Below are 128,935 nucleotides of genomic sequence, written 5' to 3'. Positions count from 1 at the left end.
ATGTTACAGTTGAGACTTCTAATATTAATATTAGCCAATACCTTTGTAAACAGACCAGGAAGCTTCAACCTTCATTCCAAAGTATTTTCAAGGAATCTAAAAGCCACCTTTGCAGCTGCCTTGTGAGAAGGAAGTATTGTCTGTTATTGCCTTTCATAACTTGCATCCTTTTGTATCACTGACAAAAGAATTATTTCTTTTGCCCCCAAAGTCAGAAGCAAGAGTGATAACTGTTCTTGCTGACCAGGAGCAACAGGGCCTGGCTTCCTTCCAAACAGCCAGTACACACTCTGTATAAATTAAAAGGTAAAGGTAAAGAACCCCTGACGGTTAAGTCCAGTCGCAGAAAACTCTGGGGTTGCAGCGCTCATCTCACTTTACAGGTCGAGGGAGACGGCGTTTGTCCACAGACAGTTTTTCCGGGTCATGTGACCAGCATGACTAAGCTGCTTCTGGCGCAATGAAACACCAAAACCAGAGCAGCGCACGGAAACGCTGTTTACCTTCCCACCAGAGTGGTACCTATTTCTCTACTTACACTTTTTGTGTGTGTGCTTTCGAACTGCTAGGTTGGCAGGAGCTGGGACAGAGCAACGGGAGTTCAGCCCGTCGTGGGGATTTGAACCGCCGACCTTCTGGTCAGCAAGCCCAAGAGGCTCAGTGGTTTAGACCACAGCATCACCCGCATCCCTGTATAAATTAGGTCATTTTAAATATATTATGTTTGCAAACTGAAGTCAAAACTCTCTTGGACAAAACCAAAGTGGGAGCACAAATAACTTTTTAATAAGTTCCCATAGATTGGGCGGGGTGCTGGAGCATAGGAATGGCATCACCGAGTGCTCTGCCCTTTTCATTCACCGTGATTCATTCACACCTGTATCCTGCATCTTTCAGGAAACCGAGAAAGTACATTAAGCAACCATTTAATGAGTATGACACCCAGGATAAGTTATGAGAATCATAAATTGGATCCTGAACCTCCTGGTACTCAGCATATTTTGGCTCCCAAATGCCGCAAACCTGGAAGTGAGTGTTCCAGTCTGCGAAAAAATTTTGGAACCTGAACGTACGACAGTGCTTCCATCGCTTCTGATTGGCTGCAGAAGCCGAGCTTTGATTTGCGAAAATTTTGGAAGTCAAACAGACTTCCGGAACAGATTCTGTTCCAACTTCCAAGGTACACCTGTATTATTTATTGCACTCATTAAGTGCTTTTCTTTACAAAACGTAACCCAAAGCCACTTGCAAAATTGAATCCATGTCTTTTTATCTTAGCATTTAGTGGATATAACGTAATTTATGAAACTTCTGGAGGTAAAAGATATGGATGAATCCCAACTGAAGAACTGTAGCAGGGCAGCTTCAGACAGATTCAGGGCTCTTCTCATCTAAATCAGGATCTCTCCAAAGTGCCTGAGCCGAAGATGCCTAAAACCATTCAGAGATTTGTATGTTTCAAAACAACATTGCAGTGTACCCTTGAAACGTTTCCCCTGACTGCTGAACATGCAGCTCCCACTATCCAAATGCTTGTTGTATGAAAATTCACTTAGCCAAACATGAGGAATTCGTACCCAACCTCACTATGCACACAGCAGATTCAAATATTCAAACAGCCGGACCTGTGTGTAGTACTGTGAACAAATCAGTAGTCTTAAACAAGCCTTAGTTTTTCTATTTTGCTGGTCTGTGGCAGCCGTTTCACCAGAAACCAGCAAGCGAGATCAGACAAATAAGAGCATGTTTTCCTTCCTTGTATTCCTTTTGCAATGTTTTGGAGATTTTTCCAGGGTTTTCCCATCATTTTGGTGTCAAAATTCCATGGTCGGGAACGCATTATAAATTTTCCCATAGGCATCAAGGGAAATCATTAACTCACTGTGTGAACACTTGTCTGAGAATGCATTGCATTAGGATAGTGAGACCTGCATGTATACTAAAATGCAGGGTGGGAAAGGAGAAGCTGTTTTGTGACAGCAGGTCTAGCTTTCAGCCAGAGATTATTTTAACAGGGCTCTCCAAAAACAGTGCTTTAGGGGAATGATGTCGATGTAACTTACTGTCTTGTTCTTGTCTGTTCTGAGTTCTTTGCTAGTTCTACTCATGGTGCTTGCTCAGAAAATGCCAGACATTCGTATCCCTCTGCCTCTGTGCTATTTGCCCATTCATCCACTCCTGTTCAAACAACTACTTATCATCTCTGTGATCTTTGGTGCCAATTGTGGAGAACACATGCCTGTAATTGTCTCCCTACCCACCTTACTCCCTAGAACCTGCCCCCATCCCTCTGGAACATTGTAGTCTACTTTCGCAAGGGCACCAGTACAACTTATCCCATCTTCATCATAAAATTGTTACCCACAAAAACCACAAGAGAAACAAATCCCCTTTAGTTCTCTCACCAGCACCCAAATAAACTCCACAGGTACTAGCACAAAAAAACCCCTAGACCTATCTGAAGGATTGTTTTAAAATCACATTACAGTTTGAAAATATATCTGATGGTTTTGAATATTATAATACATTGAATTATGTCTTACTCCTTGTCGGACAGAAGTAGGTCTCCAAATCTTTTTCTACAATAGACAAGTGATACTTGACAAACGCTGGATTTTTTTAAGCCCTAGGAGATAACACAGCAGAGAGAGCATGATACTGCAGGAATGTGAGGGCCAGGGTTAAGCCTACCCCTGAGGAATTAAGTAATAACCTTGGGAGATTCTAAGCTAGCTAATGTGTTTTTAAATAAGCAGTGCATTGAGGGTATCTCAAAATGGTTGTGATCCATCCAGTATTTGGCACTTTCAAGTCCTTTCGTTTTTATTTCAGTGAAGACTGCTCAATTTTGACTGCATCAGGCCTACGGTACCAAAGCCACGAAACACTTAATTACAATAAAGAACTAATGAAAAGAAATAAAAAATAAAGATGAATGATGGGACATTGTAGAAACTTGGGGTATAGAAGAATATAGGAAAATTCAATCAGATTCAGGGTGAGTTCCAACATAGCATTAAGTGGTGTCTACTAGCATAACAGGGCTTCTCCTTCACATTCCTCCCATAAACTTCTGTACTTGCCAGAATATGAGCTGGAAGGTGGGAGGAACCCTCCATAGCAGCTTCTGGGGGGCTGAAGTAGGGAAAACAGCAAATAGATTTCTCCTTGTAAAAGTGGGCAGGCGGCACAGGATGTCCCCTTCAGCTTGTTCTATCAATACAACACTAGGATGACAAAAGTCACAGCTGCTGAGGTTCTTCTATACAACCACTAAAGGCAGGGCGGTGAACCTTTTTCAGCCATTTGCCAGATATGGGCAGAGCCAGAGGCAAAACTAGGTGGAACAGTTAATGTAAATGTAAATGGTATCTTTGTACAAAAGGCTAGTTTTCACACACGCAGGCACACCCCCCTCTCTATCTCCCCATCCAGGCAAGCTACAGACATTATCACAATTTAAGGACACATTCCAGCCAGTCAAAAACACTAAGAAAATATCCAAAACAACATCAGTAGGGGGCATGGCTGAGGAGGACCCCAAGGCCTAGGCAGATAGCCTTGGAGGGCAAGACTTGGTCCCTGAGCCTAAGGCTCCTCAGCCCTGACTTAAGTGTATGAAGTCCTCTCAGGGCATGGACCTCACAACTGTACCTTATAATTTATGAAATCAGGAATTGGGTATTTGGGTTCTTTACTTCCCAAAAGTGCATGCAGAATTCTGTACTGCTAACTCTAACTCATGTTAAGTACCCATGATGGAAACATGTAGAAAATAAGTCCACTTTTTCCTCATCAGATACTGAAGTAACATCATTCATAGTGCTTTTGTTCCCTCCTCTTACAGACAAATCAAATACTTAATGTAAGACAATGGAAAGGGATTGCATGTGTTTCATTCTTCTGTTCAGCAGATCAATGTTTCCCAATCTGTGGGTCACAAAGTCTGTACAACGGGGTCATGGGTTTTATAGGTAAAACATATAGATATAGATATAGATATAGATATAGATATAGATATAGATATAGATATAGATATAGATATAGATATAGATATGCTTGTAAACCTTAACTCATATGATAAATACCTCTTACAACTTTTTGGTTTGTTGGTGTATTATAATGCTGTGGTGACACTTGTAACCAAATGCCAAAAAGGCTTGACTCTTACATGTTTGCAGGCAGGAGATCCACAACAATTTGCCACAAGGTGATTGTGCAGGATTTTTGAATGCCTAATGCAGCTCGCCTCTGACATGCAGGTGCCCAAATGGTGAGCTGTAACAGTCATTCAAAAACAGTGCAGGATACAAGCACCTTGTGAAGGACTGACACCTGAACTGCTGCCAAGGTTCATTAATAGTTAAGCCAAGGTTGATTTTACATTTGCTTACTCACAATTTGTAAGCTACATTTCTGCTGAAGAAACAGAGACACGAGAGTAGGCATGAAACCCATTTACAATTTACAAAGTTGTCTTGTGCAAAAAGAACAACTCACTGGACTGCCGTGTGATAAAACCATCCAAGATACATTTTTTGGAAGTGGGATTTCCCCAAAATTACTCAGTTACTGAGTATCCTGAACTTGCCTATAAAGGAATATCTGTGCTGCTCCCGTTTGGTAGTGTGTATCGTTTCAAGACAGTTTTTTCAGCAATGACTGCCATTTAGACAAAATATAGTAGGCTATGTATCAATAATGATCTGGGACCATCAAACCATCTGATCTGAGACCATCAAACCCCAACTCACTGGCAAAATGCAAGCCCAGCCACCTCACCAATACTTGTCAAAATAGACATAGTTCTATTTTGGTGTACGGAAAACAGAAAGTAGATTTCTCCTTGTGAAAGTGGGAGGGAACATAAGACGAAAAACAGTCTTGAGTCAAGCGGTTCTGTTTTCTTTCAACTCACTTAGCCCCTAGACTGTATCAGTGTTTTAATCTAGGTTTATTATACCTCATAAAATGTGCGCAAACCAAGCCTTGAATACAGAAGCCCATGGGTTCCACCATTTCTGAAGCCTTGGGAGTCTCCTCCTCAATATGTCTTCAAAGCATAACCATATCAGCTTTAAAAACCTGTACCCACCTCCTAAAAATCCACTTGTCAGTAATCTACTTACCATACAGAAACACCATGTATCATGTGAAAACTGAGGACAAGTTGTCTTGTTATATAATCCTTCCAGTGCTAAAAGTTGTTTACCTTGAAATGCAAAAAAAAAAAAAAAAAGGCCCTTCAAAGTGTATCAATACAATGGCATCACTATGCCAATATATCCAAGTACTGGAGCTCCATTCAGCTATTTTAAATGCACACATTGGCAGATCAAGCTACTGGAACATATCACTGGAAGTTGCATGTATTTTATTTTTGAATAAATGGACCAACTCCCCTCTTCACACCCTGTGGGGACCAAAAATTTACATACACACATTCTGTGCATTTTCTGTTTTAAAAAATGAGGTGCTGATACTTGCATTTTCATATAAGCGCCACAAGCAAACCCCCCCCCAAGTGATGGAACTCTGTACCAGTGAGTAGCATTACCAAAAAGTACTAATGTGCATGTGCAAATGTATAAATACACTCCCCGCCCACACACTATACTACCAATTGACATTCATATAAAGTTTAGCCTTTTGTCATGAAGTTGACCAAAAAAATCTATTCTTCAGGGTGGGGATAGAAAGATCCGTCTATTTTTGCTTTGTTTTGCTTTCACAGGCCTCAGAATTCTGTTTCATCCCATTCCTACATTAATCTGACTTTTAAAACAAGGCATGATAATTCACATTAAGTACATAATTAATCACTTGCTTTGAACACATTCCTTCATTCTCAGAACACGCGGTTCTAAATGAACTTTAACTTGAAAGACACAATTTGATACATTTGAGCTAAACAGCAATGTCAATGTGGAATTGTGTGTTTTAAACTATTTGTTTGTTTGTGCGTGTTTTAAAATGTTGTGTGTTCTTCTGGAGCCAATACAAAAGCAGCTTAGTTAAATGCGTGTCATAATTTCTGTTTATTCAGTTATTTTAAGCACCTCTCCGTGTTACTCAGGTAACAGGGTTTTAATTCACTGAATAGCAGAAAAATTAACTCCATCTTCACTATTCAAACTGAGCAACGCTAATTTTACACTATCACCCAACAATGCTGACAAGATGCAATCTTGATTTATAAAAATCATATGAAAGACAATGGCTCAAATGAATTTGCTGTTGCTGAACTGCTCCCATTGAGGTTTCTGAAGGATCATCTTTCCCTGAAGGGAAATGAGGAGAAAAAGAAACAGCTTTCTTTGTTTTATTCCCTTTGTAAACCACTCTGAGGTTTTTAACAATCAAGTGGTGTATAATTTTTATGAAATAAAATAACAGATAATAAACAAACTCAGGAAAATTACATGGCATGTTAACTTCCCTAACTATACATTGGTACCTCTGGTTACAGACGCTTCAGGTTACAGACTCCGCTAACCCAGAAACAGTACCTCGGGTTAAGAACTTTGCTTCAGGATGAGAACAGAAATTGCGTGGCAGCGGCAGGAGGCCCCATTAGCTAAAGTGGTACCTCAGGTTAAGAACAGTTTCAGATTATGAACGGACCTCCAGAACGAATTAAGTTCTTAACCCGAGGGACCACTGTACTAAGAAATTAATCATTTGGGAACAGCAGTCTCATGAGAGTCTCTCCCAACCAATTTATTGTGAAGGTATAATACTAAGGACTACAAGATCATCAAAACTTTGGGGGCAAACAGGATTCAATAGCAACCACTTTGAGGTTATGTGAAAATATTTGTTGCAAATCAGTTGTGACAACTGGTTGCCAAAAGCACAAGTTGCTGCTGTGCACGTGACAAGCTGGGTGAATTTTCTCACACAGATCATGATGTGCCTTTTGGGGATATTCACGGTAGCCAATTCACATGAACAGTGTTCCTCACAGACACATCTAATAAACACAAGGAAGTTTTTGTCGAATTAGCTCTTCCTAAATAGTTACACTAATCAACCCTAGCTTCCATTACTCCCAGTAGGGAGTAGGGATTTACTTCTACAAACATATCTCGAATGGTCTGGTCTACAAACATATCTAGAATAAAAAGTGTCAGGTATGTTAGGGAGCATACAAACTAGGTACAAGATAGAGATACCTGGAAGATTTTGTGGAAATTAGCTATTCATCAATCTAAATAACTGCAATATTGGTAACATGCTGATTCTTTTCTTGCTTTATTTTTCACACAGTGAGCAACGTCCAAGAATTTCCGTATGATGAAAAACTGCACTGTACTAGGTAATTTAGAACGCGATGTTGCAGACTTAAGTGAGCCCGTTTTATTAAACTGACAGTGGACCAAAGGCATGAGGAAATTAGAGTATTTGTTCTTTTCAATTGTGTTATGTAACATGTGACTGAGTGTATATACAGAACATACGCACGCAAGAATACAAAACCTAACAGATATTAGCCATGCACACAAAGGGTATAGCTGTTAGGTATACACATAAACAGACAAGTGTGTTTGAATAAAGATGTGCTTCCAACCATTTGTTTCTATATTAAATCCATGTTTATTGCTTAAGTTGTATCACAGTGGAGATTAAATTATTCTTAATCATCCGGTCAGTGCTTGTGTACCATCAATAAGAAAAACATTAAAACCAACTCATTCATACACTCTAGGTCCTGTCACTTTCCCAACACTCATTGCCTCTTTGTGTTCCTTTAAGTTGCCACATATTGATAGGATTGTAAAAAGATAAAGCTAACAGACTTATTGATAATATCATTTTTTCTTCAAGTATTTGGAAAGGCAGTACAACCGTCCTGTACTGAATATTAGAAGCACATTTGCAATGCTACTTTATTGCTACAAGATAGAGGCTCCTGATGGGATGATAATGGAATGCCATGTCACTGTGTATGAAGATGATATTTAGCATTCTGTTTTGTTCAGAACTCTTCCCATGTTAGTGAACAACACTCAGTAGAGACTTCCCGCCCCCCGCTGTTAAGACATGGGATTTCAAACTGCAAATAAATACAGCGGACACTCACAACATGTGCAGTGCAAATTCCAAGTAAACAGAATGACATGGAAGTTAATAAACTCATAGTTGCCAACACTGGTTCAATAGGACCGTCCTGATATTTGCTCAACGCCCTATGTTCCCATTCTCTGTTTAAAGCCAGAAAAGTCTGGTATCGGCTACAGTGATTGAAAGTGTTGTGCAGAAGGGCAGCTATGGGCGTGGGCAGAGACAAACATTCCAACTAGGTTTCCTAGGTTCAATGTCATGCATGATATCAAACCTCTACAAAGACAGCAGTAACTGACAAAAAGGATAGCCTCCAATTTATTCAGAGAATTGATGTTGGCAACTATGTAACATGGATTGTGTGGCCCAGACCAGCAGAAGGAACACAGACAGAACTATTGACAGTGAACCTCAGAACCGCCGTGGCTCTGGGGTGCGAGTGGGGAACTTAATTGCAATAATATAAAAGCAAAGACATTCAACTTTGTAACAAATCCCAATGGTGGTTTGATTCTGCATTGCTCAAGGGACATGGCAAGACCTTTTCCAAAGAGCCTGGGGCAGATTTTCTTTCCCCTCTGCTTCATTTGTTTTTCTAAATCTATCTAATCTATCCACACAGCCCTTGTAATTATCAAAATAAAAAACAACACCCTTACAATGGCATAAATTAATGGATAAGTGGAAAGTGAAGAAGGAAGATAAAATATACATAAATATAAAATTACAGCTTACGGTACTCTTGTGCAATTTCCTTTTCTCTAAAGAAATGGAAGAGAAAGGAAGAGTTAAGAAGTATATCAAAATTAGTGTTTTGTTATCATATTCTTCAGCGCCGTTTAAGAATATGATTTATATGGCTGCATTATGATTCTGCAGTTTGTTCACTGCTATATACCAAACACCAGGAAAGATGACTTTAACATCATTGCCAGATAACATAGTGAAACTTCAAGGAATCAAAACCAAGTTCTCTCTGGAAAAATGTAAATGAATATATGAAAAAAAGGAAGAATAGTTGCCAAGTAAGAGTGAACCTTTCCTTATCTGGGACGCACACATGTAGATTCACAAATGGAGAAGTCATAAATATACTTATTGAATTACTTCAGAGAATTAAGGCTTCTAAAAAAACTTCAGTGCCAGAATAACCTTTTTGCATCAGTATTAAGAATAAAATACATTTTGCATTTTAGGTTGTGCTTCATTTTTCTTAAGATTTTCCTTAGTTCTGCAGAATTTAATCGCATAAGATTACATACTGTAGGGGAGCGTTAGAACTGTTTATTGTTTTGCTTTAAGTAGGTGTTAGACTAAGTTACAGCTATAAAATTCAATTATAGAACTGATTCGCTGCTAATGTACATTGGGTAGTTGGCTCATTTCACCTTTTTTTCATGTTTAATGTGGCCATTTCTTCTATACTTGCCATTTGGTATCCCATTTTGGTAATGTCCATTAATGGTAGTATGTTCATCAGTGGACCAAAGATGTTTGCTTTGCTTGCGGATAAATTTTGCTATCCTGACCAAAACGTAGCAGAGTAAGGCAGTACCAAGCAGTACAATAAAGGCAATATCCAATAAGAAATACTGATATAAAGAGACTGTGAAGACAGCAGCACGTAGATGCTGTGCTCCATTATGACGAAGGATGTAATTAATCCAGTAGACTGTTCGATCAACAGGATGACCTGGTTGGTCTTTATGAATTTCAGACAGCTTCTGGGCCCTTTGTCTGTAGCTGTGGAGTGGAAAAACAGAACTAATTCAGCATACTGCATTTATGCAATTCCAGAAATTAATTGCTTCATCACCTTTGAATGTAATTTTCTGGAGGTGAATCTATGAAATCTATTTATTATATTGTTACATTTCTGTTTTGCCCTTCCTTCAAAGGAGCCCAGGGAACTATATAATATACAACAAAATACATCTGATATTATACAACACAATCATAAATATCTATAAAATATCAACCATTAAAACTCAGTGGGCAGTTGCATATGGCTACTATAACTACTTTATAGACTTGTTTTTCCACGTTAGTGGAAGCTTAGCAAAGGAATCTTACCTGGGATCATTAATAACTTTCACTAGTGCTTTATATAATTCATCCTCAGTAATAGTCTTCCAGTTTAGTAATATTCCCATGCCTTTGGCCTGCACTCGGGTCATAGTGTCATAATGATCTCCGAAAAGAGGAATTCCCACCACAGGTACACCGTGGTACATGGTTTCAAAAATGCTGTTCAGACCACCATGACTCAGGAAGGCCTTAATCTTAGAGTGACCTAAAGCGGCAAGAGGCAAGGTGTAGGGAAGAAAACGTTTCATGTTAGCTTTAACTTATCATAAAATACCGTATCTATGTATTTAATAAATAGGCATTTGCATAAACTTAGAATGGGAATAAGAGGACTTCCTATCTCCCTTGGAAAAGTGCATTTTCATTGCAGGTGACATGTGCATGTGGAAGTGTTGTTGCCATGGCTGCAGAACACAGAAACAAGCTATTGCTTGCCAAGCCACTTTTCGAACTACACATGAGATCCAAATTCTGCCTTCATGCTTCAAAGTGTGGGCAATAAAAACATCAACGGCTTCACTTTTCAAACATATATACTGCCAAGAGAAGCAATCTCCCTTAAATGCTACATTATTAGTGATAATATAGCTGATGTACCACTAAGCACAGAAGTATAACTTTAGTAGTGCAAAGAAAAGAGCCAGTGTGGTGTAGTGGTTAGTGTGTTGGACTAAGACCTGGGGGACCAGGGTTCAAATCCCCACTCAAGTCATGAAACCCACTGGGCGACCCTGGGGCAGTCACTACCTCACAAGGCTGTTATTGCTAGGATAAACTGGGGAGGCGGAGAAGCACATATACCACCTTGATCTCCCTGGAGGAAAAGGTGGTATACTGACATAATAAATAATAAACAACTAAAACCATATTCACAACCAAAAGTGAATACAGAAAGTGGACATATTTTTCCGAAACACTATTTGAGTTATCAGAACCCTGGTTTTTAATAATAAATACCAAATCTAGAAATCCAATGTATTATACAAATAAGATACAATGGGATTTTAGTGTTTAAGAGCAGAGAGAACCAAACATCACTTCCAATTCTACTTACCCAGTAAGTCATTCTGTGGTAACCATTCTATGAGTTTTGTATTGTTACCCAAGTTCCTAGGTTTCTTCCCCGAATACCTAACACAGAGAGAAGAAACCAGTTTCAAAATGCATTCTAAGGAAGATCTATAGAACAATTTGCTAGTTCCTTTTCTACTGAGCAAATGTCTTGCAAATCAAAGGATTTAAAATCCAGTATGCAATTCATTAAAAATAGAAACACGTAGCTTATGTGTTAGGACAAGGGTAGGCAATTTCTAGACCTCAGGCCAAAATAAACCTGCCAGGGCTACCCAAGAGACTGTTTTGGCCAAGTGAAACACACCTGTCCTATACCTGGCATCATATATGTTGCAGCCTTCTCAGCATGTAAACACCTGTGTTCAGAGGTCTGGACTGCTTGCCGATGTACTCCAAGGGCTGAGTTCAAGGTGTTACCATTAGTATACAATGCCCTTAACAACTTGACACCAGTTTACCCATGAGATCCCCTTTCCCCATATGTACCCAATCAGCTGCTTCAGTTGGAGGAACAGGCTTTTTATAGTTGCCACATAATACCTGCACCGCATGTGTAAGAAGTCAATCATTTATTGTGGAAGCACCAAAACTTTGGAACTTCCTGCCTACTGGTATTAGGCAGGTGCCTTCACTGTATTCTTTTTGGTGCCTGAAGATATTCTTATTTAGACAAACCTACACAGATGCTTAGAAAGTTTGTATGAGTTTTAATTTGTTTTACTCTCTTCCATTGTGGTTTTTAACTTTCTGTAATTTTGTAAATTTTCTAGTGATAATTTTACTGTTTTATCTTTTTTGTAAACCGCTTTGAGTGGTACATAAATCTTAGGAAATAAATACATATTATGAAGTGTAGGGTGGCTAAAGTTGTGGCTGGACCAAAAGCTGGGAGTTGCAGGCACTGACAATCAGCTGGTTGATGGTGCCCACAAAGACCTTCTGGCTCTTTGGAAGCCCTGAAGATCCACTGACTGGTGGTTTGCAGATAGCTGTGCATGGCGCTTTGAAGCATCAGCTCATTGTCAGGGTTTCAAAGTGGCTCACTGCAAGCACCACAAACATCTGATTGGCAGGACTGGGGCAGGCCACTTGTTTAACATGGCCCATGGGAGGGTGGAGTTCTCTGCCCCTGGGTTAGGACAAGGGCAAAAAATCAGGTGCACGAAATGAGGGACACTGGTGATGGATTTTAAAAGTTTCACAAATAGGCTAAAAGCCAAATACATCAGATCAGTTTTCAGTTCAAGAAAGGTCATGCAATGTAACTTACTGATGATAAATAAGACTGTTAAAATTCAAATTAAACAACTATGTAATATTTGCAATACATTTTTAGACACCCCCCCCCCTTGATTTGGACCTTAAGAGTTATTTTCTTAGCCTACACTTCTTTCCCACCTGTTGTGAACTGCAACTTAAAAGTTCTGTGGGCAGGTAGTACAGGAAGGTGGGTGAATGCACCTGGAATAGATAGTGCCACTCCTTTGTATTTTTTGCTGCCTGTATTGCACTCTCCTAGACAAGACTTGGGCTGCATAAACACCATCCATTCAAAGCACATCCCCACCCCACAAAAAAAAGCAGGGAGGTGCAATTTACCCTTCACAGAACCACAAATTCTATAACCATAAACAAACTACAATTCCCAGAATTCTTTGAATGAGAAATGCGCTTTCAATATGCTTTAAATGCATGGTGTTTATGTAGCCTGGATTGGTCCTGGATATCCATAAATGTTTTAAACCTATTGACAAAGCTATTGTGCTATGATACATACCTCCAAATAACTCGTTGAGGAAGTCTTGCCAGAGCATGGGCCAATTTATGTGCTATATCTTCTGACAAGTATTTGACTCCTGCTCCAAATGAAACAAGGACAAAGCCTTTTTCATTAGCACCATCCACCCATGTTTGGAGATCCTGAGAAAATAAAAAGCTTGCTGTCATGGCTAGCAAACACCATGCCACAAAGGGAAATGCTCCCTTATCATCAAACAGTGTCAAAACAAATCCATACGATAAATGCAGTTTTGCTGAAGATTCATTATTTCATTAATTAAAAACAACAACTGTGAGTACAATCCAGAAAGCACAAATGCAACAAGTGCAGAATTGAAACCCAGCCCATGGAATTACTAGATACTCAAAGGGAAAGAGACTTCCATCACCCCCCCTACAGGGCACCCCATATTTAGGGAGTCAAGGATGGGATAAAAGGAGGAAGTAATCAAGTAGCCTGAGCATGTCACTAGTTAAGTCCTTCCTCCTCATCCCATAAGTCAGGAGGATCCTGCACAATCAAAACCATGAGCAAACTAGACTTTTTTGAGGCTCTCCTATTGCTGCCCATGACTAAGGTGGAAATGGAACCACAAACTGGCATACACACCGGACACCTGAGCATCTTCCTGGGGCTGATCAGTTGCACCAAGGATTCATACACTATCTTGGTATGCAGGGTAATGTATAGATTGTGCCTAAAGAACTTAATTCAAAAGCCATATGTCTTAATCTATCTTTTAATAATCAAATGAGTCTTGCAGTTCCAAAAGTCATTTCTAACATGCAAATACCACTATGACTTTCAGGAATGGATTCAACTGCTGAATCACAGTTTATTGTCTGTAACTGTAAAAAAAAGTTTTTTAAAAAATGACCTGTTTCATAAGGAGAGTGTAAATTGAGCTAAGAATGTCTCAGCTGTGGTCAAATGATGACTCAATCGCCAAGCAATTCAGGATCAATCACTTTTCCTCTCCACCTTTTCCCCAGCTGAAAGAGGAAGCAGCACTTTTTTACAGGGAAAGCAAGCAGGTTGGCAGTTTGCAAAGATGGGGGCCAAGAGACACATGCTTGGCCATAGGAGCCAACTCCTATGGGAGGGCTCTTCAGCCCTCCCCCATAAAATATTTGAGGGAGAAGCCCCACCCACCCAAGTTTAGGGGCATTGCCATTCAAATGGTGTGCGTGCACTACACCATGGCGATTGGCACCCCTGGTGCCTGGCTGAAGAAGTCTTGAGGGAGATGCAGTCATAGCAGGGACTGCTACTCTTGGCCATATGTATGATTGCAACCTCTAAGTCTTGCAGTGTTGGCCATCTTGTGGATTGATGTGGCAGGACAGTGAAATACATGAGCTATGACCCAGAAGGCCTTAGCCGTTGTTAATTGGAAGCACTAGGCAAGCAACTCTCTCTTAGCTTTTCATCTACAGCCTGAACTTGGCAGGTAATACAAATTTACATAGATTGTTCCTGAAGACTTTCAAATTCCCAGCACTCTGAGCAGAAAGTTTTTTAAAATAGTACAAATATAATCCAGAATATTACAATCACTAGAATAATACAAGGCCCACACATTTTTACATGTAATTGGAAAACCTCAAGAACTTTGCCTCTCATATTCCAGCACAAAGTCAGCCAAATCACTCATGGGAGATCCGATGCAACAATACTGTACATTCTTGAAACTGCCTTTGGGGTAATTCCAGTAGAGGAGGTGATTGATTATATGCTTGCAGAATGTAAACTTTATTTACTTTATTCAGTAGCAAAGATTAGCGCATCACACAAGGAAAGACCTTTTGAGGTAAATCAGTAACCAAGAATAAAAGAATGCTAAAAGAACCCAAACATCTGAAAGTTACAGAATGTTTTTCACTTACTGACTGACACTTCATCTGAGACAGATTGGGGGTTTTTTGGTCCTAGAATTTTCACAAGCCCTTGGTGAAGTCAACATATTTTCTAATTTAAGGATAGGAATCTTTGAGGTTTCCATATTCCTACACCTCCTGCAACATCCCCATCTCCTTTGAATTGACTAGTGTCCTCATCTAACCCTTCCATATGCACCTTTTATTCTTTTCCTACCAACTCCAAATTGTATACACCCCACCCCGCCCCCGCACTGCTATTCTTCCTCTTTGTCATATTATCAACCCCTTCTTGCTTGTTTCCTGCAGTATTCAAAAACAGTCCCCACCCCCTTTCCTCAAGAAACTGTTGTTTGGCCTAGCATGTCTTCTTCAATCTACTGGATCTGGACTATCTCCAGTCTGGCTTCCACCCTCTGCAGGTCACTGAAATCACCCTCATTAAAATCACTTACACATCAGAATGCCTCTGTCTCATCCATCTTCAATTCACTGCTGCCTTCCATACACTTGATTTCCTCAGCCATGACTTTATCCTAAGCTGATTCCACTCCAACCTTATTCCTTCAGTATTTCCACAGAGGAAGTGCTTCTTCTCTCCACTGGAGAGCCATATGTTCTTGGCCATTCTCTCTTCACACACTGTCTCTGTGACAATATCCAGTTTCACATCTCTCTACCTGATACTTTTACCCCTTCATTCACTTCTGTATCCCCACCTGATATTTCTCCTCGGATGCTTCAATGTCTTAGCATAGCCAACTCTGAATTTCTGGTTTTTCCACCCAAGCCCTTCTCTCATTGTACTTTCTACTTATTAGTCGACAATGTCTCCTGTCACCCTGCGGTATAGGCACAAACCCTTTATCTGTCTCCTTTCTCCCCTATATTTTGCTGTGAAGTCACAATGCTTCTGTGTTTACAGCATGGCAAAAATTTGGCCCTTCCTCTCTATTCCCTTGGTGAAAACTCCAGTTGATATTACAGTCAGCTCTTGAACTAAATTCTACAATATTTGCTTTTATGATCTTTCGTTGGAGGCTTCTCAGTTCTCCCCAGCACTTTACAGACAAAACCATTCACCTCTTTCATGGATACTAGCCATGATGCCTGTTCTGCCCCTTTTCAAATCTCTATACTGGCTTCCTGCCCACTCCTGAATCCAGCACAAATTTCTTGTTCTTATGCTGAAAGTCCTCCACAGCCTTACATCCTCCTCTCCTCATTCTGATTTCCCTGTACATGCCTTCAAATGACATTTGCTTCTCCTGTTCCACCAACTTGCCATTCCTTAGCACTCCCCCCTGTGTCAAATTACAGGGCAGGAACTGCCCTCCTGCACTCTGCAAAGCACCTTACACAGCCGAAGCACTATATAAAAAACTCCAATTGTAAAATCACAGGTGAGGGCCATCTAAAATGTATTGGACTTATGTGAGTGAAGCGTTGTAACCAACAGGACATGTATGACAACAGCTAGAAGGCAGAACTGACTGGCACATGCTCATCTTTCTCTAACAGTACTACAAGGCTAGGTATTCTGAATGCCTATAGCATGTGCTCATGATTCAGGGCAGCACTGTGGAAAGCTTCAAGTGGGCAACTTGCTCCTGTGAAGACTGGAGGTGAACTGTGGCCTTACAAGTTCCTCCACCCAATCAACCCATCCCAAACCCCACCTCCCTGCAAGGGAAATTTTGTAGGCTGGTGGCTGGGCCCAGGGAAACCTAAGAAGTGACTGTTCCTAATGGGGACTCAATTTCATATACTGATAGAACTTCTCAGTCAAATCTTTGGCTGCAGGCCTTTGATCTTTATTTTAGTCTTCACTTCAGAATGCCCAGGGCAGTATGAAGGCAACTCTTATATTCCTTTTCATGCCTTATTATTATTAATATTGATTTATTGAGTTTATATAACACCCTATACCCCGAGGTCTCAGGGTGGTTCACAGAAAAGATCACAACATATATAATCAGAATAAAAACAACAACCCAATAACACACACACCGAAAAGAGCCACATTTTGAAAGGCTATAGGATGTCAAACAGATCAACCAAAGGCCTAGTTATTGGCATTTTTACATCTCTATTACCTACCTGACATTTTTGTTTCAACCATGCCCATCAGAACTGGTCTCATAAATCTGAACTGGATTTGAAAAGGTACCACAAAGAAGGAAAAGAAGGGAAATGTGGATGTTGCCCTGGTCAAAAGTTCCATCAAAGTCATTTGAATTAAAATCCAGAATATTGTTCTAAGGTAAGAATCATATCAAACTATATGTTATCCCTATCAGCAATGGAACTGAGTTAAGTTGATTAGCGGACATGCCTCCTAACACTGATAACATTTCACTAACAAAACAGAAACATGTACCACTCTGCATACAGAGATCTTTCTTTAGAGCAGGTTCTAATCTGGAAATGAGTATTAGCTATATTTTAAACCTAAACTTCAGCTATATTTCCAAAAAATCAGGTTCCATTTAGGGAACTGTTGTAAGGACAAAACATTATGTCAAATCACATGAATTCATATTCTTATGGAAGGTCATACACTTTAGGAGAGGGTTTCAAGCGTGTGAATTAGCACTACTAAAGTGCTCCCTGCAGTTTTGCTTTAACCATTTTAGTATTTATATAAAAAATACAAGATATCAGACAGATATGGTATTGTATTTACAGTACTGTGTGATCTTTGTTCTCTTTGGTTTTTCTAGCTAGCTATTCTGCACAGCTGTGCCTATAAGTGTGAGGTCCCAGCTGGCAGTAACCAGTGGTGCCTAATACTGAGCTTTGTTTCAGATAAACAAAGCACATAAATACAAACATAACTTGGTTTCAGTGTCTGCAGCTCTCTCCCTGTTCAGCTGTTGGAATCAAATATGCAGAAGCATCAGTGCCTATTTGCCCAAGACTTTTGTGAGCAATCATCAATTCACAAAAATATATCTTGATGTTACTGTACAAGCCATGAATACATAGTTTATAAAATAATTATTTAGAAAAAACCTGAAAGTTGAGCTACCTTATTAGTAGGTAAAATTAAGTTTATTGAAGTTTTGTTACAAATACTATATAAAAGGCTACATTTAAAAAGCTTTTACCCCATCATAAATGCTTTCTGGAAAATCAGTGGAGGATATTCTAAGAGAATGCATTTGCTTAAAAATAATAATTTTTAGATGCAACGTTTCACATAAATCTATAAAAATAATTCTTAAATCGGTCTGAGAATATATACTAAGTCTATCCAATGTCTGCAACATTTGTATGAGCAATGGAGTTTCAAAGCTTTTTCAAATGATGGTACATGTTGCTGCTACAACTTTTATCTTAGAAGAATGTGCTCTCAAAATTAGGGTCTAACAAATAGTCTACTTCTTCTTATATTACAAATCTTAGAAACATGTGCGCGTCCATTTCCAAATAGAAAACCCATGATCAGGAAAGCATATAAGAAACAGAAAATATAAAAATAATAATCCTGGCACTGTCTGAAGTAACAACCTCACAGTTCTTAATACTGCACCAATAAGAAGCTAATTTTTCAAAGCAATCTAACTTTGGAAATCATTCAACTATTCTGCATTTTATTGTTTTGTCTTTTTGAAAACCGCTTTGAGGTGTTTTTTTTACAATAAATTAATAAATCACCAGCCCCGCAACCCTTTCCATTTATAGTCACTCTTGTCAGGAAGCAATGTCAGAGATAAACTAAAGGTAAAAAGGGGAATCAGATCACTTCTTCCATTCCCTCTGGCAAACTGCTCAAGTGATAGGATGGAAGGGCACAGTGGCTTCAACCGCATGCTAGCAGTACACCAGAAAAAATGGGGGGGGGGTCCTTACCTCTCTCCTTAATACAACATATCATTCATTACGTTCCGGCTAATCATCACTAGTGCTCCTGTCTAGGCACCGCGTTAAATGTAATTTAAATAGAAGGATGGGAATGGGTTTGGGAAATCACTGGGTGAATAAACTAGGAATCTCTTAATCTGATAGAAAATAATTTTGCAGTTCATAAAGCTCACCTCCCTTTTAAGATGAGCCTCAGAGAGCTCGTAAAATCCTGTGTTAGGCGCCCATGCCTGGAGAACTTTATCAGCACCTCTATGAAAAGTTTCCCCACATTTTGCTTTAATCCAAATATCTAGCCTCCTTCAGCCATAGTCCTAGCATCAATATGGAGTATAACCAATTTTAAGAAACACCTCCTTGAACTAGGTCTGACACTGTCAAAAATGCAATCTAGACTTACCTCTTTGGGGGGCGGGGAGGAGAAAGTACTTCTTTTTAAAAAGTGTTTATGAGTGACTTTCCACATTGCTAGTTATAGTTGACAGTGGAAGCAATGCACGAAAACACAACTCTGAGCTGAGATACAGAATTTATCTGAAAATGGCTGTTTCAATGTCTTCCAACTACTGATGTCCTCTATTCATATTTAGAGCTCTCATGCACATACTGTACCTGCCAGAAGCAACAGCAAGTGCCACTCCAATTCACAGTGCTCTCAAAGGAGAAGTGAGCTAACCCCCTCCTTCCTTGCTCCCTTCACTTCACATTTCTGGGTCAGCCTCTAACTGTAAGGCCACCATTGCTGGAGAAAGCAAGGAGAGAGGTGTAGGACAGCGCAGCCTCCTCCCTGCTAACCTCTGCACAGTGTGTCCCAAATCTACTACAGTGATACCTCGGGTTACAGACACTTCAGGTTACCCAGAAATATTACCTCGGGTTAAGAACTTTGCTTCAGGATGAGAACAGAAATTGTACTTCAGGTTAAGAACAGTTTCAGGTTAAGAATGGACCTCCAGAACAAATTAAGTTCTTAACCCGAGGGACCACTGTATAGCTGTTAGAAGTACAAACTATCAGCGGAAAAAGAAACCTGACTGCCTAAATTCTAAACACCAGCAGCTAGTGAAATTAGATCAAGGATTAATTCACAAACACCTGAAAACCAATTCACAATAGTTTGGGCAATATTTCCAAATTTCATATCATTGCTTTAAATTTGCATGAATTGAGCCAAATACAGATCAGTGGCTCTTCATGCGGTAAAACTAATTCCAAAACTACTCAGAATTGTATTGTTCACTGGTAATAGAAATCCCTACTTGAATCCCCAACATTCATTTTTCTACATGCAAATAGCTTCTTATTTGGGGGAGCATTCTGTCGCATTCTCTACCTAAAACTGGCAGTTCTTAGCTCAAAAGAAGCATCACTACCAATATGAAATATGCATTTCATTCAAAGCAGTGATACAATAGTAAGAGCTCCTCCCCTTAGAAATGTAGGAGATTAGTTTAAAGTCAGGGAGGAATGAACTACAGGTTCTTAAATTATTGTTCACGATACAACAATAAAAATTAAAATTACATTTTAATTGTAATTAAACATTACAACTTATTCTCCCTGAGCTGCAATGGGGTGGGCAGAATGGCTGTAGATCAGTGGCAGAGCACACATGCTTTCCTTGCAAAAGATCTCAGGTTCAATCCACAGCATCTCCAAGTAGGAAAGGCCCCATTTGGAAAAGCCATTTCCAATCAGGGTACACAATACTGACTAAGAGAAAACGGAGCCTGGCTCAGTAAAAGACAGTTCTCATTATCCCTATAAACGCTTTCCATCTATGAACTTCCATCTATGAAATTCTACCAGATAACCTAATCACCAGGACTTTTGAGAAAAAGAAAAACTGACTATCCAACAAGAAACATTTCACATTTCTTAAGGACAGAGAAAGAAGGAATAAAGGAAATTATGACCGGTGTTTGCAAATGGGAAAAGTCAAAAGCCTAATATATACTGCATTTTTTTTTAGGTTATGAAGAGCTGCTTCCTGCACCCTCACTATGTTATTTAATAATAATTAAAAATCCTTCCAGTAGCACCTTAGAGACCAACTAAGTTTGTTATTGATAACAATAACAAACTTAGTTGGTCTCTAAGGTGCTGCTGGAAGGATTTTGTTTGTTTGTTTCGACTACGGCAGACCAACATGGCTACCTACCTGTAACTATGTTATTTAAGTATAATTCTGTAGAAGAAACTCAGAACAGGCATCTTCCAAACATTTTTACAAGTTTAATTGCAGTGATAAACAACATAAATAGGCATCTGAATAGATTTATTTGCATAAAACTCACACCTTTATTTATGCAAAAATGTTTGGCAAGGCAGTTTTTACCAAGCTGAAAGCATTATGAAAGGTTGCAAAATAATCTAATCTTCTTTGCAAAGTGATAGTGCTCATTTAATCCACAGAACACCGCAAATTTTCACTTTGCTTCCTATCAAAACTCATTATTTGTGGTCACTACTGACACCTTCTCTAAAGTCCAAGCCCTTTGCATTTGCAGAGGTCTCAGGGAATGGAGAGATATTTGCCATTTTGCAGAACATACAAGTAGCTTGTCACTACTGCAACGTCCTATAAATGCATAAACAGGGGGAGAGAGGAAGCACTTTCTCCTTTCTTACCACGTTTTCTTGAGAGGAAAGAAGTGGTACTTTCTGTTCCTTCCTGAAAACTTTTTCTGGGAGACAGCTGCTATCTTAAAATTACTCTTCTTTCATACAAGGAGAATGAAGAAGGAAACAAGAGAGAGTCTCTCACGCCTAAGCTGGACTTCGTCCGCAGGTGCATACATACTCATATGCACTACTGGCAAGTAATGCTTCAATCCTCAGTTCATGACTTCCAGACTTTGAGAAAGCGCGGAGATTTGTCAGTTTTCAGTTTACACCACTTTCCCTCTTACAGGTCACCAATTCACATGAGTGCAAATGCACATAAAGTTACAGCACAAATGTATGTGTGTGTGATTTCATTAGGCTTGCATTCATAACATGCAATTTTTAAAGGAAAAACCCCCACTGAAAATTGACTACTGTACTTAATTCAGAAGGCAAGACGAACAGAACAACCATCACGTACAGAACAAATTTGAGCAATTCTACATATTACATAAACTGAACAAAAATAGCATTTTATGCATATGCAGAAAGATTATTCAACTAAAATGTTTCATATCAAAATATCCTATTAAAAAATGAGTGAGTTGATACTGAGAGTAATGCTGAACACACTGATACTCTTTCTATGACTAAGTTCAATGAGGCTTACTCCCATGTACGTAGAGATAGGATTATAGTCTTTTAGATTTGGGTGGCTGCATTTTCCTTCATTCTTTATGCCTCTTTTCTACTTTTCCTAATCATAATTTTAACTTTCTATTTTGGTGCCTGCTGGAAACACTCTTATTTAGACAAGCCTACCCAGATGCTTAGAAAGTTAGTATGAATTTGTTAGTAACAAATTTGTTAATTTGTTTTAGTCTAATCTGCTGTGGTTTTAACTTTCCACATGTTTCAAATTATGGGTGTAATTTTTTTGGTGATAATTTTATTCTTTTATCTTTTTCATAACCTGCTTTGAGTTTTTTTCTACAATTAAGGAGGGTATAAACTTTATGAAATAAAAGATAAATAAATAATGAGAATTGTGAGAATTATCTACAAGAGTATTCCTATTTACTCTGGGTTCCACAGATTATACTAGCACTAAATGTTTAAATCAGGATTCTCAAGAGATAAAGGGTGCAATGCATTACATAGTCACAAAACCCAAAACTCTCCCTAAAGAGCAGTATTACCAAAGAACAAAACTTCCCCAAGATAAAATTGGAACAAAATACGCAGTGGGAAACCATCACTAATACCTGAAGAATCAGAGGGCAGAAGACCAGCAGCTGCCATTCAGATGGGATGGAGAAAGGAATAAAGTACACATGAGAAAGAGGAAAGGCATATTGGCGGGTGGGGTGGGGGGCACAATGAAGAATCATTCAGAGTGGGGAGAGAAGAGGAGTGTGTACAATGAACAGAACAGGACAGGATAGCCCCTTGAAAATGTTTTTGCAAGCCTAAACCAACTCGAATTAGTTCTCAAACCCTTTTGGGAATTTAAGATGTTGAATTCTTTAGTTCAAAAACCTCAAGACCATTTGGGAGCATGCAAACCCTTGTGTACAGCTAAAGTAACTGTGGACTGTGACATCAGGGACGCGGACTTATAAAAAATATTGGGGGGGCCCGGGAAAGCTCATGAATAATAAATAAGCTCATGAATATGCAAATAAAGTGGTGCCGCCTCCTCGTGAGCGAATAGGGGAGAGCGTGCTGCGCCTATTAATCAGCTCCGGAGCGGAAATTGGGTGGAGCTTTTGCTCGGGAGGGAGGGCAGGAGGCATGCAGCCCGACCCTGTGCATTTTGGGCTGGGGGAGGGGCGGCGATGGCGCTCTGCTGGAGGGGCGCCGGAGATTATTGGGGGGGCAGAGCCCCCCCAAACAAATTTTTGAGGGGGCTCCGGCCCCCTCAAGCCCCATGGAGTCGGCGCCTATGTAGTGACATTCAAATCACTACTCTGTCATAGACTCACTGTCTACCATATGTAGGCTATCGAAACCCTGCTGCTGCTGCTGCTGCATGCTCTACAAAGCCTTGGGAAGCCATGCCCACCTTTCCCCACTACCCAGCCAGTGAGCCATCAGCTGGGTAGCGGAGAAAATATCCCTGTTCCTTTGCTGCTAATCAGAACGGAAATAGGCATTTTGTGCACTCTGTCTGCCTGTGTGCATGCATTTCTATCTATGCAGTCCCCAATCCACCAGGCTCTGCCATCTGCAGCCTCAGAGACAAGATTGCACATTTCTGCTGTATACCTTGATGTTGGCTGGTTTCTCACTTAGGAGATTAAGAACCGTCACAAGTATGTTATCTGATACAACTACAGATAGATAAATTTGTTCCAAATTTCTTGCCTAATAACCTGCAGACTAAAATTCATTATGACTAAATAATTTAGGTGTTATCTGCCCTTGTTTATTGACATAATGCCTTACCACTTTCATAATTCCTTAATTAAAAATAAGTACCAAAAAGAATTAGCAACTTTGTAGAGTCAGAAGTATTCCATCTACATCAGAAGTAGGCATCTGTATAATAATAATAATAATTAGTACCCCACCCATCCGACTGGGCGGCTTCCTACAAGGATTAAAAATACATTAAAATGTCACACATTTAAAACTTCCCTGAACAGGGCTGCCTTCAGATGTCTTCTAAAAGTCAGATAGTTGTTTATCTCTTTGAGGGTCGGAGGGTGTTCCACAGGGTGGGCACCACTACTGAAAAGGTCCTCTGCAATATTAACTTAAGCAACTACAACTTGCCTCTTCCAGATAATTAAAATAGTTGCTTAGCTTTTTCTTAACTTAAAGCTGTTGGCTTTCATCTAGAACTGGTTTCACAGACCTGATTCTAGAAAAGCAATGCAATTACTTCCAAGTCAGTGAATTTAAATCATGCTCAGAATGTAAAAATGGAACACTGTGTACCAGTAAATTTGTGTGTGTGCATGTGCTGTATGTGTGCTATTTGTATGTGCCGCCTATGCAATTCTTAAAAGGGTTGGCTAACCTTGAATGCAGCCCTCAGGCTGAAAAAGTCTAGCAATCTGTGCACTAGTCCTAGAAATAAGTGAGCATATGAAACCTTATTATAAAATACACCCGTCCTGTGATCTTGAGAAGCCACAGAAAAATAGTTTAAAAACAGAGTATGAAACAGTAGTTGTACAAAATCATCATACATAAAGGTAAAAAACAAAAACAAAAAAACTCTGCAAACCTTACTTCTGGTAGAGGATTGGCTGGTCTGGTAAGGATTCCTCCCACATACACAACATTTGGAAGGGTGGGTCTTGGAAACTCTAGTGCTACATCAGTACACAGCATCCACAGGCTAGAATCATGAACCAAGTCATACATGGACCTTGCTGGCTGTACATTGTACTTCTGCATTATCCTTTCGTATTTTGGCAGAACCAAAAAGTTGACTCCAAATCTTGAAACCAGGTATACAACAGTGTTCTTAAGCCTCTCTAGCAAGTTCATATGATCTGTGAGAAGTGAATTAAATTCTGGAACATACGCTAAAGGTGATGGAGCACCTACTTCTGCTGGATACCAGAGTCCAGTGGAAAAAACCGCGTATTTAATCCCTAAAAGATGAGCAATAACAAATCCACACATTTCATTAGGATCCACTAGCAGCAGGTCAAATTTTTCCTGTTTCAGGGCATGCAGGAGCTTCTTGTTGCCTACAATCATGTCACAATTCTTGGAATAGTGTTCCAGAATGTCAAACAGTTCCAGGGCTGTTAGTCTCCCAGAAAAGATACTCCTCATTTTGGATTGAAGAAACTCATCTGAGGTGCTGGTATTAAAGATTCCTGGGTAACGCTGCAGTCTATAGTGATTAGATGGAGGGATGTCTCTGCCCTCAGACAGAAGGAAAACTGTTTGGTGGCCTTGCTCGTGCAAGGCTGAGGCCAGGGTCTTGAAAATATACAGATGGCTTTCAAACATAATTGGCGGCACAATAACAATTTTGGCAGCCCTTGAGATTCCGACAGCACTCCAAAGAAGAATGAAAAATGGAATGTAAGACTTCATAGCTGAAATGACAAACAAAAAGAATTACTTCAACATATGTTATTCAGAACATAAAAAATAAACACTGCCCAGTAACAATGTGAAGTATCTGATATTTTAAACGCCAACATCACATTGTTCATTATTATATCATGTAAACAATGTAGCCTGGACAAGAGATGGGGCAAAGTTCTGGCTACCCAATTGGGTTAGATGCATTTCCAGAGAGGACCCAAGACTTGATGCTTTTTGGTCCATTCTAGTATTACATCTCCCCACTATGCCTGGAGCCCTTCAGACCACTAAAGGGCCAGTGCTCAATGTAGCTGCTTGCTTGACATGAAATAAACCTCAACAGATGAAGTGAGCCCAAGTGCTGCCTAGGAGACATTCCAGGACTCCTCTTGTCTTTTCCAAGGCTCCCTGCATGCCGGGTGCAGTCACTGAAGAACTTCTGATGCACTAGGCCTCCCATTGACTTCTCCACAGCCAAGAATTAGGAGATGGCCAATTTCACTGTCCTCTGAGCACACTGAAAAACTACCTGCTGTGCTAGGCTCCTTTCATACAGCAAGAGTAAATTGTAGAATCCCTTCTGGATGCTTCCCTGTCCTCTGGAATTTTGGTGGAGCATTTGTTTCACTCTCCATCAGAACTTTTCTGGACTCTGCACCACAAAGTCACAAGATTTCACAAGTCATTTTATGGGGCACAAGTCACTCCAACATCAGTCACGTATGATTTCACAGGGCCTGCTCCATCTTATTTAACACTAAGTGCAACTTTCAAGAGATAAATAGATGGGAGAATCACAGAAAGTATTAATAGTTAATGTCAGTCAATGCAATCAGCTTAAATACAACACATAAGTATCAAGTCTGAAAACTGCCCAGAACCATGAGTTTGCAGTCACCTGTATGGTACCAAAATACTACCCACCGCTGCTGCAGTTAAGAACCATGTGAACTCATAGCACAACACAATAGAGGCTATTTCAACAGACCACAAGATAAACTCATCTCTGAATAGGCAAATTGTAGAAAAATATTAAAATGAAAATTCAGTGCATTAATAAAATTATATGCATAATATAGCACATTCTATTAACACATAATTAATATGATCCTCAGTTAATAAAAACTGTATTAGCAACTACTGCCTCTATAAATAACATAATTTGCTTCAAGTAGTGTCATAATTTTGTCTTTTAACCTAATTCAAATTATATGAAAAATAGTATAGTATTACAAACAAACCAGAATATGTATATTTTCTAGTTACAACTGCCCCTGTGATCAATTAATCATACATTTCATTATTTAAAACACAAATTAAACTTTTCAACCCTCATTTTTTATTCCTAAAATTAACATAAGCACAAATCTATAGAAAGCCCAGGTAAGAAGAAGAAGAAGAAGAAGAAGAAGAAGAAGAAGAAGAAGAATTTACATGCCTCCCATATGACTGGGTTGCCCCAACCACTCTGGGCCGGCTTCCAATAATTAGAAACATTAGTCAATAATGTTCCAATAATTAAAAATTCCAGTAATTAAAAACATAGTTATTTCCTTTACATCTGACGGGAAGGCGTTCCACAGGGAGGGCGCAACTTCCAAGAAAGCCCTCAATAGTAACAAAGCCAACATTTTATGCAAGCACCCAATTGTTACATATTTCCCAGAAAGCCTCTATCATTTTAATTGGCCATAACGCCTTCTGTAATAGTGCTTCCTCTCATTCAGAAGAACTCCACTGGGTAGAAGATATTATGTGTGATTACAGTGTAAGTAAGCAGCCACTCCCTTATTATCACATCAATTAAAATCAATAGGAAGAGTCATGCACTTCCCTTGAAACATATTTTTTTTAATAATTTTTATTAGAGTTTCCATAATTTTTATAACAACAAAAACAAAACAAGACAATACAGTAAACACAACAAACAAACAACAGGTACAATTTCAAAATCTTATTTTCTTGTAATTTACTTCCCCGACTTCCTCATACTTCCCCTTTCTGTATTCCAATTTCTAATCAATTATTCAGCAAATCCTTCCCTTATTTTAACTTGGATTTAATCTTACTTATTCTCCTTAGCTTATCCATTACCGCTAGTAACTGCTTATTTTCTAATCCAACATCATTTTAACACTCATTAATTTTGCAATACTTCTTTAAGTAGTCCTTAATTTTTTTTCCAATCTTCTTCCGCTGTTTCCCTTGAAACATATTAATTCATTAAATTTAGTGTAATGTACGTCACAGATCTCACACCATGGTCTGCAGACAGTGCTGGAACTAAAAGATGGGCAACCCTTTCAAGATTACCTATGTGTCCCTTCTGAACTGAAACATTCTCAAAGGAGCTATAGGAGCTACTGGCAGGTGCAAAGGTACCCACAGGCACCACACTGCCTATTCCTTTGCCGAGAGCGTGCTTGAAACTTACTTCCTTGCATGTTTATACTTATTATACAAATTCTGGGAGATTTTTTTTGAAGTGTTAAAGCAGAACAAGCAACATTCTGAGTTTCTGGATGAGGTAGTGTGAATTTGCAGTTAAAGTAGAACTTGTAGTTTGACATGTGATAAAAGCAGAAGGGTAAGCGAGCAAGTGATATGGACAAACACCATAATGGTCAAGGAAATTTTTATCTCAGGGACAGTGGGAGAGAGTGCTGCTTGAAGAATGTACAGAAGCAAAATGTATATGAGATCAAATGCTTACTTCACAACACAACATCAGAAAAAAAATCTTTGTCAAGTGTTGCATCCGAAAATATATATATAAATGCTTTGGAAAAGTATGAACTACTACTGCTTATCTTATTACATTAAAAAAAAACAACCAACTGCACAACTTTCAGTGAAGTATACGCTGCACTTCCAGGGTGCCAGAAAAGTTAAGCCACCTGGAGAAAATGACTTTGGGGAAATAATTCATGATTTTTTAATGATGAAGACTAAAAAAATTAGGCTTAAGACAGAACTGATCTATTTATGAAATGCTTCCAGCTGTGCTCATCCACTAGAATAATAATTTTTTTAAAAAAAAACAGCAACAGGATAACACCTTTTTTTTTACCAAAAGGTTATAAAATAGCTTTGAAGGACTCTTTCTCAGGCTGGCTTTTATGTTAAACAAAAACTGCAAAAACAGTGTATGTTTAGGGTACAGCAAAAAAGACCCAGTGGAGCCATACTGTAATGTTATTTCAAAAATGCAGAAAATGTACTCTCAGAATGAAAACAGAAGCTTTTCTTTCATGATTTGCATGGGATGAAGGAGATGTATTTCATGACTGCTATGCATTGGGATTGTGGTATGCATGTGGGAGGAGACCCATAGGCCAGGCTTGGTCCATAACCACTTATATTAGACAAAACACACCTAGAGTAAAACTTAGCTATTTATAGATACAAGCTCATACTAGTACAAGATAGAATGCATAATGGCTGTGGAAACAAAAACAAAACTGTGTAAACACCATATAGTTAAACTTTAACCATTCTAACAACCTATCAAATAAACTAAGCTTCTGCTTTAGCTCTGCAGGGAAGGGCTCAACAAACAGTTAAGAAGCCAAATAAAAGAATAACAGAGATTTAGTTTAGCACATTGCTTTGGCTGAGACCTTGCAGAGTTATAGAAACTGTCCCTACACTACAAAAAAATCTAGAAATCTCAGTCTCGCTTTCCCACCAAGCAGGATTGCCGGGGGGGGCAGAAGAAGCTCTCAGTGGTGCCAATGTGACCTTTTACCCCCCACCCCCACTATGCATGCTATCCAGCAGGAAATTTTGGGGGGAGTTGCAGCAAGTGGGAAGGGTTTTCTAAGCCTACATGCTGTGCAGGAACATAATTTATGTTGGGAAGGGAAGGATCGAGAGAAATAAAAATATGAGGTGGCCCTATCTGCCACTGTCTTTGGAATGTGATTTATTCCACTTATGATAATCATGATTTCATAGAAACAGCACAAAACTATTACAGTGGAGACAGGGCCAGCAGTCAAACCCCAGAAAAACATTATTTACCTTCCAGCTTGTCCCTGGCCATCTATGGCCCCACTAACAGATTATTGGTTGGGGCCATAGATTATGGCCAAGAATGCAGCTCTCAAGAAAAAGTGACCCACCTGTTTTTAACTGTTGGTTTTTACATTGTAAGACACCCTGGAAACCATTTTAGGCTTAAGGGGTGTGGTATAAATACTTGTAATTCACCTTTTTTTTAAGCATTCAGAATTAAATCTATTTTTTAAAAAACAGAAATGGAAAATGAACTTGCCTGGTACTGGCAATCCTCTTCCCTGCTCCAAAAGAAAAAAATAGCAGGGGAAGGAAAAGGCAGACCAGTTGGGTCAACATGTAACCTTCCACAATGGCTGTCCTATGGGCTAATCCACGCTTGCACAAGTTTCTCCTTTAAGTCTTACCATGAACTGTAAGACTTAAGAAAAGAGTTGGAAAAGATTCAGTAAAGGGCAACCAAAATGATCAAAGGGATGAAACAACTCTACCATGAGGAAAGATTGCAGCATTGGGGTCTTTTTCGTTTAAAGCAGAAGTGAGTGAGAGGAAACATGATAAAGGTTTATAAAATTGTGCATGGAATGGATAGAGTCATAGCAAGGCTATGATGGCTACTAGCCATGATGGCCATGTACTACTTCCAATGTCAGAGGCAGTATGCCCCTAAATACCAGTTTCTTGGAACTGCAGGCACACAGAATGCTTTTCACTCATGTCCCACTTGGGGGCTTCCCACAGGCATCTGGTCAACCAAGATGTTGGGCTAGATAGGCCATTGGCCTAATCAAGCAGGTTTGTCTTACATTTTCAGCTATGACCTCGTTCAAACAGATGCAACAAGATTCATGCAAGCACAATGTCCAAGGACACCCACTTTACATATATTTTCAGTATAAACACTGCTTATGCTCTTAAACCTGTACATTCAAGCTGTACATTCAAACATAGTTAACTAATATAGGCAAGCTCTGTATACAAGCCAAAGATTTTATGGTATTGATGAAGTAGAGCTTAAAGCCTATAATGTAAGAGAAGAAAAGGTACACTTTTTGGAGCGTGTTTTACAATTGCACCGCACTACAGGTATACACTTTGACCAAACTGCGGGAGGCAGTGGAAGACAGAAGTGCCTGGCGTGCTCTGGTCCATGGGGTCACAAAGAGTCGGACACAACTAAACGACTAAACAACAACAGGTATACACACATTTCCAAAACACTCAAGCAACCTACCCCTTGCAATCACAGGCACAACTATGAGCCAAACTACTGCATGGCCTAAACACTGTGCAAAATCTACCTATTCCCTTCCTGCGGATAGAAAAGGGTTGGCCCTGAGCTGTGCTCAGTTTTGAGTGGAATGTGGGTATTACACGATTGCAGCTCATGGCAGACGCTCTGTGACTGGTCTGTGGTTTATCCAGGCCACGGCTTCTAGGATTGCTTAGAATTTGCGAGAGCTGACTAGCAGTTTGTTTGTGCTGATACTGGACACGGAATTATGTCAGCACAACACATAGGGTTTGTAGATTATGACCCACATAATTCTAAAGCAGGCCAGCTTTCCAATGAGTACATCCTTAACAATACCATCTATAGGTCTTATTGATCCACCAGATAGTCATTACGGTCAGTAGTCCCAGAACTATGAAACTACTTTAAAAGCAAGCAGGGCAGACAGAACCAAGCCTACAACTAATGTGCCCATTGCCTCTTTTCACCGAGATAACAATTCCAGAATGGGATTTCAGCTGTCTGCAGGGAGAAGGTTCTACCCTCCTTGCCCATACACCCTTTTTGATTTTAAAATTCAACTCTTCTGTGGATGAGGAAAGTTCCACATGCTTATAAAAATGAAACAGTGGCTCTTGCATCTAATTCGCACCCCCCCCCCCCGCTTCCCTAAATGAGAGGTTAAAACAAATCAGCACTGGAAAGCAAAATGGATAAACACAGCTTTACAACCCATTATTTCAAACATGCTAAAGCTCAATTCTCATACCGATCAGAAGCTGGTCATTTAAACATACTGCATTTTTTACTACCTCTCTCTATGGGGTACCTTTTACCTACAGTACCTTTAATAAGGTGAAGTGTTTGAAAACTCCTTTCTGAAACCAGAAAATACTAGAAACATCAAAAATAAACAGCAGTCCTTTACACACTTCTCTCTATATAAGCCCCACTGAAACCAGTGGGACTTACTTCCAAGTAAACTCAGATAGGTATGACCTGCATTTCTGCCAATCATTAAATATCTCTATTCTCAATAGAAGAATTGACCAAATTACAATATATAAGGACATTAATCTCTCTGATATTTCAGGCACAGGTGAAAAAGTCTGGGGAAATAGGGAAAACACAGCTAAACACGTTACCTCATATCTTTCTTCGTTCAGTTCACTTCGCTCCTTCCTGAGCAGTTTAAGTCTCTTCAGCAAGAAGAAAAAGTCATGGCTAAAGAGAGGCTCTTCAAACCAATTAGCAGCACTTTAGTGCTAGCAGCTCAGCAATCTTTACAGCCTCAGTCTCACTCATCATGTTACCAGGAGGTTTTAAATTACTTGTTACATCATAAGAGATAGCAAAGCAGGGCAGGACTCTTAGCACATTATCAGTTTAATTAATATGTCTTTAACCTCTTGAAATCGCCATTCTAATCCAAATTAGCAGCTAATTAGTAATAATAGTTTAGCGACTCTACTTCATTGTCAGACACTGACGACTGTGCTATGGAAACATCCCTGAAGCTGAGACAGCAAGGCATACAAAGTTATAGCTACCACCACCTCAGAGACAGTGCCACACACACCAGCAACTGTTTACTTTCTATCCTACTCTTTTTACTTTACTTTCTTTGCCTGCGAAGTAAAGATCTTGATAGTTCTCCAGAAAGACCCCTGTCTGGCCCAACAGCCAGCTAAATTATCAAGTTCCCTCAATCAAGAGACCATCCCCTGTTTGTGATGGAATTTCAGTTAGAATGTGGTGGTTTGAAATCAAGAAAGCCATTTCTGAACAGTTCCAGCCAATAGGCTTCAGTTATGCAATTAGGTCAGAGAAAGAGGAAGGTGATTAGCCAAATGTGCCTTTTATGATGCTCCAAGGCCTTTATGAACTCAGGCAGCGATTTCAAATTGTTCTGAAGGGAACATCCTGATCATGTTTTGCCTACAAGGTACCGTATTTTTCACCCCATAGGACGCACCGGCCCATAGGACGCATCAAGTTTTTTTGGGGGGGGGAATAAAGGGGGGGAATTATTTCCCCCCCGGGCGCTTGCGGGGCAGGCAGCGGGGAGAAGCGCTCTTCTCCCTGCCGCCCGCCCTCAGATCAGGTTGGGGACAGTGGAAAGACGTGCTGCGCCTCCCAGCTGTCCCCGGAGCTTGCGAGGCCGGCAGCGGGGAGAAGCGCTCTTCTCCCCGCCGCCCGCCTTCAGATCAGGTCCGGGGAGAGCGGGAAGACGTGCTGCGCCTCCCCACTGTCGCCGGAGCTTGCGGGGCTGGCGGCGTCCCCCTCCTTCTGTCCCCCGACTTTGTGAGGCTGGCGCTGGGGCTCTCCTGAAGCCTGGAGAGCGAGAGGGGTCGGTGCGCACCGACCCCTCTCGCTCTCCAGGCTTCAGCGAAAGCCTGCATTCGCCCCATAGGACGCACACACATTTCCCCTTCATTTTTGGAGGGGGAAAAGTGCGTCCTATAGGGCGAAAAATACGGTATATAAAATAGGCACAACAGTAAGTTTTGGAAGAACAGCTTCAGTTGGTATAATTGTTTTGAATTACACAGAGCTTTCCATAAGGAAGAGTTTAAGAGTCCTTTATTCCTGGCTACATAGAAAGCAATCTAGGCTACTAATATAGTGTATGATAAGCAGAAGGCCGAATTACGAAAGGTATTTGACATACTTAACTGATCTAACTGGTTTGTTTGTTTTGCCAAAGTTGTTGTATGACTTGAACAGCACAGAGACACTCTATAAAGAACATTAGAAGAGGTCACAGTGACCCCACAGACATTGATGCTGATTCCACCCCCTTCTGTTTATTCAGTGGTCATTTGAATAGGGTTTTTGAGAGAAGAGCAAAAATATTTGCATTTGTAGACTACTCTGTTCCATACATAATTGTAAACATGTCTTCTGCTGTGTGACTGATTAAGAATTCTATGCAGTTTAGTTAAAGCAGTGAACTTGCAGAACACAACTTTGTGGGTGGAAACACTTAGGGTTTTACATACTGTTCCTGGCCACATAAAAATATATACTACTTGTACTCTTACTTGTACTTGTACCCTATGGGGAGAGTAGATGGGCAGACTAGAACTGAAGTTAATAAATATATTGCAGAATCACTCATTTTTACAAATGGTATGCCTAATATTATAAAACAGCCTTACTGTGCTACTGTTAGGAATTCAACTGATTTCAAAATATTTTTTTCATGAAATAAAAATATGAATATTTGCAACACCAGGGGTCTATATTGCAAGTTGCAGTTTCTTCTGTAGGAATGTTTTTACACTGCTTGCTCTGTGCATTCCCTCTCACTTTTATGAGTGATAACTCAGTAGTAGAGAATATGCTATGCACACGAAAGATCCCGTATTTATGCTCCCCCCCCAACCCTGGGGGACACGGGTGGCGCTGTGGGTTAAACCACAGAGCCTAGGACTTGCTGATCAGAAGGTCGGCGGTTCGAATCCCCGCGATGGGGTGAACTCTCATTGCTTGGTCCCTGCTCCTGCCAACCTAGCAGTTCAAAAGCACATCAAAGTGCAAGTAGATAAAGGTACCGCTCTGTCGGGAAGGTAAACGGCATTTCCGTGCGCTGCTCTGGTTTGCCAGAAGCAGATTAGTCATGCTGGCCACATGACCCGGAAGCTGTACGCCAGCTCCTTCGGCCAATAAAGCGAGATGAGCACTGCAACCCCAGAGTCGGCCACAACTAGACCTGATGGTCAGGGGTACCATTACCTTTTACCAAAACCCTGGGGAGCAATTGCTACTCAGTGTACACAGTAGCTAGCTGGATGGGTCAATGGTCTGATCTGGTATAAGGCAGTTTCTGATTTTCCTGCTTCATCATAATCCACAATGTAAAAATCAAAGTTGATCTAAGTTTCAAAGTGAATAATAAATTTCACTGATTTGATAACAATAAACTTACTGTGGAAAACATTTGGGGGATATCAGAGATATCTTGCTAAATGATTCTCCCAGTAGCCTATACACTTATGTAACACAACTTTTATCAGTTTTGCCACTTAAACATATGGCATATATCTGTACTGCAAAAATAACCTTACTATACATTTGTGTAAAGAAGCCCAGGACTGCAGCAAGAAGTTTTGCCAGGCATTCTGTTTTATCCAAGTGCAGTCAAGAGTCCACAATAAATTAGCATATGAATCTGCACTAGTGCTGACACTGAAGGTCACTTTTTAGGATGAGAAAAAACAACAACATAAGCCATGCGGTATTTTAAACATTAGTAATCCTGCTCTAAATTATAGAGCAATATACCTCTTTGAACACAAGTCAGGAGTAATATATATTTTTTTCATTGCTGAATGTCTAAAAACCCGATTTCCTTCGTTTTCCAAAAGACAGTTAATCATACAATAAAATTATATATTCCTCCCTATCACCCTTCATACATACATCTGACAAAGCTTATGTCACCATAAACCCTATAGCTAATAACATTTACTTATTCCTAAATTTCCACAGCAGTGTCTTTTTGAATATCTGAACTTTTGAAATGTCTCCATAAATAGGTTTTTCTACAGAAATCAAAGAACTTAACCTTGAATACAGTTTCTTATAGATGAGTTTTGAAAGATCACAAGAAATACAAAGGAACAGGAATACCCTCCCCCCTTTTATCTAACTTGAGAGCTTACTTGAGTTTACTATTATTTTCCACTAACATCAATTTTGCCCAATATGTGGTTATATAAAATTTATCTTCTATCGCTACCATCAAAGCATTTCAGCTATCTTTCTCAAATAAACTGGCCACAGACTTCAATTCACCGTTTCCTAAAGAGTAGAACAAGCATAATCTGAAAGGTGAATGGCAAATGTATGAGCATAATCACCATCTTTTTACCTGCTGAGGCCTGCAGTGTGTTACAAAGCAGCATTGCCGGAGGAACAGATCCCTAATAGAAAATCCCTCTGAGAGAATATCCGGTACAGGAGAAGGAGACAAAGGAACCATCTAACGTGCAGTCTGTGAGCAAATATACAACCAGAAATAGTGAAGAAATGGAAAGCAATCAGCTTGCGCTGAAGGTTCCAGAGGAGAAGAAACATACATAAATGAACAGCACACTGCAGGGCTTCCGAAAGATGAAGGCCTACCTAAGGCCTTTACAGATTTCCATCTAGGGCAGGCTGACAAATTGCCATGTTAAAATGAGGAAAAACTGCAGATAAAGGCATGCATGCTTCATCTCCCTCTAGAGGGCCGGAGGACTTGAATCACAGATTGCTTGAGAAGATAACATATTTTAAGAGTTAATCTTGCCGGCTTCATCTTTTTACTGCTAATTTATACTGTCTCTTATAACGCAGAGTTCCAAGGCAATAATTCTCACGAAACATTGACAGGTGGAAGCACGACAGGCTTGTGGTTAAAAGTCTTTCCAACCTTATAAAAGGAAGCGTCAAGCTCTTCAGTATGATTCCATGTGATACAAACCAGTGGACAGTATGAATTAAATTTCCTAATTTTAAACCAGGCCGGGCTTCCTCAAATTCGGCCCTCCAGATGTTTTGAGACTACAATTCCCATCATCCCTGACCACTGGTCCTGCTAGCTAGGGCTCATGGGAGTTGTAGGCCAAAAACATATGGAGGGCCGAGGTTGAGGAAGCCTGTTTTAAACCGTAGCATCTGTGGGTGGGGGCATCTACTGAAGGATAACCACAAACAATTCTATGCAAAAAGATAGAATAATAATAATAATAATTTATTATTTGTACCCCGCCCATCTGGCTGGGCTTCCCCAGCCACTCTGGGCGGCTTCCAAAAAAATAAATTAAAATACTCTAATACATCAAACATTAAAAGCTTCCCTAAGCAGGGCTGCCTTCAGATGGCTTCTAAAAGTCTGGTAGTTGTTGTTCTCTTTGACATCTGGTGGGAGGGTATTCCACAGGGAGGGCGCCACTACTGAGAAGGCCCTCTGCCTGGTTCCCTGTAACTTGGAAATATTTGGATTTCTGTCTTATTACGTTTGGCTTGGTACAAGGTAGCTATCCTGATGTCACACCAGTAGGCTACCCTTTACTCATTAATATTATGAATCGCACTGTGCAATTATCAGGAGGAACGCCATGCTGCTAGATAATTTCAGGCATCAAACACACTGCCAGACAACCTGCATATGAATAGCTCTATTCATGGATGGAAGCAGACCCTCCAAGTGTCCCTTATTTTCCACGAACAGTCCCAGATTTACAGAAGCTGTCCTAGTTTCTGATTTGATGCCAGAATGTCCCACTTTTCCTTAGGATGTCCCTATTTTCATCAGAGAAATGTTGGAAGGTATGGAGTTATGCAACCCCCAAGCCAAGGAGATAAGTAACTATACAACATTTAGAAGACCTCTATTATTCAGGACTGCCTTCAGAGAAGTTTTTAAATGTTTAATGTTTTATTATGCTTTTGTTGGAAGCCACCCAGGGTGACTGGAGCAACCCAGTCAGATGGGCACGGTATTGTTATTATTATATAGAACGTCCCTATTTTCATTGGAGAAATGTTGGAAGGTATGTGGAAGCTGATGAACGAGAAGCTGCTCACATGTACGTTTTCTTGATGTACAGTCAACAACAACATGCAGAGGCCAACTTGAAGTATATCCAATACCAGAGGTGTAGCCCTGCTCCCGGTAGTTGTGTGGAGGCAGCTTAGAAAGCCAATTATCTGGATTCTGCAAACTCTACAGCAGAAATAATGTATTTGCTCTGTTTCTGACCTCATCACATTTCTATGACTTGCAGTGTAATTCTACACATGTCAACTCACAGGCAAGTCTCACCAAGCTCAGTGAGATTTACTAACAGACTTAGTTGCACTTACTGGACAATGCTGTGCATGCTTACTCTGAAATAAGTTCCTATCAGCTTCATGCCTAGTAATTGTTTAGAGCTGTAGTCTAACTCACAGAATGAATCTCAATGTAAAATGCATTAAAAGTCTGATAGTGCATGCCTTTCTGTTTCTGTTGCAAATCAACACTCAGTAAAACAAAATGGCATTTTACATTCCAAATGGCAATTCCGTGTTTAGAAATTGCTTAAGACAGGGTTACAAGGTGTGAAGACACACGTCTTCATTTGGAATATGAAGAAAAAGGAATGCATAGCTGTCAAGTGTCCCTTATTTGAAGGGACAGACCCTTATTCCAACACCATGCCGGCCAGGGAGGAGGGAGGCTTCAACTGTGTTGCTAGGCTGTGTTGCTCACCCAATAAGAAGTCTAAGAACGACTGGGGGGTGGAGCTTGCATGCCTTGTGTGTGGCTAGTTAATGAAAGCTGAGGGGTTTTTTGAATGCTGGACGCCATTTTGTTGCACGTGCTGCTGCAAACTTTGCAGTGCAAAGCCAGGCCGGGGAGCCATCTTAAGTTGAGGCTGCATAGGCCTCGTGGTGCATGTGATTCAGATTCTATTCAGTTGAACCTCTGGTTACAAAGTTGGTTGGACAGTGTTCTCAAAGCTACCAGCATGTTTGACCAGACTGCAGGAGGACAGGAAGACTGGAGTGCCTGGAACAGGTGAGGCTGCAGGTCCCTTATTTTGGCTGCTGGTCCCTTATTTTCAAGGCTGCTGGTCCCTTATTTTCAAATCTGTAAGTTGACAGCTATGGGAATGTCTTTGTGATGCAGGAGTTGGGAGGGAAGCAATTTTCTGATGCAGTACAGTGGTACCTTGGGTTAAGTACTTAATTCATTCCGGAGGTCCGTTCTTAACCTGAAACTGTTCTTAACCTGAAGCACCACTTTAGCTAATGGGGCCTCCTGCTGCTGCCGCGCTGCCGGAGCACGATTCCTGTTCTCATCCTGAAGCAAAGTTCTTAACCCAAGGTACTATTTCTGGGTTAGCGGAGTCTGTAACCTGAAGTGTATGTAACCCGAGCTGTACTCTTAAAGGAACAGGAACCCTACCCTCCATTGCAAATGGCACTTGGGCCATACTGCTAATTATCAACATGTAAAATAAAGACAGAGGGTTGTATTCAACTTTTGTATTCAATCCATTAATCAACCAAAATTATCATGGACATTAATTTCAATCCAGAGTGTATCATTAGAATGAGGGTTTGAAAGGATGAACCATAGTTCAATTCTCTACTACAGGCTTCCTCAACCTCAGCCCTCCAGATGTTTTTGGCCTACAACTTCCATGATCCCTAGCTAGCAGGACCAGTGGTCAGGGATGATAGGAAGTGTAGTCTCAAAACATCTGGAGGGCTGAGGTTGAGGAAGCCTGCTCTACTATCTCAGCTTGCAGAAAGATAATACATGTAGGTGATAATGGGGGTTTCTGAAAACTTTGCATGGATGTGTAAATGCAGGCATCCCCAAACTCGGCCCTCCAGATGTTTTGGGACTACAATTCCCAACATCCCTGACCACTGGTCTTGTTACCTAGGGATGATGGGAGTTGTAGTCCCTAAACACCTGGAGGGCCGAGTTTGGGGATGCCTGTGTAAACGTATTAGAAGGAATCATTTAGATTTGTCCAATAATAAGAAATGCATTATATTTATTTTACTTCATAAAATTTATATAATGCTTGATTGTAAAAATAAACAAACCTGAAAGTAATTTATGAAGCAAAGAAGGCTCCACCTGAACTATATTGACACAGACTGAGAGCACTTGATGTCAAAAAAAGTATAGAGAAGCTTTTAAAGTTTAAACAGACAGGTGCTGACCAATGTCTGGATCAGGATGTATTAGAAATACATATACTAAACCTCCCATGTACTCAATGTGGGGGACAAGATAAAAAATGGTTAAGGAGAGTTAATACATAAATCGACCAGGTTTTTTTTAGGTGCATTGATACTTTACTCCAGTTCAGTGGGAACGTCTTTGCGAATTTGCCCCAAAACGGAATGGGACATTTGTGTGATAAAGAACACCAGATGCACAGGGTTCTGTCTAACATTGTGGGGGCCTGGCACGCACATGGCTTCGCACTGTGGAAAGAGGCCTGACGGGCCCTTCCTGCGGCTGTGACAGGCTCCGCTGCAACCAGAAGGGCCGACAGAGCCCATCACAGCCACAGCAGGCCATTTGGAGGGCATGACATGCCCCATCAGGCCTCCTTTCATGGTGTGGGCTATTGAATACTGAGGCGGGGCAACCCCCTCATTTAGAATTGAGGGGCTCAGCCCCCACAGCCCCGCATGGATGACGCCCTTAAAGAACAGCATTTCCCCCCCCTGTGGTTCCTTCATCTAGACGAGTGGTTCCTAAACTCCCCCCCCCCTCCCTCCACCAGACTACTTGAAAAATGTCTAGGATTTTGGCAGAACACTTAATTATTGTTATTCCCTGTTACAACAATTGTAACATGCTGCGTTAAATTCTGTATGATTTTTAATTGTATTTCCACAGACATGCCGCAGACCACCTGAATGATGCTCACAAACTCTGATCTAGATTTTACCAGAGCTGCAAGGGAAAAAAAGACAAGAGGAAGCGGCTCTCTTGACACTAACTCTACAGGAATATACAAATGAACATCAGCTTGTTGCAAGACTGAAAAAAAGAAACTCTAGGTCAGAAATTATTAGAAAGAATACCGGAAAAAGTATCATGCTGCAGCTAAATAAATTTATTGTGCAGACATATTTAAAGTATTGTTTGCAGTTCTGCTTACACAGTCATACTTATTAAGTTATCTGATCGTAAAATTTCATATCCTTTAAAAGCAAGTTAAACAGCTTATACAATTGTAAAGCAAAACGAGACAAAAGCAGCTCTGTATAGATTAAACAAAACAGAAGAGGTGGTCTCACAAAGATTCCTCAATTGCCAAAGGCCAAGGTAAAGACACATGACCCCAGCATACAATGGAAGCTGTATAATGAAACTGCTAGGCACACGTCTGTGGCGAAAGGAGTTCCACAATTTAGGAGTTACCACAAAGAAAGCCTTCTCCTGCTTTGCCATTCACCACACTTCAGAGGGTGGTGGAACCTATCAAGAGAGCTTCTTTCCTGTTTTTAACACCTGATGGGGTCTGTTGGAATAGATGGTGCATTTCAGACATTTGAGGCCTAAGTTGTTTATAGCTTTAAACATCAATATGAACATCTTGAATTAGGCCTGGAAACAAACTGGCAACCAGAGCAGCTGTTTTAAAACCCAATTATATGTGCTCCAAACAGTCTACCTGATCAGTGACACAGTCACTGCATTTTGGGCCAGATTTCCCAATCATCAAGGGCAGCCACACATAGAGTGCCTTGCAGCAGTCCAGCCTGGAAGTTAAAAGAGTATGGAGTATGCATCTAAAATTCCAAAGAGACTGGAGTAAATTTATTGACTATATAAATAATAACTGTAGAAGTTTGAAGACACTAGCAGGATTGAAATAAATCCTACGATGTAGACTTTATAATATAAGACTAAACTGTGAGATATAGATTTGAAAAGGGAAAGCTTGTTGGCGGGATGGAGGGAAGTCATAAACTTGGCAGAGCAGTAGGGAATGAGATTGGTAGGCGCATATTGGAAATAATTGTTTATTGTTTAAAGTGAAAGTTCAATAAAAATTATATTTTAAAAAAAGAGAGCATAGGAGTATTGTAGCCAAGTAATCGCTGCCCAGCACTGCCTGTAGCTCACAAACCAGCACCATAGCCAGAAAGAGGCACTGGAATATAGCTGAAAATTGGTACCAAATGGACAATTTAAATGGTCAAGGGTTTGGAGAAACTTTCTCATAAGAAAAAGAGTGACTAATGGGGCTATGTTAGATAGATCCATAAACAATGTGGAAAGAATAAAAACAGTCCAAATTTTAGTACACTAAGGCTACAACTTAAGTGGGGGTTATGCTCCAGGGATACCACCTAAAGCCAAAATTGTGTATAGCCAAAACACATTGGGTTTAATGACAGGTGGGATTACCAAAGTAATTTTTCCTGGAACCCTGTCCCATTTCCATACCCTTGTTATTTTTATTTTTTTCAAATATTTGCCACACGTGTAAAGCTAAATACATACAAATTACCATAAATGCACACAAGTCAAGGTTTTGCTGTATATGAGAATTTGTTAACACAAATTAAATAAGGAGAGCCCTCCCAGCAGATCAAAAACCTGCTTAATCCAGCATGTTGTTTCCAACCGTGGCCCCTATGAGAAGCCCAACATCAGGATATTAATGCAATAGCAACTGGTATACAGCAACATGCCGCCTCTGCAGACAGTTGCATAGCCATTATGACTGACAGCCTTATGCTGGGCATGTCCAAAGTCCATTTTGGGGGGCCTAATCCGGCCCACCAGTCAATTTAATCCAGGCCCCATGGCTGTATATGTCCTGAGGTAAAATCCTTAAAAAAGCTCAGCAACTTCGGTCGACCCCCACGCATGTTCACTTCATCAAATCTGACCCTCTCTGCTAAACTGGTGACCATTGAAAGTAGCTTCAGACCATATAAAGTTGGTATATGACTTGTCAATAAGTATGCAAAATTTACTAGTCTGTGGAAAAAAATTACTAGGCTATTGCTTATATATCTAATAATAATTTCTGGCTCCAAATTAGGCAGATTTAACTTTTGTAAAGCTTTGTCCTGTCTAGTCTGGCCCAGCCGAAGACATGATGATGTCTGAGGCAAAACAGCAAATGCTGATCCCACCACTCAAGTCAAGGTACATGGTAAGGTAAAGGTCCAGTCGTGGCCGACTCTGGGGTTGCGGCGCTCATTTCGCTTTACTGGCCGAGGGAGCCGGCATACAGCTTCCGGGTCATGTGGCCAGCATGACTAAGCTGCTTCTGGCGAACCAGAGCAGCGCACGGAAACGCCGTTTACCTTCCCGCCGGAGCGGTACCTATTTATCTACTTGCACTTTGACATGCTTTCGAACTGCTAGGTTGGCAGGAGCAGGGACCGAGCAACGGGAGCTCACCCCGTCGAGGGGATTCAAACCGTTGACCTTCTGATCAGCAAGTCCTAGGCTCTGTGGTTTAACCCACAGTGCCACCCGGGTCCCAGGTACATGGTACCCGCCCCCCAAATCCCACAAGTACTTGCCCCAGGTAGTAATATTACAATAATACTAACTTACCTAACAACTTGCTGCATTTCATAACCCCAAAAATCAGCCACCACCTCATTTTGTGTTTGGAGATGCTCATTATCACAATTAGATGGGAGGCTGTTTAGAAGTGTACAGACATTTGTTTACACCACGCATAGTTAAGCAATAAGAAATTATTGGCTCTTTCCAAATCCCCTGGCTTCTTCCCACTTACATTTTGCATGAAGATGATGGGCACTCCTCAAGAAGCCTGATAAATTTGTAATCCTATTTCTACACCTTTCTTTCCATGCCTCTTTCCCAATTTTTATTATATAACTCAGCCCCTTCATTTTTCCTCACTTCAGGCACCCACCCAATCACTGTTTCTCACTTTATCAGCAGTGTCATTTCACATTTTAGAGTTGGGGGTATCATCAGTGAGTATGAAGGATTGTGTGCAAGAATAAAGAAATTGCTTCACCTCTTCAGATTTCAATACAGTGGTACCTTGGGATGCGAACGGAATCCGTTCCAGAGCCCCGTTCGCATCCCGAATGGAACGCAAGACGCGATGATGCGTCTGCGCATGCTGCGTTTCACCACTTCCGCGCACGCGCGTGACATGATTTTGAGCATCTGCGCAAGCAGCGAAACCCGGAAGTAACGCGCAACTCGAACACACTCAACCCGAAGCACATTCAACTCGAGGTATGACTGTAAATTGTGGCTAGAACATTTGTTGTGACTAGTATAGCTGGTTTTTTAAAAAAATCTCGTAACAACTATTGAACCTTCATGACTTCTGGCCTACTTACACAGACCCATTTAAAATGTATATATAGCTGAAACTCTGAGCTCCTGAGGAGCAGCCACATGTGAGCTAAAGGCAAAAGGTAGGACCAATAACCTTTTCCTTTTATGGCACCCCAGTATTTCCAATAGCATGGCCTCCTCCCCTTCACTCCCCCCCCCATTCTCACTTAGCCCAAACCTCATTCGCCTCCCCAAACGTCATTCACCCCCAGCATTTCTTCCATTTTAACCAAGCCCCATTACCGCTCCTTGACTTCCACCAGACTTGTCCCGAAACAAATTCTCCCAATTCAATGTCACCTTATTTTGCTAATTTATGCCAACGTCCTTTGTCAAGCCATGCTATGGCTTACTCCTATTTCTCTGGATTGCATAGCTTGAGTAAAACATTAACCTTCATCAAGGTTTGGAAGAGGGAGCTCCATTAGTGTACAAAAATGCATAACCTCTACCCAAAGTGTTGGTGTAGGGCAGTGGTGCCTTCAGGGCAGGACTTTGGGCAGAAGTTCCTAGTCCTATCCAGCAAAACGTGCATGCCCTCCCCCATGCAGCATGACTGCTTCACCACATTATCAAGTATAGGAATAAATACACATTATTATCTCAAGCTTAGTTTCATTTTTCCTGGCTGCACCACTAAAACAAGGTAACTGGCAAATCTGTCGCGTTCTGTGCCTATTTATCTGCTCAAACATCAGGATGAGTCAAGAAGAATGTGTACTTTTCCTTGAAGTAATATCTACCTCCCCTTTATATGTGGTTGATCATATATAAAAATATTCTCTACTGTACCAGCCTGAAACTGGTACAGCAAAATCTCAAGAGAACAGCCTGTCCCACAGTCTACCTTGAACAGCAGAAGCCAGAAGGGATTCAGGTGTGGCAGTGGATCTGCAACTCTCATCATCCCTCAGGGCATGGTTAGCATTGTTCTGTAGGACTGGAGAGATGTAATTTCAGATAGCCACAAATTGACCTTGTGCCAGTCACTATTTCTCAGGCTATGCAACTGCACAGGGTGCTTGTCAAGATAGCATTTGGCAGTATCTTTGGAGGAAAGATAGAGGATACGAATGTGGTACATTAAAAATAAATGATTATGTTATGCCACTATTTCTATTTTGACTAATATAAATTCCAATTTTTTAAACAAATCATAATCCAGTAATGTCTAGCAACCATCACTGGAGGGGTCTATCAAGAAATCTGCAATCCTTTTTTATTTGTGAGATAGTTTTGGTTGAACTTAATTGCATACTGTATGGAAGGACAAGTTAGGAGCCAAAATATTTTAATCAGAAAAAAAAGATTGCTTAAGCAAATTGAAGAGCTATATGTTCCTACTGTATTTAATTATTTCTTTGGCTATTTACTGTATTCATTTTTATGCCAGTGCCTAAATATATTCAAACAAAATTGAATACTTCACTTTCAATGTCACAACAAAAATGAATCTGTATCTACCAATATCTACACAAAATTAGTTTTTTAAAAGTGATAAAAGTACAAGTAGGCATATTGTATTAAAAGGCATTTTGTCATTTAAATACTTCAATTTCACAGCTCCTATACAAAAATAATGAACGCTTTGCATGGCTGGCAAGGATTGTGGCATTATGGTTCTAAGAAGGACAAAGAATGTGAAGAAACGGTAGCATTGGAACAGATGGAGAGGAGGTGCTTACTGCAGTGGTGCAGCAGAAGCAAATGAGCAAAGTCAAGCTGTACCTGGGATTTTAGTTCTCCTAAAGCCTTTGCAACACACTATTCTTCATTCTTTAGAGTAGACTGTATCTAGATGGTACCTGCCCTGTATTATTATTATTCCACACAGTCTGTTCCTTTTCCAAATACCGTATATAGCTGAGACTCCACTAGCATTTTGTCAAGGACCCATCATCGGTTCCCACATGAAGCATCATCTCTCTCTCTACAAGCCAGGTGTGTTCAGCCTAACAATACACATTTGAGTTTGTGCCATTCAGATTTTTTCAGATACACCTTCCATTCTACCCTTCTTAATCAGATCAGGGGAGCAGTGCAACTCAGCACTAGTTAATTCCCTATATTCCAATGCCCAGGGCTTTTTTCAGCCAGAACTCACCAGATCTCAGTTCTGGCACCTCTCAGGTGGGAGCCATTACCATTGTAAGACAACAAGGGAGGCATTCATAGTGAGTTCCGGCACTTCTTTTTCTAGAAAAATAGCACTGCCTATGCCCTTTCTGTATGCATATCCCCTCCAATGACAACTGTCTATAATCCCCCCAGAACACTTTCAACTCCTGCCTGCAATACTGGACCTGCTCCTAGCAAGTTCAAATAAGCCCTCTAGTTCACCCCACCATGCTTCTGAGCTACTGATCTCACTTCCATACAAGCCTGCTTGGCCTGCTGCCCAAGAGAGGCTCCCCACACCCTCTTTCTTTCTTCTTCTACTGGCATTACATATCCCAAACACAACGTATAGAGGCCCTAGAAATAAGCTCTACTTCCAGGTCTAGGAGCTCCACCCCATCTGTTCATGGCAATGGCACTAAGTTTTGTTGTTGTTCCTGGGAGACCAGCATCTTTCCCTCCCCAAAGATACTCTCCCTTTTCTGAAGCACTTTTAAAAACAAAGCCCCTCATCCCCCCCCCCCCCTCCAGCGGGCTGTTGGATGCACAACCAGGGGCATAACCAAAGGGGGCGGGGAGGGCAGCTGCTCCCCCCATCAAACAAACGAACAAATAAATAAATAATACTTAACTAGCCAATCACATGGCAGATAGCTCAATTCTGCCCCCCCAAACCACATAAAGCCTGTCCTCCTGCAGCCATGTGCACAGCCTGCCTCTACTTCCCTTAATGTACTCTTTCGTCCAAATCCTCACCCGTTCTTTTCTTCCTCCTCCAGAAACTTCCAACTTACTTCCCCAGACACAAAACCCCCTTTTTTCTGGAAGCAACCCCTTCCCCCCTCCCTACCCCCACGACCCCCTACCCTTGATGCCTCCTTCCCACGGGGCCCCGGACTTAACCCCTCTCGCTGCGCCTCAGGCTCCTCCCTCAGGCACAGTCCCGCCAGCCAAGGGCAGCCGGGAGTTCAGTTGCGTGGGGAGAAGGAGTCTACGGCTGGGGAAAGGAGTTGAAAGTTTCTGCAGGAGGAAGAAAAGAACGGGCGAGGATTTGGACGAGGCTCCTCTCCTAGTCCTCCTCGGCGCCCTCCGGCCAACTTCCTCGCCCGAGACACGCGCGCGCATATATATATACATACTGTACATATATACTGTATACACAAACTCCCGAAGTGGAAAGAGAAAGACGCGCGCGGGGACACATAATAGATACAAACTCTTGCCTCTCTCTACACACACACATAGGGAGAGAGAGCAAAACACACACATACACACACCCCGGACTGGGATACTAAGCTGTGTGTCCACAACTCCCACCCACGCCTTCTCCCTCCACAGCACACACGTGATGCTCTGTCTCCACCTGCGGTTCCTAAGCTACCCGCGCCCTTCAATTTCCCAGCGCGGCGTCGACTCCACCCATGCCCCCGGCTTCCGTCTCCCCTCGGCGACCCTCCCCAGCCCTCGTGGCCAAGTGCGGGCTCGCAGGCAGGCGCGCGCGCACAACCCGCTCCCCGGGCGTGCGCCTGCCCCGCCAGCCAACTTTCCCACCTGCCCAACCCCTCTTCTCCAGCAGCGACGCCTGTGTTTCACCTTCAGCATCCCCTTCTCGCAGCCTCCCTTTCTCTTGCCAGCGCCAAGAGGCAGTAGCAGCCGCCGCGGTTTCCTGCAAAGCTCCTCCGCTTCCTTACCTCACTGCAGGACCTGATCCCCTGCCTTTGCCTCGGAAATGGGGGCGAAGAGAGCGTCAGAGAGGATTAGGGAGCGTCTAGCCCGCGGCGATGTCCCGCCCGTCCTCTTTAAACACAATGGGCGTTTGCTGCTCTTTTCCAAATCCGCTACGGAGGCGTCGGCCGGTCCGGGAGAAGCAGCAGATTCCCTTCGCTCCCCTTGGTGTCTCTTCCGCTATCAGCCGCTGTACCTGATGCGAAGCTCGGCTGCTGCCTCCGGGCTGGAGGAGGAAGCAAGCAAGGGGGTGCAACTTCAGGGTTCCCTCAACTTCTCATCACTTGGGCGTCCCCTAGATCTCCCTCCTCCTCCTCCTCCTGCTGCTGATCGCCCCCGGGCTTCAGAGCTGGGCCCTCAGTATCAGCTGCGCACATGGACCGCTCGTGACATTGAGAGCGCACCTCCCAAGCACAGCCGCGCGCTGCACCAGCGAAAGGTCCCTTGAGAGAGACGGGAAGGTCAGGCAGCTACTGCTACTGCCGTCGCCGCCGCCGGGTCCAGGTCTCTCCAGGAAGGAGGAGATCCGTTTCCCCTCCCCCTGCTCCCACGCCGACAGCCGCTCTCAGTGGCCCCCCGGGCACCTTCCGATGGCATGCACTGACCCTGGCTCCCAGTGCAGCAGCAGCAGCAGGGACCGCTCCATGGGGCAGCCCCTATTCCCACCTCCCAGCGGGCGGGACCGAGCCTCCCTCCCGCTCCTAGGCGCCTGGCCACTTACAGAGGGGCGCTCTCGGGCAGGAGGAGGTGTCAGCGGAGCGAGGGATCGGGACTCGGGCGAAAAAGGACAGCACCACGCAGCTGCTTCCAGACGCTGCACGGGGCTGGCGTCCTGGTGGGGTGGGCTGTCCCATCGCTGCAGCACCGAAAAGGTGATCGATCAAAGCGGGGTGCAAATAAATGGGAGGGGCGGGTTCGCCTGATTCATTGGTCCCAAAGTATTAGCGAAAGTGTCGATTGCATCTCGCCGAGCAGCCCAGCATCTTGGTGCAGCAGCAGCAGCACCACAAGCAAAAGGATGCAGCGTGGTCCTGCATCCTTCTAGCTCCAGCGAGGCTCAAAGTGAGAGGAGAAGGCGCTAGGTCCGCTTCCGAGTAAACGCAGGGTGGTTCGGTCTACAACACCCCAATGCTGCTCGCGTTTGATCCCTTTGCAACGTGAAATTGAAGTTGGCTGGAATGCAAGTTTGAATTTTAAAATGGTTTTCTGTCCACAGGTTAGCACCATCAGTGTATAAGACTCCAAATTTTTTACATTTTTTTTAAAAGTAAAAAAATCTTACACACTGAAAAATATGGTACATCATTCCAGTAAATCCAAACCCTAGAACTTGCATCACATCACTCAAGATGCAAAATCAGCATCCTTTGCGTGCAAAAAGTCCCACTTTCCCTAGCATCTCCAGGTAGCGCTGGGAAAGAGTCTGAAATGCTGGAGAGCTGCTGCCAGTCAGTGCTGACAATATTGAACTAGATGGATCAATGTTCTGAACTGCTATGAAGCAATTTCTTTTTTTGTTTGTTTTTAAAATAAGTAACCAGGCCCTTCTAATATGCTTCAAAGGTGGATTCTTGTCATGGACTGGCTGCGGGGGGGGGGCACCAGTTGGGGAACCCCCAGGGGACGAAGGCTCAGAGGCAGAAGATTGGTGGTGGGATGACAAATGTGTGGTCAGAAAAGGAGAAGGGAGCAGACTGGGAGGATGAGGTACTGGAAGCTGAAGAGGCAAGAAGGGTTAGTGAGCTGGAAGAGGCTGTGACAGGAGAGGAGCCGGACTAGGAGACACAGATGAGGCAGGCTGCTGAAGAACCCAGGGAGTCTCCCCCTCCTGCTGCAACCCGTCCTCCCCCCACCCTCCCAGAACATGCAGAGAAAAAAAGAGGGAAGAGGAATGAGAACAAGAGATGAAGCTTTTGGCTGCTGGGGAAGGAACTGGGGGATGAGCCTTAGAGAGCGGTGGGAAGGCGGAGACCTTCAGTCCTTGCAATAACTTCATTGGGGCAAAACCTACTGGGAAGGATTGTAGGTAGCTTGAATGTGCTGGTCCGGGGGGCGGGAGGTTACCGCGTGGCGTCATCCGTGTCCGGTCTGAGACTGAAGCGGGGTTCAGGGCAGGGAGTCGGGCGTGGTCAGGAACTCTGGCAGAAAGCAGGACAGGGTGTCGGCAGGAACAGGTAACCGCAACCTGGGACTGGGCTGGCTGGCCTTTATTTCCTCTGAGGCATAGGGCGGCCTACAGGTGATCTATGGGCGGCCCATAGGGCGGTCCACAGGTGACTCGCCTCTCCTGGCCTGGAGGCGAGCACTCCTCCTGTGAGAACGTAGTTACCGCCACCTCTCTGCCATGAGCCTCTGCAGCTCAGGAGAGGCTGGAAGGTTACTGGACTCAGAGGCAACCTCACCTTCCCCTGACAGTGCTGGGAGAGGAGCACCTGCAGGCAATGGGTCCTCGATCACCTCCGGAGCCAGAGCGGATTCAGCTGGTGTCTGCTCCTGAGGATCCGGCACAGGTGAGGGCCCTTCAGGTTCAAGCCCCTGCCCCAGCTCAGCCGGCCCTGGAGGCGGGGACTCCTGTGCAGGCTGGGATTCCTCAGCTTCAGCCTCTGAATCAGATTCCCAGGCCATCACATCGAGAGGCGTAGCAAGCCCAAGTGGTACCCGGTGCGGAATTTTTTTTGTCACTCCCCCCCCCCGCCCACATTGACAGCTTGGGGTAGGCTTGGGAGTCGCCCCCCTTCCTATACCTCTGTGCCTGACCCCTGCGACTCCCAAGTACCCTGAGCTCCTGCTGGCAGCGGGGGGCGGGAGGGGTGTCCCACCGCCATCTGTATGGCGGTCCAGCGGCGCCAGTGGCAAACCACTATGTACACCACATGTGCAGTGTCGCTATGCACCACGCATGCATGTGACACCGCCTATGTGTTGTACATAGTGGTTAGCTGTTGGCGCTGCCCAAGAGCTGTACGGATGGTGGTGGGGTCCTCTGCTCATGGCTGCACTGGCGGCCGTGGGATCCTCTGCGTGTGGCTGTAGTGGCAACGGCGGCATCCCACTGCTGTCTGTATGGCGCTTGGGTGACGCTGGTGGTAAACCGCCATGTACAGCACATGTGCGGCGTTGCTGCATACAGCACATGCGTTTGACACCGCACATTTGTACGTAACAGTTTGCTGCCGGCGCCACTCGAACGCCGTACGTACGGTGGGATCTTCTCGCTGCTGCAGCCGCGAACAGAGGATCTTCCACATGCGGCCGCGGAGGTGCAATGGCTGCTCACGCCACTGCACTCAGGCTGGGGCGGCAGGGCAAGCACCCCGTGGGGTACCTTCTTGTCACCCTCCCAAACACAGAACCCGGGGTGCACCGCGCCCCCCCCTGCAACGCCACTGGTTAGCTTTACAGGATGCCAGAACTCAGCCCAGGAGAGCAACCATTTTGAGCAGCACTAATTCAGTTGCATTACTGACTTGCAAAATGGCAGGGGAAGCCAAGGAGGAGGCAAGCGGCAGAATCCCTCCTCCTAAAACCTTCAGAGGACAGTTATCATAGCCTCTTCCGCTTCACCAATGTAAGTTGTCACAAAAGAGAATTTTCTTCACAGCACCCACCTGAGCACTGGCTGCTTAGCAATAACAAGCCTTTGGCTTTACTCATTTCTGAGCTGTTGCAATGTTGTTTAAAATTTTATTTATTTATTTATTCATTTAATTACTTACAGCATTAGCATCTATTTCTTCAGCCAAAACGAATTCCAGAGCAGCTTAAATATGATCAAACAAACAAGACAGGTCCTACCTGGAGTATTACTGTTAGGTTGTGGGCGAACATATCAGACAACACAGCGATTCTTCAAACAGCTCTTCTTTATTCTGAGGCCAGAACTGAACTGAGCTGAAGGGCTCAGTCAGCCTGCTTATATAGAGCTCCAGTACCTTGTTACTGTAACAACTTTCTAAAACTATCCAATCACTGAACGTCAATTTCGATCCTTCATTTGCATAACTATCTACAGTATCCCCCTGCTGGCCCAGGGGAGAACTCCAGTACATAACATTTACCATCTTAATCCCACAACACAAAAGGGAAAAGGGACATGGAGGAAAGAGGAAAATCAAAATTATTCACAATTACCTTCTGCCCCACTCTTTCCAGGCACAGGTGCATGCTTAAAAGCTCTGTGTCTGAGCATGGTCTTTTGTGTGTGAGGATGTTCCCCCAGAGCTTTCCCCGCAAAAATAACAAAGAGGATAATGGAGTCAGCCCACACTTTTAGTTTAAAAAAATTAAAACTATCCTAAATTACATGAAGCAGAAATTCTAAGAACGTAAACCAAGTTTTGTTTTGTTTTTTAAAAAAGCAAAGTACAATAAAATATATGGTAATGGTGATTCTTCAGTTTAATATATTAATCTTAATATATGGTCTTTAACATTAAGTCAGTACAAATGTCAATTGAGATCTTAAGCGCATCGCTGTTTGCTCCAATTGAGCTTTAAAGAGCAAGTTATCATGAGAAAAGGTCCAGAGGAAAAAAGAAAAAGGGTGCTCAGACACAGAGCACAGATCAATCATACCTGGAAAGGGCGGAAGAAAGGTAATTGTGCCTCACCTACAATTAACCAATTATCATATTCAGGGGTAGGAGGTTCCTGGTGGAGCCAGGCCTCCAGTAAAGCTGATGAAATGAGCTCTGTATTGAGGCAGTCTGATGCAATGGCTGCCCTGAGGTGACCCCTGATGGGAAATGAGGCCTGACAGAGCTGGCCTGTCATAGCAGAGTCAATGGAGGGATCTTCTTTTCAGCACCCCCACAATTTCAGATAGGTTGCAGCTATGAGTTTTGACTACACTGACCCCAAAGTCGGAAGAGCTCCTGAACAGAGATGACATTCGACTCCTTACATAGTTTTCCTGGGTTTATATCCTATGTCTCACCCCCACTTTCAGACCCTCAGAGCCGGAAAGCAACTGACATTGAAGCAGATGAGGGCCACTGTTCAGCAGCACCTCTTCCTTCCATGAATTCAGGCCTAGACGTGTGGCAAAGGGGCTACTCAGCCACTATGGCTTGACCTTTGCACTGACTGGTAGCGCCTTCTCTCTGACCTTTGGACGCCATCATTCAAATCCAGCAACATCTGGAGGGCACCATGTTGACTGCCCTTGCCCCATGGCATTCCGCACTATTTTGAAAGAGCCATTAAGTGGCTGCCTGGCAGTCATTGTAGCTCACGGATGCCAAGCAAGCTATGGAGAAGCTATGAAGGTATGAACCAAAAGGGTTGCCTGGGTCCTCTCCTCCTGGCATTTTATTATGTGGACTGCCTTTTCTGTTCAATGTCTCTGAGGCAGAAGAAGCATGTGTTTGCTCTCTTTTCTTGAAGCAATTAGTCTCCTTCCCCACGGAAACGGCCTAATCGATGTACTGAGGCCTAGCATGTTTTGTTAAGAACCTGCAAACTGCCCATTTGAGTGGAAGGTTAATATTTGAGGGAGGCCCTTCTGCCTCCTAGTAGCGTGTGGACTGATTGGCTGCCCTGAGGTGACAGCACTCATTGTGGCCGGTTGGAATGAAGGGCTGTAGGCCTAAATAGCTTTGCATGTGGAATAAATAACTGGTCCTCCTTAAGAAGCTATTGTCTCTTTGTTGGTGAAAGCTGGAAGTGCACTTCAGTACTGATTGGAGAGCAAGTCCAGCCACACCTCCCTGTTCTGAGAAGGCAGAGCTACCTTTACCCCCTTCCTATCACAAGGTTCAGAGTTGGAGTGTGACAAAAGATTAATGGCTGCACTGAGGCTCAACTTTTCAAGTACAGTGGTGCCCCGCAAGACGAATGCCTCGCAAGATGGAAAACTCGCTAGACAAAAGAGTTTTCCGTTGTTTTTTTATATAAAATTTTTTATTGGTTTTTCAACATTTATATAAACACAAACAAAACACAATACAAACAAACAAACACATAAACAAACATGTATACTTTCAAATCCTTTTTTCTTAAACCCTACTTCACCGACTTCCCCATACCTCCCCTTTCTGCATCCCTATTTCCAAATTTGTTTCAGCAAATCTTCCCCCTTAAATTCATCTAATTTTCCCTTGTTCTTCTCTTTTACTTGATCTTTTGCAGCTGTAATCCCCTTTTTTCTATAATCTCGGCATTTTAGCACTCATTAATTTTACAATATTTTTTAAGATAAATTTTGAATTTCTTCCAATCTTCTTCCGCCGTCTCTTTCCCTTGGTCTCGGAGTCTGCCAGTCAATTCAGCCAGTCCCATATAGTCTATCACCTTCATCTGCCATTCTTCCAGAGTAGGTAGATCCTGTGTCTTCCAATACTTTGCGATGAGAATTCTTGCTGCTGTAGTAGCATACATAAAAAAAGTCCTGTCTTTCTTTGACACCAATTGGCCGACAATGCCCAAGAGAAAGGCTTCTGGTTTCTTAGGAAAAGTACATTTAAGTACCTTTTTCATTTCATTATATATCATTTCCCAGAAAGCCTTAATCTTAGGGCACGTCCACCAAAGGTGAAAAAAGTACCTTCAGTTTCTTTACATTTCCAACACTTATTGTCAGGCAAATGGTAGATTTTTGCTAGCTTGACTGGGGTCATGTACCACCTGTAAATCATTTTCATAATATTCTCTCTTAAGGCATTGCATGCCGTAAATTTTATACCGGTGTTCCACAACTGTTCCCAGTCAGCAAACATAATATTATGACCAATGTCTTGTGCCCATTTAATCATGGCTGATTTAACTGTTTCATCTTGTGTATTCCATTTCAGCAACAAGTTGTACATTCTTGACAAATTCATAGTATTGGGTTCTAACAGTTCTGTTTCTAATTTTGATTTCTCCACCTGGAAGCCAATTTTCCTGTCCTGTTTATAAACCTCCATTATTTGGTAATAATGGAGCCAATCTCGTACTTTAAGCTTCAGTTTCTCATAACTCTGTAATTTCAGTTTATCTCCCTCTTGTTCCAAAATTTCCCAATATTTTGGCCGTTTGGCCTCCATATTGAGCTTTTTCACGGCTTTTGCCTCCATTGGCGACAACCACCTTGGGGTTTTATTTTCCAACAAATCATTATATCTAATCCAAACATTATACAATGCTTTCCTGACAATATGATTTTTAAAAGCTTTATGAGCTTTAACCTTGTCGTACCATATATATGCATGCCATCCGAATACATTATTAAAACCTTCCAAGTCCAAGATATCTGTATTCTCAAGAAGTAGCCAGTCTTTCATCCAGCAGAAAGCTGCTGATTCATAGTACAGTTTTAAGTCCGGCAGGGCAAATCCCCCTCTTTCCTTTGCATCCGTTAAAATTTTAAATTTTATTCTGGGTTTTTTGCCCTGCCAGACAAACTTCGAAATATCTTTCTGCCACTTCTTGAAACAGTCCATCTTGCCCACAATTTGCAGTGTTTGAAATAAAAACAACATTCTGGGCAAAACATTCATCTTAATAACAGCAATTCGGCCTAACAAGGAAAGCTTCAAATTTGACCATATTTCTAAATCTTTTTTTACTTCTGTCCAGCATTTCTCATAGTTGTCTTTAAATAAATTCACATTCTTAGATGTCATATTAATCCCCAAGTATTTCACCTTCTTTGCTGCAATTAATCCTGTTTCATTCTGAAACCGCTCCCTTTCAGTAGCTGTTAAATTTTTCTCCAATACTTTAGTTTTTTGTTTGTTCAACTTAAATCCTGCAACTTGACCAAATACTTGAATTAAATCTAAAACCCTTTTCGTACTAGTGTCTGGCTCTTGTAAAGTAAGTACCAAATCATCTGCAAAAGAGTTTTCCGTTTTCGAGGTGCTTCGCAAAACGAATCTCCTATGGGCTTGCTTCGCAAGATGAAAATGTCTTGCAAGTTCCTGCGGGTTTTTTTCCCTCCCCCCCCTTTTTCTAAGCCGCTAAGCCGCTTATCAGCTGATCCGATAAGCTCATAAGCTGCTAAAAGCCGCTAATAGCGCTAATAGCGCTAATCCGCTAATCCGTCAATGGGCTTGCTTCGCAAGACGAAAAAACTGCTAGACGAAGAGAATCACAGAACGGATTCTTTTCGTCTTGCGAGGCACCACTGTAACAACAAAATGGAGAAGAAGAGTGGTGGTGTGTTTTTCCTTCTGAGCAAACACCTTCCTCCCCGCCCTGCCCCACTCCCAGATAAGGTGCAGGGCTGGAGTGTGGCAGGAGCCGAATGGCATCACAAAGGCCTAGTTTTCAGGTAAGAACAAAATGGAGGGGAGCGACTACTTCCAGGTATCGTTGTCTCCTAAGCAGCTGACTATCATTCCCTTCAGCATGCCAGCACTACCACTACTGCCCTATAAGGGCTTCTCTACAAGTGCAAGGATTTATATCTGGTGTAAGGATTGCTGTTCCTTACTAAGGTTTTGAAAGGGTTCTTTATAGGGGATATTGTTTTGTGTGCAACTGCTTTCCAACGTGGTTGGGTTAATGCCCTTCTTTCCTTGAGACCAGCTCTCTCTAGAATAATAATAATTATAATAATTTTTATTATTTATACCCAGCCCATCTGGCTGGGTTTCCTCAGCCACTCTGGGCAGCTTCCAGGACATATAAAAACATAATAAAATGTCAGACATTAAAAACTACCCAATAAAGGGCTGCCTTCAGATGTCTTCTAAAAGTTGTATGTATCTGCTCCACATGCCACATTTAATGTTGCATGACATCAGGTGTGGGGCAGGCGGGTTGGATGTGAGGAAACTGGCCTTGTGGGCCAAACTGGGACCCCCGGCAACCCTAAGTAGGGCCGTGGGCTGGAGGTTACCCACCCTTGCTGTAGGGAATGGGCCTGGCACTAGTTTAAAAAGTTGTGATTACTACTAAAAAGATGGCCTAGTCAAGCTGAGGCCTCAGGTATTAAGGTGGCACTATCTCCCAGGTTTATAAGTCTTGGCCAAAGGAAGCTGTGGAAATGTTTTTCTGGTCATCAGGTAATAGAACATACAGGTCCATCCACACTATATCCGAGCACCCAAATTCTAGAGGGTAGTTTGTGCATCTCTTCTTCACATGTCTCTTTTGACAGGACACCACAGGGCTCATATATCTTGTCCCAATGTATTTATCTGTAATTGATAAATGTTAATCTGCTAATGGTATTTTGTTTGTAAGTTATTTCTGTAATGAAGTCAAATTCTGTAACTTCATGTTTCTTTCTCTCTAGGAATGGCAAAAATGTATTTTCTTGTTGGTCCTGCCTTCTACCTGGTGGAGTTAACTTTTTTCTGTTTGCTGCATTCTCTACTGATCAGAAGAACACTTCACAGTGAGTCCAACTTTCCATTCTTACTCTGTTTTGTGCCTAAGTGCAAAAGTTATAAACATGCCCCACCAAGTGTGAAGAATGTGCGTGTGTTGAATTAGTTGTCTGTCTCTCTTTAAAAATTGGACGTAGAAACCTGATCTGTTCATGGCTGCTGTGTCCTTCACACTTGATGGGTTGTGCATGAGTATTTTGTACTTGAGTAAAAGAGGTAAAGTGAAAATCCACACTTAGACTTCTAGCTGTATGGTGATGTTCATGATCCGAAACGATAAAGCAACAGAAGTGATGACAAAGGTTTTTTTAAATAAATAAATAAATCCATAATTTGTCAAAAGAACATCTGTTGCATATCTATGATGAGCCACTCAATCAGCAAACACAGAGAAATATATTCTGTGATAACTAATAGTTCTGCATTTCCCAAAAATATTAATAATCAAGATGTAAATGATGCTTATTTCAGTCCTAACAAAAATCAAACTTCTTTAAAAACATCCTAATTTTGAAAACTCAAATATCTGATCCTCCACTATTTTGTATGAAAATCTACCCTGTTGGTGACAATCACATAATGATGTATGTGGAGAAGATTATTTATTAAATAATAATTTCTATTAGAGCTTTATTTGTGTATCAAAGTATGCATCATTTTCAGGGAATGTCAATCCAATCCAATCTAATTTCACGGAGATTCTGTTTAGCATGGAGATTCTTGGACATCAATTTATATTTTTAGACAGTGAGCATCGCAAGTGAATTGTGCATTTTGTAAGGTTCCCCAGCTTGTGCCAATAAGAAGACGGTTACAAGCTTATTCTCTGATATTATTCTCAACAAAATAAGCAGCACTCATTTACTGTTGCTACTGTTTTTTCCTGATTTCCTTGTTTTAAAAAATGATTACCGTATTTTTCGCTCTATAACACGCACCCGACCATAACACGCACATAGTTTTTAGAGGAGGAAAATCCGTAGGCATGCCACCCGTAGGCATTCCCTCCATAACACACACAGACATTTCCCCTTACTTTCTAGGAGGAAAAAAAGTGAGTGTTATGGTGCAAAAAATACGGTATATCATTCAGAATGATTATATATTTGCTGAGAATAGAGAACTCTTAATTATCTGAGCCTTAAGGCTTGTTTCACGTGTGCAATTAGTACCTATGTAATAATTACCACAACAAGGAAATGCTTGGGTGAAAAGCAAAGCTAAGTAACAATTACATTTTTAATGGCTTATTCATATTATATACAACTTTCTGGTGTGACTGGTAAATATTGTGTGGTTTAGGAAACCAGAATTTCAAGATCTGCTTTTCCTTACATGAACCTGAAGTTCATCAGAAGCCTATCTCCATATGCCTCATCCAAGGGATAAGCAGAGCAGAGCAACACAAGAACAGGCTTTTTCAGTGGTGTCTTTCTGCCTCCACATTTGACAAATGCTCTCTATGAGGAAACATGCCTGGCATACCACGGTCAGTTTTTAAGCACCAGGCTGAGCAGGGCTGGCAGATTGAAGAAGTCACATCAGGTGGCAGAATCCTTTGGAGCAATGCCCCTGCGAGTGCCTTGCCTGCTACTGCCAGGGTTGCACAATGGTGGCTTGCAGTAAGATCTCGCTGGAAGCAGCTATGTGACCCAAGCAAGTGCAGCTGCAGCAGGGAAGAGCATCTTCCCATTTTACCTCAGATGGGGAATAGGACTGGTCGCCCCTGAGGTTGAAACATTTTGTTTACCCAGATTTTTGGTGGTTATGTTTTTGAGATCATACTTGTTGTTGTTGTTTAATTAAATTTGTATTGTGCTCTTCATCTGAAGATCACAGGGTGGTTCACAACATAAAAATACAAAATGACAACACAAAACGCGTAATTTAAAAACCCACCATTGTTACTTTGCTGGATCTCATGATTGGTTTTTTTAAAAGACTTCTTGGCTTTTATCTAGTTCAGTGTGCTTTTTCCTTTAGTGGCCAACCAGATGCTTATTTGAAGTGCAAAAGCTGAAACACGAGGACAGTCTACCTTTAGAGCCATCTTAATTTGATGTCCAACACCATGTTTTGCACTAGCAAACATTGTATTTTAACTATGGATCTGGTATTTAAAATCTGGTGTTACATGGAGTGCTTTCCAGTCCTCTGGTAAGGAGGCCACATACCCACACCCATGAGGGACAAGTTACCATAAGAATACATTATTATTTAGACAAGCCTACCCAGATGCTTGGAAGTTTGGGAGAGTTTTATTTATTTATTTAGATTTTTTTAAAAAAATTATAACAATTAATGATACAAATCTCATTCATCAAGTTATTTACAATTATTCTCCCTCCCCTCTTCTGGACCTACCTCAACTCCCCCTGTGCTGAGTTATTTGGTTTTATTTATCGTATCCTGCTTTTCCTACACAAAAATAAAATCCCTTATCATTTCTCTGAAATATCTGTTACTCAAGTGAAATTGTGAAGTTTATTCAAATCCTGCCAGTGGTGCAGAGTGCCTTCTATCAGCTTCGGCTGGTGCCCAGCTGCACCACTGTGTTGCAGTTGTGCTGCATGCACTCCCCCCCCCCTCCTTATTCCTTGCTTACATAAAAACACTGTGTAATCTGGAATGGCTACCATGTCACAGTGGATTTCCAGTGCTATATGAATCAGACAAGGAGTAGCCAGTGTGGTACCCTCCAGATGTTGTTGAACAAAAACTCCAATCAAACCTGACCATGTGTTGTGTTAGCTGGGGTTGATGGGTGTTGTAGTCTGGATGGCACCACATTTGCGTGGCGAGTTCCCGCCCCCAACCAAGATAAATAAACACACGAGACACCATAATTAAGGTTAATTGGGCGAATTAGGCCACAACTTTATTGAATTCAGGAATGAGAGGCATTGGCTTAGGCATTGGTCCTATCGACTATCCGGCTCCAGCCCATTTGCTGGAGACACGGGGAAGGGTTAACACTAATCGGGGGAGTCTCCCGCCGAGGCACGTCGACTAGGAGCTCCCCCGGGTCACCGCTCTGGGGCGTGCCTTTGGCCCACACCTCCATAGGCTTCGGACAGGGCCACACCCCCCGGAGTCCTTTAATGGACCACCCTTCGTTCACTGGGGGGAGGTGATGGCATTCCTCCCCCCCCCATCCTCTTAACCCCTTCTTACCAATGCCTACCGCCAATGCCGAAGAGTTGTGACGAGTTGCTACGAGGTAGGCGAAAAACCAAAAGGCTGTAAATTGCCAATTGGGAAAAATTCCTACCATGCCCCTTGCGGCGACAGACCGAAGTCCATAGCAAAGTCAGACCTACCTAAAGCCCAACTAAAGGGAGGGAGGGTGGGGAAACGTGGGGCTAGCTGGAGAAGAGAGGGCGAGCCCCTTCCGCTCCGGCCCTAAATAGGGCAAGCCACGCCCCCTCCAGCCAGCCGATTGGCTGGCCAGGAGGCATGGCCAGACAGGATTCCCCTGTTCTCGCGGGGGCTGAGACCAGCCCCCCGCTCACGTGGGAAGGGCGTGATGCCAGCAACCCCACCTCCTGGGGCAGGCCCGGAAGTGGCTTTGCTACCCCTGAATTAGACATAGGCCCTGCTCTGGTGCATATTGGGAAATCAATACAGAGCCATCAAGCTCCTAGTTTTCAAGGACTGTGTGCCTGCTTCACTGAACTATGTCTTTCTGAGGAACTTATTGCAAGCGGCTGAAAGAAATGGAATTTCCCCCCAAGTTGAGACCGAAGAATTCCCTTGAAAGTTTCCCTTCAACTATAATAGGGCCTTGGAATGACTCCTTCATCAGGACAACATAGTGTCCTGAAAAACACTTAGCTGGAATACTTAACCTTCCACATCTACTAGATAAAATATGTTTACAAAGTCACACCCTAGAATGGTCTGGATTCTATGCTTTGCCTAGGTCAGGCATGACCAAACTTGGCCCTCCAGCTGTTTTGGGACTACAGTTCCCATCATCCCTGACCACTGGTCCTATTAGCTAGGGATGATGGGAGTTGTAGCCCCAAAACAGCTGGAGGGCCAAGTTTGGCCATTGCTGGCCTAGGTGGTGGATGTTATAAAACTTCCTACCCACATTAAGTGTTTAGTTTCAGCTACTGTCATGCTTAATGAATTGTCGTCAAGATGTCTGGGCTGCAGTATCTGAATATTTATCTTCCTAATAATAACTGACCGTATGTGTTTCTTAGGATAAACACATTTGCAGAAGATTATGAGATCTATATTTAGGATTAACACATTTACAGAAGATTATACAATTAAGATTAAGATTATATAACTGTTGCCACATCTTTGTATTGTGTAAAAGAGATCTTCACCTGCAACAGGATGTCTACTGCTAGTATTCAAGTGATTAAACAGGAGCATAGGCAGCTGCCTTTATTGAGTCAGAGCATTAGTCCATTTAGCTCAATGTCTCCACCAGGTATGGGGAACCTTTGACCCTCTGGATGTTACTGAACTACAGTTCCCATCAACCCTAGCAAGCATGACTAATGGTCAAGGATGATGGGAGTTGTAGTTCAGCAACATCTGAAAGGACAAATACTCTAACTAGTCTATGCTGACTGGGAGTAGGGAACATTCCCAGCCTTAGCAGGAGATGCTGGGGATGGAACCTGATGCTGTACCATGGAACTTCAGCCTCTTCCTTACAAATGATTATCATGTTGAATTCTAGCCTATGTACTGGAATATTAGACTCAAAGCATATAGACACAACTTTCTTGCACACATGCACTGGTTTGGCTGTAAAATAAGAGTTGGGGTTATGCTAAATAGACTGCATGCTCCATTTAACCTCAAAAAAATGACATTTCCCCTTTTATAGCCAAACCAACACATGTATGTTTAATTAACACAACAGGTCAGCTTTGACCTTTATTTAGGGCTTGTCCACACTTCCACTTATCCCAAGGAAAAGCAGCAGGACAAGCGGAAGTGTGGACAAACCCCTATGTAATCAATAAAGGTAAAGGTACCCCTGACCATTAGGTCCAGTCGTGAACGACTCTGCAATCCTAAACATGTCTGCTCATATGAATGAATGAATTTACTTTATTATGGTCACAGACCAGCATAAACAAAACATCTAAATAAATAGCATCACAATATCTCTAAGCGGATAATTATTAAATTAATTGGGAACAAGAACCAAACGTAGATTAAAACATATACATAGAATACCTGATTAAGCATAGGTAATGGATGAATAAAACTGATAAGGAAAATTTAAAGGAGATCAGTTCAAAAAGAACAGCTGTATAGGGTGGGTCTTCCGAAGTGCGGATCTAACAATGTGGGCCTTCTATTGAGGACTGATTTGTAGCATAAACCATCCTTCGACGAAAATCAGGCAACTAAATATGTGACTTCTGGGCTTTTGTCCTGTAATAATAGGGAGATGTAACGTTCTGAACACCCAGGGAACTTATATAGGATGGGGTGGATAAACCTAGCTCGAATGTCTGTGTAATACTCGCAATAAAGAAGGGCATGCTCCGTTGTTTCCTCCTGCCCAGTGTCTGCTCATAAGTAAGTCTCAGTGAATTCAACAGGAGTCATCCCTAGACCAGGTAAATGTGGGGGGGATTTCAGCCCACATAGTAATTTTAACAAAGTTGAAGAAAATTCCCATGGATAAAATATGTATGAAGAAGAGCAAAATTCAAAATCATGAATTTCATTAGCTATTTTTCTCCCCCTATTTCTGTTGTTATGCCAATTAATTTCACTGGACTTACTGTGGTTTCTTAAAGGGCAACATACAGCTACGTTCTGTTAAAGGGCAATGCACGATTGCCACAAATCTATCGAGCTGTCATCATAAACAGTCAGATAGATAGTATAGTTCCTGGTGAAAACATTGAACGGTGATGGCAACATCAAATTGATCTAATCCTGGGTGTTTTTATAATCTGAAGGGATTACTTTAAAAATAATAATAAATGCTATGGTGGAAGCCAGACCCTTTCCAGTTGTGTTTGAGTACAGAGTAGAAACCCATGCTCAGATATACTCTCTTTTGTATTAAGATTGTTATATCTACTTAAGTGCTGAGCCCAGGCAGTGAAGAAACGTGCTCCAGTTTCCTAAGTACACTAACGGTCAGGGGTACCTTTACCTTTACCTTTACTGTATTGTTATAGCACACAAACTCAGATTAAGTGCCAAAAACCTCTGGAATCTTGGCACTTAATCTGAGTTTGTGTTCTTTTGGAATGAGGCACAGCAGAGACTAGTGTTTTTAAGAAATAGTTTATTTTACACATATTACACCTGAAACCTCAATTGGAGGGGGTGCAGAACATTACACCCCAAGTGTATCACACCCCCCTCTCTCTGTGTAGCCTCTCCCAAGTTCTGCCTGCTTCCTCCTCCTTTGCGGCAGCAGGCTTTGCAGAAAACAAATCCTCCCCTCGCGCTTCCAGCATCCTCCCCATCTTCCTGGCAATCTCTGTTTCAGATGCCTGTTGCAAAATCACCACCTGCAATCCTGGTAGCCTCCCCCTTTCTTTTCTGGCATTAATTGTCTCGTCTTTTGTCATCTTTGTCACCACCCACCTTTGTTCGTGGATGGCACACCTCTCAGCCAAGCTCCTGAGGAAATTGGCTTGACTTCCTTTTAGGCCTTGCTAAATCCATTAAAAAAAACTCCACATATACTAATTTTAGAAATTATGGGGAGAATCTGGCATCCAGGAATTTTAGGGGACCTTTGACGCCTGCAAACCATTAACAATATTAATTTAAAAAGTAAATGTGTGGGGTTTTTTTTTTTAAAAAAAAACAATTTTCCTCTTTCACATTCATATGACATTCATATAATTAAGCACACATGCACTAGTATTGACTCTAAACAGAATAATTATACTCTAACAGGTATCTCTGTTTCCTTCTTGAAAAGTTCATTGCCCTGATTAGCTGGCTTTCACTTCGGCCCTCATTAAATTCCCCTCGCAGTTTCATGTTTCCTGCAGGAGGTCATGTTAGCAAAAGGAGAGATGCTCTCTTAACAAGCTTGCATTGATCACCTGGAAGGCTTTGAATGTCAGCAAAGAGACCTTACACAGGACTCTCTGTTAAATGAAGATGCATTGTGAACAACAGAATCCTAGGTTATGTCCACATTGACCTGCATTACTAAGCAGGTGTAGTGGCTGGTGCTTTTTTTCTTCTACAGTGTAGCTTTGACCATAGTGGCTAAGTTCTTGATTTTACAGTCCCACACATTTGGCGTGTCTTGAGAGGTTCTATCATCCAAACAACTGCACACCTAATCTGCCTTTGCATACCAAGGGGGTAGTATCTTTGGGAGTCGGGTATGTCTGACTGCCTTTTGAGTACACTGACAGGCTTTTCTTACATTTGTGTGTAATTAACATGAGATGATGTGGGTACACATTCTGTGAATGTGCTGTGAGAAACACATGTATGTGTGACTTGTAACATTAGCATTGTCAATAGCAGGCAGGAAATATTTTTGGAGCAGGGGTGGGAAACCCGTGGCCCTCCAGATGTTGTTGGACTGCAACTCCTACCATCCCTGACCATTGGCTGGGTGCCTCATCCATCTTTGGAATGTAGCCAGACAAGTCTGTTCCTCATAGCAGTGATGGGGAATCTATGGTCCTGCTGATGTTTTTGGACTCCCATCAATCTCAGTCAGCATAGCCAATAGTCAAGGGTGATGGGACTCTTAATCTTAGGGTCGTAGGTTCAAGTCCCATGTTGTGCAAAAGATTACTGCATTGCAGGGAGTTGGACTAGAGGACCTTTGCGGTTCCAGCTCTGCATCCTAAGTTCCCAACACCTAAGCTGCAGTACTGCAAGAATAGACACAGGCCTCAATGACTGGAGGTTATCAATTCATATTTTCAGGACTAGGTCACACCATTGAAACCAAGTACTATGCTTTGCTCAAATTAATCCTTTACCTTAGGAGCATAGGAATTTGACTTCTACCAAGTCAAATCATTTGCCCATTGTATACAGTGGTACCTCGGGTTAAGTACTTAATTCGTTCCGGAGGTCCGTTCTTAACCCGAAACTGTTCTTAACCTGAAGCACCACTTTATCTAATGGGGCCTCCAGCTGCCACCGCGCCACCGGAGCACGATTTCTGTTCTCATCCTGAAGCAAAGTTCTTAACCCGAGGTAGTATTTCTGTGTTAGCGGAGTCTGTTAAAAAGGGTAGATGGCTACTTTCACAGATGGGGGGGGGATGGTAGGTTTATTTATTTTGGGAGGAAACATGCAGATACTATGCAGGAACCTGAAAGTTTATCCCCACTGAGCAAATAACAGCTCAGGTGAGTGTGGGTGCATGCACACAAATGTGTGAAAAAGAGAAAGGGATCCAGGTGGCTACTTAATGCATAACCCGAAGAGAAGAAAATAGATATGGACTGAGATAATAGTATGGAGATATGGTTTGATTCAGGGGCACCAGCTGCAGGGGCCAAGCCCTTTTTGGCCCTCTCAATATTTGGGAGGTAGGGACTGGGCCCCTGCAATGTCCCATTAGTGCAGAAGCGAAGCACGGAACCCAGCACAGCATGACTCCAGTGGGTGGCTCCTCCTGCTGCTGTTGCAAAGGGGAAGGAAGCTCGAAGCAGTCTCCTGCCTCTGGCGGCGCCAGGAGGAGGTGGAGGAAGAGCTCCTGGCCGTTGAAGCTGTGCAGCTGCCACGTTTGGCTCTGCCCTCAGCTCCTCCCAACATCTCAACATCACTTGCCAGACATCAGGAGGTTGCATGTGTGTGATGTCACTCACATGACATTGCCTCCACACCCCTTCGCCCTAGCAAGCTTCCACCTCTGTTTTGATCTGACTCCCCCCATCACTGGGAACAGTTGTCTTTAGCTTTCTAAGAGAATGAACTGAGGTGATGAATCTTTCAGCATCTTCTCTTTAATTGAAGTTCTTGCTTCAGTGAGTTCAGTGGCAAGCTAGTTGGATTCGGACTGTGTGGATTCAGACTCTCTACTGTGTGGAGAGCATTATCTATCTATCTATCTATCTATCTATCTATCTAATTGATTGATCTGCCCAGAAATTTTTAGAAACCAAAAATATATTGTGATTTTTAAATAGTGTGATTTGTGAGTTTTGGACCCGTAATATTAAAATTAGGTGAAGTTACAGCAAAGTCACATTTTGGTCTTGCTATAGTGATTCAAAATGGTGCTTAGCATCTGAACGTCAACAAAGACCACTGTCCCCAACTCAGAAACCTTTATGCTGAGTTTGACTATAATATCTCAAGAGAAGGCCAAGCCTATGCCATAAAATAGGCAAGGTCATGTCAAAGTGACAGTTTGACCATGGCATCCTCCTGGACCAGCTCTGGGGAATGGGAATTGGGGGCACACTGTATTACACTGGTTCCAACAGTACCTTCAGGACTAAGTCCAGAGAGCAGCATTGGGAGAGTGCATTTTGGCCCCCTGGTGGCTATGTTATGTGGTGCCTTAGGGGACTATCTGCTATCCAGTGCTCATTAATATCTACATGAATTCATTGGGAGTGATCATTAGGAATTTTGGGATGAGATGCTATCAATATACTGAGAAAACTCAGCTCTACTTCTCTGTAACATCTGATTTAACAAAGTCTCCGAGCCATTGCTTGGATGCAGTGGTGAAATGCATGAGGAAAAACAAGCTGAGCTTGAATCCAGCAAGATGGAGGCACAGTGGGCGAGTAGCTCCTGTGTCCAAGAAATTGGTCAGTTGCCTACCCTGGATTGGATTGCACTCTCCCTGAAGAAGCAGGCCCACAGTTGGAGGGATGCTTATGTATCCATCTCTGTCACTCAGAGGCTCAGGTAAGCTCAGTGGCTAGAAGTGACTTTTGACAACTGTGATTGATTCAACAGCTACAGCCTTTCCTGGACTGGTAAAGCATTGCCACATTGAAGTAGCATTGGCTACTTCTAGACTGGATTACTGAAATGTGCTGTATGTCGGGGTTCCTTTGCTCTTGATGTGGAAGCTGCAGTCAGTTCAGAATGTTGCAGCATGATTGCTGACAGGAGTGAGGTCTTGTCAGTATATAATACCTACGTTATCTGGTATTAACGCAGAAATCTGTACCGGTTGCCAATTTCCTACTGGGCCAAGTTCAAAATGGTGGCCGGCAGCCGAACATTGACTGTCACTCCCACATCAGGAACCATCATACAGAGAAGTGTCTGAATGTATAGAGAGCAAACAAACATACAAACCATTTCCCAAAATATATAGTAGATATATATAACAAAACATGGGGAGGAGCTATTTTCTGGTATCTACAGAACTGACAAACTTTTAAAAAAAAATTCTCTGCAATGTCAAGAGCATAAACAAAAGGCTGTATTATAATGAAATGGTCATTTGACCAAACTTTTTTTTTTTCCTGGCCCATCAATACTTCTTTGTGAGAGGGACATCTCTAAAATATGCCTTTGTCCTGAGTGGAATGTTTCCAGAGGCGTTCAACGCAAGTGTCTTAGTGGGCAGGCTGAAATACACAATGGGACCATACATAGGTTAAGATTAAAATGTGTGTGTTTCTGTACCATGTACTTATTCATTACCTGGCTGCAGCTCAAGTCAGAACAATAGCGCTTAAAGGCTAACATACACTTCTATAATGTTTCATACATACCCCTTTGCCATGCAAAACTATAAAACAATGTCTGTACCTATTTCCCTTGTATGTTTAACAAGTTAACTGTGTTATCTCTCCAGCTACTTTTGGACTTTGATTTCTCTGGTCAGGAATGGAAACAGAAGTATTGTTAAAGTGGAAAATAAGCCTTGATTTTGCCAATGCACAACAGGCCTGGTCTGGCCTTAGGCAAAACGAGGTAGCTGCTTTGGGTAGTGGACTTTTAGATACCATTAAAAGGCAGCAAATTGTCAATAACTTCAGTTTATGTGTCTACTAAAACATATTAATAATGCCTTGAGCCATTTCTGTACATTCATATATAAGCTTATTACCCTCCTCCCAGTAATTCATCTGGCCCCATTGTCCAGAAGAAGCAGGCCTGCCATTGTATATCCTCCAACATTTCTCCAATGAAAATAGGGATGTCCTATTTAATAATAATAATAATAATAATAATAATAATAATAATAATAATAATTAATAATTTTAATTATAACCCACCCACTGGACTGGATTGCGCCAGCCACTCTGGGTGGATTCCAACATATATATAAAAAAAACAGTTAAACATTAAATATTAAGAAGCGTCCCTATGCAGGGCTTCCTTCAGATGTCTTCTAAAGGTTGTACAGTCACGTACCTCTTTGGCTCAGGGATGGCATATTGGTCCAAAGCAGACAGCAAGAAGAGGTAGGATGTGACTGAAGCCCTGTTGCACCTCTTCATGTGTTGACAGCACATCTGAGGGAGTCATGCTGTCTGGCCTCACCCTGCACTGATGAATGCCCAACCAGTTCCCCTCTGGCAGTTTATTTGGAGGCCATAATAATAAGGCCGGGCTCAGAGCGGCTTACAAGCAATAATAAAAACAAGATGAATGATAAATACAACATTAAAATAATGGAACATTAAAATATTAAAATGTAGCCTCATCGCAGGAGGAGAAGGAAAAGAAAAAAGAAAGAGAGGGAGGGAGGGAATCAAATTGGCTCCAAGCCAAAGGCCAGGCGGAACAACTCTGTCTTACAGGCCCTGTGGAAAGAAATCAGATCCTGCAGGGCCCTGGTCTCATGAGGCAGAGCGTTCCACCAGGCTGGAGCCAGAGTTGAAAAGGCCCTGGCTCTGGTTGAAGCCAATCTAACTTCCTTGTGAAATGGTCCTATGTGCATAGCAACAGACACAAGCAAAACAAAATCCTGTCTTATGCTCTACACACATATATTGATGCATTTGCAATACCTTTTCACACAACTGTCAAATGCATGTCCAGTGGAGGGAATTGCCAGCACAAATGTGATTGGTGGGTGGGAAGGGCTACCTATCACAACCCAATGGCCCTTTACACATGCTTTCAGTGCATGAGATAGGCCAAATGAACCACCTACATTGTATCTACTGAAAAGGTCAAGAACTAGAGCCAAGAAGCAAGAGTAGTCAAAGATGGGGCCTTCAGTACATTGGACAGGTCCAAGGATAAACAGCTTGTTCCAATATGTGCTTCGTGCTAACTGAGCATTTATATAGTCCCTCTGAACAGCACGCTCAACACCATCAATTTTGTGTGTGAAGGAAAAGCATTTGAAGGGTGCCAATTCAGAATGTTCTGTCAATTCTGATTGAGACCTGTAACAAGCTAGAAATCCCAAACTCCAGAACTGAAACAAGTCCCTAGGATCTAAGAACACAGACTGAACCAGGAAAGGCCATGTCACAGGGACTTTGAAGATGCAAAATTAAATCTATGTTATAAGATGTGCTGCACTGAAGGCTATTGAGCAAGAATATATTTACTAATTTGTGGTTAGATTGGTATACTTCTGCAGCAAATACCTTGGACAATGGGGAAGTAACCTAAACTGATATAGACAGCAGCTATGCATGGTGCAATATATAGAAAATGTAAATGAGTGTGTCAAGAGGTGTGTTGGAAGCAACCAGGATAGCAAAAAGTACCCACACTCTTGCTCAAAGCCACTTGTGAAAGTTGGTGCTAGTGGAAATAGTTGCTGATCTTTGTACATAGATATGTTGGATCACAGCTCATAAGAACTCGTCTAAACCAGATGAGAGAGAGCCAAGGAAGCAGACAAGCTCGCTCCACCACTGCAAACCAGAAGAGCAGACACAGCTTTGGATGTCTGAGGAAACCTGACCGTACAAGCACTTATCTGGTAGTAAGTTCTATTGAACTTGCTAATACTTACTTCTAAACAGAGATAAATAGGTTTGTACTATAAGTGTGCTACCAACAAACCTAATACTTGAATAAAGGACTGCAGTGCCAGTCAGGCAAACTAAAATCCCTTACATTATTGTTTGCTTGAGATTAAATATGATACACAGTAGATGGTATGTTTTACCTTGTTATGGAAACAGGTGTCAAAAAATGGCAGTATATTTATTTTGCATTGTGGTTTTTTTAATCTGACCTGAAAGGTTCACTAATAGAAACTTCTCTAGAGCAAACTGGGGCCTATTTATATTTGTTCAAGCATTTTGAACAGGTTAATGATTTGAGAACACATGCAAGGGCCAATTAGCTATGCTTTGATGCCTTCTGAGGGTGGTTTCAAGATATTCCAGTCACCCCCATAGTTGTAACATTCTTAGTAAGTCATTATATTTTTATATATAGGCTCAGCCATTCATAAGCCAAAAGGAGAGCTGGCCTGGACAGTTGACACCTGTCATGGGCTCAGGGGCTGAGCCACAGGGGAAGGAGGAGATGGAGAGCGAATGGGAACAATCTGAGGGGAGTTCAGGAGGGTATGCCAGTGATCAGAGAGATTCCATGAGTCTCTCCAGCGAATCAGAGGATTCCCAGAAGGGGGCCCCCAAAGGCAGGGCAAGGGGGGCCAGTGGGGAGTCTCCAAGCGGCAGCTGGACATCAGGGGTAGCTTCCCCACCAGAGCGTAGCGGGGGGGAAGAATCCCAAGGGTTAAAACAAGAGCCTCCTGCAGGAGGAGAGAGAGAGGCTGGACTGACCACGCCTCCGTCAGAGAGTGGAGGGGCGGAGGGAAGAGCAGGTCCGGCCAGCCTCCCTGAAGGAGAAAGCAGTGGGGGGAGCAGTGTAGCCGTTAGGAGGAAAGTAGGCAGCTGGGCGCGCGCGCCAAGTTCAAATGTGGAGGCGCGCGGGCCAGCAGAAAACCAGGATTGGGAGCCAGGTCCTAAAGCCCGCCGGAAGGGTGGGGAGGAGTCAGAAGAATCCGCCTCCGAAGAAAGTAGGAAGGAGGTAACCCCAGAGGGCAGGAGGACCCGGAGGAGAAAGGAGCAGAAGGATGAGAGGAAAAGGTGGAGCAAAGCTCGGGTCTTGAACTGGTGTATGGGCGGGGAGGAGTCAGACGGAGCTTCGCCGGTCTAAGGACTCAGACGTAGCGCTGCGCGCCACGGATGTCAAACCAACAATGAACCACAATAAAGACTTTTGTTTATAAAGAGCAACTGGCGTTGGTCCTCTGTGAGCTAGGACCTGAGGCAGCGCTGACAACACCATTTTGGCAGATAATGGGGCATTAAACAGTGCCTTAAAAGACTCTTATTTAGACTGAGAGTGCTGGACTGAGCCAGGCTTGAAGCTCACTTACTGACCTCGAACCACTCACCTTCTCTAATCCTAACAGAGTTGTTGAAAGGATAAAGGGGGTGTCTACCCTGAGCTCCCTGAAGGAAAGTGGAATATAAATACGCGTTGTTGTTATTAATAATTATACAAATATCTTTCTCCTGGACACATAGGGATCATGTGACTCCCTTACTGAAAAGGCTGTACTGGCTCCTAATCTATTTCTGGTGATTGTTTTTAAACCCCTCTAAATAGTTTAGGACCAGAGTATTGAAGGGCTGACTTCCTCCATACATAGCAATGTGGAGGTGAGAGAAATGAGGGATAAGCAATAGCAGGGGGAACAGCTCAAAGCTCTGTCTTCTCCAAGAGGTTCCTGAAGCTGCTTCTTGGAAACATCCAGCTGAGTTTCCTCCAGCTGCCCTATGAAGATCACTATGTTGTACTGATGTGGTATGTAGTTTCATAGAATCATAGAACTGTAGAGTTGAAAGGGACCCTGAGGCTCATCTAGTCCAATCCTCTGCAGTGCAGGATTTCAGAAGAATTTGTAAAGCTGTTAAATGATTTTTAAAATGGGAGGTTCATTAATTGAAAAGTCAACTGTCAGAACAAGCCCTACTAAAACAGTTCTCTGTGAACAAAAATGTCTTGAATTGCTAAACAAGGTAAATACAACATATTTGTGTTAAAGTAAAGAATGTGTGTGCAAGTATCAAACTCTAGAAATATTGCCTTCAACTCTGTCCTTAATATTGAGCAAAACTGTTGCTTTTTATTTCAAATAAAGTGGAACCTCTACTGGAATTCACTTTACGAACTGTCCACCTTCCCCTCATGTTAATAGATGTTCCTGAGGTGTCAGCTTACCTAATTCAATAATTCATCCCTTCAATTACTCTTCACAATTCCCCACTTTCCAGCCACATACACTCTATCGTGACTTAAGCAGCAGAGCTTAGGCACCTTACCTACTATATGCCACAAGGACTGTTTTCAGACTAACTTGTGGGTTCAGTCTCTCCTATGTTACCACCTACTTTGGTGGCCACAGCTAGAACAGGAGCTCTTCAGTCTAACCAGAACCATCTGGCTTGAGGTACCAGTACAGGCTATGCACCAAGGTGTGTTTCCCAGAATAACTTGTCAGAGAGTACCTGACCTCTGGCTGGACCTTTGGTTCTTGTCTTTCTAATAAACCATCAGCCTGTCTTCTGAGTATGTGTTCTACCTCTTGCCTATTTGATCCTTGCCCCAAATAGGGCCCCAAATGAATCTGTAAGAATGCTAGGCCCCAGGCTCAACAAAGACAGAGCTCTTTTCCAGCTCTGTTACCTACCAGAGATTCATTAAACTGGAGATGCAACAGAATGAGTCTGGAACCCTATCTACCTCAGAAGACCCTCTGCTTTGTAAATATTGTCTATATTGCATCCTCAATATGCTGTTCCAGACTCATCCAAGTCTATTGTAATGGTGTTCTTTGCCCTCATTTTTCCCTGATGGTAGCAATCCAAATAAGTATGGTTCTCTAATCTTCTCTCTTCCTAACCTCATCCTCAGAAAAGTTCATGTTCTGAAGTATTTACCTGGTCCAAGGTGACTTCTCTTCAGCACATGAGATTTACCAAAACATACACATTGTGTTCTCTGGGCCCTGGACTAAACGCTAATAAAATCTCTGTTTTATTACATTAGAAGGCTTAAACCCTTTAATTTTTTTCTAAACTCTGGAATATTTATTGTCATGAAGACTGAGAACTCTGCCATATGATATATAAAAATTACCGTATTTTTCGCACCATTGGACGCACCAGACAATAGGACGCACTTTGTTTTAGAGGGGGGAGAACAAGGGAAAAAAAATCTCCCCCTCTCTGCCCAGCGCCCCTTCAGTGAAGCGGCAGGAGGCGCTGCACAGAGAGGGGGAGAACTTTCCCCCTCTTGTTTTCCTGCTCTAAAACAAGGTGTCGTTTAAGGTGCGTTCAGGCGGCTACCTTGGAAGCCTGGAGAGCGAGAGGGGTCGGTGTGCACTGACCCCTCTCGCTCTCCAGGCTTCAGGTTCCTTTCAACCTGCTCTTTGGGGCTGGCGGGGGGAAGCCCACCACCAGCCCCAAAGAGCAGGTCAGGGAGCAGCGGAAAGGCGCAGCGGAGAGGCTCCTGCCATAACCACGCATCACCTCTCCAGCCAGGAGAGGGTCGCGGGGGTTGCTTTAGCCCCGCGAGCGCTCTCCCGGCTGGGGAGGTGACGCGCTGCTATAGAGGCTCCTGCCATAGCTGCGTGTCACCTCTCCAGCTGGGAGAGGGTCGCGGGAGGCTGCTTTAGCCCCGCGCGCGCTCTCCCGGCTGGGGAGGGGCCGCGCTGCTATAGAGGCTCCTGCCATAGCTGCGCGTCACCTCTCAAGCTGGGAGAGGGTCGCGGGAGGCTGCTTTAGCCCCCCGCGCGCTCTCCTGGCTGGGGAGGTGACGCGCTGCTATAGAGGCTCCTGCCATAGCTGCGTGTCACCTCTCCAGCTGGGAGAGGGTCGCGGGAGGCTGCTTTAGCCCCGCGCGCGCTCTCCCGGCTGGGGAGGTGACGCGCTGCTATAGAGGCTCCTGCCATAGCTGCGTGTCACCTCTCAAGCTGGGAGAGGCTCGCGGGAGGCTGCTTTAGCCCCACGCGCGCTCTCCCGGCTGGGGAGGTGACGCGCTGCTATAGAGGCTCCTGCCATAGCTGCGCGTCACCTCTCCAGCTGGGAGAGGGTCGCGGGGGGCTGCTTTAGCCTCGCGCGCGCTCTCCCGGCTGGGGAGGTGACGTGGGGCTGTAGAGGCTCCTGCCATAGCTGCGCTTCACCTCTCCAGCCGGGAGAGGCTACGGCGTCTTTGCTCCATAGGACGCACACACATTTCCCCTTCATTTTTGAAGGGGGAAAAGTGCGTCCTATGGAGCAAAAAATACGGTACATATGTATTGTAAGTACACCTAATTCTAGTTCTTTCCTAATTAAATCATTAGCAAAATGATCTGACTTCCATTGCTGCTAATTGTTGGCCATTGATAATATTATCACTGGGACGGGGGTGCAAAAAGGGGGAGGGGAAACCTCAATTGTTCTTCATGTTAACAGAATCTTTTTTCTTTCCGTCCAAAGTTCAAAAGTGAGTGTGCATTTTAATGTATTCAAAATGATGCCATCCACACACAAGAAGGAGGTATCAGCGGGCTTGGGGAAGTGCCAAGATTTGCAGGACCACAAAGAAGTGATGGGGGGAATCCTAAGAGGGACATCAAAACATCTTAAGGCGACTCAGCATGCTTAGTGGCCAAGAATGTTGAATGACTGATGAAGTAAAAGTGGAAAACTGAGTGGGAGTGGAAGTGGAATACCCTGGAGAAGGACATACCTGACGGGCTGACAGGAATCCTCCACATTTCAGTGTTTCGTTGCAAGTTTCACTTGTTCCTTTCATTTGCTTGAAAGACGAACAACCAGTACATGGTAAGACTTGAAGAACTACAATGCATTCATATGCTCCACTGCAGTGCTTTAAGAACTGAAGGTTCAACTATTATTTCCCCCACTACTGCATTCATTCAATTGTACTTCCCCCATTCCAATGAGTTCTCTCACAGTATTTAACTTGTACATTTTTATATTGGGTGCCAGGATGCACCACCTTTTGAAAGTTTCCCATCAGCAGACTTGTTTGGATGTCATTCATTAACTAGGCGTGTGACCTGTAAGTCAGATGTGTGAACAAATTCTAATCTCTCTTTCCACTCACTAACCCCTCTAGACTAGAGTTTCTGAGAACTCTTAAATTCACCTAGCTCAGCCTAAAGATTTATGCTTCAAATTGTTAGAAACCAGCACAAATTTTCAAATAGACAAAATAAGTGCAGCATGTGAAATGTGGGGCACTTAAGAGCACTGATTTCCTTGCTAGGGCACAATCCAGAAGAGGATATCCATCCACATGTATGTCTGCAGTGTGGTGCATTTTTAAGCATGAAGCTTTTGGTGTGGCCCCATTTGCACTGCATGCCTTTACCACTGTCTTGGGTTGCATGCAGATGATTGCATGCAGCTGCATCTAGAATAATCCTAAATGTAACCAAAATATGATAAAGAGCAACTTGTTTAAAGTCATTTGCAGGGATTTGGATGAGAGTATATCACAACCATGATCGTCAATATAAATTTATACTTTAAGGTTACCAGACGTACCCCGTTTCCCGGGGACAGTCCCCGGATTTACAGATCAGTCCCCTGACAAAATCCATCCATTCCGACTGAAGTTGAAAAGTGTCCCCGGATTCATTGAAAAAAATCTGGTAACTTTATTATAGTTAGGCAATTCACTCTAACCTCCTAGGGCAACCACCAAGGTCAGTGCAAAAGTCACTGAATTGTAATATTGAAATCCAACAGCAACCTGGTGTAGAGCATAATAATCTATCTATACAACAGTGGACTGAATCCATATAAGATAAGTATTTAACCTATACAAGGTTACTGCTATTTGTACTACTATTTACCAAAATGGTTGTTTAGGTCATTGCTAAATGTACTGTAAAAGAGGTCATCTTCTTTTTTAAAAAACTTGAAAGCATGTTTAGCAGGTTAATTATATGCCCAACTTTAATTATGTAAGTCTTTGTTGTCTAGAGAGACGCTAAGACCATTCTGGTATCTGATGATAATTTCTGGTTCTTTGTGTTTTTGTCCAACCTGCAAAAACTTACTGATTTTAATCAGTGGCTTAGACTCTGCAGACTCAGCATATGCAAAAAAGCTTATCATATGTTTAGTATCAAAGGTGCTGGTAATCTGATAGAAACTAGGTTGGGTCTTGATTGAGAAACAAACAAACAATAAGGTTAGTGAAAGCCCATAGAAAGAAAGGATGTGATTGTCCCGGAAGGGTTCAGGCGGCATGCAGACAATGAAAGCTATTATGTATTTCCTTTGGTACAAATGTTTGAATACAGAGTATTGTGACATTGCCTGCTCCCAGTGCCTGGTTTCATGCTCGCCTTGACCTTCAGTGTGGGTTGATGGAATTCTAAAAGGAGGATTGTATTACATATACATTAGAGAAAAACACATAGGGTTGTAAGTACTGCTATTCTGCAAGCTACAGGAAAGAATAAGAAGAAGGATGATTGCAATATGCAACATAAAAAGGGTCAATCATTCTCTGCAAAAAATTAGTCTAAACTCTACATCAAAATACCTCAAATAGCTTTGAACTGCTCAGGGATACATATATCCAAATGCACTTTTCAGAACCCAGTGCATACATTTCAAACAATCTAAAAGAATCCAGCATAGAAACAGGTGCCCATGGAAAGTGTCAAAACTGAAGATCTGTCACCTTATGAAAAGGGGTGCAGTGCCAGTGCTTCATTCTGGAACCAGTCTGTTTAATGGCTGCATCATCAAAAGAAGAATTCCATGTATATGAATAAAGTTTTCAGAGATCGAATACTACAGGAAGCTGTCACACTCTCTGTCCCTCTGGTCCAATGTTGTCTGCTCCACTGAAAGCAGCTATCCCAGGCCTCAAGCAGAGGTCCTTTCCGCCACTTGCTATCCAACACATTTTAATTGGAAATGCCAAGAACTGAAGCTGGGACCCTCTATACCAGGCATGTCCAAAGTCCAGCCCGGGGGCTAAATCCAGCCCCCTGGTCGATTTAATCTGGCCCCCCAATCAATTCTAAGAAATGAATCTGTTGCGGCCCCTGAGCGCCTGCTGCTTGGCTTGTTTTGCCCAGCTGCCTGCCTGCGGGCTCCTGCAGCGGCTCAATGTGTGGCTTGCTCTCCTGCCCACTTGCCTGTGGGCACTTTCACAGCCGCTCTTGCCTGTTTATCTATTATCCACCCGTCGGTGAGCAACAACTTTTGGGGGGCCCCCCAAAGGAATAAGTCCGCCGATGACTTCAATCCTCAACCTTGGGGTAAAATCGTAAAAAAAATCAAAAAGCTCAACAACTTTGGCTGGCCCTCACTTCATCAAATCTGGCCCTCTTTGAAAAAAGTTTGGATACCACTGCTCTATACAATGCAAGTGCTGTAACATTGAGCTGCAACTATTTTCACATTGAGTCAAAACAGATTGATTTCCAGTTGCTTCACATTCTTCTACAAATGATTACAATGGAAACATATTTTTTAAACACACATGTACACACACACCGGTGATAGGTTTCCATCTCTTTGAATAGAAGAGGGTGGCTGAATGGTGCTCCAGAAGTTTCTAAAGGTCAGTGAGCAAACAAAAGGGGGTGGGGAAGCTCTCCTAATTTATGCTGGTGATGGAAAGTGGGACATTTTCAACCAGTTGTAACTATATCTGTCATGAACACACCAGCTCCAAGTGTAATCTCACAGCCGGCTGCAAAATGCAGTCAGGAATAGGGAGGCTGGGCTTTCACGCTGGCACAGGAGAGCCCGCAGCTGCCAGTGTCAACTTCCTCTGACCTTGGACTGATGGCTGACAAGGGAGGGACAGAGAGCAGGCTGGAACATAGCCAAAGCTCCCTTGATACAGGAAGAACTCCTCAGAAGGGTCAACTGAGTGATGGGGGCCAGTGGCTTGCTAGAGCCGTCCGGAGATAACTGCTTCGTTTTTTTTTGCAATAAATCCTTTTTAACTACATGCGCTTACTGTGTTATCAAGCCAGAAACCTAGACTCCTCTAACAATATCCTGAAACATGGTAATAAGACAATGTTGGATGATAATAGACATATTATTTCACAACCAAAATGACAAATGTGCACACCAAATTAAATGTTGGTGTAGCTATCAATCTTTGTGTACAATGTCTACTTTTTAATTTGTTTTTCAAAGCACCGAATGAAAGTTCATGAGTCTTGTTATTGATAAAAAAGTTACTTAAAAATAATTGTTGCAGAGGTTGAAAAGTGTTTCGGTGGCATCACTGGGGTTAGTCAATCAGTACTGTGCATAGGCAATATCTGCTTGAACTTGTAGAAATCTCTCCCCCAGGGCATAGCTAGAGAATAAATCTGTTTAAACTCTGGGCAGTCGCTAAATTGCTGTACTGCTCTAAAAAGGCGGTACAAGTTTCACCCTCTATAAACTAGGGACAATGAGAAGATTTGCAAGATCTGCTTTTGAACAAATGTAAAATGCTAATAAGACTTTAATGAAATGTTCTCAAAATGCTTATAAGTCATTCAGCTATAGATGGAAAGAACAAGATGAAATGTGCAACGCACATGATATTGGCCTGAGGCCCAGCATCACATCACCCTTTGACAAGGGCAATAGAGAAACAGAGTATGGAAAATTAAGAGAGAAAGATGCAGAGAGATTGAGTGCTTGGATTTTAAAAAGAAAAGAAAATACATTTGCTAGGTCACCCTAAATATTTTTGTTATGACTTTGTCACAGTCCAGCAAATTTCCCCCTCTTGATAGAAGAGACAACTTCTCTATTGGAAAAAAATGTATATATTATAAAAGATTTTCATGAACTGGCTGTGCAGAGTTTGAATGATCTCTCCTTTGTGATGTTCCATTTATTTGATTGTAGCATGATAATTGTCATGAACATGGAGTTATTTCATCAGAAGAGGCCCAAGTGAACTTGGTTTTGCAGATTGCTTAATTGTTTAGGCTGTGCCCTCTACAAGGGTAGTCTAGCTGCAGGCCCATGGGGGGACTCCAGATTTTACAGCATGGTTATGTCAAGAGGGACTTGTCGCCCACAGCAGTGCCGCCCAAGGCATCTCTGCCAGCCAACCTGCCCAAGAAGGATCTCCGTCTTTTCTCTTCCCCCTTCTCCCTCCCAGAACACTTTGCTAAAAATTCTTCCTTTCACCTCACACCCAGTTACCTTGGCAATGTTCCAAACCCCCAGTCTCTTTTCACATCTCAGGGCAAGGGGGTTGGACAGTTCTCTTGCGTTGCCAATGGCTCTGTATTGTTTTTTAATCATCCTAGCTTGTCAGGTCATTTTGCATAAGCTAGCCCAGGAATTCCTCTGCAGCTTGTATTTCTCCCCTCACATCCCAAATGATCAAAATTCTACCATTTATTAATTTCTAGGGTATTTTGTCAGGTCTAAAATCAATATGGCTCTTATTCTAGCCCCATGTGCCAGCAGTTTCAGTGTTTTGTTTTGTTTTTTCACTTCTAAACTTTATTTTTCAATTTCTAGAAATACAAGTAACAATCCACATATACCCACTGCCCAAGAAACATTCTGTGCATATACAGTGCAAATAATACAATCAAACATTAAGTATGCAAAGTCTGAGCAGCCTTAGGGCTGTTTCCCGGACCACAGCCACACCTTGAAACACTTTGTAGCTAGCCAGGAGAAGGGTGTGGGTGCTACTTTGAGAAGTTTGTTTTTATTAATATTTTTAATGAGAAATTGATACTGGATTGAGTGTGTATGTTTCTATATACCATCTTTTGCAATCATTTGTGAATGTAGGAGGCTTGGTTTTGCATTTGACTCACAACTTTCCCTTGGAAAACCTACTCTTTAGCAATAAATCAGAACAATTGGCAATCCATGGAAAATCTGATTGCCGTTTCCTCTGATTCAGCACTAAGCCACAGGTTTTCCCAGGGGGAAGTGGTGGGGCAAATGGAGGTGTAGATGAGCCCATTCTATTACGAAATGTAGGATCATGCACAAGATGATTCAGATGAGAATTCAGTGTGCATAACCTATGTGCAGTACAGGATCATGGATTACAACCTGCCTACACACCCCACCTAGTCAAGTGGGTGGTGCTGTGGTCTAAACCACTGAGCCTCTTGGGCTTGCAGATCGGAAGGTCAGCAGTTTAAATCCGCATGACGGGGTGGGATCCCTTTGCTCTGTCCCAGCTTCTGCCAGTCTAGCAGTTCAAAAGCATATCAGTGCAAGTAGATAAATAGCTACCACTGTGGTGGGAAGGTAAATGGTGTTACTGTGTGCTCTGGCTTCCGTCACGGTGTTCTATTGCACTGGAAGTGGTTTAGTCATGCTGACCACATGACACGAAAAGCTGTCTGTGGACGAACGCCGGCTCCTTTGGCCTAAAGCGAGATGAGCACTGCACCCTATAGTCACCTTTGACTGGACTTAACCGTCTAGGGGTCATTTACCATTTTTACATTTTTAGCAGACAGTCACACACTTGTTTTTTCAATGACTTACACATAAAGTCCAATGCTTGCAGATTTGAATATCCTGATTGTGTCCCAGATTCTTCTTGCTTTGATTTTTAGGTTTATTTTGTTCATGATTCCAAACTTGGCCCTGTTCTCCCAATTCAAAGCGAAGCACAGGTAGTCTACAGAGATAATGTTTATATTGATTCTTCCTTATTTATCAGTTCATGTTTATATTCATTCCACCTTTTCTCTAAGGAGCTTGGGCTGGTGTTCATGTTATCATCACAGCAATCCTGCAAGGTAGGTTAGGCTGAGAGAGAGTGATTGGCCCAAGGTCACACAGCGAGCTACATGGCTGATTTTAACCCTGGTCTTCCAGCTCTTAGTCTCATTAGTATTCCTCTGCCTGATTCTACATTCGGGGGGGGAAATGTAAAAGTGATTAAGCTGGAAGAGGAGAATAATCTTTTCCCATAGGTCTGGAAATGTATGGGGCCTCTTGTTTATTGTGTGGCACCTTTAAAAGAAAGTAAAGGTAAAGGACCCCTGGACACCATTTTGGGTGTTCAGCCATGCACGTCAGCCAGTAGTGTGAGAGCAGTGGGGGGCATCCTATTTTGGAAGTGCCTGAGCAGCATGAACTTCAGAGCACTGTAGTAGACGCCAAGTAAAGCTTCTCAAGGTCTTTTCTGCAGCCGATTTTTTTATTCTGGGAAGCCAGAATTTGAAGCTCCTTTGGAAGGTTCTACATGCCCCATGGTTTTTCAAACAAAGTCCTGAAAAGCTCTGTCTTGACATGACATTTAAACAAATGAAACATACTACCCTAGGGACAAGGTGACTTGGTGCACACACACACTGATAAAGCTCCCAGTCGAAGGAGAACACACAACATCACATACTCACCTCAGTTTGAGCTGCTGCTTCTTTTTCATATTTTCAAGTTATCTCTAGTCCTTCTTAGAGAAGAACAGGAACACCACACCCATGTCCTGCAAGCACTTTAAAATTGTGCATATGTTTGTTCCTGTGCCCTGTTTCTGAAGCAATGTGGCCTGGATTATGAGGTTTAATATACAAGAAAGCGACAGCAAGCTTCTATTTTATAATCTACAGTAAAATGAATTCAAATTAGTAAATAGCCAGTGGGGAGGCAGGAAGTCTGACTACACCATGCCCTAACATTTCTCCAATGAAAACAGGGACGTCCTATTTCATTAGTAGTAGTACTACTACTAGTAGTAGTAGTAGTAGTAGTAAGGGACGTGGGTGGCGCTGTGGTCTAAACCACTGAGCCTAGGGCTTGCTAATCAGAAGGTCGGTGGTTCGAATCTCCGCGATGGGGTAAGCTCCTGTTGTTCGGTCAGGAGCTGTTCAAAAGCACATCAAAGTGCAAGTAGGCTCCGTAGCCGAGAAAAATATCCTGAGTGCCACAGTATATCAGAACACCAAGTGTTGGGAGAAAAGGACCATTTGGTGACTTCTGCTGCTCGCTCTGGAAACACAAACATAGGTTGGGTGGATCCTATAGATAGCTTCTTGCAATGGAGGGAGGAAATACTAGTACCCAATGCACCATTTCAAAGTTAGCAGGAGGGAAGCGCAGAAGAGAGACTGAGATGTGGTATTCCTATAGATCAGGCTCTCCAGATGTGGTTGGACCCCCCATCCAACTTCCTTCAGCCCAACCCACCATGGCAAATAGAAAGACATTGTTGTTTGGGGCTGAGCCACTATGCTAGCTTTCTGGTCACTGATATTTACTGGGGAGGAGAGGGGTAGTGTGGAAGTCAATGTGGTGCAACAGCAACCCCCCTTCTGGGAGCATAGTATAGTGGCTCCTCCCCTTCTGGTGAGCCACTTCTGATGTTCAAGGTTGATGACTTTTGTAGTCCAACAACATCTGGTGGGCTGTGCCTGCTGTGGATAATGCATTGGGGGAAGAGCATACTACCATACTTTGCACAATGTGCTTGTCAACCAATTACATAAGCTGTCAATCACTTCCTTAGCATGAGTCAGCACATTGGCTGAGAAATCAAACATAATCACCATAAGCCACATGGAAAATGTATGCTTCCATACCCTGCATTTATACAAGATTTCATTGTGTTCCTAATAATTTTTTCTCTTCTCATTTAATCAGATATATTCAAATAGCAGCCCTTTCACAAATCTTTATGGAGTATCTACAACTTTATTAGAAGATTTCACTGCAGAAGAAATTGTGACAAATATATGACGTTCCTCTTGTTAATTTCTCTCTGCTGCAGATTCCTCTTGCTGGTGCCTCTGTTTTTGATTTAGAGTTATTGTTCATTGTAGCTGAGATAGTGAACAGGGACAATGGCAGTGTGGGAATATGCCTCAAAAGAGAGAGAGATCAGGTGAGCTATTTGAGCTGGTTATCAATTGTTAATTGTCTACTGATCCTTAAACTAGATACCTAAACTGAAAAGACCACTATCAGCAGCAGATGCAAATTATATGGATCCTGTAGGTATGCAGGTCCTAAAAGATAAGTGGGGTGCTAAATTTTTTATTGCTTCCCTAAGCTTTTCAGATCTGCTCAGTTTTCCTTGTTAGTCAGAGTACCTGTTCAACTTAGGAAGTAAAGTGATAAGTTTCATTTGCATACACTCTGCCTAAAATAAATTATGTTTGTTTACAATCTGACACCAAGGGGACTGTTTATAATTATTGTTGGCTTCCTAAAGTGCATAGATAGCACATTAATTTTCCAAGGTATCCCCCCCCCCATTGTAAATATGTTTATCCCAGTGACTCAGCATAAAGCAGAGGCCCATATAGTCCAGTAAACTATCTTCACAATGGCTGGCCAACTGCCTATAGGAAGTCTACAAGCAGAATCTAAGCACAACAGCATTCTCCTATGTACAGCTGGTATTCAGAGAGCCACAGTGACTGGTCGTCATTGATAGCTTTTAATATGGTTCAGAGCAGTGTTTCCCAAACTAGGGTCTCCAACTGTTTTTGGACTACAATTCCTTTCATCCCTGACCATCGGTCTTAGTACCTACGGAAGATGGAGTTGTAGTCCAAAAACAGCTGGAGACCCAAGTTTGGCAAACACTGATTTAGAGCTTTAGAGATCATTGTTGCTGTTACTAGTTCTTGGGAAACACTGGTTTAGAGAAATTTAGGCTATCTAATTTGGTTGCCATTACTCTATCCTGTGATGGCTAATTCCAGACTTTAACTATGTGATATGTGAAGAGGTACTTCCTTTTGTCTATCCTGACTTCTGAATCTTTCAACTTTCAGCTTCTTGGTTTTTCTAAACTAAAAAGCTCCAAATATTGCAACTTTTCCTCGTAAGAGATTGTTCCACAATCATGATCATTTTGAGTGCCCTTTTCTCAACCCTTCTTCAGCTCTAGAGGTTCCATTGAAGCTCTGCCTGTCTTGCTGGTCCTGCACATGGAATGGGCAGCATATCAAAGGTGCCCAGAAGGTCCTGGCTTTTTACCTTCTATGTAGCAGCTTAAATTTTGCTTCGGGAACATTATTTCATTTCCTCATGGCATTGGTACCAACGATGACTACTGACTCCTCCCCAATCCCATCTATCCAGCTAGCTAGTTGATCATTGTATCCTTTGCACCAGCCAAGGAAGTCATGTGGTTTGCACAGGGTCAGATTTAGGTTTGATGAGGCCCTAAGCTACTGGAGGTAATGGGGCCCTTTATATGTCCACCTGTCCTTTGTCAACAACAAATTGTCACTGTTTTTTGTGTTGAATATATGCTATATGGTAATTTATGGACCTAATAGGTATCTAAAGCCATTTGCACATACAGAATGTAGGCACCCTATATATAGAAATGTGAAGTCAAATGGGCCTTAGAAAGCACTGCAAATAACAAGGCCAGTGGAAGTGATGGTATTCCAGCTGAACTATTTAAAATTTTAAAAGATGGTGCTGTTAAGGTGCTACACTCAATATACCAGCAAGTTTGGAAAACTCAGCAGTGGCCAGAGGAATGGAGAAGATCAGTCTACATCCCAATCCCAAAGAAGGGCAGTGCCAAAGAATGCTCCAACTACCGCACAATTGCACTCATTTCACATGCTAGCAAGGTTATGCTTAAAATTCTACAAGGCAGGCTTAAGCAGTATGTGGACCCAGAACTCCCATAAGTGCAAGCTGGATTTAGAAGAGGCAGAGGAACCAGAGACCAAATTGCAAACATGCGCTGGATTATGGAGAAAGCTAGAGAGTTCCAGAAAGACATCTACTTCTGCTTCATTGACTATGCAAAAGCCTTTGACTGTGTCGACCACAGCAAACTATGGCAAGTTCTTAAAGAAATGGGAGTGCCTGATCACCTCATCTGTCTCCTGAGAAATCTCTATGTGGGACAAAAAGCTACAGTTAGAACTGGATATGGAACAACTGATTGGTTCAAAATTGGGAAAGGAGTACGACAAGGCTGTATATTGTCTCCCTGCTTATTTAACTTATATGCAGAATTCATCATGCGAAAGGCTGGGCTGGATGAATCCCTAGCCGGAATTAAGATTGCTGGAAGAAATATCAACAACCTCAGATATGCAGAGGACACAACCTTGATGGCAGAAAGTGAGGAGGAATTAAAGAACATTTTATTGAGGGTGAAAGAGGAGAGTGCAAAATATGGTCTGAAGCTCAACATCAAAAAAACGAAGATCATGGCCACTGGTCCCATCACCTCCTGGCAAATAGAAGGGGAAGAAATGGAGGCAGTGAGAGATTTCACTGCAGACGGTGACAGCAGTCACGAAATTAAAAGACGCCTGCTTCTTGGGAGAAAAGCAACGACAAACCTAGACAGCATCTTAAAAAGTAGAGATATCACCTTGCCAACAAAGGTCCGTATAGTAAAAGCTATGGTTTTCCCAGTAGTGATGTATGGAAGTGAGAGCTGGACCATAAAGAAGGCTGATCGCCGAAGAATTGATGCTTTTGAATTCTGGTGCTGGAGGAGACTCTGGAGAGTCCCATGGACTGCAAGAAGATCAAACGTATCCATTCTTAAGGAAATCAGCCCTGAGTGCTTACTGGAAGGACAGATCGTGAAGCTGAGACTCCAATACTTTGGCCACCTCATGAGAAGAAAAGACTCCCTGGAAAATATCCTGATGCTGGGAAAGATGAAAGGCACAAGGAGAAGGGGACGACAGAGGATGAGATGGTTGGATGGTGTTCTTGAAGCTACCAGCATGAGTTTGATCAAACTGCGGGAGGCAGTGGAGGACATAAGTGCCTGGCGTGCTCTGGTCCATGGGGTCACGAAGAGTCGGACACGACTAAATGACTAAACAACAACAACAACAATATAGAAATGAGCAAACCAGTGATATTTTAGGAAGCAGACTAGCAGGCGGGGGCCATTCCTTACATCATAGGAGCCTACACAACACAAAACACTGTTGCTGTATGTAGGTTTTATTTTATTTGTTTTTTATCTTATATTTTGGAAATGTACATCCAGTTTTTTTGCCTTTAAATTTTTTGGGGACCCCCAAGAGAGTGGGGCCCTAAGCTATAGCTTGTTTAGCTTATATGTAAATCCGGCACTGGGTTTGCATAACTATTACACATCCATCTATAAATGTTCCTTATAATTGACTCTCCCAATAACAGGGGTCCTCTTTCCCCCTGTGGAATATCCTCAGCATGACAAGAATTGACCGCTTCTAAGGGATTGTTTCCAACTTCCATACAGTGATGTCTTCCTTCTCTGTGGCCCTATTTTCAATGGCAGTGGATGAGCCATCACCCTGGGGGTAGGATACTGACTGCTCTCATCCATCATTACCTCATCCATGAACCCATCTGATCAGCTTCTTCTTGGCCTCAAGAGGAAAATAAACTTATTATCATAGGAGAACAAGAGCTAACTGCACACACCTGTGAGTTCTGTTCAGCAGGAAGATAGCTATACTTGGGACATTCTGTATAACTCCCAAATATGGATGTCATCCAATTCTTGAAACCAGTTCAGAGTCTAATTTGACAGACTAACTCACTTGTGACCTTGAAACTTTGTCACTGAAGATCTGACACTCCATCAGCTATACTTTGCAGCTTGCTCATAGAGCATGCTCCTACCCTAGCTTGCCTTAAATTTATAGCCCTGGTTACCTTTCTCCAGCTCTTGCTGAAGCCAATTAAATGATGAAGTACTTTTTTGAAAACCACAAGGTGGTGTACCTCAATTACTAGACTTCACCAAATTCTCATGATTTGGAAAAAGAAAAGAAAAAATTAAGGAGGATTGAGCTTACCCTGGGGGTGGGGAGTAGACCATACCTTTCAACATTTCTCCATGGAAAATAGGGACACCCTATCCCATAATAATAATAATTTCACTATTTATACCCTAGCCACCTGACTGGGTTGCCCCAGCCACTCTGGGCATCTTCCAACATATATTAAAAATAATAATAAACCATTAAACATTAAAAACTTCCCAATACAGGACTGCCTTCAGATGGCTCGGTAGTCAGAAAACTCTATACCTTCCAACATTTCTCTGATGAAAATAGGGACGTCCTAAGGAAAAGCAGGACATTCCATGATCAAATCAGATCAAGTTGGTTCTGTAAATCTGGAACTATCCCTAGAAAATAGGGATACTTGGAGGGTCTGGTAGACAATGGGTGAAGATTAAGGTGAAGATGTGAGCAGCTGAACTATTTTAAACTGATTTCAAGACTGAATCAAAAGTTGAGCTTTTATTTTCAGCTGAGGCTAAAATTTATATGCTGCACTTAATAGCCGTAAACCAAATCAAAGCACACTGAGGTTGAACTGATTTTCTTGTAGTGTAGATTATGTTTTTGTAGACAGAAGTAGTTTAATTTCTAAAATTGTGAAATTTGCAGAAAGTCTGGGTTATATTTGAGTTCCGGTGATTTAACATCTGGGTTTATCCGGCAAGAATTTTAGAAAGCAGAAGCCTCAATACAATAGGGAAACTTAATACGGAAGCTGTATAGCATGTTTGGCTTCCGAAAATTGTTCGAAAACTGGAGCAGTTACTTCTGGGTTTTCAGCGTTTGGAAGCTGAAACGTATGACAATGAAGATGTTCAACAACCGAGGTTCCACTGTAAATGTGTTTAGAATTGCAGCCTCAGTTCCCCACCCCCCTTCATTCTTCCTCATATTGTATGTCTTCAATATGAGTGTATCAAATCACCACTTGTTACACATTAAAGCATCGTCATGTCAAGAAAACAATGCCTTTAGCTCTAGCTGCAAAAGATAAAATTTAAAGAACCAGTGAGATAGATTAAACAGGGGAACAAGACTGCACCTGCTGCCGTCCTAGCTGTTCCCCTGCTGGTAAGGATGGAGTGTTTCATTGGTCGGAACAGACACATTACTAGACCTTCCTGCTTTGGCATGAGAAGGAGTGAGAGCGAGAGCGAGCACAATAAAGATGAAGTTTCAAAGGTGCTGACAGATGTACCCCCTATCATTCATCTCATCTGAAGAGACACTGAATCAACAGAATAAAGATCCCACGGCAACTTCTCCGCAAACAGCTACTGCCCTTCAGAATGATACCTTTGTCATTCAGTGTTCCTTCAGGTGCTTGAGGAAAATGATATCCTTAGCATTAAAAATAGCACAAAGCATCCAACTCTGAATAGGAGAAGGAAAAGTTAGATTTAATATAAAATAATGTGCAGCTTTCTTGCTTTCTTCATTCCAGTCTTCCCTCTTTACTAACAGGCAAACACTTAAGAAACTTTTTGGCTTCTCTGTTTGCCTCATCGTTTATGCTTACACTCTGAGGTGGATGGAGCAATCAGCGTGTGAATAGAATTATGTGCACACTGAAAAGTGAATGACTGGTTGTTTGTTTTTATGTACGATCACTGTGGTCATTTTCTTCTCACACCTAGAATTAGAAATGCAAGTAATCATGTTTGCATATGGAGCAATCATGTGGTTGAGTGTATAGCTGATGCATGCATGTATCGTACTGGTGTTATATTCAACATATCTTCATTGCTGAAGGAAAATGTTAATTTCTATTTTAGTCTTTGTGGTGTACTTAATTTCAGTTTGAGGAGAAGAAACTTCCTTCACTGCCACATTTTTTCTTTGGTGGTGCTGTTGAATTCAGTGTTGTTACTGAAGGCACAAGTGCAATCTTTAAACAGGTTTATAAGAACAGCTTCATTTGCTTTATACATTTTATAAAAAGCGTGGAGAAATAGATGTTGTTCATAATGAAAATAACAAAGGAGTGTGAATTTGAGTTACATCAGCCTGTTTGGGGAAATGGGAAATGTTTGGGGACAAGACTGGCTTGTACAAAAGGGATGGATTCCACTTGAATGGGGTTGCCACCTTTGTTCTAGCAGAATACAGGACAGGGTGGTATGTTGCAGTTTGGGGGCATTCCACCCAAAAAAACCTGGTGCTGAAGTGATTTCAAAGCAATCCATTACATTCTATTGCAGCCTAACAGGACAGCCCCTCTGGAATTTGTCACATACACACAAATTTGTAAATCTGTCTGTGCTTGGCTACCTAGAGCTTAAATACATGACCTTTCACATACCCTTTCAAACACATGCATTTGGAGAGGATCCCTAACTTGGCAGAGAGAGAGAGGGGGGGCGGGGGAAGAAAGGAGAAAACTGTATCAATACAGGATGAAGCATTTTACATTGAAATACGGGACAATCCTGTATTATGCACAGCAGGTGGCAACTCTATGTGATTTGAACCAAGGTGGGACAAGGCTGTTGGAACTTAAAATAAGAAACAGATTGCAGGGGGAAAGCCAACAAGAACTGGGAAACACCTGATCTGGAACAAATCATCCCCCGAAGATGAGGAAGGGTGAAAATGGTTAAACGGGGTAGGACAGAACTAGGCTTGAGAATACAGGGGCACATGATAGTACTTCAGAAAGCAGAAAGCACCGTAGGATAAAACACAAGTGCCAAAGACACCGGGAGAGAGATTGCATGTATAAATGATTATAAATTAATACCAGAAACGTCCAAACCAATAAGGGTGAGCCAGAGTGCTTAGTCTTAAGGGGAGCATATATATAGTGGGCAGAATAGAAACCTGACGGAATGGGGAGAATCAATGGGAAACAGTTATCTCTGGATACAAACTCTAGAGGAAGCTGTGCTGGAGATGGTGTCACCCTGTATGTTGAAGACCACATAGAGTTTAACAAGTTTCAAATTCCAAAGGGGGCAGCCTCCTCCACAGGACTGCTGTGCTTAGTGATACCAGGCTCCCCATTGGGTTTCATGGGGAGAAGGCAGGACAGTAAATGATAGGAGTGGGTGATTTGCTTCCATGTCAGGGTACTGAGCTCTGTGTCTATTTTTTTAAAAAAAAACATTTTGCTTTCTCCACCAAAATCTGTTGGAACTTTCAGATTCAGTGGGGAAATTGCTTGGTCAGTGAGATATGACTGCTAAACTTGGGGCTAGCTACCTCTGTTCTAAGTCAATGTGCATGTGTGGGAGAGGTATGAAGATTTAAGTGCCCTTTCAGTATTCAAAGAATGGAAGAACTGGAGAAACGGCTGGTACAGGAGCACTCATGCCCTTTGCAGAAAGAAACCAACAGAGAGATCAGGTAATTCACCAGGAGTCATTTTCCTGCAATGGTAATCGTACCATCAATTACCTAGTGCTGAAAGGCTGGGTGTATAAGTAGTGAAATGAAATGTAACACCTTGTGCTCATTGAAGCAGAGATCGTGGTAAAAACAGTCAACAACAGTAGTCCTCAGAAAAATGTTACTGAACATCATCAAAGCAACCACAGTTCTTTGTGCACAAGAAAAAAAATGCTTCAGGCTATTTTGGGCAACAATACATACAATTAATCTTCATCACTGTGACTGAAAAAAAGAGGTAACTTTAGGAAATTAGGGCAGGTGTTAGAAGAAATTAACAGAGATCGCTGTATTGTGTACATAAGCCAAAAGTTCAGCACAAAACCGAAGGTTCAAATCACTTTGCTTCTGGTAGAGCATCAGCCTTGCATGCAGAAGGTCTCAGGTTCAACCCCCAAATTCTCCAGGGAGGGTTAGAAGAGATGCCTGTCTGAAACGCAGGAGAGATGCTGCCAATTGGTGTAGACAATACTGTGCTAGATGGACCGATGATGTGATGCTGTAAAGGGCAAATTCCTATGTTCCTAAAATGTGCCCAGGATATATTGTTGAATGTTCTCAAGCCTCTTACTGTGAATCTATACCAGCCTTCACTGACCTGGTGCCCTCCAGATGCTGTGAACTAAAACTCTCATGGGCGCTGTCCAAGGCTGATGGGAGTTGTGGTCAACATCTAAAGGGAACCACTTTGACGAAGTGTGATCCACACACATACATTCATACACAGACACTGTTGATTTAAGGCAAGGAAGAGTGGGGCAACTGGTCAGAAAGGGGCCAGTCTAGCTAGCTAGGTAGCTAGCTAGCTAGTTAGTTAGCTAGCAAGCTAGTTAGCTAGCAGATAGTGAACTTCCAGCCATTCACTGTGTCTGCTGGCTCATTGCAAGCAACCATAATTCTGAGTGTATAATAAAAATTGTTTTCATTATTAAATACACAGCAGATGTCAAACAGGCTATTTTCATACCAAAAGTAAAATAAAAGAAATTTATTCTTTTAAATTCTTTTAAATTTTAAATTTAAATTCTTTAAATTCCTTAAAATGCTTTCAATTAGGTAGGGTTTTTTTTTAAAAAAATAAACCATTAAAATTAAGAAACCTGCTTTTAGAAATGCTCCATTTAAATGGGTGTGTGACATTATTTGTATCTTTAGTGGGTAGGAGCTTCGAAATGTCATATATATATATATATATTGCCAACTTCAGCCTTTCCACAATATATGATTTAAAATGCATTTCAATTTCAGTCTTCATGGGAGAGTGATCAGCCCTGTGGCAATGAAACAGTTAATTCTGCATTCCCTGGGACTGAGCTTCATGAACTGAGAGTCAAATCCACAGATTTTGCCCATTTTGCAGACCTGATATTCAGACGGCATTAGAAGGGTGCTTCCTGATTAGATTCCTATGTGTGAGTCTCCAGCATAGAAAGATAGAGAAATAGATCATTTCATTTTAAACTTTCACCAGAATTAGGAGCGTGGAGTTTTGTTTGCCCTCTGTCTTTGTTTCGTGTCCCTGTTGCTCAGCCCTGAACTGTTAGACTACCATACTCTGTTGAACTTGATTGAATACATTGTGCAAATCCATGGCTACCACTTGTGTACCAGCAGGTGAAATGTCGAGAATGTAAACATTATTGCAGATTCTCTGATTAGAGTCAGGCGGAGCCCAATACCAATAATGCCAAGCCTTTCATGTAGGAAGTCAAGGTGGACATTTTAATAGGGAAAGGTAATAAATGGTTGATTGCACCAGGATGGCAAAGGCACACACAATCATTCTTGCACGTTGCATCATATGTACATCAAGGGAGAAATTGTTAAATTGTTGCTTAACTGCTATTAGTGTGACAAAGTGTTTCACAGAAATATGCAGAGCTGCAAATCCTGTCTGCAGAAACCAGGATGAAGGGGAGAGTCTATGTATTTAGGCACCTGTTGCTATTTAGGTCAGGGACGCGGGTGGCGCTGTGGGTAAAAGCCTAAGCGCCTAGGGCTTGCCAATCGAAAGGTCGGCGGTTTGAATCCCCGCGGTGGGGTGCGCTCCCCTTGCTCGGTCCCAGCGCCTGCCAACCTAGCAGTTCAAAAGCACCCCCGGGTGCAAGTAGATAAATAGGGACCGCTTACTAGTGGGAAGGTAAACGGTGTTTCCGTGTGCTGCGCTGGCTCGCCAGATGCAGCTTTGTCACGCTGGCCACGTGACCTGGAAGTGTCTCCGGACAGCGCTGGTCCCCGGCCTCTTAAGTGGGATGGGCGCACAACCCTAGAGTCTGTCAAGACTGGCCCGTATGGGCAGGGGTACCTTTACCTTTTTACTATTTAGGTCAGAAACTGGGCCCAGTGCATTTTGTGCCATTCAGTGATTATATTAATGGGTGAATAAAAAGGTATTTTACCTGGCACTGAAAAGACTGTAGGTGAGCCTGTCTGGGGAGGCCATTGTATAGCTGGGATGTGTCTGTTGAAAATCCCCTCTCTTTAACACTAACCTGCCTCATTTCACTTCGTGGGGGCACTAAAGATCCAAAGAGGATCCTTTACGCATGAGCAGAAAGAGGTAACCTGGTCCCAGGCTGTTCGGAGTTTTAAATGTTAAAACCAACACTTTAAATTAGGCCCAGAAATTAACTGAAACCCAATGCAGTAGGTGAAACCAGTGGGAAATAGGGTGGAGAAACAGAGAAAGGAAGGAGAAACAGGTGCAGTTGTGCTCTGAGAGTATACCAGGTTCCTGCCTCTTGGGGACTTCATTCATTTATTTATTTTGGTACCTGGGGTGGGGAGGAATTTTGCCTAGCTTTGACTAGTTATCAAAAGAGTACTCAGACTGCATACAGACACACTGTCCTGGCTCCTATCCCAAAACACATATGCATGTATTTAAGAAAGGGATCATCATTCAGGCAAATAATGGTACAGGCTCAGCAGCAGACACAAAGCTCAGGAGTCGTGGTTCAGCAACAAGAAGTTCAGATCTGGACAGAAGCAACAAAGATGCCCCAATAAGCTTCCATGCCTCTCCCACCAAGCTTTCAATGGCAAGGCTTGGCACACTCACTCGTAAGACTCACTTGCCCTGCTGGAATGTCAGATTTGCAAACGTGCTCTCCTCTGGGGTGCGTGGTTCTGCGCCTTGTTCTAGATGGCAAGACTGCACCTTCCTGTTGGGGCTCCTGTTCAGCCCTTGCCAACTCTGGCCCCGCCTCTCTCTTGGCTGCCCCAAACCCTCCTGAGCTATTAGCAAGAAAGCTGCAGCAGGGAAAACCGGCATCCCTGCTGTCTCTGGCCAAGTGATTGAAGTTACGGCAGAAAAGGGAGATCCGTCAACAGAGGTTCACACCACTCATTTTTTATTTTTTTAAAATGATATTTATTAATGTTTCACAGACAATAAAAACAAATTCCAACATTTAAACTACAAAAACAAGACAAATAAAAAATACACAGTAGAAAAACAGTTGATAGAAGAAAGAAGAAAAAAAGAGAGAGAATAAAGATTAAGAAGAAAGAGAAAAGCCAAAAGTCAAAACTAAAAATAGATTAATATTTTCAAATCTTATATTTTCTTCACTAGTTTCTTGACCTCCTCACACCTCCCATTTTGTATTCCAGTTCAAATATTAAATTCAGCAAATCCTTACCCTCTAACATTTATCCTTACTCCATATATTAACCTATTATTATAAATATCCATTTCCAATTATCAATCCCTATTTACATTTTCTTAAGCATCTCTTTACCAGTACCACTTATTTTCAGTCAAACGTCATTTCAACCTTCCTTAATCTTACAGTGCTTTTGCAGGTAATCTTTAAACTTCTTCCAGTCTCCCTCCACCGACTCTTCTCCCTGGTCACGGATTCTGCCAGTCATCTCTGCCAGTTCCATGTAGTCCATGCAGAGGTTCACACCACTCAGACCTTCTCTTTGTTTCTTCTGTCAGATCCTGCCAACCTCAGCCCAATCCTGACTATGCTGCGGGGCTCATAACACACACACACATGCATAATACACATTGGAAGAATGTTTTAGGGAGTTGTGAGTAGCCCTGCCTGCATAGCTGCCATGTACAGTGGCTATGTCACTGCTGTCCACAGAGACCTCCATGCACATGAAGGAGCTCTATGCATGTCCTGACATGTGGATAGTAGTGGGCATGGCCACTGCATATGCTGCAGATCTCGGCCTAGCCCACACAGCCCTGTATATCCTTCCCCCTGTTTTCCTGTTCTTTCAGTGCACAAGGGAATAGCTTGAACTCTCTAAGTGTTTGGTCATTATGTCATCAGTTTATCCCCTCTTCCACTATCCCACTGTAATGGCATTTGAAAGCACTTTAATGTACTTGCAGTGTAGAATTACAGTTATGTCAAAATCCCAGAACCTGCAGAGATTTGCAACCCCAAATTTTTGAATTTTTAATCTACTATCCAGGCTGACTGTTTAGTTTGTTATTCTGTGACCTCTCCTTATCCTTCAGCCAAGCTCCTGAAATGCTGCCAAAGCCTGACTTTATTCAAACAAGCATTTCTAAGCCTGGCCACATCAAGAAAGGAAGAAGAGTTCCATAAAGTAGCAGGGCCAGAATGTGAGTTACCGAATGTTGCAGCAAGTTATAGTTCAATGAGAAGGGAAAGCTCACTGTTGGACGGAAAAGCACTTTGTGTAGTTCAATACTAAGACTGCTTTAGAGTTTCTACCTGTGGCGCTGTGGGTTAAAACACAGAGCCTAGGACTTGCTGATCAGAAGGTCGGCAGTTCGAAAGCATGTCAAAATGCAAGTAGATAAATAGGTACCATTCTGGCGGGAAGGTAAACGGCGTTTCCGTGTGCTGCTCCGGTTCGCCAGAAGCAGCTTAGTCATGCTGGCCACATGACCCGGAAGTTGTACGCTGGCTCCCTCGGCCAATAAAGCGAGATGAGCGCCGCAACCTCAGAGTCGGTCACAACTGGACCTAATAGTTAGGGGTCCCTTTACTTTTTATACCTTTAACAGCTATATGATTGTCAGAGGTAGAACAAATGAAGCTTGAGCAGCAGTTGCAAACCTGTGGCCCTCCAGATATTGCAGGACTCCTTCAACCCCAGCCAGTATGGTTAATGGGCAGAAATGATAGGAGTTGTAGTCTAACAACTTTTGGAGGGTCATTCTTGTCTTAGAGTTTTGTAGGTAAAATGTGGAAGAAGGAGAAGGGTGGAGGCTAAAGCAAAGACAATTTAAAATACAGGTGTGCATGTAAACAATAAAAATTAAGAGCAGTCATATTACCTGGGGCAGCCTTTATTTGTGACAGTTCCAAGGTTACTCCCACACTGCATCTGATAACTTCTGCAAACGTGAATAGGGTGATTAACACATATTGCCCAAACAATGGCTTGTTTGGATTATTTAGAATAGCCACACAATTCTCCCTTGCCAAGCAAGCTCAAGTTGCAGGTGTTCCCACAAGCTGTTCAGGCAAGCGTGCTGCTCCAGGTAGCATATGAAGTAGTCCTTTGCCAACTGTACAGTTTGCAGGGCCAGGAGTAGGAAAGACAGCTTAAAAGCAATTAATTTTTCCAGGAAGGAAAGTAACCTTTAAAAATGATAACCCAAGATATGTGATGAGCTAACATATAATCCAATTTGATGAGAGCAGAATAAAGCTTGGAAGCTCTCAGGGTAGATAACCAACCAACATACAGTTCAAGGTTATTTTTGCTGAAAGGCAAGGGATCATTTGATTTATTACTGCAGCAAAGTCCAGGGCAGTCAGCTGTAAGGAGTGTGAGAGTGCCTGCTGTTGTAGGAGCCCTGAATTTAGTTAAATGCTAGCAAGTAAGTGGCTTGTTTTAACACCATCTTCCAACTAAAGTGATTTAAAAGATCCGCTGCAGAGATACAAGCTTTCAAGATACAAATTCATATTTCAATAAAATAAACACTTAAAAATGAAAATTTCAGTTGCATGCCAAGCCAGATGAATGAAGAATGAACAAATAATTGAATGAGAGGAGATGACTGCAGAGATCTGCCTGAACATGTTGGACAGAATCAGCAGTGCTGGATGAAACCCTGTGAAGGCCACTAGGCAGTTGAAATCTTAGGGGAGGGCTTTGCAAATTATCTCCTAATACATATTTTATTTTACCAGTCAACAATTTTAATAAACCAGTTTTCCGATCAAATCAATATTATTTTGATCTGTTGTTTTGGGCCCCCTAAAAGGCATGGGGTTCATAGGCTGGTGCCTACTCTACCTATGTGGCAAACCGTCACTGAGAATGAGGATGCCAACAAGGATGAATATAGAGTTTCTTGGAGATGATGAAAGGACAGAAACTGGACACAAAGGTGCCAACTGACTGAGGGGGGAAGCCAGCCTTGACTGATCCCATGCTTTTTATAACAGGACAGCAGAATTTTCATGGCATGCAAAGAAGCACCATCACCTTTTAACTGCTGCTATTGTTAATGCTGTAGTTACATGGCTAGTTCAAAGTTTTGCAGTCTGAACTGGTAAACAGGGTAGCTATATATGAAAGCCATGTCCTTCTGCTCACTCACAAGTTACACTGGGCATTATTTTTCCCCCATGCATGTGAAAAACAAATAGTTATGGTAAGTAAGCCATTTGAGTAGGATTTTCTCCCTGCTTCCACTTTCATCTGATTATGGAATCTAAGTTCATAATGAAGTAACACTCCTTGGAAAATATATCGTAGGAGAAAGTGGACAGCGCCAACAGTCTTAGTTTGCAAGCAGTGCTCCCCAGAGCATTTTTGGAAGCTAGCACTTATGCTTAATGCAAGCTGACATGTGTTGCCTATGCTGCCAATGAACTCTAGAAACTGCTCCAGAGACTGAGCACAGATCTCTTTGTGCAGAGCCGCTGGGACCATTATATGCCTCTGAATGAAAACTGTGGTTGGATTCCAGCTTCTATTGCACAGTCAGAATCAAGCTGGCCAATAGCCCTTGGGTTAATTTGTCCTTGTAACCTTGATATTTGTAATTTTGATAGGGGGAAGGTTGTTAGGAGATAAAGTTAAACAAAGTACAAGCAGCCAGAATGAGACTAGAGCTGAGCTGAAATTTCCCAGATGATGTATTTCTGACAAGAGTTCTAGGATTCTTATTTTGCTCAGCTCTGCCCCTGCCATTTCCAAGATGACGTCTTTCTGAGATAATTTCTGAGTTTCTTGTTTTTCTCATCTTCCCACCCCACTTTCACCAAGGGGACCATTTTGCATAATTTTCTCCATAATTATTTTCTACCATTCCCCGTGCCCAAGTGCAACACTCCAGGGCACTGTGAAGAATGCAAAAAATGGTGGGCAAGCTGCCAACATAGTTGCTGTTGCCACCACTTGTAGTGGCAGCAAAAACAAGATGAAACACCAAACTGTGAGGGGGAAAAGAAAGAGGTTAAGCTGCTACCATTGATGGGGGAGAAATTTGATTCAGTTCTCATTTGTAGGTAAATCTACATGATCCACACTTTCTGAAGCAGGACTCTGTCATCCTTTAAAATGTGCACTTCTCTGATTTTTGCCACACAGTTCTCTATGCAAGTAATGTGTATAACAAATGCATATACTAGGGTAAAGTGTGCATAAAATGCGTATATTAGTGAAAACAGCATACAAAAATGTGTTGTAAAAAATCTGTATATTATTATATTACATTTAATATCCATTTTTATTAACATTTGAAGAAAGTGGTCTGAGTTTGCCTGTGAAAATGAAACAAGTCTCTGCCTGGTCAGTGGCTCTGGGAGGAGGCTACCTGAAATAGGAGGCAACGTGGGAAACCTGTGCCATTCGGAGCTTCTCAAAGAAAAGTTGAATATCTCTAATTGTAATGAGACGCATGGGTGGCTTCTTTGTTTCTGTTGATGGATTGCATCTTCAAAACAAAAAGTTAAAAAAGAGTCTTGCATGTTTACCATTTAGACTCTCAGACACTTGCCTGAGTGTAAGTCCTAGAAGGCTTACTTCCACCTAAGCATGAATGGGATTAGAGGGACCTAGTTTCATCTAAACATGCACAGGATGCAGACTCTTAGTTTCATTTTCCAATTTTACAAATATTTTAACAAAAAAATACATATTCAGTAAAGAGAATCACATCCTCAAATCGACCGCCTCCCCACTCTCTGTGTTTACTTATGTTATATCTTTTACCACCGCATATCGAATTCAAACCTATCTACTAATTTTCCTTTGATATTCCCTTAAAGTTATTCTTTCTGCACATTTTTACATCAATCCTGCTAATCCTAATGATTTACAATAATTCTTCAAATAGTCCACAAATTTTCCCCATTCTGTATTAAAAAGTCTCTGTTCTTGATTTCTTATTCTTCCGGTAAGTTTCGCAATTTAGGCATATTCCATTAATTTTGTCTGCCAATCTTCCTTGGTTGGAACTGCTTCTTTTTTCCATCTATGGGCATGGGGTCACTACATAAATAATTTCTTCTGTTCTTTGGGTACCTCTGAACCTAAGAGAAAAGCTTCTAGATTTTAAAGAAAGTTTATCTTCAACATTTTTTAAAGCTCATTATAAATCATTTTCCAGAAATCTTTTGCTACCTTACATGACCACCACATGGAAAAATGAACCCTCTTTCTCTTTACACTTCCAACAGATATCTGGTTCTGTTCTATACATTTTTGCTAACTTACTAGGAGTCAGATACCATCTAAACATCATTTTCAGGTAATTTTATTTTATCATGTAGCACTCTGTAAATTTCAAATCTACATTCCACAGTCTTTTCGATGTTGCCGTTTCAATATTATGTCCTATATCCATTGCCCAGCAGACTCTTAGTTTCGCTGAGGAACAGTGAGATGGAAAGGGTCATTGATTGCTCTCTCTGGCCATGGACAGTTCAGGAGGCTCCTTAGTTTATTGAGGAGCTGTAGGCAATGGAATAGACTGGACATCAGCTGGAGTACGGGTGTTGTAGGTCTCAGTGTGAATCTGACAGAGGTATGACTACATAGCTGTTCCTACCACAATGGTAACAAAAGAAGCATATATCTTTGCTTCTATTGAGTTCTCAGTGAATCGCCCAATAGAGATATTTAGACTGGTAAACAGGCTGGCCTAGAACAGGGTGATATCATTGACAATGGACCAGTCAATCACTCAGATCCATGCTGAACTTGAGACTAGAATTGGTTCAAGTCTACAGCATGGCCCTACAACATCATCAATTTACACCTAGTGTGATCAGTTCCTATTGTTGCAGCCCAAGGATGTGAAAAAGATGCTTACGGCAGTGAGGCCAACAACATGCCTTCTGGATTCCTGGCCATTATGACTGATACAGTATTTTAACAGGCTCCTGAACTAGATGGTTAAAGGGTTTCTTCTAGTTTCTCTTCTAATTTCTGAGAAACCACATTTGAAGATAACTGAGGAGAAACAGGTTTTCCACCCCTGCCTTTAGAATCTTTGAAAGCTCAGTTCATAGAAGGTCTTTCTCCACTCCCAGAAGTAGGCAGTGCAGAGGCTGACTCTCAGTCTTAGAAAGCACACAATGAAGAATGTATTTTATGTATTTTCCTGTCTGCTAGCCTAAGTAGGCTGGTCGGAATGTACAGCCTCTGCTGTAGATTTATCTGCACATATATTATGCAGTGCTCCCATTGGATTGTGAAATTGAATTGTTTGCATACTTTTGTAATAGTCTCATGTACACATGACATATCATTGCATACCAAATGTGCAACATGGCTACAAGTTGCAATGGTTGGTCTGCCAGCTACAGCCCCTTTTGGACAGCAATGACTTGGCCACTGTACTCTGGTAACTTCCAGCTTGAATTATTGCAATGCGCTCTACATGGTGTTCTTTGTGTTAGACCCAGTGGTCTCTCTTGGTAGTTGCACTGCCCTCAAAAGCTTGGATGTGGGTGCCCCAGGAGTTGTTGAGGTCATTCAGCCCTGCTTTGTGAAATAAAGAATGAGTGGGCACCACAAGAAAAGCCATCTATGTTAGTGTCCTTAAGTGGAGCGAGTGAAATCAAAAAAATGTGTGTAGGCCACACAGTCATTCAGGCACTCTGTTCTATATTTTGCTGGCAGGATCACTGTTTCTTGTGCTCATTGAATTCCATAAAAATGCTAAAACGTGTGCATTGTGCAGATGAGATAATAAAGGCATGGATAGATGGTTCTGAAACCAAGAGCTTAGAGTTTATGCTGGAAACTTATGCCAATTCTGACACAAGTCCAATTCTATTGCTCCTTTTGTGTTTGCTGTTGATGTGTAAATGTTTTTTGAATCTAGTCCAATCTTCCCAGCCCCAACCCTCACTACCTACTGCATGTTCAATTATCAGGGCTGTTTCAGAGCAACTGGTATTTTCTGCAAATTTTGATTCTTTGAACCACTCTAAACCACTTGCTGAAACCTCTTTGAAGAAGCGCATAAAAGTTAAGTACTCACCATTGTGTGAAAAATGGCAGTGATGTAAATGCAATCCTGCAAAATTTAGTAGCTAGGGCAGGAGCAAGCCCATGCAGCTCTTTTAATACAGTCCTAGTGCCAGGTCAAACAGGCAAGGTGGCCATTTTATTAATCACACAGAAAAAAGAAAGAGGTGAACCATTATTATGCAGAAATGCTCTGCTGCAGTTTGTGACCATTACAGTTGTGTGCCAAGGCCCCATGACCCCACAATTCCGCAAGGGAAAGAATATCACACAGGACAACAGCATACAGTGGTACCTTGGGTTACATACGCTTCAGGTTATATACGCTTCAGGTTACAGACTCCACTAACCCAGAAATAGTACCTCGGGTTAAGAACTTTGCTTCAGGATGAGAACAGAAATTGTGCTCCAGCAGTGCAGCAGCAGTGGGAGGCCCCATTAGCTAAACTGGTGCTTCAGGTTAAGAACAGTTTCAGGTTAAGAACGGACTTCTGGAACGCATTAAGTACTTAACCCTTGGTACCACTGTATTGGGTTTTGGCTTGATTATGGCCACAACGTTTATTGGTTACAGTAGAGAATGGTTTGGCGTAGACATTGGGTAAAGCCATTGCAATTCCACTCCGACCCTTCTGCTGGCAGTGCATCTAAGGGTAAACCACATCTTGGAGGAGTGCTCTCTGACCTACATCAAATTGGGGTACCCCTGCAGGGTCCCTGTTGAAGTAGTGGTATGGCCCTAGCCTGCTCTTGGCGTCAGACAGAAGCCACTCTTCCTGGATCCTTTCAACAGGATACCCTTTCCCATGGAGGGACAGGCAGAGGCTACAACCTCCCCTCTAGCCAAGATCTAGACCAGGGGTCAGCAAACTTTTTCCACAGGGGGCCGGTCCACTGTCCCTCAGACCTTGTGGAGGGCCGGACTATATAAAATGGAATATAAAACCAAATATAAAACTGAATTCCTATGCACACTGCGAGGGGGGCAAGTAGTCCCCCCCCACACACACCCCAGCCCCAGCCCCAGCTGCCTTCTTGGTTTGCTGCCTGCCTCATTTGCCAAAGGGCTGGCGGCGGTGGCGTGAAACGGGCTTCCTCCCTGCCAGTGGCGTAGCGTGGGGGGTGCCAGGGGTGCCGACCGCACCGGGCGCAACATCTGGGGGGGCCCTCCGCCGGGCTCCCCGCCGCCACCGCCAGCCTTGCGCCCTAGCGCGCGCGCCCCCCGCCGTCGCTGTGGCTGCGCTCCGCTCACTGCTCGCAGGAGGAGCAGCCGCTGCAGCAGCGCCGACGCCGCCACCGACGCCTGGCCGGGCACGGGCAGCCTCTGCACCCTGCCGCCGCCGCCATCCCCTCGGCCGAGCCACAGGCGGCGGCTGCTTCTGCCTCCATCCTCCTCCGGGCAAGCAGCGTTGTTTGCGCTGCAGCGCCAGCGGCAACTCACAGGTTAGGGGTTGGGGGGGCGCAAATTACTTGCCTTGCCCCGGGTTAGGGGGCGCAAATTACTTGCGTTGCCCCGGGTGCTGACAACTCACGCTACGCCGCTGCTCCCTGCCTAGTGAAAGAAGGCACTGTGCTTACCTTCCCAGGGGCTGCCACCGCTGCCGCTGCTTCTTCTTGTGAAACGGGTAGGCAGAGTGAGCTCGTCCACTCCATTCTCTGGCCCACAGGAGCACCAGGGCAGTGGTGGTGGTGGTGGGTGGAAGAGGCCAAGCGGCGGTGGCTCTGCCAATCAAACCAGGTGCGCCGTTTAATTGGCAGAGACTTCCCTTGCCACTCTGAGGTAAACTAGGCGCGGCATTTGATTGGCAGAGCCACTGCAGCTTGGCCTCTTCCTCCTGTCACCATCATTGGGAGTCTCGGCTTTGCAGCAGGTTCCAGCTTCATGGCGCAGGCCGGATTTACAAGCCTGGGGGGCCGCATTCAGCCTCCAGGCCTTAGTTTGCCGACCCCTAATCTAGGCTTACCCAATGCCTAACCACCTTACAAATTTGTGATGATAGCTATGAGGTAGGCGGAAACCAGATGGCCGGTGCCTATTTGCCAAATGGAAAAATTCCTACCCAGCCTCAAATACAGCTGCCAGCTTGGTCCATAGCAAGGCCAAAGCACAAGTAAACACAATCAAATTAAGAGAGGGTGAGTGGGAGGTATGGTGAAGAAAGGGCAAGGAAAACTATTGGGCAGTCCACCATTTATTGACCTTGGGAACAGGCCCAAGTGCCCCATTGGCTAGTTGGGCCTGCCGGCAGGGGAACACCCCTCAAAGGCTGTAAGCATTGGTCAATCAGCTGGCAGCCAGGCAAACTGGCCTGCCATTTGCAGCTCACAAGAATTGTGAAATTTATTCTACAATACTCTACAACATTACAAACATCCTATATGATCATAGAATGATAGAATTGTAGAGTTGGAAGGGATCCTGAGAGTCATTTAGTTCAACCCCCTCTGCAATGCAGGGAACTCAGCTAAAGGATCCATGATATATGGCTATCCCATCTCTGTTTAAAAACCTCCAAGAAAGGAGAGTCCACAACCTCATGAGGAACACTGTTCCACTGTTGAACAGCTCTTACTGTCAGAAGATTTTTTTCATGTTTAGTCGGAATCTGCTTTGAATCCATTGGTTGGGTCCTAGCCTCTGGAGCAGGAGAAAACAAACTTGTTCCATCTTCCATGTGACAGCCCATGAGAAATGTAGCATCGTAGCTGATTGTTCTGGCTGGTAACATACGTAATTACTCAGCCTTACACAATCTTGTGATATTTTGCTTGGAAGAAAGGTGTTCATTTTGGCTTGCACCCTAGTAAATTTGTTTATGGTTGCATTCTTAAAAAACAAGCAAGTTATTTTGCTTTTGCACTTAACCAAAGAAACAAATTACCTAGCAATGTTACCTAGAACGTATGTTTAGCCTAAAAACAAACTAGGCACAACAGAAGCAAAACTGCGAGCTGACCAATTACTTCCCTTGATCTGGACATGATACTTCTGTTGATGCAGCCTAGAATAGCATTAGAGGGACGTGGGTGGCGCTGTGGTCTAAACCACAGAACCTAGGGCTTGCCGATCAGTAGGTCAGCAGTTCAAATCCCCGCGATGGGGTGAGCTCCCATTGTTGGGTCGCAGCTCCTGCCCACCTAGCAGTTTGAAAGCACGTCAAAGTGCAAGTAGATAAATAGGTACTGTTCCGGTGGGAAGGTAAACAGCGTTTCCATGTGCTGATCTGATTCGCCAGAAGCGGCTTAGTCATGCTGGCCACATGACCTGGAAACTGTCTGCGGACAAACGCCGGCTCCCTCGGCCTATAGAGCGAGATGAGTGCACAACCCCAGAGTCGTCCGCGACTGGACCTAACGGTCAGGGGTACCTTTACCTTTTAGAATAGCATTAGCTTTTCTGCTGCTGCATCACACTGTTGACTCATGTGAAGCTTGTGGTCCACCATGACCCCTAGATCCTTTTCACGTGTATTGCTAGCAAGCCAGGTGTGTCCATGTTATGTTTATCCATCTGGTTCTTCCTGCCTAAGTGCAGAACCTTACATTTGTCCCTACTGAAATTCATTTTGTTAGCTTAGACCCAGTTCTCCACTCTGTTAAGGTCATTTTGAATTCTAATACTGTCTTGTCTACAGCATTAACTACCCTGCCCAGTTTGTTGTTATCTACATATTTGATAAACATCCCCTCAATTCCTTCATCCAAGTTGTTTACAAAGATGTTGAACAACAATGGGCCCCAAAGAGAACCCTGTGGAACCCCACTGGTCACTTTTCCTCAAGATGACGAGGAACCATTAATAAGTACTCTTTGGGTTCGATCCGCCAACCAGCTACAAATCCACTTAACATTTGTCGTGTTCAACTCACGCTTTACCAGCTTCCTTGCAAGAATATCATGGGAGACTTTGTCAAAAGCCTTACTGAAATCAAGATACACTATGTCCACAGCATTCCCCTGATCCACCAAGCTTGTACTCCATCGAAAAGAAAGAAACGAGGTTCATCTGATACGACTTATTTCTGAAAAACCCATGCTGGGTCTTAGCAATCACAGCATCATATATGGCATCATATATTGCATCAGGCATCATTTTTTATATCAGGTGTGGGGCAGGCAAAGACATGGCTGGACTAAAGGGAGTTTGCAGCCTCACCAATCAGCTGACCACCAGCAGCTGCAAAGCTCTGGGCACATTGCTTTGCAAGACTCATCCATCAGCTGGTTATCTTCATGGGCAAAAATGGGTCATTCAATGTCTCTGTGACATTAGGTCAGGCATGCCCAAACTTGGCCCTTCAGATGTTTTGGGACTACAATTCGCATCATCCCTGACCACTGGCCCTGTTAGCTAGGGATGATGGGAGCTGTAGTCCCAAAACATCTGTAGTCCCAAAACCCCTGCCTTAGGAAAACAGGTGAATAAGCTGCAGACAGCCCTGCCTGCCACACTTCCCCATCTAAGCACCCCTCAGCTTGCTTCAGGCCCACTCTGGCCCCAGTGGCTTTGCAAAAGCCCAGGGCTTCAGCCACATCAAAAGCATTGTCTTTGAATCATAGATACTTACATGCCTGCGCATATATCCCTTGAGTACAAACAAAGCTTTTGAGCTTTTACAGTAAGTTGCTCAATGCCAGAAACGAATTTTAGAAAAAGAATACAAGTACCCTGAGAATGAGGCACTACTTAAAAAGAAAACCAAGAAATACACCTAACTTTCTCTACCTTACCTTACAAACAAATGTATATTCTCTAAAAGCTATGAAAACTATATTTTATTCTCTAGGAAGCATAGAGGGGCAAGGAGGCATATTATATGTTTAAAGAAGGTTATTTACTTATTAAACTGGCTCTGTGGTGACATTGTAGACGATGTGGACTGGTGCACAGGAAAAAAGACATTCAAAGATTTAATCCTGTATTAGATGCTTGCTACATAGACTCACAGTTTGTCAAGCATTACCCTCTAGTGGTGATAGATGGAAACACATGTCTCAAACCAGAGCAATTCTACAGTCTCTTGAAGTTGTTTCATTACTTCACTGAAATTAATTTCATTATGAAAGAAGAAATCTAGCCTATAGCTGTTATGGCATATTGGGGACATAGGATGGACTGAATGTGGAAGGCATTGCTAAATAAATAAATAAATAAATAAGTAAAGTAATAAGTAATAAGTAAAAAAGCAACACAACTGACTATTGTTAAAAATTGGAAGCATTCTGAGAGAATTGGTAAAGAGGTGTGATATGAGAAGCAGACATCAGCAGGATTGCATCAGCAGGTGGTATTGAGGTATTGTGATCCTGAGCCATTTAAGGCTTTATAGGTCAAAACCAGCACTTTGAATTGTGCCCCAAAACTAATTGACAGGCAGTAAAGTCAGGCCAAGAGGGATGCAGGTGGCGCTGTGGGTTAAACCACTGAGCCTAGGGCTTGCAGACCAGAAGGTTGCGGTTCAAATCTCCGTGACAAGGTGAGCTCCCGTTGCTCGGTCCCTGCTCCTGCCAACCTAGCAGTTTGAAAGCACATCAAAGTGCAAGTAGATAAATAGGTACCGCTCCGGCGGGAAGGTAAACGGCGTTTCTGTTCACTGCTCTGGTTCGCCAGAAGTGGCTTTGTCATGCTGGCCACATGACCTGGAAGCTGTACACCAGCTCCCTCGGCCAATAAAGTGAGATGAGCGCTGCAACTCCAGAGTCGGTCACAACTGGACCTTTGGTCAGGGGTCCCTTTACCTTTAGACAACAGTAATTAGGCTATCCCTTTGCAGACAGGGGTGCAGCTGGGCCACAATCAAAGCTGATGAACGGCATACCCACTCAGGAACCTTGCCTAAGAAGGAGTGATTAGCAACTGGCCTGTAGTTACTTAGTTTTTCAGAATCCATTGAGGGTTGCTTGAGTGGCTTTACCACTGCCTCCTTCAAGCTGGCAAGGAACACTTCTGCTTGCTATGAGATATTAACCACCTCCCTGGCCCAGCCAGCTGTCCCCTCCCTGCTGGTTCTTATCATCCAAAAGGTTACAGAGTGCAAGTGGTTGCTCTGACAGATCCAGGCACCATGTCCACATCCTTGAGCATTACTAAAAGAAACAAAGAACACTCAATGTTTTGTCTATCTGTCTTTCTTTTTCTTATCCGGATAAAACACAATTAATGTGAGGTGAGCAGTTGGCAAAGGATCCAGGCAACAAAGTGAAAAATGTAGGGAGTGTAGTACAATGAGTTTTTTATGTTCTTGAAATAAATTGTGAATATTTTTTTCCATTCAAGTCCTCTGTGGCTTTGACTCCAGCAAAGTCAAATACAGTGGTACCTCGGGTTAAGTACTGTGTGTGCATGTGTGTGTGTGTGTGTGTGTGAAGGGTGGTGCCCCAGAACCTATTACTGTGGTACCTCGGGTTAAGTACTTAATTCATTCCAGAGGTCCATTCTTAACCTGAAACTGTTCTTAACCTGAAGCACCACTTTAGCTAATGAGGCCTCCCGCTGCCACCGCGCCGCTGCCGCACAATTTCTGTTCTTATCCTGAAGCAAAGTTCTTAACCTGAAGCACTATTTCTGGGTTAGTGGAGTCTGTAACCTGAAGCGTATGTAACCTGAAGCGTATGTAACCTGAGGTTCCACTGTAACTTACCTTGGTGGAAACCATCACCTTCACTTCTCCATTCTTCTTCTTTTGCTTTATTGATTATATTTTTCAGTAGTTGGTACAGATATGACATACAATATCACAGACTTTCTCTAATTCTACATTCTTGATGCCAACTTTGACAAAACGTAGAATCCAGACTAAGTGTCCAGTAGGTGATACTCCAGCTGCAGAGATAAGGCTTAGATGCCTCTGAACTATATGTAACTGGTGCTTTTTGTCAGACCAAGTCAGGATCCTGAAAGATAAAATACATCATGTTTTCATTGTTGGGGGGGAAACAGCTTAGTCCATTTCCCCAGATGGGATGCTCAAAAGCATGAGTGCTCATATCACTCAACCCACGTGATTCCCAACAACTACCCCACCCATCCAACTGTTGCCCCAGCCACTCCTAGCGATTTCCAACATGATATAAAAAGACAGTGATAGAAGACTGCCTCTGACAGTTTCCTACACACTTACAGTTTTATAATGGCTGATCAAAGCTTCTCTCTTACAGAACTCATGGAATGTTGTTTTGAAATATGAATTCTAAATGCAGGCAACAAGTTCATACATATAAGAATACAGCAAAAACACTAAAGGATGAAAGAAACTCACTGATGATGATGATAATGATGTTGATGATAGTCTGTCACTGAAAGACAGTAGACAAATCGGTAATGGGATGGACTGTCAAAGTCTTGCCGCTCACTTTACATGGAAAGCTTACCCAATATCATAGAACTAGCAGAGGACATAAAATAATGAAGGTCAAATTTCCAGATACTTGGATGCCTTTCATAATGTTTATCAGCAAGGATACTCCAGCAATTATCTTGTCTTTGGTGCATGTGAGGCTATAGAGATAAGTGTGTCCGTGGATTTGTTGATGCTTTAATGTCTTGCAGCAGAAACTATGCAATGTGTCAAGAATGCCACCATTTCAGCATTGGTTAAAGTTTTCATAGTTTATTATTGCAACAGGAAAAAAAAACTTTTTTAAACCTGATAACAATGTGCTTCTCCTTCATGGATCACTGCCTTGTCATGGTGAAGGGGCTTGAACAACTCAGAGAAGCTATGAGCTATGCCGTGCAAGGCCACCCAAAATGGTAGGTCATAGTGGAGAGTTTTGACTAAACGTGATCCACCTGGAGCAAGAACTGGCAAGCCACTCCAGTATCCCTGCCAAGAAAATTCCATGGACAAAGACAACAGGGCAGAGAACGAGATGGTTGAACAGTGTTCTCAAAGCTACCAACATGAGTTTGACCAAACTGTGGGAGGCAGTGGAAGACAGGAATGCCTGGCGTGCTCTGGTCCATGGGCTCATGAAGAGTTCGACACAACTAAATGACTAAACAATAACAATATGCTTGTGGAATAACTAGCTCATATATGACTAATAACTAAGCTATATATGAGATCATACTCCGTGGCAGACAGCATGGCGAGGTGGCAGCTCTCACCTGACCTCCCAACATCTGAGTCACTACTGCATATGTGGTGCCAGAGGTGGTCAAGGGCAATTGCTCCGCCCAAAGCAAGGTCACCCTGACTTGCCCCCATTTCTGAACTCTTGTCATTTGCATACAAGCCTATTTTTTCTTTTTCGCCCACCTAGAAATATACTTTGCCCCTTCTCTGCCCCACTTTTTTCTGTTGCCACCACTGCACTGCTGCTTACCAAGTGGAAAGGGAGCAAGGCAGCAAGGAGGTCAGTGCAGTGTAAGCACACAGGTGGAGCCAGTCCAGCTCTTCTGCCAGCATGTTTGCACCGTGCTAACCTCTCCGCCATCTCACCCCTCCCCTTCCGTGTAAGTAGCATCAACTCAGCTTTTGGAAGTTCAGGTGAGCAGCAGCACCCCACCATGCTGTTTGCTACTGATCATACATCATTGTCAGAAATGCATGCTGAGTAAAGGTGACCGGGAGACAGGCAAGTTTGCATGAGAGGGAAGGGAAGAAACGTCTCCTTCCTAAGGAGAAGGGGTGATGTTGAAGAAAAATAGGAAATGAGATAAAAGGCGTTCCTTAATACAGTTTGGTTGGTAAGATTTGTGGCATCACCTCCTGGTGGCAGAGACTTTCAGTCGGCTTATCTCCCCTGTGTGATGCTTCCCACTACATAGAGAGGCACACCTGCAATGCGGGATATAAGAACACTTGTTCTCAGCATGCTACATCAGCTTTGCAATACAGTCTTAATGGCTGCTCTCTGTTCCCACTTTGAAGGGAAGAGTGATAATTGACATCTCATGGGGTCCTGCTTCACATACAGACGTGGAAAATCATTTATGTATTTATTCCTTTATTTATTACACAAAATTTATACACCGCCTCGAAGCGGTTTACAAAAAGGTAAAACAATAAAATGAAGAAAAACATTACCAACCATACTTTAAAAGATACAAAAGTTAAAATACTAAAACCGAATAAAATTACCTCAACTTTCTAAGCATCTAGGCAGACTTGCCTAAACAGGAATGGTTTTAGCAGGCACCGAAGAGAATTCAGTGATATCAGGTGAGCCTTCTGATTGTTCATTCACTGGACACTCCTAGCTGTCTAATAAAAGAGACAATTTAGATCAGGAAACGGCGATGGGGAAACAGTGCCTCAGTCCAGTGCCCCTGTAAAGTTGCTCGTGAGATAAAATCAAAATGTTACGAGATCTGATCATGGATCTCCCTAATTTCATCGGCAGGGTGTTGGACTACATGCGCTTTGCAGTCTCTTCCAACTCTTATTCTGTGATTGGAAGATACCGTGATGCAGTGGCTACTACACTTACAACCAGAGAGACAGAATTCAAATCCCTACTCAGTTATGAAGGCTTTTAGGCTGGTCTTCAGAGAGCCACTATCCAATGTTTAAGGCTTACAGGATTGTTGCGAGGGAATAAATGGGAAATGGACATATTGAACTTCTTCAAGGCTGAACTTCTTCAATGAAGGATGAGATACAAATGGGGGGGGGACTCTTGATATTAAATAGTAATAATAAATGCTACAGACAGTTGTGCTTGGAGACATTGCAGCAGGAGTTATAAGTGTGCTTTTATGCAAGGTTGCCGTGGCAAGGCTCTGAAGAAATTCTTTCGGAGGAGCTATGGAATCACACGGTTGGTCTGATTCATTAGGACAATGAATCTGCAGAACTCTGAATAAGGAATCCCATTGTGTATTTTGAATTCACCTATATCCTTTCACTTCTTCTCCCCAGCAGGGTTTACTATACTCTGCAAAATAAAAGGTTTTAAATCTACAAAAGAACTAAATACCACAAAGTCATCCACTGCTCACTTTTCTCTCGCTTTTAAAATACTTGCTCCTAAGGTAGGCCTTGGGCAATCTTTTGGATCTATTTCTTTCTCTATCATTCCATCATATTGAAATGATTATTATAATTATTATTAATAATAATAATAATTTGCCATTCTTCCTATTTGAAATATATTTTCTATCAATCCCCCCCCCCCCCCAATTCCACAGATTTTTAAACACAAAATAAATGCGGACCACTAGGGCAGTTTTGCATGGAACCATGCTGTCAAAAGCAATCCAACATTTGATTAATCTTGATACCTCAATACTCCATTATTTTTATCCGGGATAAGAAGATAAGAACACAAGTAATCCTGTGCATCACTTGAATGTTAGATTACAATGCACTGACCCTGTAATAGTCATCCTAGGCTTTTCCGTTGCAAGACCAAAGTGCTATCCAAATATATTATGATCACAGTTTGTGGTTTTGATAATGTCCTTAAGCAACAGGCTTTTTATCAGTTACATAGAATTAACAGCTGACGCCTTAGAGCCAAAACAACATAATGTAATATCATTGCTAGGTAAAATCCTTTGATGTCCCTAAAGAGAGAGACAGGCCTGTACATCTACACACATTCTAAGTAGATGTGTTATTCAGAGTACTGAACCTCTAGATCTGAACATCCTTGTGTTGTTCTTCTGTGGGGTATATATTTAGAACTATCTCTATGCCAGCATGAGCTTTTAGTAAAATTGCTTTCAGGAACACAAAATTGGTTGTTGCTGATGTAGGTAAATGGGGTTTTGTAGATTAGAATATTGGCTATTGTAACTGCTTCAACAATCTATATAAAAAGTAATATCAATATTTGAAAAACAACTAGTTATTTACATCACAGATAGTGATTGCCAAGAATGAAAAGGAACTGAATTAGCCAGCAACAGACAAATGGCTTCAAAATGCCTGACAGACTTTGATAATGATAAATATTATTCACTTCATGAGACTCTGTGAAAATAGACAATCCACATGTGGACAATTAGAGGCCTTATGTGATATAGTGGAACAGAACTTAAGCCTACCAAGGAGTCTGGCAGGAAATATTGACTATGATTTGCAGCACATTTTCTGGTGACAGAAACCAAATTTTCCATCCTTGTTTGTTCATTTATTTGTTTTGCTTCTTGTTTTACTTTATGAAAATAATGCCAAAAAATAAGGCTTATTTGCATGTGTATTGTTATAAGTTGTGGGTGAAGGCCTGTATGCTTGAACCCCCTTCTAATTTCTGGCTGCAGCATGGATTCAATTCCTAGAATAGCCGACCTAGCTTTCTGGTGAGGTAATGGCCCTCTAAATATGGGCCATTAAGGTAACAAAGGAAGTGGCTCTGTGACAGACAGCATATGGGTGGACCCCATTTCTCAACTCACTGGTAGCAAGACAAAAACCAGAGGGTTCCCCCCCCTTTAAAAAATGTTTTTATTAAAGATTTCATTGGGTTACAGTACATACTGTACATACTGTATATCATTTTTGTTTTCAGGTCAGTTATATTCGTTGTGAGACTTAAATGTTTGGGGAAGAAGAGAGGGAGGGAGGGAGGGGAGGGAGAGAGAGAGAGAAGGGAGGGTGAGATGGATTTAAAGGGAGGTTTAGATCACAGTTTGGTCCATTGGGTAGAGTTTATTTCATAGCCTATGTCATGTTCCCATTGTTTTTTGATTGAGATGAGGGGGTTTGTGGGTTCTGGAGCAGTATTAGTTGAGTTATGTGAGCTAGAAGCTAAAAACTGGCAGGCTGCAGGCTTGGCAGTTGGGCAACAGAGCTATATGCTTGACAACACCCATTTCACATCAGCAGTTGATAAGCCAGCATTGCTCTTTCACAATGCGTTCTGTTCTGTTGTGCAGAGTTTTATCTTAAAAACTTGCCCCAGGGTTGTGACAAACATGTTTACAGAGCAGCTGATGTTGCAAAACTGCTTCAGGCGTTGATAGAAACAGATATTCTTTTGTTCATCTCACCTGTACATTTTCTTTCTAAAGCATTGTGTCAGGATTATTGTGAAGAGAGGGGGGTTTTTTTGCATCCCCAGAACAATTGTAAAACTCCAGATGGTAACTATACAGTGTGTTATGATCTGGTCTGGAGCAGACCATCAATACTAGATCATAAATAAAAACTCTTTATTGTAAATACCTGATTTCCAAAAAGGACATTAGGGACATCTTAACTGAGCTTTGGGAGCAATGAATGATAGAATGAAATATTCAATGTGTAAAGCCTTTACCTATTTGTGTGGGAAATTTTTTCATCTAGATTTAAAAACAATTCGCATGGTTGTAAAAACCTGTTAGTCTAATGACACATGTGCCATATGGTGCTACAGCATACTAAAAAGCTGAGAATAGTTTAGGGCATATGGCAGAATTAATAATCCATCTGATTTACAGTACGATCCTATTGAAAACACTGGGACTGATTTGTGCTGCACACAATTTATTTCCAACCAGCATCCACTTGGAGCAAATCTTGCATAAGCTCCATTTAAATAAATGTAGACTCTGCAAAGCATAGCTGGGGTTCTTACTATACATCTCCCATTTGTCTCAGCAAGGTTTTGTACAGGTAGATTGGGGCCAACAATGGTATCTTTTATCTTTGCTGCTATTGATGATGGATATGTGAGTATCAAACAAAGTGGATCATCAAAGTGACCCAGATTATGCCATCCTTTGCTGTTGTCTGGCAATCTAGTCAAACAGTTTGCCTGCTCATTTTTGTCAATAACTTACAGTACTATGGTCAAAATGTAAAGTGTATGACTTTAGATCAGGACATCCCAATTTCTTGTACCAAGTAGGCCACAATAGTACTTTGACATGGAATTTGTGCCAGGATGAGGGAGCAAGGCAAAAAAATAGATGCCCCTCACAGCCCACACACTGCCTTCCCAAAGCCAAGTAAGTGAGGCAATTGGTCTTGGGAAGGAGGAAAGAGGCTCTGGCAGAGTCCTAGAGCCCTCCAGCCTCCTTCTCAAAGCTAGCAAAGCACTAACTAGGCTTTGGAAAGGAGGATGAGGGATTCTAGGACCCTATCAGAGCCCTCATGCCTTGTTTCCAAAGCCAGGCACCTTTACCCAGTTTTGGGTCTACTCTGAATAAAAGTTAGCTGAACACAACCCAAATATTGGATTCTTTGCAATAGTGTGGAAAGAAACACAATGACCCACTAAAAATACATTTCTCATTGTTACAAGATTTAATGACATTCTCTATGTGAACTGTCTTTTTGATAGTGAAGGGTTAGAAACTGCATAGCAATGTGCTACTGTTGTGTAAATATTATAGAGACAAAAACCTCAAATGCATCTGCCCTTTGATTGCTCTCTTCCCAGGAAAGTCTTTAGAGGGATATAAAATCTTCTTGGTCATAGATTTACAACTTTATGGAATTGCATCAGCGGCAAAACTTGAATTCCAAGTAGAGCTGAGCCAAGTTTCTCCAACAACATTATCCTGACAACATTCCTGAGGCTTTTCATTTTCTCCCACTCCTAGAAAAAAGGGGCCACTTTGCACAATTCTCCTTGAATATTCGTCACCATTTTGGTCAGGTTGCAGACACCATTCTGTCCCTGTCACACACGGGTGTAGCCAGGATTTATTTTAAGGGGGGGGCAAGCTTTTTGTTGGGGGGGGTAGAACTGAGTTCTCTGCAATGCAATTGGTCAGTTAGTTAAGTATTTTTATTTATTTACTTGATTGGGGGGGGGCAGCTGTCCCCTGGGTCACCCTGGCTGCGCCTGTGCTTTCACACACACTGCCCCAAAACAATGCTGAGCACCATAATTCAAAAGCATCAATTCTTTGGCGATCAGCCTTCTTGATGGTCCAGCTCTCACTTCCATACATCACTACTGGGAAAACCATGGCTTTAACTATACGGACCTTTGTCGGCAAGGTGATGTCTCTGCTTTTTAAGATGCTGTCTAGGTTTGTCATTGCTTTTCTCCCAAGAAGCAGGCGTCTTTTCATTTCGTGACTGCTGTCACCATCCGCAGTGATCACTGCCTCCATTTCTTCCCCTTCTATTTGCCAGGAGGTGATGGGACAAGTGGCCATGATCTTCTTTTTTTGATGCTGAGCTTCAGACCATATTTTGCGCTCTCCTCTTTCACCCTCAATAAAAGATTCTTTAATTCCTCCTCACTTTCTGCCGTCAAGGTTGTGTCATCTGCATATCTGAGGTTGTTGATATTTCTTCCGGCAATCTTAATTCCTGCTGGGATTCATCTAGTCCAGCCTTTCGCATGATGAATTCTGCATACAAGTTAAATAAGCAGGGAGACAATATACATTCTTGTCGTACTCCTTTCCCAATTTTGAACCAATCAGTTGTTCCATATCCAGTTCTAACTGTAGCTTCTTGTCGCACATAGAGATTTCTCAGGAGACAGATGAGGTGATCAGGCACTCCCATTTCTTTAAGAACTTGCCATAGTTTGCTATGGTCGACAAAGTCAAATTCTTTTGCATAGTCAATGAAGCAGAAGTAGATTTTTTCTGGAACTCTCTAGCTTTCTCCATAATGCAGCGCATGTTTGCAATTTGGTCTCTGGTTCCTCTGCCCCTTCAAAATCCAGCTTGCACTTCTGGGAGTTCTTGGTCCACAAACTGCTTCAGCCTGCCTTGTAGAATTTTAAGTATAACCTGGCTAGTGTGTGAAATGAGCGCAATTGTGCGGTAGTTGGAGCACCTTCTTTGGGATTGGAATGTAGACTGATCTTCTCCAATCCTCTGGCATAGTAGTGGATGTAAAATGGTGACCAGGGTGAAACCACAGTTGCTGTTACTTGCAATGGCAGCGAAAAGAACAGCAACTGTGCTACTGCTAATGGTGAGAACCCGTCGAAGAAACTGCTGGAAAAGGTCTCCTCCCCCTGAAGAAATTTTGTTTGCCCTCAAAGAGGGTGGGGAATCTTCAAGAGGCCATTTGCTCATTGTTCTAATTGTAATATCTCCTGCCATGATTTGTTAAGAGATATTGCATATTGCACCAGTAATAACATCATATATACTGTACTAGTATAAAAACGTATGGAAATCTATTACATTGTATTTTTATTTTTGTTTCTTTCAACACATGTTTATTCTCCCCCCTTTCCTTATTTTACTTTTTTTCTGTATCACTTTATTTCTTTATAATTGAAATTCTTTCAATAAAACTTTAATACAAGGAGAGAGAGAGAGAAGAATGCATGAGGGAGGAGGAACCTGCAGTCTTGAGTTGTCTCCAGAATTCTGCACTCTTCATTACAACATTTAAAGCTGCCTGCAACACATTTGCTTTCTGCCAATTTCCAAGCCTCCATCGATCTCATAGACTAGAATACTAGATAGGTAGAATCAGTGCTATTTTTCTAGAAAAAGAGGTGCCGGAGCTCACCATGAACACCTCCATTGTTCTCTAATAATGGCAGTGGCGCCCACTTGAGAGGTGCCAGATCTGATTTTCTGTAAGTTCTTGCTGAAAAAAAGCCCTGGGTAAAATTATTTTCATGTGCCAGCCTATGTCCACAGGGCATTTGAAAAAGTACAGCTTTGCAATTTCATTTTCGTATCTCTACATTACTGCAGATGATTCCTAAACACATTTTTGAGCACACTGGCATTCAGAAACACATATTACAACTGTCCTTCTATGCCTTGAATTCCCTCTTTCTGTGTCATGTAGAGGAGGAAGAAAATGTTGAAAAAAGGGTGCACACATGTTACCAGTCTGTCAGTGGTCGGTGCTGCAGACAACACAGCACATGAGAGTAAAGGGATATGGCTTCTCCAACAGGGGTTTTAAAATAAACAATACAGTTGACCAAACCAGCAAACCAGTCAGCATGCCTTTGCTGGGTTCCCATCATAAGACTACTGGCAACTGCTCACCGATGGAGAACCTTGAACTTTGATATGGGTGGACTCTGCTGTTGGGAGATGTTAAAACAGAAGATAATTGCATCTGAAGTGCTGGCATCCTGATCAAATTTGCAGATGACACCAAACTGGGAGGGGTGGCTAACACCCCAAGAGGACAGGATCACACTTCAAAATGACCTTGACAAATTAGAGAACTGGGCAAAAACAAACAAGATGAATTTTAATAGGGAGAAATGTAAAGTATTGCACTTGGGCAAAAAAAATGAGAGGCACAAATACAAGATGGGGGACACCTGGCTTGAGAGCAGTACATGTGAAAAGGATCTAGGAGTCTTGGTTGACCACAAACTTGACATGAGCCAACAGTGTGGCACGGCAGCTAAAAAAGCCAATGCAATTCTGGGCTGCATCAATAGGAGTATAGCATCTAGATCAAGGGAAGTAATAGTGCCACTGTATTCTGCTCTGGTCAGACCTCACCTGGAGTACTGTGTCCAGTTCTGGGCACCACAATTCAAGAAGGACACTGACAAACTGGAACGTGTCCAGAGGAGGGCAACCAAAATGGTCAAAGGCCTGGAAACGATGCCTTATGAGGAACGGCTAAGGGAGCTGGGCATGTTTAGCCTGGAGAAGAGGAGGTTAAGGGGTGATATGATAGCCATGTTCAAATATATAAAAGGATGTCACATAGAGGAGGGAGAAAGGTTGTTTTCTGCTGCTCCAGAGAAGCGGACACGGAGCAATGGATCCAAACTACAAGAAAGAAGATTCCACCAAAACATTAGGAAGAACTTCCTGACAGTAAGAGCTGTTCGACAGTGGAATTTGCTGCCAAGGAGTGTGGTGGAGTCTCCTCCTTTGGAGGTCTTTAAGCAGAGGCTTGACAACCATATGTCAGGATTGCTCTGATGGTGTTTCCTGCTTGGCAGGGGGTTGGACCCGATGGCCCTTGTGGTCTCTTCCAACTCTATGATTCTATGATTCTATGATTCTATGAATAGTTGAAAGTGCCTGAAGTTGATCCAAGGGCAATTAGAAAAACCCAATGAAAGAGCTAAACAAGGATGCCTAGAGGCATATGCTTTAAAGTGCAACATTTTATAGGTTGCAGATGAAAAGCTGAATGCAACAAGCCCTAAAAAGAGGAAACATTAATCAGCTTTTAACTGTGAGAATATCTATCTAGAGGAGGTAGAAAGAAAGGGAGAGGCAGATGTGTGGGAGCTTGCAAAGAAACAGCAAAACTACAGTGCAGCCCTTTAATAATAGTAGTAGATACTACTAATAATAATAAATACTAGGGAAAGGGTTTGAAAGAGAATGATGGTTGAACAATGAATGATAAGAACTACTGTAAAGAATGGAGAGTTCAGCGTTGGGTTATTTTAATAAAAAAAATAAGTAAAACATTGTAATGTTGAGAGAACATCAATCAATTTAAAGCAGCCAACAGGCCTCACAATCAGACTTATACATCCATCAGGTACTGCTATAACAAATCACTGAACAGCAATTACTATTTAATGAATTGTTGTTATTGTAAAGGATTGTTTTATTTTGTGGACTTTATGTATCCTTTTTATTTGATTTTGTTGTGAGCTGCCCTGTAGCTTGTGCAAAGGGTGGAATATAAACCACCAAAATAATAAATGAATAAATAAATAAAGTGACATCCAGAGTGGCTGGGGCAACCCGGTCAGATGAGCGAGGTACAAATAAATCATCATCATAATCATCCGAGATCAAATCCAGTGGAGGAACGTGATTCAGGCTCATACCTTCGTTGCTCTCAAGAGAAATTTAGCTAGAATTTCTGTAATATTCTTATGTATCTCTCAGAGGGAAGAAAAGCACAATCTGCAGATGATTATTTCAGGATATAAAATGGTTACTGGATCAATCAACTTTCCCCAGAAATCTCTATAAGAGTTACAAAGCTACAAGGTGTGGCTTACTGTTCTTCTGAGCCTCAAGGTTATAACTTATCCCCTGGCACACACAAAAAACCTTCCACCCCCAAACAACAGAAAATATTGCATTGAAATGTGCAAGAGAAAATGCATCCCCTCTCTATGTTTTGGTTTGAGGAATTTAAACTGTGAATGAGTGCAAAGCAGGCTAAAGGAGTCTTCAAATGCTATATGCACCATTGACTGACTGAGAGTAAGTGAATAAAAGTAACATCCTAGATTGAACACTAGGTGACAGAGTGAAACCATTAATCTTACCCCTTGGGGACGCTGTGCAATTCTATTGTTGTTCTCACCTTGTGACAAGTTTTAAAACTGAAACAAATGTATTCCAGACTCTTGGTATGACAACTGTGGCCTGATAAATGGAATTATAACAAAACAACATCGGCACTTAAGCCAACTAACACTAGTCGAGCCTTGATGATTCATGAGCTTGTCATCAGCTAGTTCAAAAAACTTAAGAGACTGTAAATCATCATAAGTTTCAAAACAAGATTTTGGGGTGCCCCTAGCTGCCCCCCTCCCCGTGATAAAATAACGACACAGAAGGATAGAGGGATCCAAAATCTGCTTCCAGGACCACCACACAATGCTGTAGTTGTTGTGATATGTTTGCACTTCTCAAAAATAATGATTAATGAAAAAAATGGGTTTTTGATATTGCATGGACCCAAACCCATCCATCATAGCAAATGCAATAAGTTTCATGGCATGGGGCTGTTGCTTGAAAAAGAAAAGTGAAAAATTAAAATAAGTCTCTACTGAGCCAAATTGCAAGAAGTCTACTTTTACATTGATGATGATGCCAAGGAATTGTCCACTTGTTTAGTTATAACATCCTATTTTTCTCTCACTTAAATAGGTTGTAGATTGAATTGGGATGGGTAAAATAATCCCCGGGTGTCAATGACTCTTCTTTTGGCTTATCAAAGTGACCAGGAGCTTTGAAAAACGACCATTTTAGATATGCTTATAGCATACTAAGTGCTATATCACTGGTGTTTCATATTTTCTGTTAGAAGTTTTTATGTGACAAAGAAACCCACTGTTGTTGTTTAGCAGTTATTATTTTTACAGATTGCACCTCCATCTGCAGCATTATCCAGTGAAGTTATATAAGCAGCAAGACATAAACTTAACAGAAAATGAGACTCAAACAACATATAAAAATTCATTTCTTTAAGGAGAAAGAAAAATCACACAGTCAAGGTAATTTATGGAGAGAATTAATGACTTGTTTCCGAAGGCAAAAACATATTCCAATCTTTGCATCACTGCCCAGAAAGTGTTGTCTCATCTTAATGCTTAATTAAAACTAAAGCAAGCTCTGCTATCCCGTATCACCAACACCCATCCTGTTTTGGCTTTGTCAGGTGACCTGGCATTATTTCTCAGCCAACTTAAGAGGTTTTTACTGCCTGACTAAATTAGTGCCATGTGACCCAATGATTGCAGGAAATTCTCTTGGTCTGCAGAGGAGAAGAAAACCGTTTTCTGACAAAGGCACTCAAATCAAGGCTGCTTCTTGTTTAGCACCTCTCTAATTATGGAACACAAATTATGACCGAATGTGAAGAGAGTTTCTTTTTGAGATAAGAAAAAGTGGATTTAATCAGTGTTTCATCTCCCAAGAGAAAAAAGGAACCTTTCCCTGCTTAGAAATCTTGCATCTTTCCATTTTGTCAAAAGTGACGTGGACAGAAAGATACAGAAGTTGGCATATGTTTTTCTTAGCATTCAAGATGTGCATGTAGGATTTTGAATTTATGTTTTGTTTTAGACCTGTGCATTCTTGAAGTTACTGTCCTAAGCATACTTGGGTTACCATCTTGGCTGTGAGTCTTGTGGACCTGCTCCCTGTCTCTAGGTTAGATAACTGCAAGACATTATACATAGGGTTGCTTCTGAAAATTCAGAATTCAGAAAATTCAGCTGGTGCAGCAATCAGGAGCCACGCTGCTCACCAGGACAAGATGGTATTAGCATATTACACTGATCCTGGCCTGACTGCACTGGCTGACAATTAGTTTTCAGGCCCAATTCAAAGTGTTGGTTTTGACCGATAAAGCTTTAAACATCTCAGGACCACAATGCCACTTCTCTCCATATGAACTGATCTGAACCCTACAATCCTAATCTGAGGCCCTTCTTGGTGTGCCTCCTCCACAAGTGGTCCAGAGGGCAACAACACAAGAAAAGGCCTTTTCTGCAGTCACTCCCCATTTGTGGAATGCTCTCCTCAGGGTGTTCGCCTGGTACCTTTGGCTGATTAACTTTCCGTGGCTTTTTAAATGTGTTTGGGGGTGTGTGTGGTTATTGGTTTATTTAGTTTTTGTTTTACTACAAATTTTCTGAACTTATTTTTAACAACAACAACACTTACCTGGAATAGGTTTAATTTACATTACCGTGGTAGCTCGGGTTACAGAAGCTTCAGGTTACAGACGCTTCAGGTTACAGACGCTTCAGGTTACAGATTCCACTAACCCAGAAATAATACCTTGGGTTAAGAACTTTGCTTCAGAATGAGAACAGAAATTGTGCGGCAGCGGTGGCGTGGTGGCAGCAGGAGGCCCCATTAGCTAAAGTGGTACCTCAGGTTAAGAACAGTTTCAGGTTAAGAACAGACCTCCAGAACAAATTAAGTTCTTAACCTGAGGTACCACTGTAATGGTATTTGCTTCTGGGTGAAAAAGAAAAGAAAAAAAGATATAGTCTTCCTTTTGCTTGAAATCACCAGATTCATGAATGGAATCCTGATTTAGAAGCTGGTGCAACACAATTTTGTACACCAAGAAATTGCTTTTCCACAAAAGCCTAGAGGAGATTAGATTTTAATAGACTTTACAATGTGTGATACCTGATCAATTAAAGTAGGCCAAGGAGATTGAGTTGAAGGAGGAAAGGAGACCTTTATCCTTCCCCTTACAATTGATTTCTCCCTTCCATTGCTATTTTGTTAACTGGACTGCTTGCACAGATATCAGCCTGGTTTAGGAATCAAGATCCCAGTTAGAAACAAGCTATGCGCTTACAAACTCCCACAATTCCCTTCCCTCTGCTTTGGGGGGGGGGGGGGAATAGTTTCTGTTCACATTTTAATGTGAGCCTAAGGAATGCACACCTCCCAAAACATTATGAAAACCAAAAAGCGACTTTGTGAAGCAATTCTCTGACCCAAATGCATATAAAAATGAAAAAATAATAATATTTGTGGTGATGTGTATATTATTACACACAAAAATAAGAAGGGGGACAACCATGTACACCATCCTGAACTTTTTGGTGGAAAGGTGTGATATAAGCAAGTAAAGAAATAATTTTAAAAGGTGCATTAAAATGCTAGCTATTTTTTCTGAGGACTTTTACAAAAGAATTGCAAACTGGTGCAGTAATGTGGTAAACTGAAGAATGAAAAAATAAGCAACTCAGAGAAACTGAAATTAACAGATTAATCTTTCTCCCAGATGCACCCAGCTTCAGTGCAGATTTCCTGGATTATTGAACCATGTTTTCTCATGGCATCCCTTATCCCTCCCTTTACAATTGATTGAGGTTTAAGGGTTCCCTACAAAAACAGAATATCAAACTTGGATCCATTTACTGGTTTGAATGTAATGGAAACTGTGGTTTAAGATATCAGGAAATCTTCATCAAAGCTGGGTGTGTGAAGGGAGGGAGAAAAGAAAGAAGAAGAATGTATTAACCCTAAGCAGACCCTGCATGGATGTTTTCTGACTTTTCTCTCCAAGTAATGCTAATGTGATCTATTAATTCAGGAGAACTGGGTGAGAAGGAGGTGGCAGAGTCACAAAGTGGTAGAGTCACAAAGTGGTAGAGTCACTCCAGACTACATGCACCTTCACATGCAAAATTACTAAACTCCATATTAGGTTCATACTTTTATTAGGCCAATCAAAATACATAGTGAGCAAGCTTTTGAGTTCGCCAAAACGCTTCACCAGACTAGATCAGAGGTAGCTAACCTTTTTCTATCCAAGGGCCACATTTGGGGTTCGCCACCCCTTCCAAAGGCTATATCCGATGCACAGATACATACATAAGCACTCACTACACAGAGGAATCCCAAAGCAAAATAAGAGGCTATGTTTCCTATGGCTATTTTCTGCACTGTCTCTACTAGAAGTAGAGATTGGAGAGAGACTTTTTTTGCACCTGCCTTACCCCCAGCCAGTGGCAGAGGAAGCCGCTCAGGCTCCTGGGGTGGGGCGCCCAGGGCATCGCAACTATGATGTAGTGCATGTACAGAACAGAAGACCAGAGGCGGAGGGGGTGCCAAATTTTGGCCTTGCACAGGGTTCAGCAGAAATTTGAAAGACCAAAGTCGTCCCCTGCCCAAGGTGCTTCTCATGCAAGACAGGCATCCTAATTGCAGGGAATGTGGGTGTTATCAGGATGATGTTAGTTCTTTCTTGGGGAGATTTGTTTTTGGGATGGTATTTCCCTCTGTCATGTTTCTGCAGCTTCTGTTTGGCCTGTGACTTCTGAAGACTATTGCTCTCATCACGGGTAGCTTTATGATGCTGCTGAAGAGGCAGAGTCCTAATGTTCTGTTTGTTCAGCTCAGCTCAGTTCCCAACTTGCTTCTTTTCTTTTAATTTTTGGGCAGAGTCATCATCCATCATTCTTTACAGATTTAAAGTACATTACTGAAAAACTGGCTAGTGTAAATGGGGCATACAATTGTAAAGTATGCTATATAAATAGTGGCTATGGCTACTACAACACTGAATGGGGAGTGCAGGAAGTCGCACCATCTGGATTATCCTGAAGAAACATGAATATGTTCATGTCCCTTCTACTATGTAAATTGGAAATTATATCAATCTGTGGTTCACCGTCTTTTCAGCCCTTAGCAGACCCTGAAAGAATGTTCCCCACACTGAACTCATTTGGTGGAGGTGTGAATTATACAATGTACAGTGTAATGTTATTAAGAAACATGAAAAGATTTCACAAGGTGTGGAGGGGAAGAATATTGGAGGAAAGCTGGTGGGGTGATGAAAGTCTGCCAAGAGAAACAGAAAACCTGATTTCTTTTCTTGCTGGGTTACAAAGAGAGGGGGGAAACCCAAGTACATCTCTTGATCTGGTGCTCCCAGGTTTATTCCTCAGAGGGGAGCTCATTAAATAAGCTAATTTTCTTTTTACTGCTCCTGCATGAGATCAAATTGGACAAGAAAGTTCAAGATGCAACAAAACCAGTATATATACACATATAAACTAAAATTATTAGAGGTTTCATTTCTTTTCCTTGGAATACGGTACTTGAAGTTTCATGGTTCAGTGGTAGGTAACCTGTGACCCTCCAGATATTGTCATACTCGGTGGTTTTTTTTAAAGAAAAAAAAAGGTGCCAGTACTCACCATTAAGTTGTTACAGTAAGTGCCACACTTTAAACCTTTGGAAACAAAAAAAAGTGCTGGTACTGTGTACCCTTGAGTACCCCCAGGAAATAAAAAAGCACTGGTCAGACTATAACTCCCATAATCTCTGACCATTGGCCATGCTGGGAGAAGGAGTTCAATAGCACCTAGAGCACGTCAGAGTATTCAGGAACACATGCAGTTCCATCAGTCCCCGAGGGGCCATCCGAACGGGCCCACCACCCTTGCTCTGCTTAAAGCCTTTTAGTTTTTTCTTCTCTGCCGGTCAGCTGGACCCCATCTTTCAGTAACAAATTATTAGTAGCTTTTCTGGAGAAATAAAGTCTCCAGTTGAAGCCTTTATTTTACCTATCTCCTCTACCACTTTAAGTGCAAAAATCTATGGATTTCTAACTGATTCTGTTTCATCCATTTGTGCTATGTTAGAGGGAAGTTTCATATTTTATCTTAGATCTTTTCCCCTCTTGCTTTTTTCAAGCTCCTTCCTGTGTTAGTTCCTTGAGCATCAAACTGGGTGGCTGACGTAGCCAGATGCTGTAATGTGCTGGTTTTCCTTTGTGAATGGCCATAGGTGTTAACACATCGCCTGTGATATATGGTAGCCTGCTCGTGGTTGATTATAACAATAATTTCTTGGTTACTGTATAAACATCTTCTGACTCATAAATCTGAATCAATATCCTTCGTCTCTGACAGAAGCCGAAAGAGAAGCAAGGAGTTTGGGATTTTACAGACAGGCAGCCAATTAGTGGTAAACCTGAGAAAGGAAACCAGCCATTCTCAAATTCACGACATGGTTGAACAACATGGTTATGCTTCCTTCTCTGAGGTGATTGAGGAAGCCCATTGGGGGATAGGCAGGAACCGGTACAAATTCCAAACCATTTCGTAGGAGTGAATCAGCTCAACAAGATGGTCCAAACTATTATTCTTTTCCTGGACACTTGCACTTTCCAAAATCTGCAGTGTTTGTAGATAAGATCATTTTTATAGCACTTTCAGGTAAGCTGATAGTGTTTGGTGATTATGTCTGGTGACTGGTTTTTCTCAAAATGGCCTGTAAATGCTGCAGTGCTGTGTAAATGATGAAGGACTAAAATACAGAATGAGAAGATGATACATCTGCACTATTTTACCACTTTAACAACCGGAAACTGTAGTTTGTTGGGAGTTTTTAGAATACCCCTCCCCCCCTCACAGAGTTAAAATTCCCAGAGCTCCGAGAGAAGAGGGATTGATTAGCTCTGTAGCTCTGTGAGAAGAATAGTGAGGTCTTCTAACACCTCTCATTACCTTTAACCAACTAGAGTTCCCAGGATTCTTTGAGGGAAACCATGCCTGTTAAAGTGGTGTGATACTGCAATGCAGAGGGGCTACAGTTAAACTAAAGTTCCCAGGTTTCTCTGTGGGAACTTTCTCTTCTCCAAAGGAGAAAATGCTGTAGTAAGGAGTGACTTTAGTTACTCTCACATTGATGCGTGTTCTGGTCACAACAAAGAGGTAAAATCACCCAAAAGGAAGCTAGAAAGTGGTCCCAAATTTTGTTTGCTTCTGCTTCATTTGGGAAGGTTGATTGTGGGTCAGTGACAGATCATTTTATTATTATTTTCTCCTAAATTTGGTGAATCAACAATGTGACCAAGTTGGAGAACCCTTGTGTTGTGGTATACCTTTCACTCTTCCCAGCTACATGCTCCAGGTTGTAGGTAATCTGAATCAGACCTTTCACTCTGAGCCAACCACCTCTACAAAACACAAGAGGCAACTCTGTAGCTTGGAATCAGTGGATAAAGCAAGTCCTCATGAGCAGCAGACTGAAAGAGAGAGACTTACAGTGTAGCTTTTGATGCTGGCTGGATCACATTTCCTCAGTTCTATGTTGCCTCTAAAAAGGGACTGATATGAACTGAGACTTTAAAAAATAATTATCAGGGGATTAGAGGCCCCAAACTTGATCCAATGCCCTTTTCTTTAAATGTGTGCATGCCTGGATTCACACTGCACAAATTCCTCACTGTAATTGGAATGGGGAGACCTTCACAAACTTTTAATTAAGCTCATTTTAAAAGTAGTCGAGCGTTCATAAACAGCTCCATGGTAACAAAGGAGTTCATGAGGGTGCTCATGGGGGAAATAGAACAAAGATTTGAACAAAACAATTATGTAATCACACAGGTAATTTGACTGATTAATTTTATGTGGCGATATTTCATTCCCTTAACCCTAAAACTGCAGAATTATCTGTGAGACCACTGATACCTTTGCTATTAGGAACTTTATCTTAGCAATATCCTTCTAGTTTCATTTGGAGGAAAGAACACTGAAGATTCATGGTGGCTTTAAGAAAAAAAAGCTTTCTGTTCAAATAGAGCAGTGGTGGGGAATCTGCATCCCTCCATTGTTGGACTCCAACTCCCATCAGCCATTACAGTGGTACCTCGGGTTACAGACACTTCAGGTTACAGACGCTTCAGGTTACAGACTCCACTAACCCAGAAATAGTACCTTGGGTTAGGAACTTTGCTTCAAGATGAGAACAGAAATTGTGCTCTGGCGGCGCAGCGGCAGCAGGAGGCCCCATTAGCTAAAGTGGTGGTTCAGGTTAAGAACAGTTTCAGGTTAAGAATGGACCTCCAGAACGAATTAAGTTCTTAACCCGAGGTACCACTGTATTCTATGATTCTATTAATAATAGAGACATACCCCTTGGTCCCATACTTTCCTTTATGCTATTGTGGTTGTCTTCGGTCATTGCCCTCAACATTGGAGGGCTGAATGTCTGCAGTGGTCAGCCGTGTCTCCTTGTGAAACTTGCTGAGAACCCTGATTTCATTTCCTCCATCTCACTGATCACAAAAATACTGCCTGTACATTGTTGCCAAATGCTGACTCACCTAGAATGCCATTTTCTTTCATTACAATTGTAGTGGATGGTTATGGGAGCCTGCATAACTATGATGTACTTCCTTAAAGAGGAACCATTGAGGAGGAAAGTGCAGTAACTGTGCTCTGATGATGCATGTTTGAGTCTGTATCGCTCAGCTTTCAGCTTTATCTCCTAGTTCCCCTTGAGATGTCAGTTCCATTAATCTTTCCGTAACAAACAAACTAGTGGGTTGCATTTCCTGGCCACAACTTGCATACTGAAAGCACCTTAACTAGGGCATGGAAAATTCTATTAGGCGGTGAGAAATATCAGCCTAAAAAAAGAAAATGAATACCAAGCTTCAACTGTTTGTTTTCTATCACTGGGGAAGTTTGTATCATCTGACACCCCACATCACACACACACACACACACATACACACTTCATAGTCTTTTCATTCTCTAGAGGCTGCCATTGTCATTGCTGACATCAGCCTCTTGCATACTCCTAGATATAAATTGCCCTAAGCAAGTCAACTTAGACTGTTTGCATAGTTTCCCTGTGGCACTATATCTCTGATAAAGATTCACTCCAAAAGACTGTTGTCTGAACTGCATTGAGTATAACTAGTGGTTCTAGTGTAAAGTTTTTCTAAACCTTTGAAAAATCACCTCAAGGATTCTGGAATGAGCTAAACCCAAAAGATAAGCTGAACCATGAGTTTTATTTTCTTTTTTAAAAAACCCCATATTGCATTAGTAATATAGAAGCCCAGCCAGATGGGTGGGGTATAAATAATAAATTATTATTAGTTGTTGTTTTTTGCCCTGGATTTTTTCCACAGGATTTGTAGCCAATACATAGCTCACAGCTGAGCACTGATGTGTTTTATATGGTTTCTGCTGCTCTTGCAACAGTGGCCGGGTTTTCACACCATATTAAATCCCAGTTTTAAAATAAGTGCTGTGTAACCACCATTTTCATTCTGCTAAATCATGTCCTCATCACGGAGGGTACATGTTGCGGTGAGATCACTAAGACTGACCTCACCGTTTGTATGGGTGGGATCGTTTGAATAGCCACAACAGGGGTCCCTCGGTTGCTGGGGTAATTCTGGCCAATGGGGTTGAGAGTATTTGCAGCCGTGGGACTTATTTATACTGCTACACATTGCGTCAAGCTTCCTCTTAGTGCCTCGTGCATCGGATCACCCTACCACTCTCCCTATATTTAGGGTCTTGCTATGCCATCGTGGGTCATCTGCTTTTGGGACAGGGGCCCGGTAGGAATTTCCCCATTTGGCTGATTGGCTGGTGCTGCTTTTGTTTTGCCTGCTGCGTAGCAAATCATCACAACTCTGTAAGGTTTGGCAGTTAGGCATTGGTTCAAGGTGTGGTGGAGGGGAGGTTGTCACACCTGCCCCTCCCAGTGTGCGATAGGGTATTCCATTAAAGGAATCCAGGTGCTCGCCATTATTTTGTCCAATCCCCTTCCAGGGGTTAGGGCCACACCAGAGCACCTGGGAGCATTTTGGGGTGAGGTTGCGTCTGTGGTAGGACCAATGCTCCCCCAGTATGTTTACCCTTACTGACTTCTGCCGGTGTCCATTTGTCAGTGCTGCCCTGCCAGAGGTGTAGGTGCAGCTAGTCGAACCAATGCCTAAGCAAACCACTCAGATTCTGTAATCAATAAAGTTGTGGCCAAATTTATGCCAACAACCTTAAACTAATATTGGTGTCAACTGTGTCTTTCTTGGGGGTCTTCACACACAATACAACTAATGCAGAAAAGCAGTGTCTCAGTTGCCCTGCAGGGATCAAATGTGGAAGCAACCTTGCTCCCATTTACTTGCGAATCTTGCTCCCATTTACTTGCTGCGAATCTTGACCCCACTTACCTGGGAGTAAGCTCTATCTGAATTCAACAGGACTTCTGAGTACACCCTTTGTGAACTTTCTCTCGTTCTCTCCTGAACTGACTGTAGCTGAATCTACTGGTACAATTTGAATAAATATGGTCGGGTTTCATGCCCAGCTCAGTTTCTGGCTTATAATTGCAGACAGCCTCAAGCAACTTCCCTGCTTTATTACCCTTACACTGGTTTATGTTATAGCTTAGATCAGAGAGCTTCCAAAGTGTGTCCGCTGTGCCTGAGTGATCATGTGTTTTTGACTTTGACAGTTTATGAAATATTATTCCAAACACAGTGACCCAGAGCTTCTTGCTGGAAATTGAAAGACACTAATGGAACTGTTTATTCAACTGGAGCCTCCAAACCAAGACACGTTGTGCTAGCCGTGATTGCCAGATGCTCAGGGTATTGGGGCAACTTGCTATGCCTGTGAAAGAATAGCAGGAAGTTAGGCAAACACATGCATATTCACCATACCATAACGCAGCTGCTGGAATCTGCTCATTTCTTTGGGTGCATAAATGTATGAATTATTTCGTCATTTCATTGTATCTTCTGTTTGTTGCAAATAACGTATTTGAATAGAAAAGCTCTGAATAAATCTGACAAATGTGATGATAAGTAGCGGGTGCTGCCATTTTGGCCATAATTCACCACTTCCTGATAAAAAAAGGGTTTCTCAGAGTAGTAGAAATACAGTGATGGTGAATTGTCGCTGTGATGGCTGAACATGGAAGGGTTATGTGGGCCCTCTGCTGAACTGTATTCTCA

The 128,935-nt window shown here is 42.4% G+C and overlaps 1 protein-coding gene and 2 long non-coding RNA genes across 9 annotated transcripts; 2 read left to right on the top strand and 1 right to left on the bottom strand.

The window, feature by feature from the left end:
- Positions 1-7,572: 7,572 nt before the first annotated feature.
- On the bottom strand, positions 7,573-48,150 carry UGT8 (UDP glycosyltransferase 8). Of its 6 annotated transcripts, none has more exons than XM_083460263.1 (6): positions 47,333-48,150; positions 24,598-25,421; positions 13,004-13,146; positions 11,207-11,283; positions 10,138-10,357; positions 7,573-9,807 (listed from the first exon to the last, which is right to left on the bottom strand). In XM_083460263.1, exons 2-6 carry the CDS (start codon positions 25,417-25,419, stop codon positions 9,444-9,446), a joined length of 1,626 nt encoding a protein of 541 aa, XP_083316389.1. In that variant the 5' UTR covers positions 25,420-25,421; positions 47,333-48,150; the 3' UTR covers positions 7,573-9,443. The 6 variants fall into 6 exon arrangements, with proteins under 6 accessions (XP_083316389.1, XP_083316391.1, XP_083316392.1 ...); XM_083460265.1 differs by having other exon boundaries at positions 47,235-47,942; XM_083460266.1 differs by lacking the exon at positions 47,333-48,150 and adding an exon at positions 36,084-36,205.
- On the top strand, positions 32,455-40,303 carry LOC310686523. Its single transcript, XR_014515975.1, has 2 exons — positions 32,455-32,609; positions 40,068-40,303. It is a non-coding gene; the product is annotated as an uncharacterized lncRNA (long non-coding RNA).
- On the top strand, positions 48,109-58,591 carry LOC310686525. Of its 2 annotated transcripts, none has more exons than XR_014515978.1 (3): positions 48,109-48,238; positions 56,590-56,691; positions 57,986-58,579. It is a non-coding gene; the product is annotated as an uncharacterized lncRNA (long non-coding RNA). The 2 variants fall into 2 exon arrangements; XR_014515977.1 differs by lacking the exon at positions 48,109-48,238 and adding an exon at positions 56,181-56,356 and having other exon boundaries at positions 57,986-58,591.
- The last annotated feature ends 70,344 nt before the right edge of the window (positions 58,592-128,935 follow it).

This window comes from Podarcis liolepis (genome assembly GCF_965112155.1).
Source record: "Podarcis liolepis genome assembly, chromosome: 9".
NCBI lineage: Eukaryota > Metazoa > Chordata > Lepidosauria > Squamata > Lacertidae > Podarcis > Podarcis liolepis.
Note: the sequence above shows the minus strand (reverse complement) of the source record. Positions and strands in the feature narration are given on the sequence as shown.

Excerpts from the sequence above, each read along its gene's own strand:
- UGT8 (XM_083460261.1), bottom strand. The coding sequence starts at position 35,574 with ATGCTGCTTTGTAACACACTGCAGGCCTCAGCAG. Across the intron at positions 13,147-24,597 it reads CAGCCAATCCTCTACCAGAA|GATCTCCAAACATGGGTGGA; the intron begins GTAAGGTTTGCA and ends TTATTTTCTCAG. Across the intron at positions 9,808-10,137 it reads AAAGTTATTAATGATCCCAG|CTACAGACAAAGGGCCCAGA; the intron begins GTAAGATTCCTT and ends TCCACTCCACAG.